The sequence below is a fragment of the Balaenoptera acutorostrata genome, chromosome 16, assembly GCF_949987535.1.
Source record: "Balaenoptera acutorostrata chromosome 16, mBalAcu1.1, whole genome shotgun sequence".
Taxonomy (NCBI): Eukaryota; Metazoa; Chordata; class Mammalia; order Artiodactyla; family Balaenopteridae; genus Balaenoptera; species Balaenoptera acutorostrata.
In genome coordinates, this window is record NC_080079.1 from 16,844,134 (window position 1) to 16,962,741 (window position 118,608).

Consider the following 118,608-nt stretch of genomic DNA (forward strand, 5'->3'; position numbering starts at 1 on the left):
AATTCCAAATAAGTAGTTATCTGAAATCAGCAAAATCATAAGCTAATGGTTATAGATAATAGAATGGTTTAGGTATGAGAATTACTTCTAATCTGAATAGTTGGAAGCTTTTAACTTGGTAATCATTTTGTATGCTAATTATATTTCATCTTTCCCTTAGTATCTACCCCTTCTCCAGAAAGTAGCCATACTCTCTTTGCTTAGGAACTCAATCCCCCATGATTTCACTGTTCTATTTTTGGTAAACCAGAAATAATTTATAAAACACTTGTTATGGAGTGGACCAATTATACAACGCCAAGTATAACACAAAATTATTCTTTTCTTAAACAATCATAGCTGGGCCAGAACTAGGGTGAGGCAGGAGAGATGCCTAGAATGTAAAATTTAAAGAGGCAAAAGGTAAAAATCCTTTTTAAGGCTGACCCTGCACTTGCATGACCCTGAGAGTGAGTGTCTCCTTAAACGCTACTGTAGGAAATCTCTCATGCCTCAACTTAGTTCCAGGTCCTGATTCGTAGCACCTAATTATGTTTTTTTGCTATTTTGGTAAATCCAAAGTGGTTTTCTAAATAGAATATCATGATAGCTTTGTTTTTAATATACATTGAAACATAAATATTGTAATCTGAATTTAGGAGAGTACATTTTCAAGAATTTCCAGATTCATCAATATAGAGCTAATTATACCAGCACCAAAACCCAGATTCCTTTGAGATCCTTCCCCTGGGGTATTGTAAACACTTTCAGGGCAGGGCTCATATCTTACTCATCTTATGATCTAGTACCTTTTTCGGTGTGTGGTCTGGTTCAGAGACAGTTCTAACAGATGGTAAATGCTTGAATGAATCTTGAATAAACAGTGAAAAATCCATCTATGTTCTAAGAATCTGACTTCCAAAATTCTTTTACATGTTTTCCTCAGGTGAAAATAGTGTGATTCCAGAAGAACCACTAAAAATAAAAATATATTGAAACTACTCAGTTGATTGTTTGGGTATATTAAAATGTCCATTACTTCAGTGTAGGAACAATTTAGAGAATAAAGTTTTTTTTTTTGTCAAGATCTATCACTTTAGTTTAATTGTCACTAAAATCAGTCACTGAGTATTTGAATCCTCTCTCTTAGAATTTATTCTATTTGTTGAGTTACTGCTATGTGCCCCACACTATTCTTGGTGTTGTATGGAAATTAAGAATAATTCAGTCTAACAAGGATTTATTGAGTAATTATTCTGTATAAGGTGAAGGGGGTACAAACATATTCTTTGTTCAGGAATTCACACAGAAATAAAATAGTCTCAAATGTCAGAAAAGTAGTATTAGGAGAGAAAGACATGTCCCTAGGCACCGTGACAAGTGGTATAATACCAAACTTCAAAGGGAGAAATTAATTCTGATAAGGAAGAGTCCATAGAGAAGATGCCTTTTTACACAGTCCTTAAAAGATTAACAGACCTTTCATAGACTGGAGAGAAATCTAAGAGACAGCCGAGTCCTGGAGGTGTGACAGTATAAGTTGTGCAAGAGGAGCTTTGAGCAATTGGTGTGTTGGCATGTGAAGCTCAGACTAGAAAGAATAGGTTGAGGAAGATGGCATACAATTCTGATAACCCTACTAAGGAGTTTAGAGGTTATTCTGAAGAATATTGAGAGTTTTTGGAGATTTGGGGGCAGTCAACATATACCTATGTGTTGGAAATGAAGTAAAAGTGAGATAGATATTGATATATACACACACACTTATACATATATGAATATACACAGCTTGACAGGAGAACTGGGCTAAGCCTTGAACATTGAGAAACACGATAATTATGGAATATCTGAGGTGTTGACATTTAACACAAAATCCATGCCTTTGAGGAGCTTAACATTTCCATAGGGGGCTGGAGAAAAAGCTAATATATGTAAAATAGTTAAGAGATAAATTAATGTGGTTTTAGATCTTGAGAAAGGAAAGTTTGGGGTAGGTTGGAGTTGTATGAACTAGTTGATGAAATAGGATACACGTGAAACTAATTAAACAAAACAGCATGTAAACAATTCATGAGTGATCAATTGAACTGGTCTTTAAGAAGTTCATTTAATTTAAATCAAACTTGGTTTATATAAGTGCTGCTCTTCTGTTTGAGACTACATTTTGTGGTTTAAATCCCTATAAAGCTATTGTAGATTACATAGGGATTTAAAACACCTAAGAACACTATTTGTTTGTCCTAAATATGATAGACTTTTTTTAAATGAAAGAGGAAATTTCGTAAAGTCAAATTACATTACCTGTATAAACCCTTCTGCTATTTCAAAACGGAAAGCAAGGAGCTTAAGATCATAAAGCAATGCTCAAAGCAATGCTTTAATACACTATTAGATAATGTTATTAAACTGTTTTTTTTTAAGTTTGTTTAAAGAACTGTTGTGGACTTCCTGCTGAGGCTCTGAGCGCTGATTAGGTATCACGTGGGATAAGCAGATAAAATTGTAAATGAACTAAAAGCAACAGTGTCTGGAAGGGGAATAAAGGCCAAATACCCTTGTTTTGCTAAATCAGTCAGTTTTTTTAATTAGTGTCTTTTATCCATGGAAAGAGTGCTAAACTCTGTTTTGTTATGTTTTGGTTTTCTTTTTTTTTTTTTAAATAGCTTTGTTGAGTTATAATTCACATACCACCACATCACTTACCCATTTAAAGTGTACAATTCAGTGGGTTTTGGTATACTTACAGAGTTGTCAGCCATCGCCACAATCAGTTTTAGATTATTTTTATCACCCCCAAAGAAATCCTATGCTCATTAGTAGTTACTCCCCAGGCATCTCCTGTCCTCCCCACCACCCAACTGACTACCATCCACCCCCCCAACCCCCCACCCCCATCCTGGGCAACAACAAATCTTCCTGTCTCTATAGATTTACCTATTCTGGATATTTCATATAAATGGAATATAGTACATGGTCTTTTGTTATTGGCTTTTTTGACAATGTTTTCAAGGTTCATCCATACTGTAGCATGTATCAATGTAAGTATTCCATTCCTTTTTATGGCTAAATAATATTCCAGTGTTTGAAAATACCACATTTTGTCCATTCACCAGCTAGTGGATATGTGGGTTATCCACTTTTTGGCTCTTGTGAATAATACTGCTGTTAACATTTTGTACAAATTTTTGTGTGAACATATATATTCATTTCTCTTGGGTATGTACCTAGAAGTGGAATTGCTGGGTCATATGGCAACTCTGTTTAAACTTTTTGAGGAACTCCAAATTGTTTTCCAAAGTGCTTCACCATTTTACATTTTCACCAGCAATGTATGAGGATTCCAACCTATCCACATCCTCACCAACACTTGTTATTATCTGCCTTTTTGATTACAACCATCCTGGTGGATATGAAGTGGTATCTGGTTGTGGTTTTTATTTGCATTTCCCTAATGACTAATGATGTCGAGCATCTTTTCACTAACTCTGTCTTGAAAGATTGCACTGTACAGAAAGCTCAATTAAATGATTGTTCTAAAATGTATTATTTAAGCCTAAGCAAAATAGTCAGTTTTTATAGATTGTGGCCTTGATTTGCTAGAAGATGATGATTAATAATGACAGGTGTATAATTTTGGTCCGATGAGAATTATTTGAATTATCAATAATAACAAGATAAATTTAAATGCATAACAGCATTGCAGATATCATGAAGTGGTTATATGCAATGCAGGTAACACAGATTTAGTGCCTCAGATTGCAGAAAGGAAGCAAAATGATCTTCATAATTATAAGTTGGAAAGGAAGACTTGAGATAGGAAGTTGTAAAATATTATGGTTGATAACAGCAGCTGACCTTGAATAAGCAATGCAATTTAAAAAAATGGTCAACAATGTTGATGTGAATATATAAATGTAAATCTTTATCGAATTTTTAAACTTTAAAATTGCAGCATGAACAACTGACACTGCGGAAATACAAAGGATCATGAGAGATTACTACAAGCAACTATATGCCAATAAAATGGACAACCTGGAAGAAATGGACAAATTCTTAGAAAAGCATAACCTTCTGAGACTGAACCAGGAAGAAATAGAAAATATAAACAGACCAATCACAAGCACTGAAATCGAGACTGTGATTAAAAATCTTCCAACAAACAAAAGCCCAGGACCAGATGGCTTCACAGGCGAATTCTGTCAAACATTTAGAGAAGAGCTAACACTTATCCTTCTCAAACTCTTGCAAAATATAGCAGAGGGAGGAACACTCCCAAACTCATTCTATGAGGCCACCATCACCCTGATACGAAAACCAGACAAAGATGTCACAAAGAAAGAAAACTACAGGCCAATATCACTGATGAACATAGATGCAAAAATCCTCAACAAAATACTAGCAAACAGAATCCAACAGCACATTAAAAGGATCACACACCATGATCAAGTGGGGTTTACCCCAGGAATGCAAGGATTCTTCAATATATGCAAATCAATCAGTGTGATACACCATATTAACAAATTGAAGGAGAAAAACCATATGATCATCTCAATAGATGCAGAAAAAGCTTTCGACAAAATTCAACATCCATTTATGATAAAAACCTCCAGAAAGTAAGCATAGAGGGAACTTACCTCAACATAATAAAGGCCATATATGACAAACCCACAGCCAACATCCTTCTCAATGGTGAAAAACTGAAACCATTTCCTCTAAGATCAGGAACAAGACAAGGTTGTCCACTCTCACCAATACTATTCAACATAGTTTTGGAAGTTTTAGCCACAGCAATCAGAGAATAAAAAGAAAAGGAATCCAAATCGGAAAAGAAGTAAAGCTGTCACTGTTTGCAGATGACATGATACTATACATAGAGAATCCTAAAGATGCTACCAGAAAACTAGTAGAGTTAATCAAGGAATTTGGTAAAGTAGCAGGATACAAAATTAATGCACAGAAATATCTTGCATTCCTATACACTAATGATGAAAACTCTGAAAGAGAAATTAAGGAAACACTCCCATTTACCATTGCAACAAAAAGAATAAAATACCTAGGAATAAACCTACCTAAGGAGACAAAAGACCTGTATGCAGAAAACTGTAAGACACTGATGAAAGAAATTAAAGATGATACAAACAGATGGAGAGATATACCATGTTCTTGGATTGGAAGAATCAACATTGTGAAAATGACTATACTACCCGAAGCAATCTACAGATTCAGTGCAATCCCTATCAAACTACCAATGGCATTTTTCACAAAACTAGAACAAAAAATTTCAAAATTTGTATGGAAACACAAAAGACCCCGAATAGCCAAAGCAATCTTGAGAAAGAAAAATGGAGCTGGAGGAATCAAGCTCCAGGACTTCAGACTATACTACAAAGCTGCAGTAATCAAGACAGTATGGTACTGGCATAAAAACAGAAATATAGATCAATGGAACAGGATAGAAAGCCCAGAGATAAACCCACGCGTATATGGTCACCTTACCTTTGATAAAGGAGGCAAGAGTATGCAATGGAGAAAAAACAGCCTCTTCAATAAGTGGTGCTGGGAAAACTGGACAGCTACATGGAAAAGAATGAAATTAGAACACTCCCTAACACCATACACAAAAATAAACTCAAAATGGATTAAAGACCTATATGTAAGGCCAGACACTATAAAACTCAGAGGAAAACATAGGCAGAACATTCTATGACATAAATCACAGCAAGATCGTTTTTGATCCACCTCCGAGAGAAATGGAAATAAAAACAAAAACAAACAAATGGGACCTAATGAAACTTCAAAGCTTTTGCACAGCAAAGGAAACCATAAACAAGACGAAAAGACAACCCTCAGAATGGGAGAAAATATTTGCAAATGAAGCAACTGACAAAGGATTAACCTCCCAAATTTACAAGCAGCTCATGCAGCTCAATATTAAAAAAACAAACAAACCAATCCAAAAATGGGCAGACCTAAATAGACATTTCTCCAAAGAAAATATACAGATTGCCAACAAACACATGAAAGGATGCTCAACATCACTAATCATTAGAAAAATGCAAATCAAAACTACAATGAAGTATCACCTCACACCAGTCAGAATGGCCATCATCAAAAAATCTACAAACAATGCTGGAGAGGGTGTGGAGAAAAGGGAACCCTCTTGCACTGTTGGTGGGAATGTAAATTGATACAGCCACTATGGAGAACAGTGTGGAGGTTCCTTAAAAAGCTAAAAATAGAACTACCATACGACCCAGCAATCCCACTACTGGGCATATACCCTGAGAAAACCATAATTCAAAAAGAGTCATGTACCAAAATGTTCATTGCAGCTCTATTTACAATAGCCAGGACATGGAAGCAACCTAAATGTCCATCGACAGATGAATGGATAAAGAAGATGTGGCACATATATACAATGGAATATTACTCAGCCATAAAAAGAAACGAAATGGAGTTATTTGTAGTGAGGTAGATGGAGCTAGAGTCTGTCATACAGAGTGAAGTAAGTCAGAAAGAGAAAAACAAATACCGTATGCTAACACATATATATGGAATCTAAAAAAACAAAAACAAAAACAAAAATGGTTCTGAAGAACCTAGGGGCAGGACAGGAATAAAGACGGAGACGTAGAGAATGAACTTGAGGACATGGGGAGGGGGAAAGGTAAGCTGGGACGAAGTGAGAGAGTGGCACGGACATATATACACTACCAAATGGAAAATAGATAGCTAGTGGGAAGCAGTCGCATAGCACAGGGAGATCAGCTCCGTGCTTTGTGACCACCTAGAGGGGTGGGACAGGGAGGGTGGGGGGGGGGGGTTGCAAGAGGGAGGAGATATGGGGATATATGTATATGTATAGCTGATTCACTCTGTTATAAAGCAGAAACTAACACACCATTGTAAAGCAATTATACTCCAGTAAGGATGTTAAAAAAAATAAATAAAATAAAATAAAATTGCAGCATGCTATTTAAGATCTTTTGTGAAGGCTCGATAATGAAATAAAGAACTTATTTGGGTCCTGTTTAGTCTTAAATCCTCTAATTATATAATTCCTGGTTAACATCCAGGTTCTTTTAAGTACATAATAAAGCACAGTGTTTTAAACAGTTCAGCTATTCACGTCATGAGAATAATCAGCCAAGAAACGTATCTTTTTGTTTCTAAGCTGTTGACGTTTATATAAGAACTCTTTACTTATCCCAGGTTGTGTTCTAGTAATTTATTCATATGTATTAAAATTTTTAACAAGTTTCTGACGAAGAACAGGTGAGTTAAGTCAGGAGTCGTGAGAAGGTCAGCATAAAGTTATTTTTGTCACCATTTGAAATCCCTGGACAAAAGGAAACAGATGGGTTTGGTTACATTACCCTTGCTGTGCCAAATAAACAATTAAGGAAAATGTTAAATATCCTTTTGCTGCACATCTGTGTCTACGCTAGGAATTGTGCTTAACGTTAACAGTGCTGGCCTTTCCAGCTGCTCAGTATTTAATGGTAGAAGCTTGAAAATTTTTTAATAGATAGCATGAAAAAGTTCATTTAAATCCTCATTGAATGACTTAGTTTATTAATTCAGGAAACATTTACTGGGTGCTAATTATCTGTAAGACACTCTGCTGGGCAGAGGAAGGGGCTTAGATTCCTTAGGGGGACCAGGTAGCCTTTAAAGTGAATTTTAAACATGAGTACAATTGGGATACTCATAAAAGATAAAAGCTCAGGGGCTTCCCTGGTGGCGCAGTGGTTGAGAATCCGCCTGCCAATGCAGGGGACACGGGTTCGAGCCCTGGTCTGGGAAGATCCCACATGCCGCGGAGCAACTGGGCCCGTGAGCCACAATTACTGAGCCTGCGCGTCTGGAGCCTGTGCTCCTCAACAAGAGAGGCCGCGATAATGAGAGGCCCGCGCACCGCGATGAAGAGTGGCCCCCGCTTGCCACAACTAGAGAAAGCCCTCGCACAGAAACGAAGACCCAACACAGCCATAAATAAATGAATGAATGAATGAATGAATGAATGAATAAATAAATAAATAAATAAATAAGATAAAAGCTCAGAGTGGCAATTGTATCTAAAAAATACCAAAGATGGTTGTGAGAAAGGTTCCACTGAAGAACTAGGTGGGTAGCATCCATACAACCAAGAAACATTTAAGTGTCCACAAAAGGAGTTCAGGCAATAAACAGAACAGTTCTAAAACAAGCAAAAATACAGAGATACCTGCGTTTACAGGGCTTGTGGAATATACAAAGTAAATGAGGAGTCATAATATTGAACACATTATCGGGGAAATAGGATGGTGTGGGCAGAGATAGCGTCCAAGTTGGGAGTTGAAAGATGAGTGTGGCCTTACCATCCCCTCCTGGCATTTAGACACATTCAAACCAACAACTTGACAGAGACATACTGGAAGCCTTTTGAATCTTCCACGTCTCACAAAAGTATCAAAAGGGGAGTCTTCTTTTCAATGTATATTTGTTAAAAGTTATTGTAAAAGGAGAGAATTCTTAAGCTAAAATATTAATGGAATTAATGTTAATGGAATTTCAATTAAATTGGTGGATAGACCATGCTTATTTTTCTCCTCGCCTTCCCAAAATTCATTAACATGGTAGTAAAGGTATTAAAAAGAAATAGATTCACAAGAATAATTCCATCAGTGGTTGAGAGATTCAACAAGAAATTTCTGGAAGACAGAAAAAGGTCAGCTGGACAGACTAGACGACAGATGGTATGATAGAGACTCTGGAATGAATTGAAGCTGTGTATTTGTGTGCATATGTATATAATTATGTAAGTGAAAAACAAATGATACTATTAACATGAGGCAAACCAAAAGCTACACAAGAAAGGAAAATAAACTTCAGTTAAACTACTCGGTTCTGCAATGAGCAATATTAACACTGATGTTAACAGTGATAATGATTTAATCAAAGTCAGTGATGTAATGCTAATAAGGAATGGAAAAGGGGAAGATGTGAGAGAGAATGGTTAAATCAGTTCCCTGCTGAAAAGTCTCCCGTGGGTTCCAAATGCAATTAGAGTAAAAGTGAAATTCCTTACCATGGTTTAAAATTCCCACATGGTCTGGTTCCTGTCTGCTTCCCTGAACCCATAGCCTCCCACCCTCCCCTCTTGAACCATCATTCAGTGACACTGGCCTTCTTTCTCTTCTTTAAACAAGTCAAGATCTTGCTCTCCTCAGAGCCTTTGCCCTTGATTTTTCCTGTGTGTAAAATGTTCTTTTGTCAGAGAATAAGTTGGTCCCTGTTACCCATTCTCTTCTCCCACAGGAATAGAATTTTAGCTCAGCACATGGCTGCCCAGAATAGAAACCACATTTCAAGTTTCTCTTGCAGCTAGCTGTGACTATGTGACTAAGTTCTGGCCAAAAGTATGTGAGCATAAGAGATGGGAAATTTCTGCGTTGTGCCCTGATAAAGAAGAGATGTAACCTTCTCTTTCTTCCATCTTGTTCTGTGAAACGTGAACGTAGTGAAGATATCTAGGACCTTACAGATGAGGAGCAAGAAAATAGAAGGAGCCTGGACCCCTGGCTGGCCTACCCTCAGGCTATTACATAAGGAAAAAAAAAAAAGAAAGAAAAAGAAAACAAAGTCACTTGTTTAGGCTATTGTTATAGGGTCCGTTACATGCACCCGACCCATATCCTAATTAATACCGTTCTTGTTCTAGATCTTCACAATACAGGCTCAACTCAAATGTCATTTCAGAGGAACATTTCTTGACCACCTTACCTGAAGTCATTCTTACTCTGTTTTACTTTCTTTTTTTTTTTTTTTTTAAGGATATCTTTTTTTTTTTTTAATTTTTTATTATTATTATTTATTTTATTTTATTTATTTATGGCTGTGTTGGGTCTTCATTTCTGTGCGAGGGCTTTCTCTAGTTGTGGCAAGTGGGGACCACTCTTCATCGCCGTGCGCGGGTCCCTCACTATCGCGGCCTCTCGTTGCGGAGCACAGGCTCCAGACGCACAGGCTCAGCAATTGTGGCTCACGGGCCCAGTTGCTCCGTGGCATGTGGGATCTTCCCAGACTAGGGCTCGAACCCGTGTCCCCTGCATTGGCAGGCAGATTCTCAACCACTGCGCCACCAGGGAAGCCCCTGTTTTACTTTCTTTATAGCACATAATAGTATATTAAATTGTTGTATTTAGTTATTTGCTTTGTAATTGCCTTTCTCCTAGAATTAAGTTTCACAATGTAATAATCTGGTCTGTTTTGCTCATTGCCTGGAACGGTGTCTGGCACATAGTAGTGAGTAAAAGGTATTAGTTGAATTATTGACTCCATCACGCTGCAAGTCAATAGATAAAACAGATCAATCAATACAAAGTGGCATACCCATATTATTTGGAAATACAGAGATCAATTAGTAAAAACAACAGCTAAAATATTCTTAAGTGGCTGCTTCTGGGGACCAGGGCTGGAGGGGAGACCGTTGGCACAGGGTGCTATTGTTTTTTTATTATAAACCCTTTAATACTATTTGATTTTTTTTAACATGCATTTATCACTTTGGGAAAGATCAAATTTAAAAATAAACAAATCAATAAAACACTGTGCGGTCATCACAGTGGTAGAAAAATGTTTAATGACGTGGAAATATGAAAATAAAAAGAGTAGGTTACATAACACGTCAGTATGTAGAGCAGGATCCATTTTTGTATATATATGAAGGATATATGCATGAAAAAGATGCTATGTTATAGTCAATGCATATGGCAAATTCCTAACTTTAGATATAAATGGATATTCAGGTTTTATTAATAGAATCAGCTTGTTCCTGATTAACAATGTTGAATGAATATTTAAAGACTTTAGGTTTGAAGAGACACCATGTTATCTTCCTTCCTAGGTGTCCTACAGGCCACTTAATGAGCCATTTCTTGAGGAGTTTTACCCTAATCTAAGAGCCACTGAAGTGTGTTAAGCAGAGATGGCGTGATAAGATTGGTTTCAGGCAGTTTTCTCTCCCTGTATTGTGGCAATGATTTGGAAAGCCAAGCCTAGAATCAGAGAAACGATTTAGGAAGCAGTTGACGTAATCAAGGCAAGAAATGATGGATTCCTCAAGTGGGAAAGCAGCGGCTGGGTTAGAGAGAGGAGGGCTGCCTCAAGAACAACAGGACAGTGTTAGCAGGATTGGTGAGAGTGAGGCATGTTCTCAACTATAAGCTCCGTGAGGTCAAGGACCGTTTTTACTACTCCATCCCGGGGCCAACCTAGAACGGTGGCTGGTACATGTGGACACTCAGTGAATATTTGTGATCTAAAGAAGAGGAAAGAATCAAGGGTGAGCTCAGAAGTCTGACTAGGTTACCTGGGTGACTGTTGGGCTGTTCGCTCAGCAGTGACATGAGGGGCAGCATGGAGAGAGGGAGACCAGCAGGTAGCTTGAACTTGTTGGCTTACAGATTCCTGGTACCTGTTGACACAAAGGCAGTCGGGGAACATTTGGATCTCCAGGGCTAGAAGATCTTGGCTAGAAATAGGTTTGAGAGTCACCAGCATTCAACGAGGAATGCTGCCAATAGAACATTAATATCACTTCTGAAAAATGCCCGTAGTATTTAGAACAAAGAGGTCGTAAGTGATGATCACTTGGGGAGCTTAGAATATATGAGGATATAGGGACTGGGGACCATTTTATTGTATTAAGGAGACTGACTGAGTGAGCTACCACCTTTTCCTCCTTTTTAGGGTTTTCCCCTTTTAATTTTAATGCTTCTCTGAACTTGTAACCACTGCTACATTGTCGCTTTCTTATCAAGTTTCCAGTGACTAATTTGGCAGCAGGAAGGTTTTTCCACTTGGTCACATTTGTAATCAGTGCACTATCAGTGAGCTGACAGCACTTTGTTTGTGCTGTTTCAGAATGTGGCCCTACAAAACCAGTCCTCCAAACGCTTGGCTTTTCCTGCTCTATGATTACATCCACAGTTCCTATGTGTCTTTTTCACCTTTCCTAGAATAACGATACACACACACACATGCACGCACACACACACTCAATATCCAGAAAAAGATAATAGATTTTGTAACTGTACAAATTATGCTGCTGTCATATTTTTGATTATTGATTGACAATTGGATTGTGTATTTTTCCAAATTTTCTTGACTAAGGATATTCTCAGCACATGAATATTTTTCTCTTTTTTTTGGCCTCACCAGGCAGCATATGGGATCTTAGTTCTCCGAACCTGTGCCCCTTGCGGTGAAAGTGAGGAGTCCTAACCACTGGACCGTCAGGGAATTCCCACATGAATATTTCCTGAATACAGCATTCCCCCACCATTTTCTTTTTTCCCTCAAGCCATTATTTCTCTTTTAGCACACCTGCATAATATTATTACTTTTCCTTTGTAATTAACCAGCCATGCTTCTTGCTTCTACTTAAACAACACGAAATCTCTCTTTCTCGTCTTGTATTTCATGATTTTCTCTTTATAATAACTCTTGTAAGCAATAAGTGATTTGGCAAATTACATAGGAATATTAAAGGCATGATTATTTTGCGGTAGCTTGTACTGTATTCAAACAAAATGTCTCTAATTGTATGCCACCTGTTTTGTCATCAAAACATCTACTCAAATACTACTCAGCACCTTCTCGGTGGCAGGCACCACATATGTGCTATAAATTTCAATAGCAAATACAGGCCTGAGAATCTATTCAATAATTTTGTGAATGAACGAGAAAACTCAGGCAGTCACTGATACAGACAGGAGTTTGTGGGGAGAGTATGAAATGAGATTAGACGTCACACTTGGAAAAACCTGTAGATAAAGCCATGACAGCAATGGTGGTCCCTACCACAGCAGCCCAAACAGGAGCAGATAACGTGATGGATGGCAGGTCTTGAGTACCTTTTAGAGATGAACATGAATGGGTAAAGCACCCTCACTTCCCATGGCTATTTGATGATGAAAACTTTTTGGTTGGAATGGCCACCAACCAAAGGAAGAGGGAAATTTTTCTAGCTCCAATTAAACATGGTGAAATTAGCCAAATCAGCTGGGAATACTAACATCATTACATGATGCTCAAAGGAGTCAGGTGTTAGCTCTGCAAAAAGGCCATTGGTATCATCATCATACAACTTGTAATTAATTTATGACTCTCTGAGAAGAGATATTGCTGACACGGGAGGTGTCATAATGAAAAATTTTGGCTTAGTGTACAGAGATTATAATTCAGGCCTGATTCTGCCACTAATTTGTGACCTTGGGCAGATGAATTCACTTCCCTGAATTACTGAAATGAGGTCTGTTTCCTCCACTAGAATGCGAGAGCTGATAGATCTCTAGGTCATGGCTATATAATTCTATGAGTCTGTTAGCTCAGTTGCTTTTTTTTTTTTTAATTAATTAATTTATTTATTGGCTTGCTGGGTCTTCGTTTCTGTGCGAGGGCTTTCTCCAGTTGCGGCAAGCGGGGGCCACTGTTCATCGCGGTGCGCAGGCCTCTCACTGTTGCGGCTTCTCTTGTTGCGGAGCACAAGCTCTAGACGCGCAGGCTCAGTAGTTGTGGCTCACAGGCCTAGTTGCTCCGCGGCGTGTGGGATCCTCCCAGACCAGGGCTCGAACCCGTCTCCCCTGCATTGGCAGGCAGATTCTCAACCACTGCGCCACCAGGGAAGCCCTCAGTTGCTATTTTGTTCAGAGTGTTTCATGCTTTTCCAGGACTTGGACATGATGGTTTTGGTCAAGCTCCTTTATCACAGTACATATATTCTATAATATTAAAATATGTTAGATGAGAAAATGTTTTAAATCAATTTATTTTATTATTTAATTTAAATATATATGTATGTGTATATTTATATATATATACATATCTATACATATGTATATGTATAAATATATAAATGGCAGAACTTCCTCCAGTTTAGATTTGGGGCCTTGAAGGTAAAGTAATGGAAGAATTGATCCCTTATAGTGGTATTAACTAAAATGGTTGTATTAACTCTAAAATAGGACCAGGAGCCAATAGCAATAGACCTGCCCGTCGGTAAGTGAATGAAAGAGTGATAAGCAGAGCACATTCATTCTTCTGCATTCTCAAGGGATAGTGAGCACACAGGAGCAGAACAAATCCACAAATGCAGATTATTCATTTTGATAAACAAGGTGTTATACAAGCAATTGGTAAGACCTATATATTACATCAATTGCCAAGTAATGGCATAGTTTAGAACTGCAGTGTCTGGTTTCAGCGTAGTGATGCAGTACATTAACAGGTTCTGGCAGATCTATGGAAGTTCTTTGGTGATTTTGTTGGTTAATAATATACTGCAGTATCTGCTCTTCCCCTGAACTTAGAATAAATTGATGATCCAAGAGGCATCAACAAGAAGGATATATTTGAAGGTTTGGGGTGGCTCTGGGGAGAATAGAAGTTGAGTGACCCTGAGTAAGAACTGCTCATTCATTTCCTATTCATAGGAGGGAATTTTGCATTCCATTCCCTTCCATATACTCAGGATTCCCTCTATAGGCTTAAGATAGCCAGATTCTCAGATGGAAAATAGCTTAATTCCCTATAAGGCAAGGCAAGACAGAGGCCTGGCCCCTAGTGAGTGCACAAGAGGACAGAGCTATTCTGCTTTTGGAAAAAAGAGTGGCTTTTTAAAGTTCCATTCTTTCTCTCTCTCTTTCTCTTTTTCTCTCAATTAGTCTCCAGAGCCAGCTTTTCAACCACAAGTAAGATGGATACAAACACACCAGATTCAAACTCCACTGGTAATTGTTCACCCATTTTGGCAACACCTATCTTCCTAACAGCTAAAGGATCAAAAGATAATAAGCATTGCCCTCTGTTTATCCCTAAAGGGGTCCCTGGAGACAATTTTTTCACCATTTCTTGGCTTGGTGAGAGAGGATGTTGTTAACCAACTGCCATTTTACTGGTCAGATTACAGTGTCAGGACTAACAGGGCAGCTGGTTTGCTTCACCAATAAAAGAATGAAAGTCCTCACTTGTAAATAGCTTTGTCTGTGTTAGCAACCTCTTAAATTAGCCTTGCTACCCTTGCATTCCCCAACAGCTACTTCAAAAGCTCTGCTGCTTCTTAGGCTGTGAGTCACCCTGGTGACTCATCTTGGTAATCAGTTCCTGGAGGTTTTCGCTGTGGCAGAGTCTTAGCGCCTGTGTGTGATGGCTTTGAATCTGGAGGGATATGGTGAATCTGTGTTCTGTGTTTGCCTGCTCCTGGTAATGGGAGTGTTTGTGTGGAGTGGGATGGGGGAGGAATGCTCCCCTGCTAGGATCTGAGCAATGGTGTGCTACTGAATTTCGCCGCCACTTTATACACACCTATCAGATTCGTCCTAAAAATAAGAAAGGTAATTTATTCCCAGTTTTATTCCTAAAAATAAGAAAGGTAATTATGCCAAGACTGCAGAGAGCAGCCTCTCAGCTTTTCGGAAGTTCTGAGTCTCACCTGTAAGTTCTGCTAGCAGATGATGCTTTCTACCTACTCCGTCTTCTTAAAAATAGTCACCTGATAGACTTTGCAACAGCTTGTGGAAAAGGAGGTTGGATAGTGAAAAGAGAAAAGAATACAGTGCCTACATGAGCCAAAAAAGAAGGAAGAAGAAGAGGAGGGAGAGAAGAGACAGGGAAAGGGGAAAGGGAAGAGGAGGAGGATGGTGAAGGAGGAGGAGGAGGAGAGAGAAGAGGAAGAACAGGAGGGGGAGGAGGAAAAGCAGGACGAGGGGGGAGGGGGAGAACAGGGAGGAGAAGAAGGCAACCAGATGATGAAATGAGACCATTTTTTGAAACAAAGCATTTGCCTTTATCTCTTCCGAGGCATCCAGAAACCTCCCACTGTGGACTGTTCAGTTCACTCACAGAAGGACTTTCTAACTCCTCATGGGTTTCTTTCTGAGCTTAGAGATCGCTCGGATGACAGCTTAATAAAGGGGTGAGTATAGCTAAAACAGCTGTCCTTCATTCCAGGGTTTCTCAGAGTATGATCTGTGGGCATTTCTCAGAATTACCTGGGGCCCTAGTTTAAAAAAAAAAAAAAAAAAAAGACAAATTCCTGGACCTAAATCAGTATCTCCATTGGGTGGAGGGGGAATCTGGGGATTTTCAATCTGCAGGGTTTTTTTTGCTGTTGTATTTAAGGAGGAAGGACGCAGATTATTCTTAATGCCCCCCCAAAATTAGTGAATCACTGCTTTAATCCATAGGACTCAGAGCTCTGTTTTTCTCCCTGTAAAGGATAAAATTTAACAGTATTGTAGCACTTGCATCATTAGCCAAGAAATGTGGGTGTTGCTTAGTTCTAAGCATCCTGAAACATTAAAGAAATATGTGTGTACAAATATTGAAAGAAACAGTTGCTTCATTGCTATGATACATAGTCAGATATCATGAAAGATACCATCACCATAAGTCACAAAAAGGAAGTAAATTAGGAAGCTCATCTACTGGTGGCTTAAGAATATAAGTACTATGTACAAGGAAAAAGATGACACACCTGAAAGCAAAGCTTGAATGAGGAAGTGGCTTTGTTAGGGGTCTCTCAGCAGACTTTACTGCAGTGAATTTCTAGCACAAGCTGCCTCCTCTCCATGATGGAGGCATTCTTCCCTGCCTCGTGGTGGACACAGCAGCTCATTACCCACAGTTTGCATGTTGTGGGTCCAGGAAATGCAGCTGACTTTGAATAGTACTATAAATCTGAGGTGGAAAAACATTGAGATCTAATGCCTGGCCAGGTAGCTGGCTTATCCCCAAAATGCAAGCCCATGTTTCTGGGTTTTCTCTCCTGGGGACTCAATGTGCAGGGGCTTCCAGAAGATAATCAGAAATGACCCACAGAGGGGTAGAAAGACAACCCACCTCATGGTGTTAGATAAAACATCAGGTACACCTGAAAACCTGGTATCTGAGAATAACTCAAGACACAAGCAAACAAACAACAACCAAAAAAACCCCTATGCTTTCCATTTTGTATTCTGTAATGACCCATCTCTTCAACTTTTTTTTTCATGGATAGGAGTAGAAGAAAGAAATTCTTATACGTACTTAAACTTAAACCAAATTAACTTTATCAAAAATAGGATCATTTTAAATAAACAATGGGATTGAAGGATGGAACATTCCAAGAAGAAAACAATCAGTAATTAAAGTTTTTTGGTGGTCAGTGATCCACTGAATGGATTAAATGAACATTTTGTGGAACGATGAATTGGATAGAAAACAGTTCTGTTTTTTATGTATTTATAAAGGTTTATGTTGCTAAATTAGGGAGTTTTTCACTTTTATACAGTCCTTATAGGTTTTGACAAATACTGCTTACCTACTGACTATTATTAACTTCAAACAATACAACAGCTAGTTATTTTATCAGCAAAACAAGTTTATTCGGGAGCAGCAAAGAATTGCAGTTCAGGACATGCAATTATGGTGAACCACATGCAAGTCTAGTAAAACAAAAGAGAGGAAACTTTTATAGAGGAGAAGGGGAAGTTGGGAGGGGCTGTTAATAAATAAAAAGTCCATTGGAAGAAACTGGGATTTCTAAGTATAGTAGCTTTTCATTGGCTGAATTGTAACTGTGTGTCATTGATTTCTTGTCATCAATCAAGTAACAGAGTTGAAACTGACTTTTAACTTTGTAAACTTCAAGTGCTGGAATGCCTGAAATCATTACATTACACGAGGATTACTCGAAAAGCTGTCCTTCTGTTCTTGTGTTTTGTCAGCCTTTGAAATATTTAGCATGTGTGGATTTGAATCCAATAAAAGATATGTACTTTCTATGTACCTTAGAATGAGAAAATAGTGATAGAACTTCACTTGTAGTAAGTTGGGGCTTTCCTGTGATGAAGGGAACAAATGTGGCCATTCTGCATTGTAAAAGCTGAGATCGAATTTTGTTGTTTTTTGTTTTTTTAAACATCTTTATTGGAGTATAATTGCTTTACAATGGTGTGTTAGTTTCTGCTTTATAACAAAGTGAATCAGCTATATGTACACATATATCCCCATATCTCCTCCCTCTTGCATCTCCCTCCCACCCTCCCTATCCCACCCCTCTAGGTGGTCACAAAGCACTGAGCTGATCTCCCTGTGCTATGCGGCTGCTTCCCATTAGCTATCTATTTTCCATTTGGTAGTGTATATATGTCCATGCCACTCTCTCACTTTGTCCCAGCTTACCCTTCCCACTCCCCGTGTCCTCAAGTCCATTCTCTACGTCTGTGTCTTTATTCCTGTCCTGACCCTAGGTTCTTCAGAACCATTTTTGGTTTTAGATTCCATATATATGTGTGTTAGCAAATGGTATTTGTTTTTCTCTTTCTGACTTACTTCACTCTGTATGACAGACTCTAGGTCCATCCACCTCACTACAAATAACTCGATTTTGTTTCTTTTTATGGCTGAGTAATATTCCATTATATACATATGTGCCACATCTTCTTTATCCATTCATCTGTTGATGGACACTTAGGTTGTTTCCATGTCCTGGCTATTGTAAATAGAGCTGCAGTGAATATTGTGGTACGTGACTCTTTTTGAATTATGGTTTTCTCAGGGTATATGCCCAGTAGTGGGATTGCTGGGTTGTATGGTAGTTCTATTTTTAGTTTTTTAAGGAACCTCCATACTGTTCTCCATAGTGGCTGCATCAATTTACATTCCCACCAACAGTGCAAGAGGGTTCCCTTTTCTCCACACCCTCTCCAGCATTTACTGTTTGTAGATTTTTTGATGATGGCCATTCTGACTGGTGTGGGGTGATACCTCATTGTAGTTTTGATTTGCATTTCTCTAATGATTAGTGATGTTGAGCATGAGACTGAATTTTGTACTGTTCTTGGTACTGTTTTCTTCTGACTCCAAATTTTGAAAGTACAAATGAAAGCCATGCCTTTTTTGGATTAAAATAAATGCTAGAGAGTAATCTCCTTTTTGCTTGTCTAGTGTTTTATTATTTACAAATCCCTGTCCCACTCACCTCACTTATCCAAATCCAGACCAATATACGAAGATGTCCTAAAAGTCCTTACTTAGAACTTTGGTTATCAGTTTGTTCTCTTTCAAGAACCAGGTCTGCACAAGCTGGGAAAGTTCCTGGAGGTAGGTTGGAATAGAAGGTCCCTCCCACTTTTGTTCCACATCCTTATATCCCTCCAAATGCCACTACTTCTGCTTTCATGTGTTCTACTCAGACTGGTAACCTAGTGTCATTCCATCTTAGGGAACCTGTAGGGAACTGGGGGAATAGAATGACACCACACTTTTTATTCCTTTTTTGTTCCTGGCAGACTTTCAAACTATCAGATCTTCTATGAGATGTTTAATGCTTCTTACCAATTCATCCAATGAATCTGGGGGTTAGGAGTGCTAGGTTCAAGTTCTCATTTTGTTACTGAGTTACCATGGGCATGTCTTTTGACTTTCTGGAGTCTTTCAACCTTACTCTGAAGATGAGACTGTTAGATCAAATGGCCTCCCATACTCCATCCAATTCCAGTACTTTCTGTATTAGGGAGAATCTTTGACTCTCTGCTATGAATGAGACATATAGGAGACTGTAAGGACAGACAGGAAACAGAAGTCCTGGTACCTGCCCTTCAGTAACTACAGTTCAGTTGAGGGGTTAAGTCTTTCAAACAAGAGTCAAGTTATCAGTCCAAGGCTATGTGTTATGAAATGCCCAAGCAGCTGACTGCCGAGACTCACAATTCTGATTGCAGAGCTTGAAAATAATACTGGATACAGTTTGTAAACAGATCTGTGAGCTCTTGGGAGGCCAAATATCATCAACAGTCTTTTGCAATTTATTGGAGTAGAGACAGGCATCTGCGAATTGTAGATATTTACATAGATGAAATGCAATACTCTAAGGGGATTAGACTGCATCTCAGTAAAAATGAAATGTCTAGTCACCATATTGTAAATTTAATTCCAACCAGAATCTTTATTAAGCCTTTTGGGGCAGGAGGACATAGGTATATAAACATTTTAAAACTCGGCTGTTCTCCAGAAGCCAGCACTCTTTCCAGTTGCTGAGAAGAGAATGCCCTATTTTAGTCACATTTAAGTAATTTTAATTGAACTATTAACTCCTTATTAGCTAGTTTGAGACTAAGAAAAAGTCAAGGCATGTACAAGTATTTAGAACAATGGCTACTTTTGTGATGAGTATTCTTAACCATTCTCGGTAACAAGTCAGGGTCTTCATTAGATCAAAGCCCCTAGTATAGGGCTCTGTACATGGGAGACACTCAAAAAATGGTAGCTGAGGGATGGACCTTGAAATTCCAATATACCCGAAAGCCAACTTTAAAGAAAATAATTAACAGTTGCACATTTGAAAATTTTGTATGTGGTTTGCATTTCGATTGTTTTTTCATCTAAGCCATATTTTTCAAATGAGGAAACTGGGGGTCATAGAGATTAACTTGCTCAAGATTACACTGCCATGGCATCAAGATTCCTTCACCTTTAATTTTAAAATCCATGGTTCTTTCCAAAGTCTTGAACATTTAGAACATAAATACAGACATAGATAGATACAGATATTTCTCTCAATAACTGCATTTTTTGGAAGCAAAGAAGTCCTTGAGAAAGAAACATCTTTTAATCTGTGATTTCTTTTCCTTCCCATTCCGTTTTCCAGGCTTTCATATATCTTGCCTTGGTTTAATGTGTTGAACTTCCCAAATATCAGACCCAAAGATAAGTTTCAGAAAAAGTCAAAAAACACAACCTTGAGAATAATTTTTAAGAAGTCCTCCAATCTTTAAAGATTCCTTTTGGTGCCCAATGTACATTTGAAGTGGAGCAGGAACCTATGGTCCTTGCCCCGCCATGTCCTCAGCCTGCCTTTTGTCCGTGGAAAAACTTTAGCCAAAGAATAAGTTTAATCAGACAAGTGAGAAATGCAGAAACAGAGGAAAACAGTCAAAGGACACCAAATAATAATAGTTTAGTCATTAAGCATAGTTAAGGACCTTTAGGTCCTCCTTAAGGGCTATAGATAATATTCTGAGCCATATCCTGTGAGCTGTCTTATAGATACTGAAACCCCACCAGGTGGAAGAAGTGAATTACCAGGCTGTAGCCACGACATAAGCTGCCACAATTCCGAGAATTGGCCTCAAAGAAATGGAAACAAACTGACCCTGGAACTGAAGATTAACTATGCCCGAAACAATCGAGATGACACTGGTCAGACCACCGATGACCAATTTCAAGATGACTGTCAGAGCTGACTGTATTGTTTCTGCATGTAGCTCCCTCCCTCTGTCTATAAAAGCTCTTGCCCCCTGATTGTCGGGGGAGGGGGGAGTCGGCCTTTGGACAGGCGTCCGCCCTCTCCCCACCCGCTCAGTTGCCGGCCTCCGAAATAAAGCAACTTTGCTTTCCTACCAACACTTGTCTCTCGAGAACTGGCTTTCGAGCAGCGAGTAGCCGGACCTGGGTTTGGTAACACGTTGGCCAGGCTTCTTAACCAGGGCTGGCATCTGGCCTGGTTTTTTATTTCCCTCTACTGCTACCTGCTGGTAGTGGATGTGCAATGGCATCTTCTAGACCAGAGACCATGTGATCATTCATGTTTCTAGGGTCAGATTCTTTGTAAATCAGTGATCCTCAGCTTCAGCTGCTTATTAGAACAACATGGGATGTTTTCAAGAGTACTGATGCCCAAGTCTCACCCCTAGAGATTCTGATTCAGTTTGGTCTGGGGAGGGGCTCATGCATTGGTATATTTTGAAAAGCTCACCAGAGAATTCTAAATTGTAGACAAGATTGAGAAACACTGAGCTAAATCAATTAAATCTCCCTAGTACAGATAATAGGAAGGTTAATATAACTGTGAAAAATATGCATTCGATTTTGTCATATCTAGACCAGTACCCCAATTTATTTCTTAGCGCTGGTACAACTCATTTCAGCTCTAGGTAATTCTTATGGATTAAAAAAAATTGAAATCAATTATTTTCTCTGCAAACTTTCAGGATTTTCCTCATGACTAAACAGGAATCCAGCCTAAAATAAGTTAGCTTTATTATTTTACCGCATTTCATATTATAAGCTATGATATAAATGAATACTAAAAATAAAATGAGTTATGAAAAATGTATAATTCAGAAAGAGGTGGCTTGCATTTCATATTAATGTTCCTGTAAGCTTAGCATTCCTTTATCACGTGAGTCCATGTTAGACTAAGTCAGAGGCTTTCTTACTATTATAAGCAGGCAGATTGAAAACACGATTTATTTGAGATTGAATTTCTGTCCAGTCATGAGGAAAACTGAAAATTTCAGAAGGAGAAATTAATATAAGCTTCACACACACACACACACACACACACACACACACCACATCATGTACAGATCTTATATATTTTCACAAATTACAAATGAATGGGAAAAGGGATTTGATTTTCTTGGAAGTGAATTTAACAGATGATCCAAAGAGCATCTATTAGAATAAATAAATGTTTATCCTGTATTCCCAGGAGGTATTCCATAGGCCTGCAGGTCGGGAAGAATTTCCACACCCTAGTCAATCCCAATCTCAAATAGCCCAAAGGAAAACATGGCATATTTATCCTTTAGGTCCTCATTATTTCTGGGAGGCTTTATATCTTGTCAGGACAGAATGTCAGAATCTATCATCACCTATACCTGTGAGGCCTTGACACTTTGACCGGCTGGACTTCCTAGCATTTGGGAAACTACAGCTGTGGCATTTTTTCTTTAACTGCGTGAGCTTTCTGGAAAAAGAACAAAACCCAAAACCAAACCAACCAAAAAAAACTCACCTGGTATCTTTCGGCCTTTAGGCCTTCCCTTAGCTTAAAAAATTTTTTAAACACACAAAAAATTCACAGTCTTGTTAAGGAGCGTTTTCTCAGTCTGATGGGGGAGAATTGCCAGTGTTAGCCTCAAGGGCAATTTTTATGGAAAAAAAATTATGTAATGGAATACAAACCATTACTTAACAAGATGATTCTGAAAATTTCACTGAACTTAAAAGATTTCCAATAAATATGGTCTAAAAATAAGGGCACATGAAAGAGAAGCAGAATAAATTCATTTGTTTTTAGTCTTATTGCCTGATTTCAGCCTGATTTAAGTTCTGAAAATATTGTGCAATTATTTACTTTCATGGTTGAAGAAATGAGTTACAAAACTAGGGAGATGTGATCTTGAAACCATTTGAAAACAACCCACCAGCCCAGTCTCTCACCCTTGTTTTATCTAGAGGATTATAGTCCTGTGAATTTCCCAGCATTATCAATTTGGATTTAGCCAAGATTCCAATTCTGATCATTCTGATTCCCAGAATAGACCTAGGGGAGGTAATGTGATTTTTAAATTTCTATTAAAATCATTTTGTACATGGAAGGAAATCATTTCAGTGACCTTTGGTACTGAAAAGGACATGAGCCGTTTTAAATTCCTGAGATTAGTGTCAACATCAGTCAAAATGTTATCACTAAGATGGATTGTTCCACCTGGTTCTATTTAAAACTAAACGGGATTACTCACAGAGATCCAATCTACTTCATCAAATTGTTTGGGAGGGAAGACTCTTTATTTGGAGGCCAGATGTGGGTTTAAAGTGGAGAGGGATGGGGACCCAGAGAACTTGTCATTCATCTAAGGTTGCACAGCAAGTCATGGCGAAGGTCAGACTACATCCAGATGTTTTGCTGTCCACCAGCACCCCACTGCCTTGGGAACCCCACTGTTAAATGCATTGGCAACATTACTCTCTTTTTAGTTCTTTTGATAAATGCAAACCTCTGCAAGTTCTTAATTTCTTCCTTTGTCCAAATGGTGCACTTTATCATTGGTATGTTAAATTCCAGACTTTTTATATCCAAAAGTTGTTGCTAGGAAATGTCTGATCCATTCCAACTACTTTGCAAATGCAGCAAAATTATGAAGTGAAAAATATTTGAGGCCTTTACAAGGGTACACAAGTGGGATTGTTACTTCTCAGGACAAAACCAAGTTATTCAAGAGATTATGTTTGCTGGGAGGCGAAAGCCAAGAAACCGCAATCCAACAAGACCTAAGATCACAGCAAATTCACGAAAGTGTTTTGAAATTGTCAGCATGTTAAGTGTATTTAAATTTTTAAATGATTAATTAAAATAGATGTATTTAATCAATAGCATAGTTATACTTAATTTTAGGCTAAGTACATAATTTTTTTAAATAAGGGTTTTAATTAAATAGTAACCAGTATGCATATTATGAAATAAAATTCATATTTTATGGCAAGACAAGAATAATTCAGACATAAAAAATTTTCTCTGCCCTCTGGCCTCCTTTCTCCCCACTACTGTGCGTTGTGTATCTGCATTATACATCGACCAAACCTCCCCATTGGCAGAAATACCTGCTCAACCGTAAGAAGCAACATTCTCCTAGCATCAATAAGACAACTCCTTAAAGATAACATTCCTTCTTAATTTTGTAAGGGGCCATGATGGTGCTTAGATCTGGATTGTGTAAACTGTCAATAGTACGTCATTTAATGTATAGCCCTCTGTCTCAAAAATTTATATAACTATGCCTTGACTTCTAACAGGTGGAACAATTCTCAAAGCTTCCTGAGATGCTTTTCTCGGGTTAAAATCCTCAAATTTGGCTCGAATAAAATTTTCCATTTCTTTCTTAGATAGTCTGATTAATTTTTCATCAACAGTATTATTTAGAAGAGTTTGTTTTATTGTTTTTAACAAGAGAAAAACAAACAGAAGTTTATTAACTTGTATACTTCAGGTATCCATGGGACACACCGAGGGAAAATCAGAAGAGTTTATTTTCAGTTCAGAAGTCAGTCAATAAAAATTCTTCCTAGAAAGTATTGGCAGAAAATACATAATCTCTGTCAGCTTTGTATGGAAAACACATCTACTATTATAATTTCTGTGCTGGAGGTGATGATTTTACCAAAATGTAAGCTCTATGAAAGCAAATATTTTTGTTTTTTTTTGTTTATTGCTACAGCTCTGGTGCCTTGAATAGTCCCTGGAACGTAATAGGTGCTGGAAATATTTGTTGAACCAATCGTTTTTCTTAAACAAATACAAATTGGTCAGCAAGTAGCCAGGACTGGAAATTTGGAGGATTTACCAAGGCCAAAGAGCATTTAATACTTAGATCTTATTCCCACTTTCAGGTTGAGGTTGGTCATCGATTTGAGAATAAGGACAGGATTTTGGCTTTGACATTGATTTTTATTTTTCAGATCTTCAGCCCATGTGTTTGCAGCCAGGTGTTCACCTTGACAATTTGCAATGCCTGAGGTGGCAATAGAAAGAAGGGTTATATTTCATCCACTTTTATATCTTCAGGATGTCTTGCACATAGTAGGTTTTCAATACACATCTACAGATTTGCATTGAACTATGCAACTTCAGTTTTAAGTGTAGCTTTCTATTTTTCTTGGCAAATGTTAATCTGGGAAAGAATCGACATAAGGACTGAACACGTAGGCATACTGTTATTCAGTCCTGCCGCGATGATTGTTTGGTTTTATTTCCAACCTGAAATGAAAAGCAGTTCACATATGGGAAACTGCTGCCCAATTCCTCTCCACCTGCCAGTCATTTTTCAAGAAAGTGCTATCTGCATAATTCTCCATGTCATTTTCCAACGGATTTATGTCGTCTTAAGATACTTTGGTTATGTATTTCAGTACGAGGCCCCCTCCAGGGCCAGGTAGGTTGACAGGAAATGGCTGTGCACTGTGGTGCCCCCACCTAATCAGGACTCACAGTTGGGGGGTTGCATGGCAGAATTTTTGCATGAGGACACCAGGGAGAGTTGGGATGGGGAGTGGACTCCCCACCACCCCACCATACCTTCCTCTGTCCATTTATATTCCTCAGAGCTAGAACAGTAACTGTTATCAAATGCTGACTTTCAACACACTTTACTTCCTTTCCAAATGGTAATCTTCACATCTAGAACCATGGGATCCAGAATTTTCCTGTCTGGAAAGACTTACCCTTTGCTGGGTGTTCATTTTGGTCTTTAATAATTGACATCCTGAGAAAGTCAATGCAATGTGTAAAAGCAGCTTCACCTGATGGTCACTGAATCTTCAAGCGACTGCCACACACTCTGGGCACAAACTCCCACCGAGGGGAGGGGGACCCAACCTTGAAGGCACAACATTTATGCCCTGAAGTTGGGTGATAGGTTGACTGAGTTTTTGTCATTGCAGATGAAAGAAAGCAGATGTGGACGCTTCAAAGTGTGGTGATCTTCTAAAGAGTAGTTCTCTCTGAACCCAAAGGGGCCAGTGGTCAAAGGTGGCTTAATTTGAAGCCAGATCACTTCTTGACCCCTGGTCCACATAGTCATAGCATTTGATTTTTCCATTTTGTGCAGTGCAGTGAAAAGGGACTTCTTATATCATGTCATTTCTATGTTAGAGGTCTAGCTTTAAATTCTTGAATTGCTTAGAACACAAGGACTAAATATATGATAGAACCAAAGCCTCTAGAGAACCAGATTCTCTGATACACTAACATATAGAAAGAGTTGTATTAGTTAAAGAGCTCATAGAGAAGCGCTGAGAGTTAAAAGCCTGGGAGAAAGAGACAAAAAGAAAAAAATATCAATAGGCACATGAGGAATTAATTTAGAAATTATAACAGTAATAATAAAACTTGGCACTCTTTGTTAAATGAAATTAAAAGAAATTTGGACTACAAAGATCTCAAAGAACTATTTCCTCTAAAGAATCCTTGGGAAATGTGTCTCTGTAAAGTACTTCATCTGGCTGCCATCTATCAGATGGAATTAAAGAAATAAATCTGTTTATTCACTGCCAACCTCCTCACTGTTGTTTTTTCAACATGGAATAATAGACGAGTTATTAAGTAAAAAAGTTATTAGTTATTAACTTTGAAAAGAGGAAGAAAGGATAAGTTTCATAAGGGAAGAAAAGTAGATACAGGAAACCACCTTGACTTTATGATGACATCAGGATATATAACAAACAAAAATGAGATCTATTGACATTGGCAAAAATACAGTGATGCAGTGAATACCCAGAAAAGGTCAAATCAAATAAGTTGGGTTTGTCCTACCCTTTGTTCCCTCAAAGGGTAGGACAAATTATAGGAATTTAGGGGAATTTACCTTTAAGGTGTTGCATTTCTTAACACTCTGTGGGAAAATTAATTCACATAGACTGATAATCTCAGTGACTACAGAAGCCATCTGGTTTTCCATAGTCCTCTGAATAACTTCTTTGACATGTGCCATCTTTCCTGGTTAGTCAAGAGCATGGAGTCAGATTCCTAGTTCTACCATTTAATAACTGTGTGACCCTGGGCAAATCACTTCACCTCTCTGATCCTTAGTTTTCCCATCAGTAAAATGGGGATACTCAAATAGCTAACCTCATAAGATTAGAGCGAGGATTAAATGAAGTAATGCTTACAAAGTGCTTGGCACTCTTCCTGCTGTATAATAAACACACAATAAATGGTAGTTTTCTTCATCATAGTGTGCAGTGCTCTTTTCACTATCATGCTCATTTCAAACATTTTTCTTCTTTTGTTCAATCTGTTCTTCCTTTGTCTTGCCAAATCTCATTCATTCTTTTAGTCCCAATTTATCCCTCTTCTGTTCCAAGGGGGGCTTCTCTGAGAACATTAGCTTACATTCATGTTATCTTCCTCTGAATTCCTGCATTACTTTTGTTTATATGGTAGATTTTAACACTTAGATTCATTCTTTCTTATGTTACACAATACTAGTTTCATGATAGTCACATCTCCCTGAGTAGATTTAGAATGACAGGCTTGATAGGGTTACAAGGGTTCCTGAAAAACTTAGGCTATCACTTGTCCAAAAGAGGTAGTATCATTCCCATTTTACAGGTGTAGTAATTGAGGCCCAGGAGGTGAAGTGAATGTTCCAGGCCCAAGGTCAAACAGAAGCTAGATGACAGATCAGTGGGACCCCGAAGACTGTTCCTCATAAGGTAAGTGCATGGGTTTTGGAGCCAGGTCACCTGGATTTGAATCTGTGACCTTGGGACAATTACTTAACTTCACTGAGCTTTATTTTCCTCATCTTTAAAATGAGGTTGGTAGAACTTACCTTGAAGAGTTGTTGAGAAGGTTAAATGGAATAATGTTCAGAAAGCAGTGCCTAGTGTTATTGAAGAGAGGCTCAAAAAACCAGACCCCTTTCCATTCCTTTCTACATCTTAAAGAATAAAGTAGGTATCTTCTACAACTTCTAAGCACCAAGCCTTATTAAGCAGCACTGAGTAAATACTCTTTTATTGACTCAAGAGAAACGTGGAGGGTTTTTGCTGATGACAAATGTTAGAACTCTATCACCCCAGCATCTCTGAAGTATCCAGCCCTAAGAACTCATCCTCATAACCAAAACCAAGTGGAGACTTGGTGTGCTGTGGGCATGTGTAGCTGCACTTTGGGGAAGGCCCCACATTGTGAGACTGTAACCTCATATTTCACTTTAATTCGACATGCACTTATTATTCTGAGCACTCTTACAGATCCTAACAATATAAAGGTGACCAAGATATGGCTTAGCTTGCAAAGAATCCACAGACTTGTATGGAATAACAGATATATTGACAAAAGAAGTAATAGATTTACATGCTACAGAGGAAATGGATACAAACTGATGTGGAAACATGGATGGGGCAATCAATTCTACTTGAGAAAGGGAGGCGAAGAGATAGAGAAGGATGACATTTGAGCTGGACCTTGGGGGTCAAGTGTTTGCTAAGTAAGCAAATACTATATTAAAAATACTCACAGCGTTCTGATTAGCTTTACTCTTATTTTTCATTTAATTCCTGCATCGTAGAGAGTTAACCAGGCAATTCTTATATGGTTTAAATGATCTGGACTGCCATCTATACTCTCAGATTCAAAAAATTAGGAGGGAAGGAGTGCAAGGGGGAGGGGATGGTGGAAAATGCTTTGAAGATAATGAATAATGTGCAAATATCTAACAGCCAACATATGAAGAGGAGCATCTTTCCTAAAATGATGGTGTCATTAGTATCAAGTCTATTTATACAGCTCAGTAAATAAATACTGCATTAAAATGTTCACAGCACTGCCTAATAAATCCATAACGCAGCTCTAGTTTGGCTTATGTAAGCTGAGAGGAATGCTGGCAGAGCTTTTGTGATTTCACCCACTTTGTTTGGAATTGTGAGAATATTAATTAAAGAAAAGTTGGATCACAGCATCCAGGCTGATTTGAGCTGTCAGCATCTTGCTAGCCAGCTGTAATTGGTTAAGACCAATTTCTTCCTAGATCTCCCTCTTCTTGAGTTCAAGTCCTACTCCTCCTCCACGTAGCTCATTGCTAGAGCTTCTGATCCTCTTGATTTGGGCATTGTTTAGGCTTTGGGAAGACCTTTTTGCTACAGTGTTAAATTTTGTGCGATTTTTTTTTGTGGCAAGATAATGGGATTGCAAAACAATTTATGAGACAGCAGGATTGGATTAGCATATAAGGCAAAAAGCAATTTGATCAAGGAGTTACCTTTCCTCCGAGCAAAAGAAAATCCTGTCAGTCCTATATATACTCTGAACAAAAACAGCAGTTATGTTTGCCCAGCAGTTCCTAGAAGAAGGCTTTAGAGGAGGGACTATAGAGGAGGGACTATAATTTCTGGGCACTTTAGCCAGTATCAGTAGCTACTTTGATAAGTTAATTATGTTACTTGTTTTGGATGATTTATTGGTATCTTTCCTCATTTTCTGTAGTCTAGCTCTGCACATCCTGCCCTTCTAGGCACTGAGTGCATTCTTGTCCTCTCTTACCATCCTGCTGCTCTAAGGCTCATATAGTCATTTGCACCTTAGTATAAATGAGACTTTAAATGGGATCTCTGGTCCTTGAGGTACTTTTATCTTAAGATTGGATGTTAATAAGAATTAACACCTATAAAGGAATTAAAGATGTTAATCAGGTGATCCACTGTTTCTTACAACAGGATACTCTTATCATCTTCACATGAAGCCATGTTTTAGAAAAGACTGCTTAGTCAGTCATGGGAAGGCTGCTCCTGCCTTTATTCTTCATCAACTATAAATGAACCCAATCTTCAAGGTTGGGGGGATGCCTTGATATCCAATTTCCTTACCCCAGTTTAGAGTCTATGAGGGACATTTTTCTTTTATATTTTTTAAATTGAGATATAATTTACATACCGTAAATTCACCTTTTTAAAGTGTACAATTCAGTGGTTTTTAGTATATCTAGAGTTGTACAACAATCACCACTATCTAATTTCACAACATTTTCACCTCAGACCATTAGCAGTCACTCCCCATTCTCCCCTCCCCCCATCTCTTGGCAACCATTAATCTATTTTCTGTCTTTATGGATTTGTATATTGGGGACACTTCATATAAACAGAATCATATAATATGTGGCCTTTTGTTCTGCCATTCTTCACTTAGCACTTTTTCAAGGATAATCTACATCATAGCAAATATCAATACTTCCCTCCTTTTTATGGCTAGATAATGTTCTATTGTATGGATACATCACATTTAATTTATTCGTACATCAATTGATGATCATTTCCACTTTTTGACTATTATGAGTCATGCTGCTGTGAACATCCATGTACAAATTTTTGTGTGACAATATATCCATTCCATTTGGGAAAATTTTACCCCTAAGCAATTTTTACCCTCCCGCCCTTAATTAGGGATTATTAATTCCCTGAGGGAAGGTATTTTATTTCTGTTGATATCACTAGTGCTTGGCACAATTCTCTGAACCCAAGATGTGCTTAAGAAGTGCCAGTTGGTGACATTTCAAAGGGCTGAGATGGTGTAAGAGTTAAGGAAGGAGAGCTATAGGGCCTTGAGAATTTCTTTGGTCCTGGCAGTTACATTCTGATGTCTGTGCACTGGTGATTTGGCCTGTTCTAGAGAATCACGTAAACTTTATTCATTCTTCCATAGGTAAAATTTCACCCCTCACACCACGCAATAACTAACTAACTAACTAAGTAAATAAATAAATAAATGAATAATCACCCTTCCTATGAGGCTGTCCCCAAACCAACCAACTAGGATTCACCTTTAAGTCTTTTACTCATTTAACTCTGAATTCGTACTTTAACAAAGGATTTAGGGCTCTCAGATTTGCCTTGTAGTTTTCTATGCAGGTGTTCCTATTACTCCTACTTGATGAAAAGGTTTGCAAAGTCAAAGATGCTTTATTACTCATCTCCTGTCCCGAGTTCTAGCCTAATGCCTTTGTCATTGGAGCTGTGCATTGCTTGTTAAAGTGCATGTTATGTGGAGCCAGATGGCCATCTAAAAGGAGGGGTAGGAAACCTGCTAACCAGTCATACTAGGAGCCTCCATAGAGTTCCCCTGGTTCCTGGAACAGAAGGTGCCGACTTTCATGGTTCTCCTGGGCGAGAGGCCCAGTCAAGGAGCGGATATTATCGAAATCAGAGATGTACAAAAAATCTGAGTCATTCCACACATTCCTTGTCTGCACTTGGACAGTATGCTCCCTGCTCGCTCCTGCCTGTGTCACTGCTGCCTGTGGATTATCCTCTTGCAGAGCTCAAGTTCCTTCCTCCTCCAAGAAGCTTTCAGTGTGATGTAGAGTTAGACTTGTGGCCTCCAAAGCCAACCAGTCTGGTTTAAAGTCTGGCTCTGTCATGTATCAGCCATAGCCTTGAGCAAGTTATTCAGCTTCACTGTGCTTTGGCTTCCCGTACAAAAAGGGGGGCAGTGACAGTCCTGGTTTTACAAGGCTGTTGTAGGATTCACTAGCGTGTGTACGCTCAGCTCACTGAATGCTAGTCATGATTGTACTCCATTCCATCACCGTCTCTTTCTTCTGTCACCATGCAGTTTGGTAATTAATTGTCCTCTAGTTTTTCTTATAGAGTAATTTTACTTTGTTCCCCCATTCATTTTTCCAGGACACACTTGAGAACTAAGAGGCAGGCAAATAACAATACCTCCACTACCACCATCAAGATAACTGAGCACCCCAAATTAAAGTCACAGAACCCCTGTACTAGCAACTAATGGGCTCTCCTCATAAAACCTCTTATACACACACTCATAGCGTATTAACCCTTAATGTATGTACAATGAGTACACGAGCACCATCTGCCTCCCCAGCCCATGGCATAAACAAAAGCAGTCCAGGATCATTTGGTATAAGAACAAATAAGAGATTGGCACAACACTGTAAATCAACTACACTTCAATTTAAAAAATTAAATTAAAAAAATTAAAAAATAAAACTAAAAAGTAAAACCCTACTTGTAACAATGGACAGGTCATTCGGACAGAAAATCGGTAAGGAAACACTGGCCTTAAATGACACGTTAGACCAGATGTGTGTGTGTGTGTGTGTGTGTGTGTGTGTGTGTGTGTGTATGTAAATGTCTTCCATGTCCCAGTACTTCTTAGAAAATACTTAGAATATGGTAAAATAATGCCCATCACCATGACCCTGAGTAAGAAGAGTTTAAGAAGGCAAGAGAGTGTTAACAAATTTCAGAAAGATTATGATGAACATAATTTAAAATTTAAACTATAGGAGAGTGACTTCTCAAATGACATCATGTAAACAAGAGATCACGGTTTGGTCATTTTCCTCTTTTTTTACTATGTCATAAGCTCTTGTTAAAGAGTTTTAGATCTTGCATATCTTTTGTGTCCCCAGGAGAGCTCCCAAGTCAATATTGACTAGTCCATAAAAACCTGTTAATTGTTGAGAAAACAGCTTATATTAAAAAGGCTCACAGTTTGGCTTTTAAATTAATTGGATCTGACCCCACACCAAAAGAAAAAAAAGTTATAAAAATCATTGATATGAATATTTTATTTGAAACCATTAACAAAATAGAATAATGCTTGTGAATTGGTATTTAACCCCACATTTAGTGATTCCTTCTTTTAACATGTATTTATTAGCCCTTGTCATGAGCAGTGCAATGTATTTACGTGCTAGGAATATGGTAGTGAGCAAGGCAGATGTGAATTGTTCCCCTCTGAGGGGTTTAACATTCTAGAGCAGGGCTGTACACTAGAACTTTCTGCAATGATGAAAATATTCTACATCTGTGCTGTCCAATACTGTAGCCACTCACCATCATACGGCTACCGAACAATTCCAGTGTGGCTAGTACAACTGAAAAACCAGATTTTAAATTTTATTTAATTTTAATTAGTTTAAAAATTTAAGTCACATGTGGCTAGTGGCTACTGAATTGGGCAGCCCAGCTCCAGAGTCCAGTCCTGTGAGTGCAAAGTTCACTTAAACCCTTAGGTTTTCAGAACCATCTAGCCAGAGTTGATATTGAGAATGGCTCCGGAGGTCCTTCCAGATTCTTGATCATTAGACAAAGACTTCGTCAACTCAGATGTTTTAAAGAGATTTTTCAATAAAACAAATTTCCTGCATGTCTGTGTATTCAACTTCAGGAAAGAAATCTAAGTTAATCCAGCTTCTGAATCTGAAAGCCCTCTCCCTTTGGGCCTGTTTATGATAGTTTAAATCCTCCTTCTCATCCCAAGGGAAAGTACTTGGCACAAGCCCTGAAGAGAAACGGGTAGGAGTGGGGAGACTGAGTGCTTCAACTTCTCAGCCGATTAAAGAATTATTGTTGCCCCCACCTGTCTTCTCCACCACCCCCCAACCCATCAACATGCACACAAACGCACACACATCTAGGTAAGTGCCTTTCTGGAATCCATGCTAATATGTCAGCAGCTTTGAGTCAGGATAGATGTATTTGGCCCTGCATGTTCATTGCATATCTTACCAGCTGCTATTCAGATTTCACTCCGAATAGTTTGTGTCCTCAGCAGAAAGAACAAAGTGGAAAGATACAGACACCCTCTGAGGCCTGTCCTGGAGGCATGATGCAGCCATTAGGAAGAGGGAGTGGCTGAGAGGTGGCAGCGCCAAATGCCCTGTTGGAAAGTTGAGCAAGGGCAGAAAAGATGTCAACCTGGAAGCTGGAGGTGCCACTCCGAGCTGGGGAGCCCAGGTAATTCTCTTCACATTGCCAGCTCTGGTTTCTTCCCCAGCAAGACTGAAGTGCACCAGATTCAGGCCTAGGTTATATGATGGCCAAGACTAGCTTATAATCCATTCTCGTTACCTCCTTTCCTCCAGAAATATGCCCAGAACAGGGCTATCTCTTGCAGGGACAGTTCATCACTCTGCAGCCCCCAGCTCCACCTTCACTCATGTTCATCCATCTGGAATCGGGCTGGAATGAACAACAAGGGCAACTCTGGAAGGGGAAGGTCACAGATGACTCTCTGCACCGAGGATGGGTGTGGGTGTGGTCGGGGGTGCACAGTGGGAGGAGGGTCTATCCTACCCTCTCTGCTCTGATGAATTACCTGTCTATGAGGCACATGTCCTTTTCGCCTTGGCCTCGAGACTTGCCCCCATCTCTCAGCAGGCTGTCCTACAGTTCTCTTGGCCGAGTAACAAAAAGCTGGGTCTGGGACAAATGCCTCGGTTAGCAGATTTCTGGACCAGTTCAGTCACCAGCTCTCCTTGGGGCCACTACCGTTGTTAGGAGGAAGAAGAGCCGTCACTGGGCCGGACCTAGCTTAAATAAATCGTGGGGGAAATTGCTGGCTTACTGCTCGGGGAAGGGGGAGATGCAGAGGAATGAAACTGGCTGAGGAGGAGCAGCCTGCAGTCCCACGCCACGTTGCTCTCCATCCCAACGCTTCTGCCCCTCTCCCGCCCAATGGCGTGCGGGCACACGGAGTCCGGACAGGTTGCTTCTTCCCAGCCCTGGCTATGACACTCCCCAGTGGCAGAGAGCAGACTGGAAACCAGGCTTCTGTGCTCAGGAACAGGGTTCTTTTCTGGAGGGGGAATGGAGGGGTGGTTGTCATCAGCCTCTTCCAGGACTATTGAAAACGAAGGGCCTTTTCCTCTCAAAATCACCCTCGTGCATATTCCGCGTCCTGCAGCTTCTCAGAAGATACACCGGCCTCTCCCCGTTACCCGGGGGGGGGTGGTGAGGCTCCCCAGAAATGCTCCCTGGCCCACCTGCAGTCCAGTCACCTGGTTGTTAGAAGGCAGATTCCAGGGCCCCACAACAGAACTACCAAATCAGAACCTTTGGGTTGGGGGAGATCGTGAAATCTGCCCTGAGACTTCCTTTGGGGAACAAACCGCTCATGTGGGAGAAGCCCCTAGAGCAGGATCTTCGTAACAAGTATCCCAGATGGTTCAGCTGCAGGTGGAAGGTTCTGGGATGAAGAGAGGGCCAGGAGCAGGCTCTCTAGCCTCACTGTACAGGGAAGAGAATGGACTGGGAGCCAGGAGCCCTGTGTTCTCCCAGCACTTCCGTGAGCCACGTAAACGCTTCAGTGCCTTAGTCTTCAGGCTCTTCTTCCACTCAATGCGGACCTGAAGGGCCTGGGAGCTACAGCTTGTCCGTCCATCTCAGCTTAGACATCTGAGCAAAACAGGAGAAGGACCTCTGGGCTTCAAAGCAGTGCACCCACCCGCATTGTTGATTCCCAGACAGTTTTACCTTGATGTTTTTTTAAATTTGCTTCACTAAGGTGGCTTGGTTTCTACTTATGAAGGCTTAATATATAAATATGTTTAAATATATATATTATTTACCACACCTGTATTTATTTTTCATTATAAATGTGGCATGTGCTCATAGTTAAAAAAAAAGAGAGAGAAAAATTCAAACATTATAGAAATGCCTCCCCCCAATGGCCAACTGTGATCATACTTCTCAGAGATGATTCTTATTGACAATTTGATGTATGTTCTTCTAGACAAAAAAAGGTATTGTCTGAGCAGCGGCAGTATAACTAACCTTTATTGAGTGCTTACTCCATATCAGGCAATGTGTCAGGGGCTGTTTGTACATCATCCATTTCAACATCATAACAACCCCTGTGAGGGAGGGATTTCTCTCCCCACTTAGGGTTGGGAAAAAATTTTTTTTAATTTATTTATTTTATTTATTTATTTTTGGCCGTGTTGGGTCCTCGTCACTGCGGGTGGGCTTTCTCTAGTTGCGGCAAGCAGGGGCTACCCCTCGCCGCGGAGCGCAGGCCTCTCATTAAGGTGGCCTCTCCTGCTGCGGAGCACGGGCTCTAGCTGTGCGGGCTTCAGTAGTTGTGGCACATGGGCTCAGTAGTTGTGGTTCGTGGGCTCTAGAGTGCAAGCTCAGTAGTTGTGGCGCACAGGCTTAGTTGCTCTGCGGCATGTGGGATCTTCCCGGACCAGGACTTGAACCTGTGCCCCCTGCATTGGCAGGTGGATTCTCAACTACTGCACCACCAGGGAAGCCCAGGGTTGGGAAAATTTTATATGCACCAACACCAGTCATTTATTTTTGTAAATGTGGGATGATGTTATACCTGCTGTACTGCAACTTGCTTCTTTCATTCTTAAGATATTGTGAACATCTTTCCTAATCAGTCATGTAAAACTTTGAACATCTGCAGAATGTTCAATTGTATGAAATCATCATAATTAAGCAATTCCCAAAGGATTTTTGTTGTTGTTGTTACAAACAATGCTACTGTGAACAATTTTTTTTTACGGATATCTTTGTGTATTTGTGTGAGTATTTCTGTAGGATAAATTTCTAGAAGTAGAAACAGTAGGTCAATATACACATATAAAATCATTATACAGTATACCTTAAACTAATACAATGTTATATGTCAATTATATCTCAATAAAACTGGAAAAAAGTAGAGTCTTAACTCCAATCTAGCTTTACCAAAAAAAAAAAAAAAAGAAAAGAAAAAGAAAGAAACAGTAGGTCCAATAGGGCATGCAAATGAAAATTTTTTAATACTTTTCTGTACAATCTAGATAACAGAAAATGAACTATATCTGAGTGTATCATCTATGTGCTGAAGGTCTTTTTGAATCTAAATCCAAATACAAAGTGAAGATCAGGACATCTATTTCTCAGAGCTGGTTTTAAATTCTTGGTTCTGCCACTAAATAGCTATGAAACCAGGAGCCACAAAGAAAATATATCATTAAACGTCTGAGGCCTTGATTTCTTCCCGTGTGAAATGGTAACACAGTAAGATCTATTTTCCGAAGCCCTCTTTTGCTCTACCGTTCCCCCATTTGATTCATCGTTTAGTTCTCTGCATTTGTTTTCTTACTTATGAAAAAAGACTTGATCCTTTCGGCCTTTTAGGATCAATGAGTTAATGCATCAATTAGTTAAGAACTTTCAAACTTAGAAGTGCTAAGCAGTTCTCTTATTACTTGTAGAGCAAGCAAACTTTGCTGGATATAACCTTAAAATTGCTTCGACTTCTAAAATTGTTCCTTGGTCTTTAAGAAAACAAGATGATCATTGAATCCAAGAAGTCACTGTGTCTTAGCATTCTGGATGTGATGAATAGCAGGAGGTGTCTGGGAAGGCTGATACGGTATCACATCTCTCTCGGGAATCTTGGCTTCCCGAAATGAGTGTCTCCAACTGTCCATTCCCTAACAAAGAAGAGACTGTGTGGACCATGACCTCACAGAACACACAGCACATTTTAGATGAGAAACTTACCCAATCTTAGTCTGTGGTGTTTGGGACAAAGTCTGAGATAATAAGGTCTTAACATTTTCACTGTGTTCCATAATCATCATCCCACTTGGGCCTCTCAACATCCCTGACGCAACAGCCAGAGATGGGATGGTTATTCCCATTGTTAAGATGCAGATGGAGAAATTCAGAGAGGTGTGCTGACTGCCTGCTATCACACAGCGGTGAGGGGCAGAGCCCAGCACAGAGTCTGGGGCCCATCCTCGCTTGTCGGCAGTGGGCCCCAGCACGTTACTCTCCAGATCCTTTCTGCTGACCCTTTTTAATGGCTAGATTCCTCTTCAGTGTCCTCTCCAGTACAGACGTATCCAGTTTAGAAGGTTTAATACCTTGGTCTTGTAAATGGCATGTACAGGCTATTGCGTGGAATTTCTCTGAATTTGGGATCCGAGCGATGGTGAGTTTTACTTTCTAAAACACAAGAAAGAAGAACATTAAATGACTAAAGACTATCCTTAGGACCGTTGGTTCTCAGTGTCAGTCTGTCCTCATTCACACCCTTTGAAGCTGGTTTTGAGGAAAATCTGGGCCGGAAGAAACCAGGATGGATGACTTATATTGATATATTCAGGTGGAAGAAGGATTTTCATTCTCTGGCCTCCACTGGGCAGATTCCAGAGTACATCAGTCCTGTCCAGATGGGCCCATTTGTACCAAGAAATAAAAAGCCTCTTGAAACAAGAGAATCCAAATAAGACCACCAGACAGGACCAGCCCCTGACAAAATTGGGAGGAAATTGAAGTTCTATGTGTTTCTCCTGCAATCTAGCATCTCCTCCCCCTCCTTTTAAAATCTCACATTCTCTCCCCTCCCTGTCCCTACCCACGCTCACCCCAAATTCCCATTTCTGTCAACTTCATTCTCAAGGATGGAAAGTACATCTGCTTGGTTCAGCTGCTGTAAAACTTTAGGGGTCTTTGACTGCCCCTCCTTTGGTTCCATATCTTCCCATCTTCCAATATCCTTTTTCCTTCCAGGGACCAGCTATTTGAATTTTAAAAAGGACTGGATATTTGTTTTTAACATAAAGAAATAGATCAGGAATGGTAGGGGTGGGCAAGTTGGGGAGTTTTTTGATCTTCAATAATCATATTGGTGAACACATGTATTTCTCAATAGCATCCGGGAGAAAGGGGGCAGGCAGAATGAGCCCAAAAGAAATGCTGTCAGTCCCTCTTATGCAAGTGACTCCACAATCTAGAAGGCAGTCTTGATAAACTGCAGTCAGCAACACCCAGGTGGAGTTCCTCCTGGATCTGCTCCCAGGCAAAAACCCTTTTCTTGGCTTCGGAGCTGATGCCTAGGTCTCTGGATAAGCGTATTGTTTGGTAACTTTCAGAAGATTATATTGAACACTTGGCCGCAGCATGGGTCTTTGGCAGAGGAAATATATTACAGTTACTAGAGTGTTGGGCTGGACTCCTAAAAGCTCCCCTTTGCCACCACACAAACTCCTACCCTAGTCTTCAAAACCCAAGTCAAGCATCCCCTTCTCTGAGACACCTTTCTGGCCTCCCTCAAATAGATTAACTTCATTCTTCCTCTGTGATCCCATGGTCCTCTGTTCATATCTCAAGGCACATACTGCACCTGTAACTAGCACATAATATACCTGTTTTATCCACTAATCTGTAAGCTCCTTGAGCTCTGGCCGAGGCCATTTTTGTGGCTCTAGGACCTAGCAGAGAATCCAGCATACAATAGATTTTCAATAAATGGTGAGTGAGTGAAGGAATGAAGGAATGAATGAGTCCTTTTGCTCTAATGCTATTTATGTATCTTAGACAACTCCCTCATTCTTACTAAATTTTCCCATTTAGATAGTAGGGGTAGTACAATTTGTCTAACCAACAAAGTTATTGTGTGATGCAGAAGAGATAAGACATATTTAATCATAAACTCTCAGAGCTGGAAGAAATTTGAGAGATCTTCCAGTACTGTGGTTTTTAGAAATTCTAATCCAAGTTACTGTTTCCTCAAGGTGAGGTAACAGGAAATTCCAGCATGAAAAAATAATGATAAACATACACTGCTCTCACTGGCCGAGGCCCAGAATACCATCCTCTTCCTCCCCTCTCCTCCTGCCCTGGTCTTAGGGGTCCAAGAAGCACAGTTTGAAAACCAACCCTCTCTCACTTTAGAGAGAAGAAACTGAAACTGACTTGTCAGAGAAGGAAATGACTTTCCCAAGGTCAAATGGCTTGTCAGAAATAAAAATAGACCAGGAAAGGAGTTAACAATATGGAGACTGTAATAATAGGCAGAAACATGGAGAGCCTTTTAACGACATGCGTACTCGGTACATAGTCACGTGTTCAGTATAATTCTTACAAGAACTCTGTGAGGAAGGTATGTCAATTTCTAAGATGAGGAAATGGAGGCTTAAAAAGCTAAACCTGTTCAGCATTCCCCAGCCGATAGTAGAAGAAGTCATAGTAACCATATTGAGTACCTAATCTGTGCCCATCACTGTTGTAAGCATGTTACATATTATCTCATTTAATTCTCCAATAACTAGTATTACCATTATCCTTAATTTTACAGAAGAGAAAATTGAGGCACCGTTTGGTTAAAGGAGGTTGGATGTAAACACTGAGCCTGCCTGATTCCACTGCAAGCTCTTTTTTGCCATGTCATGCTGCGTCTGAGGTCTTGAACCCAGCTGTTCAGTCTCCTAGCAAAGTGCTCTCTCCAAATACTACTTGATACAAAAGAATTTTAAAAGGGTCCTAAAATAACATTCTTGTTATTTAGAAGTATTTTATGAAGTGTTATTTACACTTTTTAGTCTCTTATTTACATATGGTGGCTGGGGATTGAAGAGTCTCATTTGTCTTCAGAGTACAGTACTGTTCAGACACCATCCAAGACCTTGATCTTGTTCCTTCTTGCCCTGACCAGGGCCAATCAGCAGGACTCACCTCCTTCTGGATGGACCGGCTGAGAAACAAGGAAAACTCCTCCAGGCTCTGGGGCTTCAGGTCATTCACGGCCAAAAGGTGATCTCCGTGAAAAAACAAGCATCCCAGGTGCGGGGGGCCTTTCCACTGAGCCACACTGCAATGGGAGTACAGCATCCAACACAAGAGTGAGAAGGTGCTTGCTGGGAGTGCGGGGCACAGATGGAGATACAGAGGGGGCTCCTCACTCTATTGTACCGCTACTATTACTAGTTTCTTTAGCTATATCGCACTACATCTGAAGTAGTCGAACTCCTTTTTCTGTTTGGAATATTCTTTCCTCTATCATTACTCTTGGAGCCTGAGCCTTCCTCCAAACTCCAGCTCCAATGATACTGCCTCTACAAAGCCCTCCTACATTACCCTTCCTTTACCTTAATTAATCTCTCCTGCCTCTGGACTTCTACTGCATTGTGTGAGCTCCTTGCTTATTGTATATCCAGATCAAATGCATTTTATATTTACTTGTCTATGTAGCTGTCTTTTTCAACTGGCTTTGAGACCCCAGAAGTATAGAACCACCTTAAAAAAATGTTTTTTTATAACCCCATAAACAGAAGATGTTAAGTACTGGGTTGGCCAAAAAGTTCGTTCCGGTTTTTCCGTAAGACGGTACAGAAAAACCCAGTATTTAAAGTGAGCAGACAGTGAATATGTCATGCAAAAATAGATGAATTATTAGATGAGCAAGCTCAGGTGTAGAGAAGTCCATAGTTTCCGTCAAATATGTTTTGAGCCTTAGATTGTGGGAAGTTTGGAAAAATGGCAGGTTGTGCTTCCTGCCCTCTTATAGAACTTATAATTGATGTGTGACATTTACATTAACAAGCTTTCTTCTATTCTAAAAATGTAATCTTCCATCAAAATGAATTACAACGTCTTTAAAAGAATGTAGAATCAAATAAACAGGGATCATTCTAAGAAAATTCTCTGCCACACAGTCTTCTGTGTCTGAGTCCCTGACCAGCAGGTTTTTACCTGGTGTCTAGAAGTCTTCGACCCTGTTATGCCATTTTCTTTTAGACCTTAGATTCTTGTTGACCTCACTGACTTCATTCATCAAATACTCACTGCTCGTTGTTTGGCAATGATTTCCTTGGACCATACGTATTCCTGCCCACTTTTCCTCACTTTCAAAAAGTCAGAAATTTAGTGCCTCCTGGACTTTTGGGTCCTCCTATACCCACCTATCTCCCAGCTGTCCCTCCTATACAACAGTATCCTTATTTCTGCGTCAATCAAAGACCTTTTGTGACAACAGCAGCACGAGAGTCCGAGTTCTCCAGGCAGTTTTGCGACATACAGTGCTTCAAGATATAATTACTGTCTTCATATCATCCAACCCCATTTATAATCAGTAACCCTCAAATCTCCTACCTACCATATCTGTCCTGCAGCTTCTTTGAGAGCAAGGTAGTTTATGATGTCAGGAGGAAAAAGGAACACGTTCAGTTTCTCCACTTGGATTTCATCGGGGATGTTACTGCAAGACATTTGTAAAAGTCAGGCAACTCTCTCTGGCTCTGAACTGTACCTTCTGAGTGGACTTTGGCTTCCGACATCTGAGACGGTATTATGCCATTAAAGATTGTCCAAAACATTTGGAGAAGAATAAGAATTTAAGTTACTCGTTAATGCCCTCCTCCACCCCCTTGGGATGTGGTAGCGACGGTAGACAATGGAAAAGGAGTAAAAAATGGACGAAGTTCATTATATATCATGTCAGTTTGCACACTTCTCCACAGAAGGAGACACTGAAAAGAGTTAAAGTTGAGAATGATCTCATCAAATGTTCTTGGCATCATTTTAAACCTGAAAGTTCTCCAGCCTAGTCTACAACCAAACCTCATGTGACTTGCATGCCTGTAATTTTAATAGTAAAATCTGGGTGATATACAACCCAGGTCAGGGTGATCCAAGGTTCCAGAACCTGAAAGAACAGAATTTTTTAAAGTATTTGAAAATGCCACTCACAGCCCAGGGGACTGCTTGCTGCGTTTCCAGCTCTGGTACTCACTGTCCTTGGTTACCACATCAGTGAGAAAGGCAAGCTGGACAGATTCTTGGCTGAGTTCGAGATTAAAATGTGAATTCTGAGGACAAATGGAAGCTTGCCTTGCTCTACGGGCCCATAAAGTTTTAGAAATGAGAACTTTACTTGATCAGTATAGACAATTGCACAACACTTAGTGAGGCCGACCCCTTTTTGTCATTCGTGATCTGTGCTTCTGTATTGGCAGGTGAAAGACAAGAGCCTGTTCCTGAGCCTTGGTCTTGTGGGTGAAGCTCCCCATTCAGCATATCTGCCAGGGTCTGGGATTCTTCTTTGCCATCAGCAGACTTATGGGACGTCTCTTTGGAAACACTAGAGTACAAGAAATTAACACAAACACTTTTTCAGCATTATCTGTTTACAGCTTTCCGTGGTGTGTGAATCAGATTTAAGTAGCTAACAGCCATGTGAAAACTAACAAGGTTTTGAAGTATGTCCAACCATCAGAATCCCAGCTACAGTTAGAACCAAATCCAATAAACTTTCCTTCTAAAAATGGACATGGAACCAAAATATCCCTTTACATTGGGAGGGTTTGGAGAGACAAAGTGAGCGTGTGAGAGACGTAAATGCAAAATAGAAAAGAACTGCCCCAGGAGACAGAAAATGTCCCGCGGATGTCACTAATGGTTTTCTATGGGTAGAGAAACCATTCTCACGTTTACTTGTTTTGAGATGACTGAATAATGTGTTGAACCTGGTCTATGGTAATGCTTTTGTATTATTGTATCAACTATTTAAATGATCTGGCAGCAATTGTTCTAGAACAGTACATCAGCTAAGATCAAATTTTAAAGTATGGCAGTTTTACTTACCAGGATTTCATTGACATGTAATGACGCTCAGTTGCCTTGGAGACCTGGTCTGGACTACCAGGTCCAATGGGTTCAATGGGTTCACCAGAATTACTGGCAGCAAGAATATTATCCAACTATAGACAAGAGGCAGAGATGTGAGGATGTGAGTCTACCAATAAGCCAGGTACCTTGTCACCCACTACCTGATGGCTCTAGTCCCTGAAACAGAATGTCTACCATTGGATGAACAGTGGTGCTCATTCTGGGGGAATGAACCAGTAAAGCTTCTGGCAGACTCCAAATCTGCTTTCTTCTCTAGGATTCCCCACGCTCCTGATACAAGTGTTCTATTGGACTAAATTGCTGTTCATTTTTCTGTTTCATCACTAGGCACTTAATGACATGAACTCTTTTGCCCAACTGATACTATTATAGAATCGCGACACCTGACTGGGTCAAAGGCTCTGACATAGTGCAGAGCTGGCCTCGGGCTGCTCTGCTCACAGGCAGTCAAGTTACTTCAAGGGGCTGTAAGGATTCTAGAAAATACTGTCCTCTGGGGATTCTCCACTAGCCTGTTGGAACTAAGTCATTTGGGGCAATGGTTTCTCAAAAACTCTAAGGGCTTTCGATTGCCTACCTAACAAACTAACCGTTAACCATCACTGGAACACTTCTTTCCAGTCAAGCCAGCCTTCCCACTATGCCCCTCCAAACGGTGTTCTTCTAGTGCCCATTTCATGCTGTTTTCTTCTCCTGGAGTGCCCCTTTTCTCTTTTGTCTAATGAAGCTGTATTCAGGCCTGGCTTGAGGTCACATAGCCCCCTCCGATCACCTCAGCCACTGCCAACCTCTCCCTTCTCTGAACTTCTACGACACAGTGTTGTACTTAATTTTTGTAATGGTCTTCCAGCTTAGTTTTATCTGTCTTACTAGACTTTGCATCTTGTAAAGTACCTAGCAAACGCCGGGCATATAGCTAGTGCTCAGTACCACCTGACTGGTTGGTTGGACTGTCATGAAAAACTAGTTGCTGTCACCATGTCCCAGAGAGCACTGGCATGAAAAGCAGGGTCCTGTGGTCAAAGCTTGTGGAATGCTGTGTGTTGTATCCTGCTTGGCTATTTATAATGCACCACTGCATACTAAAGGCTCTGAGAATTCTTCAGTGAAGAAGCTTGTGTAACTTACTTTGATTTGGTGTTTCCAGAACTTATTTGACCTCAGAATGCTTCTTATGTATGAACACATGTCACCATCTTGTAGAAAAACCCAGTTTGGGAAATGCTGCCCCCCTCCCCCCAATTTTGTCTTCCTACTTCCCATTTCCATTCTCTTCTCTCTACTGTCCACCTTGAATATAGCTGCTGGGTTAATAGTACTAGAAGATAATTTGGTTTTGCCCCTTCCTAACTGAGAGGCCACCACTGCCCCTTGTCCTGCCTGCAGCATGAAGTCAACTTGGCATTCAAGACCCATTATGGTCTGGCTCTTTTTTCTGGTTGCTGTGGGGTTTTTTCCCCTAATATGCCACTCACGCTGGGTTAGAGCTCAACTGAACTATTCATCATATATGTGTCAAATGCCATTTTGTGTCTTGAAGCCCTCCCTGACTCCAGTGGAGACCGAAAATCTGTCTTTTTTTCTATTGCTTCCAGAGCTCTTTTATTTTTTTAAAAAAGTATTATTTTATTGAAGTGTAGTTGATTTACAATGTTGTGTTAATTTCTACTGTACAGCAAAGTGATTCAGCTATATATATATATATATATATATATATATATATATGTATATATGTATATATATTGGGTTGGCCAAAAATTTCATTTGGGTTTTCCATAAGCTGTTATGGAAAAACCCAAATGAACTTTTTGGCCAACCCAATATATATGTATATATGTGTGTGTGTGTGTATATATATATATATATACACACACACATTCTTTTTCATATTCTTTTCCATTTTGGTATATCACAGGATATTGAATATGGTTCCCTGTGCTATACAGTAGGACCTTGTTGTTTGCTTCCAGAGCTCTTTGACCATGCCACTGGTGGAGCATCGTCAGGTGGTAACTGGGAGGACTGTGAGCACTGAGGGCAGGAGTGATGTCAGGTCCCTTCTGGCAGCCACCATGCCTAGCACAGTACAGGATTCGCACACAGAAGGCACTCAGTAGGGAATTCCAAATGATCAATAGACTGGTTGGTATATGCCACACAATTTATCACCCAAGGGTGTTGTTGTTTCTGCTCATATTATTATTATCTCTTCCCAGAATGCAGAAAGACTCCCCAGGTCAATCCCTCAAGTTCAAATTTTGCCTATCATGTAAGGTCAAATGTCATTCCATGGAACTTTCCCTGGCCTCTGTCTGGAAGTCAGCTTCCCCGCCTACCACCCCTCATGCCCTCCGAGCATTTGACGAGCATCTCTCTTCAGTATGGAGCCCTTTCTGTCTCGTATCATGGTTGGTTCCTATTAAAGTGTCAACACTGTGAGCACATCACCTGTGTCTGATTCTGAAACCAGCCTAGTGCCTCAGAAACAGTGCCTGGCAGGGGCTCAGTAAATATTTGTAGAAGGAATAAATGATTAGTAAACAGAAGGGGTTACCTCTAAAAGAATACTTCGAGGACTAATATAATGACTCTCTTCTTCTGTATCTTGAGCGGCCTCTGACCAGAAGTCATGCGGTAGATGAGCTTCTCTTAGTCCCGAAGAACTCTTTTCCATTGAAAAAGAACTTTTTACCATTAAATGCTGAATAAAGAGATGAAGACAGAATTAATGCTTTTTCTTTGTCTTTGCAAGAGACAGAATTAAACCACATGTTTTCTGGAAAAGGCATGATAGATTAATTGGGTTGAGAACATCCGAGGATCTTCCAAGGTCACATCCAGAAGCCCACACAACTTGAACTTGCTTCTTGAGTCTGGGTCACCACTGATATAAAAATATAAGCCAGCCCATCTTTCAGGCTTTTCTCTATTATTGGGTCCCATATCTCAGAACAAGTAATTCTCTCCGGTGGGTGGTGTGCTAAGTCACTAAGCTCCGTCACTGAATCCTCCACGCTCATCTTTTTCTAGTTTTCACTCAGTGCCATCTGAGAAGCTAATTAGCCCAGGGTCAAGGCACTGCATCTTTTCCCTTTCTGCTGTGTTCCTCTTTTGTGTTCTGCTTATATAATTCTACTGTTTCCATAGCAATGCAATTTTGTAGCACCAATCATGTGATAGTATGAATTGTAGGCTTCAAGGTGATCTAGGTTCAACCAATTACTGCTTCCCTCTCTAATAGATACAGGACTGTACAAAGTAGCTGCTTTGCCTGGCAGGAAAATTGTTATAAGTACAATTCAATTCTTCCAAGTACAATGCCTTAGAGCAAGGGGGGAGGGTTGATAAAACCCTGAATGTTCTCTAGGAAGTCCTTGAAAGAAAGTGATTAAAAAAAAAAAAAGATGTATTTAAGTTGTGTCCGTTTTTCTAGCTCCAAGTTCATGAAGCCGGGTCATGCTGAGTCCGGGATGAGGAAGGGTTCCCATTTTATTTTAGAAACAGCAACAACAACTCCCAACAAGGTAGGTGGTACTCTTAACTGAAGGTGATTGGAAAATCACTGGATTGGAATACATAGTATGAAAAGGCAAAATGACCAATAATATTATCTTTAGGGAGAAGGGGTACAGGAGTGAAAAGCAAGAGGCATTTACTGAAAAGAGTTATCTTTCTCAACCCCATTTCCTACCACCTTTCCTACAAATACCAAATGAAGTGTTTGGCCTGGTGCATTTGATATGCTACATAAACCTTTTAAAATAGTTGGAGAGCTTCCAGCTAGATAAAACAGGAGGCTATGCCCTATTAAGATGTGCCCGGTACCCAGGGAAAAGGCAAAGTCAGTGGTTACATCTCTAAGGGATAAAATAGCATCCATGGCACAAGAAAAAAACACTCAGCCTGTTCGTTAATAATATCCAAAATTGGGAAGATTGCAAATCCAGGAGAGCTGAAAGCACAATTACAAATCATTTTCAAGGGGCAAATGTATTATATTTGTTTTCCTCAAATGGACTTCATTAGAAATGAAGTCACACACACACACGGAGAAGCAAGACTGATTTGGGTAAATATAGGAAATAATAAGAACTCTGATTTTGCCTCAGGAGTACAGATGGTCAAGTGGTGTTTGGGGAATTTTTTTTACAGAAGTAATCTTTGCCCTGTTGGTGAAAGGAAGGAAAAGGCTACCATCCAGGCTTTTGTTTAGCTGGGGGGATCTCCACCCGACATACCTGCTGTACCTGGATGCATATCAAAGAGCACCCAAAGTGAATGAATACATTTAGATGTAGGCAGGGCAAGCAGTAAGGCTTATCATGGCAGGGGAAACAGACTAAATATAGGATAGACAGTAGGACTAAGAATCATTCTTTGGTGGATTAGGCTTTGAGGAAGATGTCAAATACATTGACTTTTGAAGCATCAGCTGGCTCCCAGGCAGGGCGTCCTAAGAGAGGTAAGTCTGATTACCATGTCTGGAAGACTTTTTCTTGTTGTGGTCGTGCTGACAGCCTCCGGTGTGCAGGAAGGACCACGGAGAGGGATGGGGTCTGAAGAGGGCCTTCTGTCACCCAATGAGAGTTTCTCCTGCTTATCAAAAAGGAATACTGGAATCAGGGCATGACTGATCTCTTGTCTAGAATGAAGCAACAGCCTGGTCATGGGGCTCTCTGCTTCCAAACTTTGACCACTAACATTTATACTGCTGGCCAGCATTCTCCCATTTAGACAAGAGCTGATCTTGTGTCTCTCCTGTTCCAAAACCCTTGAGGACTCCCAGCCTGGCCTTCAGAGATGCTCTAAGTTTCCCTCAACCTGTCTTTTCAACACCGTGTCCCTCTGTACCCCACCCCTTCACTCTAATCATTTGAGTACTTGTAGACACACTTTGCTTTCCCTTCTCCTTGGCCTCTGCTTTTGTAGTAAGCATAGAACAACCTAGAAACCATGTCAAAATGATACCTAGAGGCCAAAGTTTCATTTATAAAGGTCTGTCCTAAGAAAGGACTTCGGTAAATTAGCAAAGGTTCTTATGAGGTAAATAAACAACTTAAAATTTCTGGCACTTACATCAAAGAAAACTCGTATTGAAAATACAAGATGGGTAAAAAGCATTTTTTTAGAAACCACCCTGGACTTAGTCATTCAAAAGGTAGCTGTTATGTACCTTGAATAACAATGATGGAAAATACTGTAGTTTCAGCTACTATTAAAAAATGCCACAGTTAACTTTCACTCCTCCTACTCCAACAATGAAAATTTGAAGTGTCTGTATTTTAGCTCTCTTGCAAAACACAAAAGAATTTTTTTCTATTGTTAGTCATAAAAATAACGAGGATGTACATTTTCTCACTTATTTATTCCTTGTATTAATGCCAGTTGCTAAGGAGGAAAAAAAAAAAGCTCACATTTTGTTTCCTTGTGAAAGAGGGCTTTGTTCAGATGCCCCGTTATTTTATTAGTGAAATAGAGTCACCTCTGTATTCTGGTGTGCTGCTTTTATATTCCGGCAGAGTGATGACAAGAAGGAGACCCAGTCTTTAATCTTCTCCCTGTTGATAGGAATAAACTTTCACCTGGCATGTGGCAACAATGGCGCCTGCGCTCACTTTGAACCGGCGAAGGATTCTTTTATTAAGATTGGAACAGGCAATGGGGTAGGTACCAGGGAAATAAGGATCTTTTTCTTGAGTAGCTTAAATGCCCCCCCTTGGATCCTTACCACCTCCACGCTAACACACCAGAATTAACCCTCATGCCACCTCTGTGAGCAAAGCTCAGAGAAATGGGAAGAAAAGTGGAAAGTAACAGTATAATCACAGGGTTTGGAGCTTTTGACTTTGAAACGGATTTCTTTTGTGTTCTTAAGTGGCCCCTTAACCTGTCAGTGCCATTTGGTGTAGCTGTTTAGGTGAGCCTCCCTTTAGGGAATGCATGTATTTAAGAAGGATGTATTTGAACAAATGTATATAAATCACGTCTTCTTTTCTATTGACTCCCGCGACAATTGAAAAGAAAGGTTTTCGCCTGAATATCTCTTCATATTGATACTTTGGCTTGAGCATTTGCCACCTCCTCTGTACAGCTGCCTTCTCCAACTTTAGCCTCTCTGTGAAGCAGATAATCATCTGCAAAGAATCCATTTGCCATCTTCGCTAGCACCAAAAGCCCCTCAAAAACTGAAGACTCCTTCAGGGACGAGCATAGCCACTCCCTAATATATGTACCTTGGGTAGATGTTACTGTATTGGTTTCTTGTACATAAAATGTATCTGAGGTGATGGTGACTGTTATGGGTTGAATTGTGTGCGCCACCCCCCCCCGCCCCCCGCAATTCACATGTTGAAATCCCAATCCTCAGTACCTCAGAATGTGACCTTATTTGGAAGTCAGGTCAGGTTGTTGCAGACGTAATTAGTTAAGATGAGGTCAGACTGGAGTAGGGCGTCCCAATCCAATATGACTAATGTCTTTATAAAAAGGAGAAATTTGGACGTAGAGACGTGCACATAGGGAGATTGCCATGTAAAGACTGGAGGTTTGCTGCCACAAGCCAAGGAACTACCAGAAGTTAGGAGAGAGGCCTGGAACAGATCTTCTCTAGAACCTTCAGAGGAACCATGGCCTCTGACACCTTGATTTCAGACTCCTAGTCTCCAGGACAGTGAGACAACAAATTTCTGTTGTTCTAAGCCACCCAGTTTGTGGTACGTTGCTATGGCAGCCCTAGGAAATGAATAGTGTGATTTGTCAAGGTATTTTAACACATAATAAAGACTGCCAAGATGGTGTTTAAGGTTGTGGCCATGGGTTTCTATTCAAGGCATGTTTATTGTTTACTGGTTTAAAATGGTTTTTTTTATTTGTTTGTTTTTTATTTTGCATACAGGAGACACCCTGTGTTATCTTACTACTTACCTGTCATAGCCAATGAGGAAGTATTCCCTGTTAGTGGTCCTGATGGACATCACTTCTTCAGGATGGCATCTAAACATCTTCTGTACAGATTGCATTTTTTCATGGTTACTGATGCCGACTTCTACACTGGAGTTTCTGTTAGAAATAGATATAAAGTATTAAACAGATGCAAATACAAAATTAGGAAGAAATTGACTAATGTTTTTTATTAAGTTTCAAATTGAATAAAACTTTAGATCTGTTTGATCAATACTTTGAAAATTGTCCAATAGTTTTAGAAAATAAGTTGAGATCTGGTTTATCACTGATTGAAAATACTTTGTTCAGCCTAAAACTTAATTCAGAATTCCTATTTCAGTTGGACTCTTAGTTCCACAAATAAACGTTTTCTAATTCTTTTTTCTATTTTGCAGGCAACACGTTAGTATTTGTTGTTATAAACATTTTCTTGATTGGATACGCACCGATCAATTTCAACAGAACCTCGGTGATGATGGTCTTTGTAATAGGAAAGACTAAAGCCCTTTTCCCCACTCTTTGACAGGATGAAAAGCCGCTTTTTCCAAGAGGCCTGAAAAATGAAAACATTTTGCATCTCAGTTAAATCTCAAAGGAAGAGAAAGGATTTTAAAAATGCTCATGAGGCTGGTGGGAGGCCTGTTAAATCTTTGTGAATACTTACTGCAGAGAAGAAAAGCTGAGGAGGTGGTGATTTAATAAAGTAATCTTGTTTGCAGACTTCATTTTCATAATATAATGTAAGTTGTTTGCCTAATAAAAGAAAGTGAACAGGACTCAGTCTGTTGCCTATAAATTTCTGAGAAGAACTGCTTCAGTTGGAGAACACTGTTTACCGCTGGAAAGGTCTTTACATTATTCAGTTATGGAAAAAACCATCTGTAATAGGCCAGGAGAACAAAAAACCCAGGACCAAGTGTGTGATTCTTATTCATCCAGTGTCGGGACCTTTGTTCAGATGACATTTAGAAGCTCTTTAATTCAGCTCACACCTGTCTGGCTCTCCGTCTCTGGAGGATGCCGTTGGCTCTCTAGATGTGAGCAAAGATCTGTCTCCCTTCCTGTTGAAGCACCAGCCGCAGAAGCAAGATAATTCTGCCTTGACCTTTGACTTACCAAACAAAAGCGAAACCACCTGCTATTGAAAATAAGGTGGCAAAGTGGTTAAATAGGAGGTTTCCAAAATGTTAATTGCTTCTCTGTAAGGATTGACATGTGTAGGCACTTTTGATTTTTTCTATATTTTTGAAAATGTCTGCAAGAAATATGTACTACTTTCCTTATCTAGAAAAAATTAATGTTGCTAAAATAAAATTTATTTTAAAAAGAAGACCTTGGTTTTGCTTTTACATCCAGGCTATAGTTCTAGGTCATCCATGGTTTGGTAAAAGACAGCCTTTACTAAAGTATTAGCACTTCTTCATTAAGTGAAAACAGAATCAAGATTAGGTACTGCAGCTGATGGAGACATTATGCTCGTATCCAGTAATACTCAGACAGCTGTCCTCACCTTCCCTCCCTCTCCTCCTTCTGCAGCAGCTCTGCCTGCTCCCCCCCATTCTCCCCACCAAGGAAGAAAAAAGGAAAGAGAAGAACAGAAGGAAACAAAAGCAAACAGTTTTAGCTCCTTTATTTAATGGTTGTGTGGCTTCGGACAAATTCACAGATTTATTTACTGAACAAATATTTACAGAACACCTTGAATCACTCAATTTCTCTCAGTTTCCTCATTTGTAAAACGGAGGTGAAAAATAAAGGAAAGCAGAGAGTATCGTAGCCACTGCAGTCCCTGACCGACGGTGCACCCTGAGAGGAAGTCAGGATGAAAAACAGGATGCGGCACTCTGTGATCTAGAAAAACAGTCCCCATAGATAGTCAGAGGTATTTCAGGAAGAATTTTAATGAATCCAAATCCTTGCATCTTCCCGTACATAGATGAGCATTAAAATCATTCACTTGAGGTATCTGCTCTTTGTGACTAACAGCAATCTTTTTACTGAGATGCATTCTTGACTGAATGTATTTTCTAGCCAAAAGTCATACATAAGCTGGTTTCTCCCTACCTCTTCAGAGCAGTTCCCTAGAGCTACTGAGAGGTTCTCTCCCCATTAGGAGACAGAGTGAAGTAAGAGAACAGAGTGAATAAGAGAGGAAGAGTGGTATAAGATGAGGCTGCAGATGAATCCTGCAGCACCCGGTAGACACTAGACCATGGTAGAGTTTGCATTTATTTTAAAAGCAATGGGCAACACCATCCATGGGTTAGCCTTGACCAAAAAACACTGAAACGATCTCATCAACCCTCTAGATCCAACTTGTAGGAAATACAGAAAACAGAGAAACATGCTAAACACCATACCAGGGATGTGATCAGCAAAATTCAGTCTCTAGGGGAACTTCTAGGACAAAATCTCAGTATTTTCACCCTTGGATAGATCATTTCCGGCCCTGAACATCTCCACCTGGATTTCCCATAAACTCCTTTCTCTCCTCCTTTTCTCTCAGGTGCCCTAGATCACTTGGTGGCACCAATATCTACCTAGCCTCCCCTCCTAGAACACTCAGAGTCCTCTTAAACTTTCACCCTTCCATCACCCTTCTGTCCAGTCAGTCATCAAGTCATGTCCATTTTACGTCCTGGATCCACCCCTATCTCTCTGTTCTATCACCACTGCCTTCCAGACCTTCATATATTTCAATACATTAAATTCACATGAATTCAAGGCCTGCATACGTTTTTCACTATACTGCTTCGGTAACTGTCTAGATTGACTCTCTAATTCCATTCTTGACATCTTCAAAACCATCCTCGACATAGCCCTGAGAGTAAATGCCAAATCTGGCCAATTTTGTACTTCAGGCAAAGATGAAATAACAGGAACTGGATTTACTCTCCTGTCTGAAACACACAAAAAATACAAAATATATAAATTAGTTGTTTTCAGGACACTGGTCATAGGCAATAAAAGTCATGGAGCCCTAAGAGATAGGAAACAAACTTGGTGAGCCCCACAATTTCCTTGGTGGAGTTTCCAGTCCACAGCACAGGAAAGGGGAACTGAGGTGGGCCCAGGTGGACCCCTGAGCGGAGGAAACAGAGCTGAGAGTTCAGGGAGATCAAGGCAGCTAGAGCTCATAGGACAGAGGGAAGAGCTACACAGAGGGAGAATCCCAGAGACAGTCACAGGGTCCCCCTCAAATATTCAAGAATATTGATGAGTATACGTGTGTGGGGAAACTACCCAAGGCCAGAGAACGAACCATCAGAAAAAATTAGAGGGAAGAGTGCCCAGTGCTGCCCTGGGCCAGAAAAAGTACCAGTTCCGTCCAGCCAAACTGGCAAAAATGATCATTTATGGAGCACTGTGTAGAGTACTCAGGAAGGTCTTGCCTCAGTAGTGAGGAATAATTAGCTCTGGGCTGAGGACTGCTCCAGACCTAACAAATCATAAGAGCAAGTCTTAAAAGGATCAAATTGTTTCCAAGGAAGTTAACTGCATCCCAGAAAAAAAGCTCAAGATTTATAGAAATACAAAAATATCCAGCACCCAACAAGGTAAAATTTGCCAGGTCTGGCAACCAATCAAAAGTTACCTGGCATGCAAAGAGACAGGAAAGCATGACCCATAATGTGGCTAATCATCAATCCTTCAAAACTGGCCTAGAACTGACACAGATGTTAGAATTAACAGAGAAGTTCATTAAAACAGTTACTATCAACTGTATTTTATACATTCAAGAAGTTAGAGATATAGAAGATATAAGAAAGATCCAAAGTGAACTTCTAGAGATGAAAACCACAATGTCTCAGAAAAACAACAACAACACTGGATGGGATTAATGGGACTAAAACAAATGGAGAGTGAAAAAAGCACCCCAAACACAAAAGAGCACTGGTGCATTGTGGGACAATTTCAAGTTTAAGGTAACTGGATTCCCTGAAGTGGGGGAGGGAGACAGAAAAAAATATTTGATGAAATAATGCTGAAAATATTTACAAATTTAAAGAAAACTATCTCAGAAATCTCAGCAGGTCAGGAACCCCAAATACAAAATACAGGAAGAAAACTATAACAAGGAACATCATAGCCAAATTGCTCAAAATCAGTGATAAAGAAAAACCTTAAAAACTGTCAGAGGGAAAAAAGAGATAATGCATACAGAAGAAAAAATAAGGATGACATTAGATTTCTCATCAGAAACAACGCAAGCAAAACAAAAACACCATCAAAACCCAGTGGAACAACATATTTAAAGTACTGAAAGAAAAATAGTGTCATTTTAGAATTCTATAGGCAGCAAACATATCTTTCAAAAACGAAGGCAGTTTCAAGACATTTTCAGACGTACAAAAGCTGAAAGAATTCAGCATCAGGAGGCCGCATTAGAAGAAATGTTAAAGGAAATCCTTCAGGTGGAAAAAATTATGCCAGATGGAAATCTGAATTTATACAAATGAATGAAGAATGCTGAAGTGGTAACTTCAAGGATAAATATGTGAAATTTTTATCTTACTACTTAAGACATAAAAATTCAGTTGACTATCTAAACCAAAAACTCTTGATATATGCAACAACATAGATGAATCTCAGAAGAATTATGTTGCGTGAAAGAAACCAGACAAGAGTTCATACAGTATGGTTCCATTTATATGAACTCTAGGAAATGCAAACGAACTTAGAGTGACAGAAAGCAGAACAACGGGGAGTGGGATTGGGTGCTGGAGGGAAGGATTATAAACAGGCACAAGAAAACTTTTGGGAGTGATGCATGTGATTACTATGCCGCTGTGGTGATCGTTTCCCAGGCACATACACACAACCTTATCAAATTGTTCATTTCAAATATGTGCAGTTGATTGTGTGTCAGTTATACCACAATAAAACTATTTTTCTTAAAATATGAGCAATCCAAAAAGCAGATCTGATGACACCACTTCCGTGCTTGAAATGCTTCAAGGGTTGCTGGTTATATGAGGTCAATATCCTGCACCATACAGCACCACTTTCCTGTTCTCCCCTCTTCCTCCTATTTTACAGCCACATTCTCCTTGAACACAACCTGCCTCGAACACACTTCATTGCTTTCGGTCATGCCATCCCTTTCTGCTGAGATGTGCTCTTTCCCAATCTCTTTTAAAACCCTATACATCCTTTAGGGTCCAGCTCAAATGCCTTCTCCATAAAGCCTCTCTGGATTCCCACAATGACGCGTGTGCTTTTTTCCCCTTCAGACTCTACAGAATTTTGCACTTACTTATCATAGCCTGATCACATGTGCCTATCTTAACTTCCCAATACAGCTACTGGAACGTGTTTATCTTCATATCCCAATGAAATTACAAACTCATTGAGAGAATGACTCTTCCTAATTAACCTGTACATCCTCTGCAATATGAAGCACGGTGACTTACTAATAATAGGTGTTTTGAATAAATATTCAAAAATACTCATTTTGGAATTGAATCAGATAGTTTAATTTTTAAATTAGTTCATCCTAAACTTCTGACCAATCATCTACAGTGAGGCATGTGAGCATGAAGCAGGAACATCTGAATAATACCCCTTGACCTGTCCTCATAATAAACCCTGATAACAATTTTGGCAGTTTCTCCAATTGAGAATTTCATATAAAATTACGGAAATATTCTCCAGTCTTTTCTGGGCTATAGTTTGCTGTTAGTACCACCTCCAAGCAACAAATGGAACATTTGGTCCATGAAAATCAGAAAATGCCAAATTTCTAGATAAGTGAGCTCTTACAAAATAATCAGCTGAATCTAATAGCCTCCGCTACATTCTCCACACGAAGAATAATTGTCTCAGAATTGCCACCCATCATCCTTACTAAAACCATCTTCTGTATCCTGGTTAGTTTGACAGGAATTGATCATTATTTTCAATAGAGTTTTTTCCTTCTGAGAATATGCCCCTCGGGTACCTGAACTCTTCTGAGGTTTGGGTTCCATTATGGCTGTCTGTTCTCACCTGTCAAAAAAGAAGGGTTAAGCGTTAGTCCCCAAACAACGGTATGCTTCACTGCTTAGCCACTCAATCACCAAGTGTCAGGATGGTGCTCCCAAATGTTGGTGAGATGGCTTATCGGCTCCCCTCTCCCCATTCTGCCCTTGGCTGATAGTAGCCATGGTAATGAGGACCCGCCCAAGCAGCCTGTGTTCACCAAGTGCCAGTTCTGTGGAGGTGTGGCTAGGATGACCAAAGGAGCATCTTCCCTGGACTTTCTCTGCTCCTGCTTCATAAGTGGCTCTGACAAGAGAGCCCCTGGGGATAGCAACACCAAGGAACAGAGATAAGAACAGGGCAGAGGGCAGCATGCTATGGACCAACTGCAGCTGAGAAAGCATTTCTGGCCAAAAAGAAGCCCAAGATAAGCCCTCCTCCACGCCAGGAATTCATTTTCTCCAGAGGGAAACCTTAGAGCAAGGACCAGGGCATACCCCTATCCTTAAACTGCCTCCACTGCCCGTGTGCCCCGTTCCCAAGGCTGCCCAGCACTGGGGGCTGAGGCTGACATGGTCAAACTGACTCTAGAGGTCAAGCCCTTTCCTGCACAGATCTGCTGGCAATCCCATGACCGACACGGGGCCCTGCGAGGAGAGGAATCCCACAGGGTAAGAGACCAGGGGGCAGGTGAGATCTTTGAAACAGGAATGTATTGGTGACCAAGTTTTACCCTGAATCAGACTCTCAAAATAGGAGGAAACACTGAACAGGGCAGTGCTAGGGCAGTCCCAGGGCAGTCCCAGGGCAGTCCCAGGAAATGGGAAGAGGCAAAGGGCTCTTTACCATCCAATTGGCATGATGTCATTCCTCCTCTCCTGAGGTCTCCCTTTCTCCAGCATAAACTCACTCATTCCTCCTAGGGCATAAATGACTCACAGCAATTTCTGAAATATATATGTATATTGTATATAGTATACAATATACATATACTATACTATAGTGCGTGTGTGTATATATATATATACATGCGCATATAGTATACTATATGCATGTATACATATACTATTTGTGTACATATATATAGTAAACAGAGATGAAAGTCTTAAGGTTAAGACCTCAAGATCTCAAAGCATACTCCTGGTGATTTGTGAAAGGCACATGGGAACCCTCTGAAGACAAGTGGGGTTTTCCTGGACCTAGAATTCACACATTCCCTAACTAAAAAATGGTTTTCTCTGTTGAGGTATCTCTGTATAATAACGATAGTGATTATTTGAACAAATAACAAACAGATAACAAGTGAAGTAACAAACAGGTCCCTGGGGTATCTTAAGGCATATGTTGAATCTCTGGTGCCCTCAGCCCTCCCCTGGTGAAAGGAGCATGCTTCGCTCTGTGCAATGGGCTGTAATACTTGGTGAAGGCACCAGGCCATTGAGACCAAAGCCTTCTGTACCCTGGAAGAGCATTTCTGTACAAGGAAAAGGAATAGAACCTACTTAAAAATTTGCCAACCATGGACATTAAAAAAAAATTTACCCCTGAGGTTTTGCTTCAGATCCCTGAGGTTCTTTCCAATTGTAGGGATTTCACTGCCTGAAGCAGAATTGGGGGCCAGTGGTTCTCAGCCCATCGCCTTTCCTCACATCCCTGCATGTGGGACTTGACCACCTTTCCCACGGGGCATTTAGCCTAGTGAGTGATGGAGTTCAAAGGTGAGATTGTAGGACTGTGCCGGAGAGACTAGCTGAGGGAACATTTTTTTTTTTTGAATTTTTGAATTTTATTTTATTTATTTTTTTATACAGCAGGTCCTTATTAGTCATCAATTTTATACACATCAGTGGATACCTGTCAATCCCAATCACCCAGTTCATCACACCACCACCCCCACCGCTTTGAGGGGAACATATTTTAAAGCAGTGTTTTTACTGCAAGCTCTCTTTGTTTAAAAGCCCCCAATCATTCTTTTTCTTGACAGAATAATTCTTTGTTAAGCCTTTACAGCTTGTAAAATGTGTTTGCTCACGTGACTGCTTTGGTGTCGCAGAACCGTCCTGGGAGACGGCTCGTTTTATGCACGGAAAACTGCGTTTGCAAGAGGACGAGCGAGGTGGCTTGTGCAGAGCCCCACGCCGCTCCACACTCCCACCCACATCCATGCGCCCTGTGCACTGTGGACGGCCAGGAGAGCTCTGGAGGACGTTTCTGGCCTTCCAATGTCTGTGAAGGGCCCCAAAGTCTTGTGTAGGGACCACTCTTGCTGCTTTTTTTTTATGGTGGTATTTTTTTACCCACTGTAAAATGAGATGGCAGTTTTAGAGTATTAACTCTGAAATCCGGATTCATCTACAACAGTTATGACATGTGATCTTGGGTACATTATAGCACCTGTGTTCACCTGTGTTCCTTCATCTATAAAATGGAAGTGATAACATCACCACCCTCATAGGATTGCTGTCAGCATCAGTTGAAATAATCTGGCGAAGAGCATTTTATAGGTTCTCGACAAGTGTTACTTGTTGGGTCATGTCCAGTTCGGATAGTCTATGATTCTATGATTGTTTCATAATGACTAGCATGTATTGAGTACTTAATACATTCCAAGCACTTCTAAACAAAATCTGTATAATAGATTTCAGATATATATATATGTATATAATGTTTTTCATATATATGTATACATATTCTGGATTTCACATAATATATGTTGCATATGATCTATATTGATTTCAAATTATTTTTATGAAATTCAGTATATGTATACATATATATGAAATCTACTATATTCAAACATATGAAATATATTATATAAATTTTGCTTATATAATGTAAGCAAAGTTTTAATATTATATATTACATATATGAAATCTAGTGAGATTCAACATAGCAATGAGATATAACAATACTATAACGTTTACATTATTCTTACAGTGATACAGTATCCATTTTACAGATGAGAAACTGTTACCAGAAAGATTAAGTAATTTGCCTTTGATCACATAACTAAAAAGAAGCAGAGCCAGTGTCCTAACTTGAGAGCTGGTGTCTGAACTACTTTGCTCTTTCCTTCACCTGAGAAAAAAGAATTAAATCTGTTCAGAGTTTCACTTTCATTTCTTGTCATTGCCCCCAAACAAAACAGCCTTTCAGATTTAACTCCCTGATCTTGTTCAGGAGACAGCATCCAGTCTCATTGCCTAACCTGTTCATTGTAATGAAATCTGATGAGCGTGATACCAAGAGGTCCTGTTTCCCTCTGTGCAGCCCAAGAAGGTTATGAAGAGAGAGCCCGTAACAGTGATTTTGTTCAGTTAAGCTTCCAGATCAGCACAGTCTTGAGAACCCCGACCAGTCACGTCAAGCAGTACTTACTGGAAGCCAGGTGATCACTGGTTCGGTTCTCAGAGAAGTGTCCTGTCCTTGTGTCTCCTGAACTCACCCCGGCTCACTCTGAGCTCTGAGGATTAAGTACCAGCTTTGCCTGAAATGTGAGTCACTGGGAAATTCCCAAACTTCTATCTTCGGGAAGATTTTACTCTTGCTCCAAGCTGAAGGAAGCTGGTGACCCAAGGGAAGTCCTGGGCTTTCATTCTTCTTGCGGTTTGGCACAGAACTGCCCTTGGCATTCTCGGTGTCTAATAACAAAACAAAAGCAAACAAATAAAAAATTCCTGCCAGACTCTGGACCATGAACACAATGACTCTTATTGAAACCAGTCCAGTCTTGACCTCCTGCAATGACTGCCACTGAAACAATTCCTTTGCTTCCCACCCATCCATATCCTCCCAATGTCCTCCTGGGGAAGTTAGGAAGGGTTCCTTTGTGCCAGATGAGGAAATAAAACCTGGCTTCTCTAACGCATTTGCACATGCCAAGGGTCTCTGGAAGGTCTGCTTATTTATCCATGATGGAGTGGTCAGCAGGGTGGCACTGGGCAGGCTCTCCTGAACGTCCTGCACAGCCACCAACAACTCTTAGAAATAAGCAGGCTACCATGAATGGTCATTCTCAGTGATATCTAACCGCCAAAGGGCCTTAGGTATATTTTCATTTATATTAAATTGTTCCTTGGAGAAAGAGGAAGTGGCAAATGAATTAAACTTCTTATAGCACCTTCAGCAGTGAAAACACATAATTTTAATCTTTGTTTTCACTAGTGTAACTGGACTTGAATCAGCTCTGCCAGGTATTCACTGAGTGGTTTTACCTAGCTATTTAAATTTTCTGAGTCTGCTTCCGCATCTGAAAAATTGGGTGGAGCACTGACCTCACAGGATCTGTTTAAAGATTAAGTAAGATTTCACCATAAAAAGCCTATAGTATAGTGCTTGATCCTTGGTAAGCATTCGACAAAGGTTATTTCTCTGCTTTTCCCTTTGGCACCCTATGGAAGGTACAAATATTATTGGTTCCTTTACTCAGCAAACTTAGACGGACTTTAGATATGCAGAAATGATTATTTTATTGTTCACTTCCTGCACAGGATGGGTTTTGCTTGATTTAGGAGAAATAATTTCTTGGAATGTATTTCTTTGAATGTTTCTTTAAGGCCAGCTTTTGACTACTCTGGAAATAGTTTTTAGTATCTTTACATTCGGTCTTTAAGCAGATATTACAAGTTATTGCTCTAAGGGGTTCGTGAAAAGCTTGTGCTGATCTCCACTTACTCAGAACCATAAAGCTACAGACAGCCCAATGTAATAATCCAGGGACCCAACCAAAAAAGGGAAGAGAGAAAATTTCTTTAAGACTGTATTCCTTTGGAAAGGCTATCGATAAACCAGTTAGACAGACAGAGGGACTTCCCATCCATCCATCCATCCATCCATCCATCCAACCAGCCATCTACCAACCCAGTCCACATTGTTCTAGGCTTTTTTGGTCATATTTTCCTAATAGTATTACAAAGCTCCTTGAAGAAGAAGCTTAATACATCTTACAAGTGCTTATGAGAGTTATTTGTACTGTAGATGCCACCTAGAAAATAAAAAATTGGCAAGCAGACACCAAATACGAAGCTTGTAAAAAGTAAACATACCTATGAAATGCAAGTATAGTTTCCTTTATCATCTCCAGTGACCTGTAAACAAGGTATCAGTGAAATGCCTATTGCAAAAGAGCAATCATCTGTTCATTTGAAATATCAAGTAAGTTATTTCATGGTTTTGCCAATTGTGCTTCTGTATCATGAAACAGCTCTTCAGCTCTGCTGCCTCTTAACCAAAACACAGCTGAATGGTTTATATTACATGACCTAACATTTGTTGGGAATTTTTCTTTTCAATATACTATCTTAGTTAATCCCAACAATTTTGCAGGATAAGTGTTGTGATTCCTTAATCTCAAAAAGAGGAAATTGAAATTTAGAGAGAAAAAAGAACTTGCTCAAAGTCATACAGCTAGTGTGTGACCACCAGAAATCAAAACTCGAGTCTGTCTTGACTATAAGCTTACATGTGCCCTTTCGTACCCTCTAGTGTGTTGAATCCTGGGCTGGGATCAGTTGGTCTGGGCTCTTGGCCTGCTCTGCCACCAACTGTGTGACACTGCATAGGTTGCCAGCTTTCCGGGCCTCATGACCCCATTCCTGTCCCTGTGTCAAGGAGCTCTAAGTAACCATTCAGTTCTGATTATAATGACGCCCTTGAGGCAATGCCAACGACATTGTTGGCCAAAAGGAAATGAGATTTCCTGGGCTGGCTTGGACCAATCATGATTCTTTTCCTTAGCATCTGAACAAAATTGAGGTACAGTTATCAGGAAGATGGAGAACATCTGTTGCCGACATCATCACCTGGCCCCTGCCTCCCTCTCCAAGATCACCTCTGAGAGCTCTCACTTGTACTGTCTGCCCTCTAGGCATCTTGACCTGTGTACGTACTGTTCCCTCTCTCTGATTCATTCTTCTCCCATCTCTTCACCTGGTTAACTTCTACTCATCCTTCAGATCTCACTCAACTATCACTTCCCAGTGATTCCCTCTCTCCCTCAGACAAGGTCAGATTCTCCCATGATACATTATCATGGTGCTGTGTTAACTTCAGAATACATTTTCCCATTTATAATTTTATATTCATTTGTCTGATTATTTGATTAATGTCTGTCTCTTCCTCCACAAGACTGCAAAATCCATGAGGATTATTAGTATTGTGTCTGCTTCTGCTGACAATTGCATCCCAAGTAGCTAGCTTAAATGCCTCTCCCATTCTTTCTTTATTGTGTGCCTACTATATGCAAGGTGTTATATTATGGGTCAAAAGATAAATGAAAAGATGAATGTCTTTTGAGAGCTCATAACGTGGCCAGGGAGATCAGACACAACGAACTCTAATACTCCAGTGATACCTCTACTTCACTTCCATACCCCACTCCCATGGTCACACTTTGGACCTTGTAATTACTCATCCCTGTCTGGCCTTTGATCACTTTGATGCTGGTATCCTACCTTCTGACTGCAACTTCCCATTCTTCTACCTATTCTATTTCCTCATTTCAACCAAACCTGTTCTTCAGCCTTTTCAAGCCCTCGGGATTCTTGATGCTTCCTCATACTTTCACATGTCTGTTGCGATCAGTGACCTTTTCTAGCTGAAACTGCCATTCCTCAACCCCCTGTTGAAGGAAATGAGCCAGCCTGGTCTTTGGATCAGGGCAAGCATGTGACCCTAGAGCTGGCCCTCCGTTGGTTGGCTGTTGGTCCACAGAGCAACCTGACACAGAGTTTTGCTCAAAAGAGACAATGGCAGTTAGTGAAGCCTTGTTGAAATTCTCTTTCCTTTACTTCCAAGTTACTTTTTCAGCTGGTTCTCTTCTGCACTGATTGATCTTCTTTGCCTCTTTTGCTCGCTCCTCTACCTGCATGCAATCCTTACATTTCAGAATCCCCAGCGTTCCTTCCATAGATATTTACCCACTCTACAAGTATATCTTGATGCTGGAAGTGTTGACAGTCCATTGAGGTTGGTGACCATAAATCTGGCAAGATTCCTATCTGCTTGATGTGTGATTTTTCTCTAGTAGCATCCAGCTGTTCAGGAGCAGACATGGGGAAGCCAGGTGGTGAGGTTCATTCCAGGTTAGCATTTGTGCTGGGGAGATGCCACGGAAGGACAAAAGAGAAAGGGAGTTTAGGATAATTGCAAAAGGGTGCCCAAATAGGTGAACCATGGGATCAGAGGAGCATAAGGAGGGAAGAGATGATAGGAGGGGCTCCTGGAGAGGAAGTACCGGTGAGATTGAAAATAGATGAAATAAGCTGGCTGGAAGGGTAGGAAGTGGTGCTTGAAGAGAGCATGACTGATTGATGATCTTAAAAGTAGAACAGTTGCAGGGAGGGGATGGCTGAGCTACAGTGTGTAAGAAGGTCATTGGCAATGAGGAGGTCAAGGAACTTAGGGGCTAAGATGTTTGGTCATCTACATGGATGTCTAGTTTATGCAACAAAATCCTTTTGAAGTTCTCTGAAGTTTTTTTTTGTTTGTTTTGTTTTTTTTTAAATGAATAGCCCAGTTTGCTTTTTTTTTTTAAAGAAATTCACGTTCTTTTATTTATTTATTTATGACTGTGTTGAGTCTTCGTTTCTGTGCGAGGGCTTTCTCCAGTTGCGGCGAGTGGGGACCACTCTTCATCGCGGTGCGCGGGCCTCTCACTGTCGCGGCCTCTCTTGTTGCAGAGCACAGGCTCCAGACGCGCAGGCTCAGTAATTGTGGCTCACGGGCCCAGTTGCTCCGTGGCATGTGGGATCTTCCCAGACCGGGGCTCGAACCCGTGTCCCCTGCATTGGCAGGCAGATTCTCAACCACTGCGCCACCAGGGAAGCCCCTCTGAAGTTTTTTTGAAATGAAAAACAGAATAAAGTTAATCATCTCTGCCCACCTCCCCTAACACATACATACAACAGTGTCTATTTTAATAGTTGAATTCATTTGTAAAAGCAAAAGTAGACATAGATGTCAAAGGAGGACCCTTGGATCCATAGACAATTGAAGTCAGAATCCTCTTTATTTCAAAAGAACACTTGGGTCCAGTTTCTGGGGATGAGGGAATGTGTATAGGTGATAGAAGATGGCCCAAAGGTTGCATGCTGGGAAGACAGCCAAAAGACCACCACTGAGTCCAAAGGAGGGATGACGGGGGCTGCTTCCTTTTCTTTCCCTTCCTTTCCCCTTATTGCCCTGAATCCTTATTTTGCCCACCTGGTTGGCACTGGGGCAATGGGAACAGAGTTGGTAGAGAAGGAATGGCAGTGCAGTTTACAATAGTGAAGAGGGAGGGACAAGCAGAGTAGAAAAGAGACCCCCAAAGTGGGGACCCCATTGAATAGCCACTTTCCCAAAGCGTATCATATGTATAGGATGTGGCACAATTACTGATACCCTATGTTTCTTAGATCCCTCCATTGTTCCGCAGTGGGGCTTCCCTGCTGCTCTGGATTTCACAGCTGCCCTCTTTATTTGTACTTCAACTTCTATGGTAACAGAAGTAACCGTCTTTCATTTATGGATCTGGAGAAGAAAGCGCATGTATGAATCGCGAATTTGACGAATCAGGCAAAGCCCATGAAATCAGCAACTAGTGGGGCTTCCCTGGTGGCGCAGTGGTTGAGAGTCTGCCTGCCAATGCAGGGGACACGGGTTCGAGCCCTGGTCTGGGAAGATCTCACATGCCGCGGAGCAACTGGGCCCGTGAGCCACAGCTACCGAGCCTGCGCGTCTGGAGCCTGTGCTCCGCAACAAGAGAGGCCACGATAGTGAGAGGCCCGCGCACCCCGATGAAGAGTGGCCCCCGCTTGCCGCACCTGGAGAAAGCCCTCACACAGAAACGAAGACCCAACACAGCCAAAATAAAATGAATAAATAAATAAAAATAAATAATAAAAATAAAAAGGAATTCCTTTAAAAAAAAAAAAACCTCCTTTAAAAAAAAAAACCCTCCTTAAAAACAAAATCAGCAACTAGCATTATTTCATCCTTCTGCCTTTTGTCCTGGGGGATCTATAAACATATTAAATGCTTTTATCCCTTTCACTTCCTATTTAAGTTGAAGGCAGTTAATAAGAAAGAATATTTTATTTCGTCATTTGTTGGTGCCAATTGTATAACAATCATTACTAGGAATAAAAAAAGAACTAAGACCTTGCTCTTAGTGACCGTATAAGCTAATATGGGAGATAAGCAACATACAAAAACAAGCAGTGTGTCAATCAGGGTCCCAGCAGGGAACAGGACACTCAAAGTGTTTATAGAAGAGAGTTACTGAAGGGACTATTTACAGAGGCGTAGCCAGATTAAGAGAGCCAAAAGGGATGGTGAAGCACCCAGGGTCTAGCAATAGCGGGAAGCCTTTACCACATCTAAGCCTGCTGGGATAAGAGGAGGGAGCAGTGTTACCAGATTCTGATGACGGCTGCAACTGTGGGAGAAACACCACATTACAGGAGCAGCGGCTATAGGAGGAGTACAGCCACTGTCAAAACCGTGGTCCTGCATGAAGAGAACAGGGATAGGTAGGGGTGGGGTGGGATGGAGAGAAGCCAGCAAAGGAGATTAAAAGGGAGCAGTCAGAGGAGTATGTGAAAATCCAGGAAGGTCTGGTGTCTGGAAGTGGCAGCAAGTGTTTCTGGAGGAGGAAGGGGTCAGCCACATCAAATGCTGTCAGGAGGAGGAGTGAGATGAAGACTGAGAACTGACCACAGGACTGGGCAACATGGAGGTCATCATGGTCTTGGCAAGAGCTATTTTGGGAGAGTGGTGTAGAGTGGAAAGTTTGATTGGGTCTTTGTTCTTTTTTTTATTCCTAGCAGTGACCATTATGCCATAGGTACAAATAAATGCCAAAATAGAGTATTCTTTCTTATTAACTGCCTTCAACTTAAATAGGAAGTGAAAGGGATAAAAGCATTTAAAATGTTTATAGATCCCCCAGGACAAAAGGCAGAAGGATGAAATAATGCTAGTTGCTGATTTCATGGGCTTTGCCTGATTCCTCAAATTCGCGATTCATACAAAATCCGTGTGGAGTATGCTCTTTCTTCTCCAGGTCCATAAATGAAAGATGGTTACTCTATTACCATAAAAGTTGAAGTACAAATAAAGCGGGCAGCTGTGAAATCCAGAGTGGCAGGGAAGCCCCATGGGGGATCAACAAAGGGATCTAAGAAACATAGGGCGTCAGTAATTGTGCCACATCCTATACATGAGATGGGATTTGGGAAAATGGCCATTGCATGGGGTCCCCACTTTGGGGGTCTCCTTTCTACTTTGCTTGTCCCTCTCTCTTCACTATTGTGAGAGGGTTCATTTGGTGGGCTGCAGAGCAGGACAGAGAAGAATAGAGAATAGAGAAGAGTAGCTCTGGAGGGGCAAGTGGAGATGGTCCAGAAGGAATCCAGTGAGGAATATGTAGAGTGATAGATGCAGATCAAGAGTCACGGTAATTCAGAGGAAGGAGCTGTTCTTCCAGAGAGGGAAGGGGAGGAGACCAAGGGAGGCTTCACAGAGGAGGTGGCACCTCAGCTGGGTCTTAAAGCCTCCCTACCCTCCCACTTCCCAGTGATCCCTGGGACCCACGTGACTCTTGGACCGTGGACACACTCTGGACTCCAGCGTCGGCCTCAGCCACTAGTCCAGAAGCAGAGGGAATCTCAGGACTTGTGAGTGGGATGCTGGGTCAAGGGCTCCTTCTCTTCCTCTGGGCAGCACAGCATGTGGATGGGAAGGCATTTTGCTTCCGTGCGGGGAAGCCAACCTAATAATAAAGATGATGCAAGGAAAGAACAGAGCTGAAAGAATCACAGAGATACAATGCCGCTGTCTTGTTGGCTTGGTAAACTTTGGATTAAACTGTGCTTGAATTCCATCCTTCCTCTGGACTTTCCCGTTAGGAGAAACGGAAATTCTCTTGACTGTTGAAATCAGTTTGCATTAAATTGTTTGTTTTGTGCAAATGGAAATCATTTTGATTGAGGGATGTATGATTTGAACATGAGGAATTGGCCCAGGGATAGGGACGGGGGAGAGAGTTTATAGGAGAAAAAGGATAAAAAAGGAAGGGTAAAAAAGAAGATGACTCAGCATAACATAGTATTTTCAAGGGTAGAGTCAGACTTACAGAGTTCCCAGAGCTCATTATTGTGCTCTATGCTCTAGGAGAAATCACTTAACTTCTCTATGCCTCAGTTTCCTTGTCTTTAAATGAGAATGATAATAGTACCAACTTGCTAGAGTTGTTACAAGGATGAAATGAGCATATATTTGTAAAGTGCTTGGCCCATAGTAAGTACTTTATAAGGGTTTATCAAATAAATCAAGGACGTTGTGTCTGTAATTTAACTTATAAATGAGTTTGTGTAGGAGCCATACCTCTAATGGGAGGGGCTAGGCCCCTCTCTGAGTTTAAAGACTCTTCAGACTACTTTATAGTGGCATTGGGGGTGTGATGTCATTCTTTCCATGTTTCACATGAGTAAATAGAGGCTACCCGAGGCTCAGAAATCATCTAAGAGTCACCTGGTAATAAACACCATGACAGAGTTGAAACCTACCAGACCTAGAATCAAGATACCAAGTTTATGCTTCTGGTCTGCTTCAGCTCACTGGAAGACCTTGGGTTTGTCCCCTTTTTCCCCCTGGGAGGGGGGGACCAGTCTATGGGTCTCATAATAGTACCAGCTTAATTGATTGTGCAGTTTGCCAGTTACAAGGCACTTATACAATGTCTCCTGCTTGCACAAAAATCTTGTGAGGGAAGCAGGGCAGATATTATATTCCCTGTTTTACAACCAAGAAGGGAAGCCAGCTGATAAAAATGTTTGACATCTGGTAAGTTACCACTGAGGGTAACTGGAGCTGGATCCCACTAGGACACTCTGGAAACTATTCTACAACACTCACCTTAGTTATTCCACCCAGGGGTGAGGGAGCTGGGGTATTTATAGACCAACTCCTGTCTATCATCAGGGGGACATGAATTTCTGGCACTGCTGACCTGTCATATATGTAGCAAAGTGGGCTCAGGAGGCCAGAGGGATCCAGAGGGACATGTGGGTGTTGACACTTGGGAGTAGACCAATGTGGCTGCCACCGGCATCTGCTACAGTCCCCCTTGGATAAGATGCTTTTGTCACTTTTACCTGCAAATATGTCTGAGAAATATAGTTTTGTAGTTGGGCACATTGCTATTTTCACCTCAGTCAGGGTTTTGAGGACAAGGAGACGTGGCAGGTTAATGATGGTCCCCAAAGATGTCCACATCCTAACCCTGGAACCTGTGAATATGTTACATCACATGGCAAAATGGTCATTGCAGATGTGAGTAAGCTAAGGATCTTGAGATGGGAAGATTATCTTGGCTTATTTGTGTGGGCCTGCTAGAATCACAAGGGTCCCTATATGAAGGAGGCAGGAGGTCAGAGGAGAGAGAAGATGCTACACTGCTGGCTTTGAAGAAATGAGGAAGGGGCCAGGGGCCAGGGAGTGTAAAGCCTCTAGAAGTTGAAAAAAGCAAGGAAAGATTGATAGATTTTCCCCTGAAGCCTCCAGATGGAACAGAGCCCTGCTGATACCTTGATTTTATATTTCTGAACTTCAAACTCCGAGAGAATAAATTAGTGTTGTTTTAAGCCACGAAATTTGTGGTAATTCGTTAGAACAGCAATTGGAAATTAATGCAGAGCAAATGGATGGGTTAACATCAGGGTCTACGATAGATGTTCAGCAGGTAGCTCAAACAACTTGTGCAAAACAGAAACCTTGATTTTCACCATCCTCACCCTTCCCAGCAAACCTCTTCCCAGTCTCAGGAAACTGCACCATTTCATCTACCTGTTAGGCTATAAACCGGAATCATCCTTAATTTCCAGCCTTTTCACATATCCCTACTCCAAATCTGTCAGCCAATCCTGCTGTCTCTGCCTTCAAGACAAAGCCCACATCTGACCACTTCCCATGACATCCACTACCATGTCAACCTGCATCTCTCACCTAGGCCACTACTGCAACTCCTGGGCTCCCTGCTTCTACTTTCTCTATTTAGTCCATTCTCCAGAGTATCTCTGACAATAAATAGTTCATGAAATCCTATCACTTCCCTGCTCAAATCCCTCCAATGGCTTCCCGTTCATTGTATCAGAATGAAATCCAATGTGCTCACCATGGTTGAGAGCCCTACAGGATCTGGCCCTGCCCGCCTTTCACCCTTATTTCCCAGCATCCTGCTCTGCAGCACTGGCTTTCTTGATGTTTCTCAAATAGGCCCAGGTGGTAGCTGCCTCAGGGCCTTTGCACTCACTGCTTGCTCTGCCTAGCAACCCCTTTCTTTGCATGTCTACGTGGCCCACTCCATCACTCTGCTCAAGTTTCTGCTCAGATATGGCTCTGAGGAGGCCTTTCCCAGTCATTCTACCTAACTTAACCTTCCTCTCACCCACCTCACCATTCCTGAGCTTCTTATCCTGCTTTATTTCTTCATAGTACTTCTCACTACATGAAATCATATTAACTATCTGTCTTCTCCACTAAAATATAAATTCTATGAGAGAAAAGACTGTTTTTTTTACCTGTTCTTTCCCCAATGCTAAGAACAGTGCTTAGCACAGATCTCAGTAAATATCTGTTGACTGAGAAAAAATACATATAAAAGGTTATTTCCTTTTTGGTGTCTATCATGATCAGTCAAAGACAAGTGGTGGCTTCTGATGTAGGCGCGGTTTACCCAGAACACAAATTAGTGCATTTTCACATATCCACCCACCCACACCTTCTAGATCTTTATGCCTGAAAGAGAAATTTGTCTTCAGCTCCCACAAGTCCTAAGTTGGAAGAGAAATTGTGAACCAACTGTGACTTCACTGAAAGTACAAATCCTCCAACAGAACTCTCTTCAATCACAAGTGGATCCTCTTGCCCTCTGAGATGAGAGGGACCACTGTTCACATCGGCTATGTGGCTGTTAGGCGCTGGTTAATTTATCATAGAAAATTCTTACTTGGTATTCTTATCTAATCCCTGCTTTTAGCACACACCCAAATCTCCTGGTTTTTAAATTAGCCATACTCATTTGCTCTTGGTACTTATATTATTTTTAAAAGTTTAGCAGACGGAATATATCTATCTTTACAATTCCTTCCTCTCTTGTTTTTCTTATTATTTTTCCTCCTCTCCTTCTTACACTCAGTCTCACTGAAGAATGTATCTATCCCGTAGGACCCTCGTCAGGCTCCAAAGTTTCTAAACTGTTCAACTTACCCCTTCCCAGGGTGCATTCTACCACTAGTTTAAAGCTTGGCTGCAAGCTGGAATCACATGGAGAGGTTTAACAACACTGATTCCTGGTCCCACCCTCAGAGATCCTGACTTAGCTGGTCTGGGATACTGCCTGGGCACTGGGCTGGAAAAGATCTCCAGGTGACTCTAGGGTATAGCCACAGTTGAGAACCATCACATCTAGTCAATCTCCTTAGGGTCTTTATTATTTTTTTAGAATTTTTTTAAAAAATAAATTTATTTTATTATTTATTTTTGGCTTCATTGGGTCTTCGTTGCTGCGCGTGGCTTTCTCTAGTTGCGGCGAGCGGGGACTACTCTTCGTTGCGGTGCACAAGCTTCTCTTGTTGCGGAGCACGGGCTCTAGGCATGCGGGCTTCAGTAGTTGTGGCTCGTGGGCTCTAGAGCGCAGGCTCAGTAGTTGTGGTGCACAGGCTTAGTTGCTCCGTGGCATGTGGGATCTTCCTGGACCAGGGTTCGAACCCGTGTCCCCTGCATTGGCAGGCGGATTCTTAACCACTGCGCCACCAGGGAAGTCCCCTTTAGGGTCTTTAGAATCGCCCCTTCTGAATAAACTCCATAGACTCCCTGGAATTTTCCATTTATCTCTTTAAATTCACAAAGACCTGGCTTTTGCTTGATGACTCATAACAACACCCACCAAAGGAAATATCTCCTTATTTGATCTTATAGTTCTTTGGAGTTTGCAAAGCCCTTTCCACACATTTTTCTTTAAATCCTCCCAACATCCCTGTGAGGTGGGCATTCAGGGCCAAGATGAGGTGATGGAAGCTGGAACAATGGTCTGCAGAGTTAGGGCTGGGGCAGCCAGATTGAGCAAAACAAGCAGATAGACAAACACACACACACAATAAACAATAACCCCATAAAAACAGGATACCCAGTTAAATTGGAATTCCAGATAAGCAACGAATAATTTTTCAGTGTAAGTATATTCCATGGAATATTTGGGACACACTTACACTAAAAAAATTTGTTGCTCTACCTGAAATTCCAATGTAACTGGGCACCTTGTATTTTATTGGACATCTCTGCACTCAGCGCCCATTCCTCTTCTGAAGCTCAGGCTGGTGGCTATGCCATTCTCTGGCCTTCCTATAATTCTCTTGCCTTCCTTTCCTGCTCCCGTTCTTCCTCTCCTCTGCGTGGGTAGCCATAATTCTCAGAAAGTCTCTTCTGTAGATTAGAATACACTTGCACTTCCTTTTTCTCCCTCCTTCCTAATCTCCTTCCTGTGTCCTAAATTATTAACAAGGTCAGGCTGGTTTAAAAAACATAGTCAAATATTTACTGAGTACTTTCTGCGTGCCAGGCATTGTGCTAAGCGCTTTGTACTCATTATTTCATTTATTTCTCACAAGATGCTTAGAGGTAGATACAATTTCCTAGGTACCTACATATGGCTATTTCCATTTTAAGATGGAGAAACTGCGGTTTAGAGAGCTTGAGAGATTCCTCAAGGTTATCTAACTTGGAAGTGCCAAAGCTGGGATGGGAACAGGGCTCTTCCTCCAGAGCCTTTGTTCTCAACTAGCATACTAGGAAAATGAGATGGTACAAAGAGCCTTGTGGCTTTGCTATTCAAATTTTCCAGCTTGTTCAATTTAGCTTTCTGAAGCTCCTGGGATTTGGAACAACCATTGGATAAACCTCTTCCATGCCATGTGGGAGGCCTAGGAGATGAAAAGTGTTGACAGCGTAGCAATCCATAAGATGCATACATATTTTTGGAAATCTTATTTTTAACCCTGAAAAAAAGAAGTGTCATCCACAAGTCTCTTGAAGGAAGACTTCAGCATCCATTGCCAGCAAAGTAAACACTTAGTCAACCCAGGGACAACGTTCTTTAAACACGTTTGCTGAGGCTAAGGGGCAAATAGTTTATGCTGATTCTGGGTAACAGACCACAAATACAGTGTGTCAGAGGGGCTTTTTTTCAAGTGTTCCATATCTTTTTTGGTATAAGCTGCCCCTATGCTTTAGCAGTCTGTAAATATTTGTGCAATTAATGTATGCTGGCAAACGTCTCAAGAGAAAAGCAGGCTTCATAATGCCAAGAAAAATTGTAATTAGCAACACAAAAGAAAAAGAATTTGTCTCTTTCATCTCAGTGCTTAAAAACTGTCAGCACTTAATACAGCTGGAAGCTTCAGAAAAGATAATTTGCAAAAGCTGATTTTCCTAAGCTTTTAAGAGTTGGTCCTGCATATATCCTAGTATAAAAAACATACACTTGAGAATTAATTTTTCCCTTCCTTACTTAACATTAAACCAGTTAATATTAATTATGAAAGGTGTGGTAGAGAAAAGTTCCTTTAAAAATGTCAGTAATGTTATTAAAGAAAGTATTTTACATTGTGGTACCTAAGAGGCACTGGAGGAGAGGGAAAACACGTGTGGCCCATCTTGCCTAGAAATGATTGCCTAAGTGATCTGAGAGGAAGAGGAAAGAGGTGTGCCTGTGGATACCAGCTGGAGAAGCCAGTGCATCTGGACCCATTCATTGCAAGCTCCCTCACACTTCCCAAGCTTCCTCCAAAAGTCACCCTGGGCTTGAAGTTCCTGTTCAGCCTCTGGAAGTTCCTGGGCAAGTGTTCTCTAGTTCTAGCACATTTGGAATTGGGATAGGGTGGCCAGCTGTACGTTATGGACTGAATGTTTGTGCCCCTCCCCCAAATTCATATGTTGAAATCCTACCCCCCCACCCCCACCATGTGACAATATTAGGCAGTGGGGCTTTTGGGAGGTGATTAGATCATGAGGGTGAAGCCCTCATGAATAGGATTAGTGCCCTTATAACAGAAACCCCAGAGAGTTCTCTTGTTCCTTCTGCCACGTGAGGATACAGTAAGAAGATGGCCATCTATGAACTAGGAAGCAAGCTCTCACCAGACACCATATCTGCTGTGCCTTGATCCTGGACTTTATAGCCTCCAGAACTGTGAGAGATAAATGTTGTTTAAGTTTCTCATTCTATAGTAATTTGTTAGCAGTCCAAACTGACTAAGTCACCAGATCTGAGAATAGCCAATGCATGGCTGGCCTTTTGATGGTCTTTCGTAGCTGGGTTTTTTTTTTTATATTTATTTATTTTTTGGCTGTGTCAGGTCTTAGTTGCGGCACTCAGGATCTTCGTTGCTGCGTGTGGGATCTTTTTAGCTGTGGCACGTGGGATCTTTTTTTTTTTTTTTTAAATTATTTATTTATTTTTGGCTGTGTTGGGTCTTCGTTTCTGTGCGTGGGCTTTCTCTAGTTGTGGCAAGTGGGGGCCACTCTTCATCACAGTGCGCAGGCCTCTCACTGTCGCAGCCTCTCTTGTTGCGGAGCACAAGCTCCAGACGCGCAGGCTCAGTAGTTGTGGCTCACGGGCCTAGTTGCTCCGCGGCATGTGGGATCTTCCCAGACCAGGGCTCGAACCCGTGTCCCCTGCATTGGCAGGCAGATTCTCAACCACTGCACCACCAGGGAAGCCCGCATGTGGGATCTTTAGTTGCAGCATTCAGGCTCTTAGTTGCGGCATGCAGGATCTAGTTCCCTGACCAGGGATGGAACCTGGGCCTTGGGAGCATGGAGTCTTAACCACTGGACCACCAGGGAAGTCCCTTTCCTAGCTGTTTAACTGAGGTTTTGCTGCCACTCACACTGATCTGCAAGGGAGGCTTTTACTATCAATATAAAATACACTGTCCTAGGACCACCTACATCAGAATCTCCAGGCAGGTTTGTCAAACATGCAGATTCCTGGTCTCCAACCTGGAAATACTGAATTACAATGGGGGCAGAGTGGGGTGCAGGAATCTGCTTCATACACAGATCCTCCAGGGTTCTCAGGCACCCTAAAATGTGAGAATTACTAGAGTAAAGGAAACACCTTCTACCTGCTGACCTTCATTTCCTGTCTCTGCTGCCTCCTCTGAGCCTTGCTGGGAGGCTAAAATGTAAGAGAATTAGATATGTCCTCTGGGAACCCCTCTCTGAATCCCTACCTAGGCAGAGGGAGACCTCCTCATCTGTACTCCAGAGTAATGAATGCACAACTCAATAAATAAACAAAAATAAGCTACTATTTTACTGGAGTGATTTGTTTACCTCCTCTGGGGAAAGTATCATTTCATGGTCATCTTTTTAGCCCCACCTCTAATACAACATCTGGCATTTAGTAGGGCTTTTTAAATGTTTGCTGTATAAATCAGTCTTTGGTGTAATTCCTGCACTTTTGGGAGACCTCTACCTCTTGAGGCAGAAAGAGTGGAGGGTCCAGTGGAGCATCTTCCATTCTTGCCTTTTCCATGTTTCATGTTAAAATCATTGTCTTCACATCATCATCTTCTTCATCATCCTTTGATACCTACCTTTTATTGAGTGTTTTGTGCCAGGCATTGTGCTAAGCACTTTACATACATATCTTATTTAATCTTCACAACATTACTATCCTCATGGGTTGATGGGGAAACAGAAAGGTTGTCTAAGGTTATATGGGTACTAAACAGTCAAATGGCAGAGCTGGGATTAGAATTTGATCAGACTGTTAATTAAACCAGGAGGCCATCAGACTCAAGGCAGCTCTAGCGTTGCTGCACCGACAGAAGCAAATCAAAATCTAAGCCTATAAACATCTCAAGTTTAGGAAAGCGAAAGCTAAGGACAACCAATCACAGCCAACTAGGGTTTAGGCTATAGCCAACCAATAATGTCCTTTCTGCTTCCACTTTTTCCCTGTAAAAGATTTTCCCCAGCTCCCTTTGAGGGAACACTTCTAACCACTTCCCCTTTGGAGCAAATAAATTCCTAAAATTTTAATATGCCTCAGTTTATCTTTTAATGGGACTCAGAGCCAAGTTTCTAAATACTGATGGTTAAAAGCACCTCTGCTGGGGCTTCCCTGGTGGCGCAGTGGTTGAGAGTCTGCCTGCCAATGCAGGGGACACAGGTTCGAGCCCTGGTCTGGGAAGATCCCACATGCCGCGGAGCGACTAGGCCCGTGAGCCACAATTGCTGAGCCTGCGCGTCTGGAGCCTGTGCTCCGCCACAAGAGAGGCCGCGACCGCGAGAGTAAGAGGCCCGCGCACCGCGATGAAGAGTGGCCCCCACTTGCCGCAGCTGGAGAAGGCCCTCGCACAGAAACGAAGACCCAACACAGCCATAAATAAATAAATAAATTAAAAAAAAAAAAAAAAAAGCACCTCTGCTAACCCTGGATCCTAAGAAAAAAGTTTGACGCTGTGAGAATTGAGATATGCCTTAAACAGCTTAAGCTGGAACTAGCAATTTTTCATTTCATTTCATTCCATTTTTTGGCCGTGCTGCACAGCTTGCGGGATCTCAGCTCCCCAACCAGGGATTGAACCCAGGCCGACACGGCAGTGAAAGCGCGGAGTCCTAACCACTAGGCACCAGGGAACTCCCTGGAACTAGCAATTTAGACCAAACCTATCAGACTGTTTCTACCTCCCTCTTTTTCCCAAATCCTTCCTGAACCTCATGCCATCTACCTGGGTCAGACCATCAAAGCTCAAGAAATGCCTGGCCTTGTATTTCTGCAGTTATATCAACCCCAAGTGCCTTCCAAATTTAAATCCTTTGACATCGTTTGGCTTTAAATGCTTAAAACAAACTTAACAGAAAACTGTAGTGCCATAAATATTTATATAAACCAAAGCTCGCGCCAAAGCCAACTCCTCATCTTTGGCTTTTGGGTTTTCAGATGTTGATTGTGCACTTTTAGAAGGCTATTCAAGTATGAACCTGCAAGCTAATGGAGTTTCCACGTCCACACCAGTACTGCGGAGGTGGCTGGGGTCTTCCACATGTGTTCTTGGTGTATTTGTGTTAATGATCTATGAATCAGAAAGAATTATTTGCCATCTGATCCAAAACCAAGTCCTGAAATCTATCGGAAGGGTGATCTGTGGCCCGAGGGCACACTGGCAGGGACAGGCAGTAATTCTCTCTATTGGGAGGACTGGTGGGAAGAGACAGGCTCTGTGGTTTCAATGCACAACAGCTCCTGCCCACAGCAGAAACTTGCGCAGAATGGCTCCCTTAATCCCGTTCTGTCTGGGAAGACATCTTAAAGCCTGCAATTCATATTCTCAAGCACTTTGAGAACATAAAAACAATCCTATTATATCACTCTGCAGAAGCCTCATTTAAAATGGAGAAGGGCATAGAAAGTATACCATGGAAATTAAGGGCATCGTAGAGTTTTACAAGAAGATTTTTGCTGAAGGTTAAGACGTGCTTGAAACATGTCTTCCGTGAAAACTCCAAAATAGATATGTTCTTTCATGAATTCTTTTTAGGTATATACTATATTATCAGCTTCAGTTTCAGTGGAGAGGGGAAGCAAAAATGTGTAAACAAGTGGTCCTTGCCCTCAAAACTGAGCTTCTCAAACTGTCCTGTGCATGTGGATCCCCTGGGCATTTGGTTAAAATGCAGATTCTTGTTGAGTGGGGTGGGGCCTGGGATTCTGCATTTCTGGCAAGCTCCCAGGGGATGTGGATGTTGCCCGGCACACGCTTGGTATTGACATTTACAAGGCAAAAACATTTACAAGGCAAAACAGTGTAAAAGAACCTTTTGATCTTGCGTTATCTTTGAAGAACTCTGAAGGATCCCATTCCTTTGGAAGTTCATGGTACTCGGGGCTACTGCTATTTGTGTCCCTGCCTAAGGACACAGATGCATTGCTGCTGCTTTAAACTGGTGACCACCGCAGCTCCTCACCTGGCCAGACGTCTGCTGAAAAAGGCCTGACAGATGGAAAGCCAGACGGAAAGGTGTGCTCCTAGGAAGTCAAAAGGCAATCCTTGGTGGCCAGAGTATCTGGACAAAAGATTTCAGGAGACGCACTGCAAGGCTGGACAAAAGAAAGGATTTGTCAACCAGTGTCTATGTCCTTTCAGTGGACATTACCGTCTTTCTCACAGAGAAACCTTGATTTTCTTGAGGTTTTAAACCATGTTGAATACACTGCATCCCAGCACTTTGAGACCTATTTTGGGCAATTTATATACATAATAGGCTTATGATGGTTTATGGAAATTTGCTCAGAGGAAAAAGCTCAAGGCAGAGCCTAAAGCTAGCACTTAAAATAGGCTAGCGGCACCTCGAGAAAAAGCAAACAAAGAGAAACCCAGACTTGAGCCCACCATGCCAGGTGAGGCCTCTTCCTCACCGACAGCAGCACTCTGCCTGGTACTTTTGCAAGGGGGAAGCTGGGATTCTAAATAACAATAACCAGGAACATGTATTCACCAGGATTGAGTTCTCCTTTAGTGTAATCTGTCATCAGAATTTCAGATTATAAAAAGATTGGTAAGTTTAAGAATGGAGATGGGTATGAACACATACCCAACTTGGAACAGGATTTCTGATCTTGATAAACGAAGGCTCTTTCCTAACAGCGATTTATATTTCTGGACTAAGGGGCATAAGGTAATATTATTTTATAAGCTTAATGACTGCTCAGAGAATTAAACAAAAAATTAATGCTGACACTTGGAATCACTTCTGTCTCTTTAATGAAGCTTACAAGGCAAATATCAATAAGTAGAGTGCTATGGTTTTCACTTCAAATTACAATGCACTTGGGCATATTTATTTTTAAGATAGGAACCTTTAACAGGGTAGTCTATTTCCCAAAGAACAGCCTGTGAATTCTGAGAAAAGTGGGGTAGGTGCTTGTTGATTCTTTTGATTCATGATCACCACTTAAATTTTGAACATTTGGAATATTTTAGATGGCAGGAGACAGGGACAAGTCTAATAAACTGGCCCTAAATTAGTTTTCTTATTGAAAGAAGATACTTTTACACCATCTGATTTTGTTGCCAAATTAAAAAGGGCCAGCCCATCACAAACAGCTTTACAAGTTCATTAACCCTTTATGTGAAGAGTTTCAGCTTCCTAAGTGATTATTTACTTGTTGTTTTATTAGTGTTCTAGCTTCAAAAGAAAACATGAATTACATTCTGTGTTGAGGTCAAGTCAGTAGGGTCAATTCTTATCCTGTTTTCTCATTTTCCCACTGAAATAAAAAAAACTTCAAAAGGAAAGCAAACTGAGCAGATTAGGAATTAAACAACCACATTTTAATCAATAAATATAAACATTTGTTTGTTAACAAGTTATCGGGCAGAGTAAAATAGTAATTATCAAGGATTCTAAAGGGGACACCACCTTGAAAACACAGTGCAAATATCTTTGCCATAAACCTTCCCCCATTTAGAGAATTAGAGGTAACAAAAAATTTACTCAGAATAAGGCTTGGAGTAACCTAAAAAGTTCCAGGCAGATTTTAAAGCTAAAACAGATGATTTTGCACATAACAGGTAATACATAGATTATCTGACAACTCAATGAATAAATGATTGAATGGATGACTCACTGAATATAGGGAGTAGGATTCCTTCTACTCACATTGTGAACCAGGCCCATATCTATTTCTGTTCCTCCCTTGCCTTACTATCCCTTGCTATGCTCTGTATTGCAGGAAATCACACTTCCCAGGGCCCTTGCCAGATTGCTTCCAGGTAGGGCTGGAAGGGTAAGGTGTTGGAGGAAGACTAGAGGGCAGAAGGAGAGGTGAAGCCCGGGTATGTTGCCATGTCTGACTCATCTGGTGTTGCCCCATCTCAGGCGATGGCTTTGTTCCTGCCACGGCTCCATTTCCCACAACCCCTAGGTGGTTCCAGCTCCCAACCATGTTTCCAGCTCCTGTGTATGACCCCAGCTTCTGGACTCAGGGAACCACACCTCCTCATAGCCCTAGGTGGTAACAGCTTCCTTTCATTTATCTTCTCTTTCATCATCTCTGTATGTCAATTTCCTCTATTAAATTCCCTCTGCTGAAATACTTAGAATGGTTTCTGTTTTCCTGACTGGATCCTGACTACTACATATTAGAATCATTACATTTTTTCCCCCTCTAACATATCTGGGAATTTCTGCACGAGAATCCGCTGTAAGCCAATGAAAATAATCACTCAAACCGCATTCAATACCCACTTTCTGCAATACAGGCAAATGAATATCCCTTTGGCTGTCTTTTGTCAAGCACTCTCTTTGCCAGGTACAAATATGACTCTGATGGTCTACCAAAGTCACCACCAATCACGGTGGACACAGCCAGAACTCATCTGCAGAGGTCATTTTTGTTGTATGTACTAAGTGTGACAACAAGGAAAAAGAAAGACAAACAGAAAATTAATCTTAAGAGAAAGTCACCAAATGGATAACAATGTTAAAAAAAAAAAAAAGTCTCTGAAAATTCAGAGACGATAAGACAGCACCAGAAAGTTTCCTGTTGAATCAATTTTCCTGAAGTTAAAATCTTTTCGAATTTCTGGATCTTTCAAGAGCATCAAAAAAAAAAAATTCTGATTCACCCACAAATGATCCGTAGCTTCTCAGCTAGAATGCGCCCCTGGAATGGTTATCTTCAGAAGTAGAGTTCCTTGGTGAGCATGGAGACCACACATGGGATCTGCTTCTTCTCATGGAAGCGTGGGTCATCAGACTGAGATTCAAAGTGCCTGGCGACCCTGTCATTCACCCTGGTGAGAATCTGCAAGATCTCCAGGCTTTTCCCGTGCTCGTTCAGGATGGAGCAGAGGGCCTGCACAAACCAGGAGCCACTCCCTTGGTTCCTCCATGAGAAATAGCCTTCAATGGGAGAGAAAGGAGATGGAATCAGCCGGCCTGGCCACTGCTCCGCTCACCACCCAGTAGGAGCTGGTGGTGTTTGGGGCCTTCGCACGTGCTTTTCTGAAGTGACAGTACTCCCCGCCTATCCGTGCAGGGTATGTGTCCTACAGGTAACCACTCTAAAACACAAATCTCATCCTGTCCCTCTCCTACCTAAAACAGTTCCCTCGCACCCCTATATTAGGGTGAAGTTCAGGCTGCTTAGCACAGCCCACAGGGCCCATGACAACGTGGCCCCCTGTCTACCTGTCCGGGTTTGAACCTTGCTAATGCCCGGTCACACCCTGTGCTATGGCCTCTCGCTCCTCTCTGTGCCATGGGAGTGAAAAGGCAGCGGTCTACAAGCCAGGGTGAGAGCTCTCATCAGAAGCCACAATGCCCGGCACCTTGATCTCAACGTCCAGAACTGGGAGAAATGAATTTCTGCCCCCCAGTCTGTGGTCTTATGTTAGCACAGCCGGAGCACACTGACAGCCCCCTGTGGTCCAGCCTTTTGAGTTTTACCAACGTGCTGGGCCACCTGCCCCTGGGCACTCTGTCTGGTGAGCCATCTCTCCCTTCCTCCTGCTGTTTGGTTTTTCAAGACCCAGTGACAGCAGCTCTTTTTTCCGGAAGCTTCTCTCACCTGCCTCCCTAGAGTTCACCCTTCTTCCTTTAGTTCTGCTAGACCTGGCTCAGAGCACCTCCCACTTGAGTAACAGGTTGGTTTACACAGATACATGCTCCCATGACTCTGCCTCCCTCTCACGGGCAGGAGACCAGGTTTCTTTCTTCCACGCACAATCCTTAAGACTTGTGACGTTATCATTCTCACAAAACCCCATCTGTAGATCCCGCCAGAACTGGTTTTCCAAACACAATGGCCTATTTACTGTAACCAGTACCTCTGTATCAAGCACTTGACAAACTACTACTAAAGTTGGGAGAACTCTAACTTAGTGATGGGTTTTACCCCAAACAAAGGAACTTCACTGAACTCACTCAGGCAGACCTGGAGCTTGGTTAATCATAAGGCGGCTTGCTTGCTACAGGCATTTCTGGTGTCTCTTAACAGGATGCCGTATAAAAGAATAAAAGAATCCTGGTCTGAGCTATACCTCTATTATGTACCCAAATCTCTATATGACCTTGGGCAGGTCACCTAAACTCACCCAAGCTCAATTTTTTCTTCTATCTGTAAAATTAGGACAGATGTAACACCTTTCCTAACTACCTACACAATTATTTCAGGGATGATTGAGGTAAAAGACATGAACAACACTCGGTAAATTGTAAAGTGCCACAGAAATGTTTGTTCTTATAATTCCCAACAGTGATAATAATAATCATAAATGAGAGAATTCAGCCTTCTTTGGAGAGAAAAGTGACTACGTCCCTGTGGTAGGCAGAATAATGGCCCCCAGAATAATGGCCCCCAGAGATGTTCATGCCCTTACTCCAGGGCCTGTGAATATGTTACCAGACACGGCGAAAAAGAGCTTCGCACACGTGATTGAGGTCAAGGAAACAAGATGGGGAAATTATTCTGGATTATCCAGATGGGACTAATCTAATCACAGGAGTCCTTAAAAGAGGGGAACCCTTCCCAGCTGTGGTCAGAAAGAGTGGTGTAAGGGTGGAGGGAGGGTCAGAGATGGGAGGCTGCTGGTTTTGAAGCTGGAGGAAGGGGGCCACGGGCCAAGGAATGCAGGTGGTTCTAACATGCCGGGAAAGCAAGGACATGGATTTCCCACCCCCCGCTACAGTCTCCAGAAGGAACTGTAGCCCTGCCAACCCATTTTGGAATTCCATCCTCTGGAACTGTAAGGTAATACATTTGTGTGTGTTAAGCCACTATGTTTGTGGCAATTTATTGCTGCAGCAGTAAGAAACTGACATAGCTGCAAGCCTTCATTTCGATGGTGGGATGGATGGCATGGTCTGGTTAGCAGACAATGGACGTGATACCTGGAACTGTGGAATAGGCGAAGAGAAAGTCGGCTTCAACTGGGATCTTATTTCGGGGATTAGCATCTGTGTCACTGATAGGCCCCGAGTCGGCCTGGATCCCATCATCAAGCTCTGTCCCCCGGCAAGCCTAAATATCAAAGCAGAGATCACTCCGTGAAGTTGGGAACAGGAGCATGTGTGCTGTTCACTGCTGTGTCCCAGTGTTGTCTACGCTTGGCATGTACTAGCAACGCAACAATCTTCAAGATAATTTGATAATGTGTCAAATCAGTAAGCAGAGCAAATAAAAATATTGCAATGTCTTAAACTCTCATAATTTGTGATCGAATGCAATCTAAATGCAGATGGCAAGCATTTAGAGGTAGAAAACTACAACCCAAATTTGCATACCCCAATAGAAACAGCATGTAGATTTGTAAAAAATGATACAATCCAAGTCATTGTGTAATCTTTTCCCATTTCTATGGACTTTGGAAAGGGATTACCTGAATGAAGAAGAGTTTGGGTTTCTCTAACAGGGTTTTGCATCGATCCCCCCTAAAATGGGCTGTCAAGTCCTTTATTGTTGTCTTGCCATCTGTTCCATAAATTAAATTTTCTTCTCCGTGGCTTAATAAGATGCAGGCAAAGCAGGCTGAATTTCTGTGGTCCTCTTCAGACGCTGCAAGGGATTTAAACATTGAAAAGTTAAAACCTAAGTCCTGTGGGACCTCAGAGGTAGTATTCCCTTCCAGCCTGGCAGCTGTTACTGACAGAGAGTGACGGGCAGATGGTGGAGGAGCCCCCCCCCTGGAGAGAAGTTAGAGAGAGGGAGAATTCTAGAATTCTCACTCAGTCTGAAACCAGAACGAGGCTGCCTCATGAGGAAGAGAACCCCAAGGGTAGGAGGGCTTCAGGCAGCAGCTGGGAGACAGCACATGGGGTTGCTGCAGGGTGTGGCCTTTGTTAGGTCCGTGACACTGGGTGAGTTACTCAACCATTATGTGCCTTGGTTTCCTTGTCTGTAAAATGGAGATAACAGTACCCATTAAATGAGTTGATATTTGTAAAGCAGACCACAAGAGTATTGGGCAAGTATTTGTTAAAGACAATAAAACAGACTAAGTGAAACAAGCCACTTAGTAAAGGAAAAATACTCTACGATTCCATGTATATGAGGCTCCTAGAGTAATCAGGTTCACAAAGGCAGAAAACAGAATGGTGGTTGCCAGGGGTTGCGGGGATGGGGAAATGCAGCGTTAGTGTGTAATGGGGACAGAGTTCCAGTTATGCAAGATGAAAAGAGTTCTTCTGGAGACGGGTGGTGATGGCTGCCAAACGATGTGAATGTACTCACTGCCACTGAACTGTACACTTAAAAGTCGTTAAGATGGTAACTTTTATGTTATGTGTAGTTTACCACAATTTAAAAAGTAAAAAATAAGATTACAAAAAAAAAAAAAAAAAAAGAAAGGAAGAAAACGCTAGGTTGGCTGTCAATTTAGGATACTGAGGAGAGGAACCATAAATAATGTAATGGGTTGGCTCAGCTTGATTCCATCTAAGGTTCTGTGGTTCTAACTAACTAGCTAGCTAACTAACTAATTACTATAACTTATCCTTTCTTCTTCTCTTCTCTTCATCAATGATAAGGGAAGAATAAGATTTAGAATTTCTTAATTCCCTGGAGGTCCAGTGGTTAGGACTCTACACTCTCACTGCCGAGGGCCCGGGTTCAATCCCTGGTTGGGGAGTTAAAATCCCACGAGTTATGCGGTGTGAGCAAAAAAAAAAAAAAAAAGTAGTAAAGAATTTCTTGAGCACCTACTGTGGGCAGACAGTGATCTAGGTACTTTGCCGGAGTTATCTTATTTAATCCCTACAAGAGCCGCTTGAAGTAGGCCTCGTTTATCTTTATTTCACTGATTAAAAAAAAGGAATCTCGGAGAGGTCCTAGAACTTTGTCCTGTCAAGAAAAATCACCATGTTGCTATTTTGACAGGACAATAAATGAGAATTCTGTGATCCTGACATGCCCTGGACACGGGTGGAATAACTCACTTTTCATAAGAAACTACAATTGGGACAAGCCCTTACATCTGTAGAGGCCATTACCCTTCTCAAATCACATTCACAAACCTTCCCTCAGCTAATGCTAACTGCAGCCCCAAGAAGCAGGAGGAGCTGGTATCATGATCCGCATTTCAGGAAAGCAAAAAACCAAGAAGGCACAGATGCCTTGCCTAGCTCGCCCAGCTGCTAGAACTTGGACTAGACCCCAAATTTGTACTCTTGACTTCCAGTCTGCTCTACCATGTGGCCTACTAGGGTACAGAAGGTGGGCTCTTAAGATTCCTGTTTGAAGAAATAAGGAAAAGATGCCTAGTTTTTAAAAATATAAGAGAGGGTACTTAAGAGAGAGTGTTATGGGGGGGGGTCTTTTTTGTTTAGCTGCACAGCTAAGAAAAGCAGCGCTGATTGGAATTGTGTGCCTACCCTCTGCCCGTGGGTCACCATCTAATGAGTTGGGAGGCCATTACTTTCAATCATTTGCCCTAAATGCGAGAATATCCTAGGTGGCTTCCACTAGATGGTGTGGGGTAATAGAAAACGTAATTGTTCTGGAATCGGAAGACCAAGGCTTGAGTTTTGGTTCTGCCCCTACTAACTATGCCTTCAGTATGGCCTTTATCCTCTCTAAAGCTCTGTCCCTATATTCATGAAACGGGCATGATAATATTGTTGGCCAACATGCAGGGGTTGTGTTAAAGATCTAAAGAAACAATTTTGTGAACATGTCATATAAAAAATAAGGTGTTGGTGTATGGGGTTATTCTTCTCTCTCTGCCACCAGGGAAAAGTTTATACTTAAACTCTGTTCTGGACAGAAAGGTAGATTTGTTACTTCCCTAGGAATTAGCGTTTTGAAATTGAGACCATTCTGTAGATACAGAACCTATTTCTCTTGCTGTGATGTAAGCCGCTTTCATCTTTTTAGGGGGAGATCTAAGTTTCCAGAGAGACAGGTGCCCCAGAGACAGGTACGGAGTCACCCAGAGGAAGGAAGGGCTTCCCACGCTGAGACATTTCCCTCCTGCATGTGAAGGTGTCTTCCCCAGACCAGGAGGGGAGCAGGAAGAAGACTGAAGGAGGAAAGGGAGGAGTGCACCTTTTTTCAGCAGATCTTGCATCCTGGCACAAGAGCAGTCATTATAGACGGTCACATCAAAACCCAGGCTTCGGAAGCACTTGAAAAGAGCCTCAGCATCTTTGTCTGTTCCGTTGCGGACATCCATTCCTGTGGGAATCAAGCACCGAGTCCACGATGAGTGCCACGTGCTGCCACCATCAGGCCAGGTGCTCCGGTGTAAATGCTGCCAAGGTCACAATTTAGATGAGCAACTGAAATAAGAAGCAAACTCAAAGGAGAGGGTAACTCAGCCCACCCATAAAAGGTGAGCCTCGTCATGGTGACTCTCAGGCCCAGTCAGCCCAAACAGCCCGCCTTGATCCTCAGCCAAATCCCACATGTGGTCCACATATTACATCCGCTAATGCACAGGATGGGACTCTCAGACTGAAAGTTCCCAGTTTCCCCGCATCCCTCTCTCCTGGACACTCGAATACCACCTGCGGAGGGGCTGTCTGCCACAGTAGGTGGGCACAGTGTCTTCCTGATGAACATCTGATACAAGTCTGAATGCAAGCTGAAGAAACTGGAAGGGAACAGGAGATGTTAGCCCATGCCCAGAGCACCCACCTGTCACTCTGTCGAAGTTCTTGTTGTTTATGATGATGCATTTGCCCACCTTCTCAAAATTCATGTTATACTGATATGTAGGCACTCGGTCCCGAGGGTTCTTGGCCGATTTCCCTGAGTCATTTTTCTTCTTCTTACTGGGGAAATACAAAGCCAGTCAGGGGCTGTGGAAGATGTTTGGACAGGAATGACCACTTGTTTTTACTACTAGCATAAAAGGGGTGCCCAAGATGGCTGCAATGTCTGTGAAAAAGAAAAAGAGCTGGGGTGGACAGTTGGTTCTGTTTAACTGTCATGTTTAAAATGAACAGGATCTCCTGCTTAATTTCATTAGATGCTACAGAAATGCAAACTGAAATCATAATGCGATACCAGTACATTTCTCAGAATGGCTTCATTGTCTTGGTGACCACGTTCGGCACCTGGAATTATTCTACGTTACTGGGGGAGCCCCCTTTGTACATCCCTCTGTGGAAAACTGGCAGAACCTACTAAAACTGAACTTAAACATATCCTGTGACAGAGCTATTCCCCTCCTGGGTATATAGCTCAAAGGAGAGCAGACGTTTACCTAACGACAGAGCCACACATGTGCACAGCAGTACTATTTAAACAGCCCCAAACAGGAAATAATCCAAATGTCCATTTACAGTAGAATGGATAAATTGTGGAATACTCATGCAATGCAACACTATAGACAGGCAGACCTCAGAGATATTGTGGGTTCGGTCCAGACCACTGCAATAAGCAAATAACCCAATAAAGCAAGTCAGATGATCTTTTTGGTTTCCCAGTGCATATAAAAGTTATGTTTACACCATACTGTAGTCTATTAAGTGTGTAATATGTCTAAAAAAACAATGTAGGTATATCTTTATTAAAAAATACTTCATTGCTAAAAAATGCTAACCATAATCTGACAACACAGGGTTGTCACAAGCCTTCAATTTGTAAAAAAACACATTATCTGTGACGCACAGTGAAGTGAGTGCAATAAAATATATGCCCACAATGATGAGAGTGAACAAACCATGACAACACAGAGCCGCACGGATGCATCTTAGACGCGTAACGCTGAGTGAAAGAACACATACACAAAAGGGTACATAAGTGTGTGCACTTCTCTATGTAGATGTTATAATTTAATTAACATTGACATAAAAAGGGGAAAAAAGGAACATCAACTTAAACAAGAAAGTAGGCCCCTTCCGATCTCCAGACACTGACTGTCCAGTTTTCTAAGAGTCAGGCACACAGGCACTGAGACTGAAATCTGCGGCATCGTTGACAGGGTAGAGGAAAAAAATGTCAAATGTCAGCGGGGAGCTGCATTGCTAGTCGACCGTCTGAATGTAAGCTCCATGAGAGAAGAGATTTTTTAATCTCTATTGAAAAATTGCAGAATCCCCAACACCTAGAACAACGCCTGGCATATGAGTTGCTCAATATTTGTTATAAACTACAGACCAATAGCCCTAATAAATACAGATGCAAAAATCCTTGATGAAATATCAGCAAGCCAATCCAGCAACCTATAAATAGGGTAATACACCATGACCAAGTGTGATTGATCCCAGGAACACAAGGTTGGTTTAACATCCAAAAATCAACCAATGTAATCCATTGTATGAATAGAATAAAGGACAAAAACCACATGATCAACTCAATTGGTGCAAAAAAGCATTTGACAAAATCCAACACCCTGCTATGATAAAAATGCTCACTAAACTAGGATTACAATGGAACTAACTCAGCCTGCAAAGGGCATCTATGAAAAACCCACCGCTAATATCATACTTGATGAAATAAAATTTATATTTTAAGGTGGGACAAGAAAAAATTAAACATAAAATTCTCTGTGTTTATTTGGGCCTCCTCCCTCCCTCCCTAATGTGCAGTTTACCTCTGCACTACATGTTAACCAGAACTCCTCAAAGACAGGAGTGCCCGCTCAACTGTAACGATCAATATTTCTTCTTTCTTCGGATGCTAGCAATGTAACGTCTTAAAATGGCATTCTTTCCCAGTTCTGTAGGGGGTCATGGTGACTTGCTGCTGGCTTTGTATGTGCTTATCTGGACTATGTAACTTTGGTGAACTTTATGTGAAATATCAGTATGTCATTTTGATGGACGATCCTATGTCTCAAAAATGAATATGACTGTGCCTTTGACTTCTAACAGGTGGAACAGTTCTCAGAGCCTTCTGAGAATATGCTTCCTGGGTTATAACCCTTGGTTTGGCTCAAATAAAATTCCCGTTTTCTTCTTGACTTGATAGTTAATTGAATTTTCATCGACATACTTAATGATGAAAGGCTGAATGCTTCCTGCTCTAAGATCAGGAACAAGTCAAATATGTCCACTCTTGCCACTTCCTACTAAATACTGTATGAGAGGTTTTAGTCAGGCAATGAAGTTAAAAACTGTCATTTGAATGAATGAATCAGGTTTTATTTGCTCATTTTGCAGACATGGAAACTGAGGTCCACAGAGAGGCAGGGGGTTGTCCAAGGTCACCCAGCTAGTGATCGGCAAGGTGGGACCATCGCCCAGGCCTCCTCCTTCATGTCAGCGTTCCAGAGCCTTACGCTCTTGAGTATCTGTTAGAATGATTTGTCCATCATCCTCCCAAAGTTTCATCAAAAGTTGGAAGAAGTTGAAAGTGAAAACTGAGCTTGTTCCCTGATGAATGTGGGTCCAAGGGTATTTTACTCTGAGTTTTCACTGAATGTTATCTGAGTTTCTCAGAATCTCTGAAAGGATGTGGCCTTTCCCCTTTCTCCTCCTACTTTGGTCCAGATTACAGGTTAGCTATGTTAAGTCGAAACTTCAGATTCCATATTGCTGTCTTCAACCTCAACATGACTTTATCCTCCACTTTTATAAGGCCAAATTTCTTCCATCGTATCATTTTATTTCTAAAAGAGAAATGCCCTCAGTCTGGTCTCCTACCTTCTAAAGTCTCCCCTCTCAAAACATAGGCAGAACATTCTATGACATAAATCACAGCAAGATCCTTTTTGACCCACTTCCTAGAGAAATGGAAATAAAAACAAAAATAAACAAATGGGACCTAATGAAACTTAAACGCTTTTGCACAGCAAAGGAAACCATAAACAAGACGAGAAGACAACCCTCAGAATGGGAGAAAATATTTGCAAATGAAGCAACTGACAAAGGATTAATCTCCAAAATTTACAAGCAGCTCATGCAGCTCAATATCAAAAAAACAAACAACCCAATCCAAATATGGGCAGAAGACCTAAATAGACATTTCTCCAAAGAAGGTATACAGATTGCCAACAAACACATGAAAGAATGCTCAACATCATTAATCATTAGAGAAGTGCAAATCAAAACTACAATGAGGTATCACCTCACACCAGTCAGAATGGCCATCATCAAAAAAAATCTAGAAACAATAAATGCTGGAGAGGGTGTGGAGAAAAGGGAACCCTCTTGCACTGTTGGTGGGAATGTAAATTGATACAGCCACTATGGAGAACAGTATGGAGGTTCCTTAAAAAACTAAAAATAGAACTACCATATGACCCAGCAATCCCACTACTGGGCATATATCCTGAGAAAACCATAATTCAAAAAGAGTCATGTACCACAATGTTCACTGCAGCTCTATTTACAATAGCCAGGACATGGAAGTAACCGAAGTGTCCATCGACAGATGAATGGATAAAGAAGATGTGGCACATATATACAATGGAATATTACTCAGCCATAAAAAGGAACGAAATTGAGTTATTTGTAGTGAGGTGGATGGACCTAGAGACTATCATACAGAGTGAAGTAAGTCAGAAAGAGAAAAACACTCTGTCATACAGAGTGAGGTAAGTCAGAAAGATGTCGGTCTTCAACTGACATCTCTGAGGTAGGTGGAGGGGGCATAATCACACCCGTTTTATAGGTAATAATAACAACAATTAGCGTTTGTGAGGGCTTATTATGGGCTGGGATCTTGATAAAATTCTCACCTGCATTTTGTCATTGGCTCCTGAGAGGACTTTAGCTAATTTAAGCCCACTCGAAGACCCTAACAAGAGGAGCATTACGTCTGGCGGGCTGGAGGTCAAGTTTATGCCCTTTATGAGAGAAAATTTCACTTCTGTCTTCTGCAATACAGACTATTTTAAAACAAACTGTACAATGATATCCAAATTATAAACAAGCTGTGATTTTTTTAGGCTGCCATAAGCCAAACTACACCAGTGAGCATTTTTTATAAGAAAAACAGGCTCAGATATAAGTTACACAAAAAAGAAAAGAACTGTTTCTATCAGACTAGAACTTGGAAAACTAACTGCTTAAAAAAAAGGAACACAAAAGTGTGTATATAAAGATATACACACTTTAAAGAAAACACTTTCCATGGTTATAAAAAAAAATACCTTAAAAATGAATATGAAATGTGATTCTTATCCCCAGTAAATATCTCAAGGGAGATAAGGACAATTTCCCTTTCTTATCCTTCCCCTAAACTGAATTCTCATTTTTCAAAATGAACTTAATATCTGCTTCTTCTTTCTGGATTTGAGTCAGTCCATATTATTTTTTCCTTCTAACTCAAATAGCTTTTTGTTAAACTCAGGTCTTCCCAGACCAAAAATGTGTATCAGAGAGTGATTATCAACTTGATCCCATTGAGCTCATCTTCCTAAGAGGCACTGGCTTTGGGACAACTCCATCTGTAGCTTAAGTCTGGGGAAGCAAACCCTGATGATTAGCTTAAAGCATGTAACGAGAGATAAATAAGAGGAAGAAATGATTGTCGAGAAGTCACCAGGGGAAAGGAGCCAGGAAAAAACCAGGTGGACGAAAGTCTATTGCCTATGGATAGATTCCGCAAGTAAAAGAGTCCAAGAGACTAGAGTCTACCACCTACTAGTTGTGAGGCTTTGGGGTCCCTTCTCCTGGGGATTATCTATCTCCCTTTCACCCCATTTTCCCTCTTGTGGCAGCAGTGCCATCTCTTCCACTTTGCCAGCTGCTGTTGCCAGGCTGCTGCAGAGACAACATTAAGTACAGCCTCACATATAGGAAGGGGGCTGATTCCTGAGAGGGGCTTACGTTAGGGAGCCCCAGTAGCTGATTCCGCAGGAACACAGGGCAATCGCTTTGCTTGAGTCTTTCTTTTGTGTGTGACACCTAATACTATTTGGAAACACTTTTGGACTGACAAGTTCTCTTCCATTTTTTCCCCCTGGGGTTCCCATGTCCAGTTTTGAACCTTAATAGCAGGCCTCAATGAAAAGACCTGGTTGGCAGACCTAAGTTTATTCAGTTGCCACTCACTCCCATAATAACCAGCAGGGCAAGTATCAAGATCTATTTCGGCCTCTACTTCCTAGCTGGACTGTAAAAGGGAGGGTCTTGAATCTCAACCACACAGTATTGTTAAAATCATGAGGAAGCTCTCCCTATCCTGATGTGGGATGATTTCCAATAAGCAGTGTTAAGGGTGGAACAAAACAAAGGGGCAAAACAATGAGAACAGTGCGCTACGTGTCAGGAAAAATTCGTATCTTGCTTGTATTTGCATAAACAGACTCTTGCAGGATGATATAAAGGATAAATCCACGGATTCTGGGGCTGGACTGCCTGGGTTTGAAACCCTGCCCCACCACAGAGCTGAATGATTGTGGGCAAGTTACGTATTAACCTCTCTGGGCTTCAGCTTCCTCATTTGTAAAAAGGACAAAATTATAGCATCTGCCTCAGAGCTGGTAAAGAAGTTAATATTCACAAAGCACTTAGAACAGTGTGCGGCATGTAGTAAGTTGTACTGAATAAATAAACATCATTATTATTACTCATGTTATTTATTAAATAGCATCAAAAGTGGTTACCTGTGTTCTGGAGCCCAGAGCAGGGCAGCAGGAAGGAGAAAGAATTTTGACTGTGTATCTCTTTTTCTATCTATGAATAAGTTAACTACTCAAAAGATTAAAATAAAAATTATTATTTAATAGTTAAAAATCACTTGCTGCAAGTGGATTTCAAGACCTGTTTTGAAAATTACTTTTTGGATTTTTTGGATTCATACTTTTTTGTGCGAATTGTTGACAGGCGTCCCTGGACACCCCATTTTTCTGGTTTCCACTGTGATTTTACCCCTCTCCCTAGCCTTCTTCCTCTACGTGTCAACAGTAACAACAATAATCAATAAAGTTCTAATAAGTACCACTTTTTGAACACTTACCGCTTTACATATATTATCTCATGTAATCTTTACAACAACTCTGTGAGACATTAACTCCATATCTCATAGAAAAAGATTACATTAGCTTGTCCAAGATCACAAAGCTAGGCAGGGGTAGTGTCCAGGTTTATTCTGAGGTCTGACACCAAGTCCCTTTTCCAGGATTTCTCTGTTAAAATTCAGATTCCCAGGCCTCACCCTAGACCCAGGGGATCAGAGCTAGGCCTGGGTATTGTCCTGGAGGCGCTCATATCCTCTGAAGCCTGAGGGCCTCAGCACTAGCCTGTGTGCCCACTGCCTGGGCCCGCTTGGCCCTCACCTTTCACTGCAGTCTCCACTCTTGTTTCAAGCCCCTTCATCACTTCCAGAGCCCATGGAAGCAGAGGTCCCTCTGGGCTAGTCCCTCTTCCTCCCTCCCGGGCAGGGTACAGAGTACCAGCTCGTCCCACCCTGTCAAACACTGCTCTCTATATAGCTGCAGCCTTTGGGCCCCTTAGCTCTTGGCTAGAAAGTCAAATGAGATAGGCCTCGGGGAGTACAGCCTGTGGAAGGCGGCCCTGGGCAGCAGCGTGGTTATATTTAGGGTCATGTGTGGGATTTATGGCTCTCCACGAAACCCGCAAGGTCTCCCAGAGGTGACAGCCGAGCTGAACGTTAAACCGAAATTAACAGCACAACCAAAACGCTTCCAGGAAATGTCACATTGCAAGCAATGCCATCCTTATTCTCCCTTGTTTGCACAATGTTTGGGTGAGTCCCCAGCACCGCCTTGGTGGCCCTGTAACTCACTATCAGCACAGTCGGGGGAGGTGAGCTCTGTGACCGAAGTGCTAGCAGCTCATAAAAGAGTTACTGTTTGTTTGGAGATCAATGGTCAGAGCCAAGCAGATCATCAGATAAACAACTGCTGTTGGACAGAAGCAAGGCCCTCAAGGGCTCCAAAGAGATGGTGCTCATTAATCAGCCAACTACAGAGAGATGGCAGTGGTCTGATCCACAGCTCAGCACCGCAGGTTCTCCAGGGGTGGGCGCCGGGGTGGGAATGAACAGGGTGATAAGAAGCTTTCAAGGATCCAGATTAGAAACTTCTTCAGCTGGCGATCCTCTCCCAAAGACAAGATTTTCTAAAAGTGGCTGTTCTTGTCATCCTGGGTTCATTTGGCCTTTTCTGCAGAAGACGCTAGCACACGTGAGAACTGCCGTTACACAGACCCCAACAGGTGGGCGCCCGCACTTTGTTCAAGTTCGGATCAGTGGAAACCAGCCTTTCTCCTGAATCTGACAAACGGTACAAATGGTGGAGGAGGGGCTTCCCTGGTGGCGCAGTGGTTGAGAATCTGCCTGCTAATGCAGGGGACACGGGTTCGAGCCCTGGTCTGGGAAGATCCCACATGCCGCAGAGCGGCTGGGCCCGTGAGCCACAATTACTGAGCCTGCGCGTCTGGAGCCTGTGCTCCGCAACAAGAGAGGCCGTGACAGTGAGAGGCCCGCGCACCGTGATGAAGAGTGGCCCCCGCTTGCCACAACTAGAGAAAGCCCTAGCACAGAAACGAAGACCCAACATAGCAATCAATCAATCAATCAATTAATCAATAAAAAAAAAAAAAATAAATCTTTAAAAAAAAAAAAAAAAAAAAAAAAAAAAAAAAAATGGTGGAGGAACCACGTAAGATAGTCCCTAAGTCACCAGGAACAAGTATCACTGATATATTTTTTAAATTTATTTTATTGAAGTATAGTTGATTTACAGTGTTGTGTTAATTTCTGCTGTACGGCAAAGTGATTCAGTTACACATATATATATATACATTCTTTTTCATATTCTTTTCCATTATGGTTTCATCAAAGGATATTGAATACAGTTCCCTGTGCTATACAGTAGGACCTTGTTGTTTCATTCATATTTTTTAATAGGGTTTTATGCTTTACAAAGCATGTTAATAACCATTACCCCCATTTGTTCTGCAAAGTACAAACGAGAGGTATGGGAAGACGTAACAAATAAAGGCTGGCCAGGGTATTTTTAAAGCCAGATTCTATCACTTCCCATTGTACCCTCGCCAGGACCCATTTCGTTCCCTCCCTTTGCTAATTTTGTGCTGATAAACTCAGTCTTTAACTTGACTTTTTTTACATTCTGAACACCTTGGCCAAGATTACTACACTGAGGAGAAACACAGGATTCTGGTTTTGGCACCTGCTGTTAAGTGCAAGGCTATGATAAACCAGACCAGTGAATTAAAAGGTCCAAATCCTCTTAAAAGCTCGTGTGTTGTATACAATTGGCTGCAGATTTTAGAACAACAAATCTGGCCACGAAATCACTGTGCTTGGTTAGGGCTGGACAAGCAAGGTCACAACAACTGCAAAAGCCTGGTAGAAAGACTGACTTAGGAAGTGCACTCAAGTGTGCACTCAAACACAGTGAGCAGTTAATTTACACAAGCAGGTTGGCTAACTATGGCGCTTCCTAACCGTCCTTCATCTTTGCTGGTGTCGTATTTCCTCGCTCATATGCGCAAGGACCACTATCTTCATTTCCCAGATATGTTTTGGTAAGCTCAAATCTCTGCTAGGAACACAGATAATACCAGCATTGATTATCAGGAAGGACCGAGATTATCCTAACTTCTCAGGTCGAGAGCCATTTTTTTGGAACCTCAGATTTCGCAGTCATTTCAGCAAAATCAAGAGGCAAAGAATTACCACCAAGCTCTGATAGTTATTTATATAGAAAGACTTCCTTGAACAGTCTACAGTGACACATACCGGAAAACATTATAAGATAAAAATACTGTACCTACGATACAAAGAAGTGAAAAGCCTCAGAAAGTGCACGAAAAATTTTTACAATCCACTCTGGGTACAAGTATAATTTTCCCCGTCACCAGAGTGAATAAATACAGGTTTTATCTTCTTACAGATCCCCCAGGCTGCTCGAAAGGTGAATTACACCTTTCTATATTTGGAAGGGAATATAAGCACGCAAACTGGCTCCTATTTATTTTCTAAAGTGTCTCCATGAATAGGATTCCCAGTAGCTCTGTCTGTTTGCAGACATTCATCAGCATGAAAGTAAACACACCACCAGGCACACATTTCCCCAGGGCTGCTTCATTCGGAACTAGAGCTCTGGTTTTTGTAGCTGCTTTGTCTAAATATTTTTGGGATGATTCATTCATGGTTTCAGGATTTCAGTAGAGGGCATTCCCAGCAGTCCTGACATACCAAGGCACAGAACAAGACCGAGAGGAAGGGACAGAGTGAAGGTGGTACCTCATGTCTCCATCTGAAAGCAACCCCCTCTGCATCAGAACTAGGCTTCGCCCTGCGATGACCGGCAGCGAGTTTCCTTCTTCTCTGAAATAATAAAAACTCAACATGCTCGGAGCACAGCAGGGGCAGAAGACTGGCACAGTCCGCCCGGCCCTGAAGGCCTGTGACTGAATCAGCAGTGAACTGCACGCTGGAGTTTTCCACAGGACCATTCACACTGGGGCTGGGAAAGTCACACTGGCCTCCCCCTTCTCTGCTGACCGGCAGAAATGCCCAGGCTTCACGTGGCTGCATGCTCCCCACTCCAGGACAGCTCCCTAGAGAAAAAGCGACTTCCTAGGAACTTGGGGTCCCATGGGAAAAAACCCACATTTCCACAAAGATGCAGCCAGTAGCACCATCTCTGAGAGGGAAAAACTGGAAACAATGGGGAAGTGGCTGAGCCGGGGACAGAGTATCAGGAGAATAAAATACTACACAGCTATTTAAAGTGATGAGCACGCAGATGTGGGCAACCCACCGAAGTGCCAGATCTACAAAAGGTGGCAAAACAGCACACATAGGAAGTGCAAAGTATGTGAAGTTATATGTGAGTGAGCAAAAATAGGAAGTGAGTTTGTGCTGAATCAGAGAGTTCAAATTCATTAGGTTATTTTTTTCCTTTTAAAGGTCCTCAAGGTAGTAATATAAGAATAAAATAAAAGACCATAGAGGCATACCAAATACTTTAATTTTCAAATGAGGCATATAAACATTTTTCAAGGGTCTTACATAAAGCGAATGACTCAGGAGTTACCACACTTTCCCATTTCACCCCTCCAAATGCAATGAGGAAGAGGTGGATGCATAAAAACCAAAATTATTAAGCAATGCTTTTCTCAATTTCCTGGTTCAAGGTCACAGTCAATGAAAGGTGTGGAGCTGATGAAGGGGAGTTATAACACCTGCACTCCTGGGAAACCTCCTAATCAGTTGCCATTCCTCAGGTTTGTGAAGGAGAAAAAACTGGCTTCGTACATTCTTCTCTGAAACTCAATTTGCAAAAGTACACTTACACTGGGAAACAAAGTCAGTTTAAAATAGGCTAAGGAGAAGAATTATCGGCCTCCATGTTTCCAACTTCCCCCTTAGAAAAAGAACATAGACCTCTGGCAATAAAAATTGACAAATGACTCAAAGAAAAAAATCATCCGGGGAAAATAAAGGACTGAATTCTCTTTAAATAGCCTAGAATGAAGTGGGAGACACAAGGGTGTCTGTTCTGTGGCTGCAAGCTCCAGAACTGCGAACAGCTCACACACTTCAGTCTTGATTCTTACACAACCACTTCATCTGTCTTCTTCACTTTCAGCTGAGCAGTATACAAACTCTATCAGATGCAGGCCAGACAGAAAGCCCCAAGCACCAGCAAGCTTGGGCTTTGAACGTGCAAGGCCATAATGCACATTTCTTATTTGTGATTATGAGCTCCCTTGAGAAGCAACGGGGCTTATTTTCATAGTACTCTTCTATTACTGGACTTAATTCTACACTAACGGTGTTTTAAAAGTTCTATCACTATGGAAACCTGACATTTACCTCCCTCCCTCACTTTTTCTGTTAATTTTAGAGCTTATTTTTTCCCCTCTAGAAAAGCAATAATCTAAAATAGCTAGAGGTATTCTACACACGTAGAAGTCATGGCTTCAAAGATTTAGACCCCGTGACCATGGTTCAGAGGTGTGGCTCGCTGCTCCTGAAATGGGCACGTGGCCCTCTTTATCAGAAACCCCGTCGCTAGCCCCGTTGAAATGCTGTCTGTATACCATCTCTCAGCTGAAGTGAAGCAGAAAGGGAGCAGTTTCAATGAAGAATTAAATTTGCTGACCCACTTGGGTGGAAGAAAAAAACCACCCTGCTGGTGGATTAATATGGTTGAATAGCTAGATGCCACTGCACCTGTGGGTGGCACTTGGTTGAATAGCTAGATGCCACTGCACTTGTGGGTGGCACTTGATGTAAGGGGCGGGGGGAAAATGGACCCCAAATTAGACCTTGGTCTTGGTCCTGCTGGGTGACTATGGATAGAGGACTTTACCTCTCTGGCCTTCACTTTCTTTGATCGTTACACAGAAGGGGAACTGGATAAATTACCTTTCAAGGAGTCTTCTGGTTTGAAATTATGATTCTATGATTTCTCCCTTATCAGGTAATTTAATTCTCACAAACAACCCAGTGGATAGGTATCCATATCCCTATCATGCAAATGAGGGAACTGAGGCTCAACAAGGTCAAAACACCTGCTCTAGTTGTTCAACTAAAGAGTGGGACTCAGCGCCAGGATCTGAACCTAGGTTGTCCAACTCCACACCAGCACTGCTGTCATTTTAAGTGGTATCATGACTACTTCAAATATAGCATTAAATCTTTATTACTCTTTGTATAAAAAGTTGGGAGACAGGCATCCAGTATTCTGGAGTCTGAATCTGAAGGCTTCCTTTACTGAAAAGTAAACTGCCTGGGCATGTTTTAACGTTCTTTTTCTTTTTAGGGGGCTCAGACCTGGCCTCTGCTTTTGCTTAATTAGGGACATAGTCCTTGGGATGAGTTGAGGTTTCTTTGTTCTTTTCTCCAATTCCAAAGCATTGCTTCTTCTGAAACACTTCCCCTACCCGCCTCCAAATGAACAGGCAGGCCACCTGGATCTTTCTTATAATTACACAAATAACACTTTAAAAAAAAAAAAATAGGGACCTGTTTACATATAACACAATTGGTGGAGCAACTCAAGTTGCAGCCCAGGAGAAAGAAGAATTACAACCAAGTGGCATTTATGAAACACGCTCCAGGAGGACAAAGGTCAGAACACAAAGATGATACACAGGAGAAAGCTCATGGGATCTAAGCCTGTGCTTCAAAAGTAGGGAGCTTATCAAGCTTTGAAAACAAGCCTTTTCTCCTGTCCTCTTCACCAGGGAACTGGAAGGATAAATACACCCCCCACCCCCACCCCCACGGCAGGGACACCAGAGGCTCCACCAAGGCCCTGGGGAAATTTGAGAGCATGTGCAATCTGTTTGCTACTTTGTTTTTTATTTCTTTTAACAGTGACCTTGAGCAGAACTCAGGAAGGAGCCTCTGATTTCACAGCTGAAGTGTTCCTGGAAGGGGGACATCTTCCAGGCTACTGGGCAGGGCTTGGTCTTACATGTGCAATGGCTCTCAGTGGTGCCACCAGGATCAAACTCAGCCCGTCCAAGGGCTCTACCCACTTTCCCAGCCCTGTGCCGTGGGGCCTGGCCATCATTCCCACCGTGGCTCTGGCCCCGGCAGGCAGGCTCTTCTAGTGCCCTGATAACCCCACTGCCTTTTCTCTGACAAGTCCCAACTCCTCCAGGCCCGCCCTCATCCTTCCTCTCCCAGCCTCCCACAGCTCCCAATACTCTACAATTCTGCAATCAGTTACTTCCTGTTGTTAGCTATTTTCTATACCCGCGCCTAGATATTCACTAAGAACTTGAGTTTCTATCCAGGGCAGGGACCACATCGTTGACTTGCATGACAGGTAACCCGGGCCAGGATCTAGGGTTACCTTTACATCAGGAGGGATCCCTCTTGAAGTTCGCAGATGACAGGACGCCTTGTTCATCAACTATGGCTCATAATGAACATAGACTGCGCACACACAGTTGGCCCTTCGTATCCGAGGAGATTGGTTCCAGGACCCCTGAGGACACCAAAATCTTCGGATGCTCAAGTCCCGTATTTCAAATGGAGTAGTATTTGCATATAACATATGCACATCCTCCCTTATACCTTAAATTATCTCTAGTTTACTTATAATCCCTAAAACAATGTAAATACTATGTAAATAGTTGCTGGCACTCAGCAAATTCAAGTTTTGCTTTCTGGAACTTTCTGGAATTTCCACTCCCATTATTTTTGATCCACAGTTGGTTAGATCCACGGATGCGGATCAGAGGGCAGACAGTACTTATTTCTTCTAAGTCATTATTTTTTAAGTCCAAGTACTTTACTAATGTAAAATTTACATTCTAAATATTTTTCCTTTGTGGTTTTCTGTGTCTTTTCAAATGTTCTCCAATAATCAGATAAGTAGAAGATATTTCAATCAATTTTTTTTTTTTTTAAGAAAAGTGAATTAAGGAACCGCCTGGTTTATTCAGGGCCCAGCGAAATGGAAATAAAATGATGTTGTCGTGCCATCTAGTGGCACTGACACAAAACAGCCAAGACAAGTGTGAGGGCTTGGGACCACCTGAGTCCCGCCCAGGCTTTTGGGGGAAAAAGAGGTGTCTTTTCGTTTCCCAGAATCCTTGAGGTTTCCAGAGGAGGGTGAGGGTCCTCGACTAGAGACGGATGGGGGTGCTACTGCCCCCTCCACTGCCTTACCTCCCTGCAATTCTGACGCTTAGAGAAGGGAACTGGAGATGGGACGGGAGGGGGAAGGTGCCTGCCGTCAGCTGCAGGGAGCAGCCATTGATGTTCCCCCAGGCTGCGCCCACACCTCTGAAGTGTGGGAAGCAAAGTTCCCCACGCGCCACAGCGGGGGCCATGGGCGGGGCTACTGCACACCTGCCAGATTTGCAGGAAACAACCAGCATCTAGTGCTGTGTTCAGGTCGCCCCAGTGAGTCACAGGTAATGATCCCAGTTAGAATCCTTAAGGCACAGAGGGTAAGTGCGGGGTGTCCATGGGTCAGGTGTGATAAGGGACACTCCCTCTTTGCTTCAGATCACCCTGTTTTAACCACACTTAGAGTCTCACCCCATCATATACAAGGTCCCTGACGCCAGCCAAGTTTCTCAAGACGTCTCAGTCAGCAAAGCCGAGGCAGCAGGCACGGTCAGGCGAACACTGAGAGGCAGCAAATGCTGGTGCAGTTCTGTCACTGTGACACTAGAAATATACACGGCTTTACCTCTTTGCTGAGCAAGGGGGCTCAGTGGGCACGAGCCGCCTTCAACTATTCCCAGGGGTGCAGGTGCCACTTGCCTCTTCGTCCCTCCCTTCTTCGGCCCTCTCCTTCCACTTGGTCAAGGTCTGGTGGCTTCTACCTCCCAGGCACCTCTGGAAGCCCCGGTCCCGCTCCATCTACACCATCCACTCTGGCCTGGGGAGCAGCAATGGCCTCCTAACTCACGTCCTCTCACCACAAACCCCTCCTCAGTGCACTCCTCTCCATGCTGCAGCTCGAGTGGTCTTGTGGGTTTCCGTAGGTGTAATCGATCAAGTCACTCTACAGCTAAAACCCTTTAGTGACTTCGCCATCCTTAGGATTGATTCCCAATCCTTTACATGACCTGCAAACAAGTCCTGCTAAAATCTGGCTCAGCCCATCTCCCCTTGTCTCTGCTCTGTCCCCTCCGGGGGTCATCACACTGCAGTTACTGGCTCCATGTCTGCCTTCCCCACCAGAATGTGAGTGCGGCAAGGGCCATGTTGACCTCGCTGTTCTTGCTCCTGGCTGCAGCGCCAGGGCCACGCACAGGACCAGGTACATAAAGGCGGCAACAGAGACTGGTGGTGGAGAGCTTGGTTTTGAGAGGCAGGTGAATACAGGTTCAAATCCTGGTTCCGCCACTAATCAACCATGGGATTTGGGGCAAGGGACTTGAGTTCTCTCTGTCACGCCGCAAGTATTTAATGAATAAATGAAATAATGGATGTGACCAAAAATGGCATCTCAAGTGATTAATTTTAAAGCCAATGATACTTTACTAGCTGAAAGGACCTTCTATCCTGCTGAAGTTAAAAAAAAAAAAAGGAAGGAAAAATCTAAATTTTACGGGTATGTCGCAAATCCTGATTGAATTTTATTTGCATTGATTGCCTATTTGGTAGACGGTCCGTGTACAACCTAACACATGGGTACGAGTCAGATGCCTAGAGAAGGCAAAGAAAATAAACAACTAACATTTCACAACCTAGATGAATAAGACATTAAATTGACATTTATTGTAGTACAAATACATTTAATAATTCAACAATCGTATCTTGCAATTCATACAACTAAAATAAGCAGTTCATAAAATGGAATTTAATTTAAATATTTTGCAAGTATTTCATTTAAATATTCACTGTTTATTTTCATAATATGTAGCTTGACATCAATATCAGCCACACTATAAAAAAAGATATAGTGGACCAGAATACAGAAGATTATCCAGGCTTATTTACTTTTCCAAAGAACTTAAGGGGGTAAAAAAAAACCCACATCACAGACCACACCTATTTTTGCAAAATGATGGGTCTTTAAGGCAGTGGTCTCCAACCAGGGTACTCAGGGATTTTCCAAGGGGTGCAGACAAGACAATTTTAAGTGAATGAATTGCCAGATCCTCAATTTCCATTTGTATTTTTCCTAAAACTGGTCTGCCTGAATATGATACCATCTCCCCTTTTCCAGTTTCCCATCTCCCACTAGAGAGGAGAAGGGTGGACTTCTCACCCTCCCTGAAATCTTAGATCACATAGAAACTGCCGCATCAGCTAACTAAGACTTATGAAATGGCTGTTATATGATTCCTGTTTCTCTTTCACTTAGAGGCAACCTGCTTAACCTGAATACTCAGAGAGATGGGAAAACTGAAATATTACTACATCCTCTGCAACTATTTTGAGGGGGTGTGTAGTTTTACATTATTTGGGGGGTATGTGAGCAAAAACATTTGAAGGCCACTGCTCTAAAGGGTTTGCACTGGGGAGTGGCTTAGCCTGGACCACTTGAACTCATGGCTTTGAAAAGTTTTCAGTAATTGGAGCTGCATTTTCTGGTAATCTCATCAGATATCTTTGACCCTCAATGGCAACCAGTGCCAACGGAACTTGGATCCAGGATGCCGAGGCCTTCCCACTTCTCCGAGTCATGTCTGGGATGATATGACCAAAGGATCTCTGCGGGATGTTGCAGGGAGCCAGAATGCCCCTCATCACCAGCTCTTACCCTCCGGAACACTGCTTGGGAGCACTCCCTAACCTCACCCTTTATCCCCCCTCGCTGTCCCTCCGCCGTGGGGCTTGGTTTAGGAGCTACGGAGAAGTCTGATGCTCTGACGCACAGACCACTCCTGCCTCTTTGCCAGGGAATACCACTCACTGCCCCTCCATGACCAAGGTTAAGGAGGGGAGGGAAGGGGCTCCTCCACGTCCCTGCAGCCCTACTTTTAAATAGAAAGCACGGCAGAGCTGTTAAGGGAGTGGTGCTGGTACCGTTTGGGTTCTAATCTCAGCTCTACCGTTTATTAACTGCCACCAGAAAGGCAGGCTACTAACCCTCTTAATGCCTCAGTTTAGCTACCTGTTAAATGATGGTAAGGGTAGAACCATCTCCTGGGATTGTGAGGGCTACATGCAACACTGAGCTGGACTACAGAAGCTTAACAAATGAAGCTGTTATGATTGTTATTAAATGTAAAGTTTAGAACTTCAAAAGTGAACTCCAAAAAGGAAAAGGTAGGAATCAGCAGAGTGCCACCCTACCACTTCCCATGCCATGGCCCTCAGTTCTGCCTTTCAGCCAAGCCTGGTCCCACTGGCGGCAGCAGCCCACGCTCTGCCCCGAAGGAGGCTAGTGGCAAATCACCTCTGACGGGGACAGCCCCTCACTCCTGGGCAGCTGCCACCGCGGCAGGAGACCCCCAGAGCCTGGCTCCCCCATACCTGGGCTTGCCCTGGGGACAGGGGAGTGCACAGGGGGACCCCAGTGTTGTCACACACAGCTGGCAGGATTCTGTGCAAATCTCCCACGCACAGCACAGACCTCCTTCCCTGAAGGCCCGCTGCCGCATGCGTGGGTGGAGAGGGCAGAGGCGTGGTAGGCTGAAGTGGCCCAGGGTCCCTCTTTAACTCAGCAAGGAAGGAAACTTACCTGAAGAGTGATGGGACAAAAGAGGACCGGTCTGGCTTCGCATCAACTGTGTCATCGCTTGCTGAGTCCCCAGCCCCCTGCTCCACAATATGCTCTTGACTGTCTGCCATCTGGAAGGAAAAAAACCAACCAGAAAATTGGTACCCAGTGGCATCCCTGGCCTCATGACATTTTTAAATAACACTCATTCAGTGACACAGCTTTTAATCAAGCCTGGAGATGACCAGTACTGCATATTTGGGCTCCAGGGCTGCTACACCAACAACTCATTCAAATGCTCGAGTGCCAGCCCCATTTCAGGCCTCATTCCAGAGACTGGATACACAGTGGCAAAGAAAGCAAAGTCCTTGCCGCTCTGGGAGCTTCTGATCCAGCATTCACGATTTTCTTAACTGTTCACTGCTTATGAGAAGCTGTGGAAGGTTCGTCAAAGTCTGTAACAACAAGAAACTCCCCCTAAATTCCTGACAGGTTATAAGATGCTCATCCTTTGCCCGACATCACTCAAACCCAGTTAAAAAACAGCAGCGACCTGGAATATAAAGTTCTCTTTCTGTTTCAGATGGTTTTACATGGTTCTACCAGAGTAGATTTCCATCAAACTATTTTCCTGCTCAAGAATCTTCATGAGATCCCTACAATCTAAAAGTTCAAACCTTAAACTGAACTCCTTGGATCTTAAGGGTCTTCATTATCTAGTACTGGAGTCGATGACAAACTATGGCCCACCACCTGTTTTTTTGTTTGTTTGGTTTTTCTTTGAATTTTATTTGTTCTTCCTTTTTCTAATTTTATAAGGTTGAAGCTGAATTTACTGATTTGTGACCTTACTTCTTTCCTACATACAGGTGTTCAGTGCTAAAAATTTCACTCTAAGTACTCACCACCTGTTTTTGTAAATAAAGTTGGAACATAGCCACGCCCATTCATTTACATGCTGTCTGTGGCTACTTTCCCATCACAACCAGAGTTGAGTAATTGTGACAGAGATCATGTGGCCTAAAAAGCCTAAAATATTTACTACCTGGCCTTTTACAAAAAAGGTTTGCCAACCCCTGATCTAGGATTAACTGCCAGCCAGTCGGATCCCCTACTCACCTTCTACTTCCCTCACTTTAAGTCGTAAAAATAGCAATAATAAGAATAGAAACTCACACTTATTATTTGCTGTGCTAATTGTTTCATAAGCATTATCTTATTTAACACTCCCCCAAATGCTGTTAGATCAGCCCTATGATCACTGCCTTTTGACAGATGAGAAAGTTGCAGTTAGAAAAGGTTAGTAACTAGTCCCAGGCTAAGTAACTAGTAAACTAGACTTGGATCTGAAGCCGGCAAACAAGCACTCAGAACCCACCCCTCACCACCACACCATTCGGCCTCCCAGCCTCCTAGCATCCTTGGGCCCGCTATGCTTATTTCAGGCTCCATCAGGGCTTCTGGTTCTCCCTTTCTGGTAGTCACCACCCAAATGTTTGCTGGGCAGGCCATCTTTGCCCAGCTGGCTAGTTCTCAACCTTGAGAATTCAGTTTAATGGCACCTTTGCAGGAGGTCCTCCTGGATTACACCTACCTCACCAACTCCCTCCCTTCCCCCAGTCCCTCTACAGCCCTTCTATTTATCTTGTTTACTTGCACTCTACTTATTGCTTGGTTCAAACACGACAATGTAAGTTCATCATGGCAGAGGCCCCTGGCACACAAAAAGTATTTGCTAGATCGGGCTTCCCTGGTGGTGCAGTGGTTAAGAATCTGCAGGCCAATGCAGGGGACAGGGGTTCGAGCCCTGGTCCGGGAAGATCCCACATGCCATGGAGCAACTATGCCCGTGCGCCACAACTACTGAGCCTGTGCTCTAGAGCCCGCAAGCCACAACTACTGAGCCCGCGTGCCACATCTATTGAAGCCCGCGCGCCTAGAGCCCGTGCTCCGCAACAAGACAAGCCACCGCAATGAGGAGCCCGTGCACTGCAACGAAGAGTAGCCCCCGCTCGCCGCAACTAGAGAAAGTCTGTGCACAGCAACGAAGACCCAACTCAGCCAAAAGTAAAAATAAATAAAATAAATTTATTAAAAAAAAATCATTTGCTAGATAAATGTTAATTGAATGGGAAGCTGGAAGAAATCAACGCCCTGAGGGAAGAGAATTAGCTAAGTGACACAGCTGGTCAGAAGCAGAGCCTTGAGTTGTTTCTCCTAAACCAAGTCCTGTGTCCTTTCCCGTAAAGGGACTGGCCTTCAGTAACAAAGGGAAACCTCTCCAGACTCTAATTCCTGCCCATCTCTATCTCTGAGCAATCGCACAGTGGGCCAGGTTGGCAGCTGCAGGTCTGTGTTCCCGTCAGGCTCACCCAGGGATGTTTTCACACCGCTGGAAAACAAGATGGCATCTATCTCACAGAATACCTGTGCCCCAGAGCACAAGCAATGACTTTTGGAGGTGGGCAGAAGGAATCCAACTGGGGGGAGGTATCCAAGATGGCAAAACGCCAACCTTGTGTCCTTGAGTCCCGAGAGGCATTATCATGTCACCTTGCAGCTTATTTAGGGGTGAGCTGGGCAGTGAAGAGAGAAGTGAGAGGAAGGGAGAATCCTGCAGCCGGATCTTTACAAAGACAATGAGAAGTCCGATGGCTATCTTGTTCCTCAACACATCGTGAACCCCCCATCATAGCCACCAACCTGTTTCCAGTTGTGAGGCAGTAAGATTTTTCTGATTAGGACCCAAAATGCTTCTTGAACACAGAGATAACCCATCCCCAGAGGAGATGAGCGTTAAGTCCACGCGTGCAGAAAACACTCAGTCATTTTTATTTCATTTCCTTTATACAGACTTAGTTACTTTTCACTGTGGATTGTTATTAGCAAAGCACGGAAGTATTTTCAAAATTAACAAGTTAATATTATACAAAATCCACCAGAAAAAGACACTAAATTCGACATGTGGTGTTGAAACCTTGAGTCTTTTGCTAAGGCTAATCTTAAAGACCGAATCTAGGAAGTATGATGATATAACAATGTGACCATTATATACAGATATAATTTCCTGGAAGTCCAAGGCACCAGGTGTGTGCTAGGAGCCGGGGAGACACCTGACCTGGTCCTGCCTTGTTGAGAGACGGGCACTGATAAACAGCACAAATGTTGACGCACAACCGTGATCAGTGCCATGAGGATGAACAACTTGTGGCCACAGTAGGGGACCTGACCTAGCCCTAGAGGAATTAGGAAGGGTTCTCAGGGGAGGAAATGTTTGACCTGAGGTCTGAGAAGGGGAAGCAGAGAGGGTGGAAGTGAGGGAGGCACAGGGAACTGCATGCCCGTTAAACACCTGACATGCTCCATCGACGGAGGGGCTCAGCTTGAATCCCGCATCCCTCCCAGATTTTTGGAGGGAGCTTTGGACTTAGCGACAGGCTGATTTCTATGGCTCAGTGGTGGGAGGATCTCCAGAACTTTCTCTGCAAACACTAGGCCAGAAGGGTCTTCTGTGTGAAACCTACAGCATATTTCTGGGTTGGTGCTGTTTACCGTCTAGGAGGGCAGCAAGAGTCCCTTCTAACAAGTTGCCAGAGTGTGCGTCTAAAACGAGTCAGTGCTAGGGCTTTACTCTTAAATCTGTAAGGCTAAACATTCAGTGACTTTCTTATTCCTATGAGACTGGGCTTAATTTCTGGGTGAAATCAAGTTCACCCAGAACGAGAGTGGTGACCGAGTGGGGAGCCTGACCTTGGTCACATCATATCAGTCAAGCCAAGACTTGGTGTTGATCTTTTATTTCTGCTTATCTTCACAGCCCAAGACATTTCAGGCCTATCTCAGTCTGCTCTACTTGGAGAGGGCATGCCTGGCGTTATTTTCTTGTATTCGTCCCCTCTGTAATGCTTCAGGCTGCAAAGAGCAGTCATCCATTCAAGGGAATATTGCTTATTCAATTGTTTCAATTGTTAAAAACATCTATCTTCTCTTTAAATAAATGAATATATAATACACATGAAGCATTAACAGTGTCAGGCACTCTCTGTAAGCACTCTGCTGATTATTATTATTACTCTTACTATTGTCCACTAGGACTCTTATTTGTAGATTATCTTAATCATCCTTTTATAGTTCCAGTTATAGAAAAGTGTCAGGTACATGGTAGGCACTCAAAATTTCTTTATAAATGTCACAACTGAAATGTACTTAAAAATTTTTAATCTTTCAGGGCCCCGAATAAATTGTTGATATGGGACAGACCACAGAACCAAAGGGACCTAGGAGGGCGGTTGAGAACCCAGTTATGGTGAACCACAGACCAGGGGTTTAAATCAGTGCCTCCAGGGGTTTACATCAACCTCTCCTGAGTTTCGTCATCTGTAAAATGGGAAAATGGTGATGCCTAAGTCACACGTGGCTATGAGGATGAATGGAGCAATGCATGTAAAATGCTAAGCAGGTGTCTAAACGTTCAATAAGTAGTCCCTGTTATCACCACTGCCCACAGAACTCAAGACTAAGACAACATTCAACTGTAAACCCTCACTGGTATTTTAAAATCACATTAATATTTTAAACAGCTTTTGTGGAGACTGAAAAAAAAGTTCCTCTAGTGATTATTTCTATACATGCTTAATAGGCGACTGGTACAGATCTGGTAGGAAATCAGTTCCCAGCTACTGTCTGAATTTCATTGCAGCTGCTTCCCCTGAAAAGTGACATAATACAACTTGTGCCTCACTTGTGCCCCAGTGAAGACAATCTTCCTAAAAGGCTCAAAGAGAAGCAGCCCAGGGGACCTCCACCGCTCACCTCCAGCACCTGGAGGGGGAGGGGGTCCTGCTGGGCACTGAAGTACTCCACTGTCCCCTGATGCTCACGACACTGCTAGGAGGCTGTACTGCAGAAGAAACTTCAGTTTTCTCAGAGAGGTTAAGTAACCTGCCCAAAGCCACAGAGCTAAGAGGAAGCAGAAGTGGATTATGAACCTAGGCGGTGACGGGCTACCTGGGATGAAGGTCAGGCCATAGGCCCTAAAGGAGGAAATAGCCTGTAAGTAAACTAAGGTTAGGGCCACGTCCTTGGCCAGCCCAGGAGTTCAAGGGAAAAGGCTGGGAATGACTCAGAATCACCCACATATAATTTTACTGCCCCCCAAAAGGCGAAGTTGAATACAATTGTGAAAGGCTGCAGCCTGAGAGTCCTGCCTTCTTCCACTTCCTCAAGGAATCTTCGAGAGCCGTGCACAAGGGTACCTGAACGAAGATGACAGCGGCTTACGTGTAGCCTGCTAAGCCCTGACAGATGCACGGCTATGCACCACAATCACCTCATTCCATCGTCGCAGCAACCGTCAGCCCGGGCCCACCACTAACCCCATTTCACAGACAAGCACAGAGAGGGCCAAGGCCCCACAGCTGACGGGCAAGGAGGCGAGAGAACGAACCCCTCCCGCCCTCCTAAATCCACCCCTCCTTCTTTTCCAAATCCCGAACAGTACCGGGTGTCCCAAGCCCGGGGACCAGAATGGAAGAGAGGACAAGCTGAGAAAAGCAGGCGATGGTGTGGGTGGCGGAGAGCCTTCTCCTCCGAAGTTGAGCGCCGGCCGTCGGGGCCGCTTAGCCCGAAGGGACCGGGCCCCCACCGACTGCGCTCGGTGGGAAGGGAGGAAGGAGGCAGGGGAAGGCAGGGCAGAAGCGCGGCGGCGGGCGGAAGAGGCGCCGGCGGAGGCAGGGGCCAAAGTTACCGTTCCCTCGACGATCGGGAGGCCAGAGCTGGCGGCCATCTCCGTCTCTCCGCCGAGAGGGTCTGCGGCTGCTCGAACGAAAGCGAAAGTAAAAGCCCCTACGCGGCCAGGGGAGGAGTCGCCCGGGGCTGGAAACGGACCGGGCAGGCGGGGCTGCGGACGCCGCCTCCGGCCCGGAACCCCGCGCTCCGCAAAGTCGGCCGCGCGCAAGACCAGCAGGCCGCCGCGCGCCCCTTCGGGGAGAGCGCGCCCAGCCCAGCCGGCCAACTGTCGCGCGCGCCATCGCCTGAGGGCGCCCTCGGCAAAGCTGGCCGCGGGCACCGGAGAGCGTGCTGGGCAAAGTTTGCGGAGCTCTAAGACCGCGCTCCAAGTGACCCGGAGAGCGCGCTCCGCAAACCCGCCGCACGCGGCCTCCCCATCCAGGCGAACTGAAGAGCGCGCCCTGCCGGCTTCGCGGCTCTGGACGATGGGGCGCTCGTCGGAGGCCCCCGCTCCTGACCTCCCGCTGCTGCCCCGGTCTTCACCTGGACTTCGGCTTCCACACCAGCTCCGGCACCCAGTTCCCAAGGCCCGAAGGCGCCTCCCCCGCCAGACCCTGACCCCAGTATGCGCGGGTTGCAGCCCTCGGGGGACTGGGCGCCCACATCTGCAAGAGCTACCGTCTCCCAGGGGCCCGCGCTGGGAGCCGCCGTGGTCTCCCGCCTTCCAGAACTTGCTTCCAGTCCCTGGCGCGCCTTTCTCACCCTTGGGCAGCAGGACGCTAACTCCGTTTCCTGCAGAGCGCGTCCCCAGTGCTTAACACCGCCTGCTGGCCTGGATGTAGCGCCAGAATCATTCATGGACTATTTATTGAGCGCCCCCATGTGTCAGCCACTGGGTACGTGGCCGTGACTTGGTCTAATGCGGGAGAGTCAGTGGGTCCCCCCAACACCACTTCACCCCGGCGTCTCCCACACCCGCAACACCCACGCACCCTCCCACATTTGTCCTTTTTCAACCTGAGGCCTCCAAGGCCTTGCTCTCCGAGACTCCTCAGGGGACCAGCTAATGAACACAGTCACACTGAGGTGTAAATAGCTGAGGAGAAATTACAGTTTTATTCACACCAGAGATGTTGGCTGTGAAACTATCAACGCCTTGAGTGAAAGGAGTGAACCTTCGTGGTGTGACATCGGGCAAGAACCACATCTTGTCTTTTATTTGCTCTCCTCTGGGACTGAGACTTCAATATTGTCCGTAAAATCTCACCAGGTAAGGACACTTTCTTGGTTTAAGAAAGACTGGTCCCAGGCAAGGGTAAGGGAGTAATTATAATTTATTAACTTCTGCCAGAATACTGAATTCCTGAATATTTTAAACAGGCAGTTACACTATGTCCACTATGGCTGCGCTATAGGCTGACCTTTTGTGCCACTCCCACCCCCCAATTCGTATGTTGAAACTTAATCGCTAAAGTGATGGCATTAGGAGGTAAGGCCTTTGGGAGGTGCTTAAATCTTGAGGGTGGAGCCCTGGTGAATGGGATTAGTGCCTTTGTAAAGGAGACCAGACAGAGCTCCCCGGCCTTTTCCACCACAGAGAGAAATTGCAGTCTGCAACCCAAAGAGGGCTTTGACTAGAACCCAGCCATACTGGCACCCTGATCTTGGCCTTCTAGCCTCCAGAGCTGTGAAGAATAGATTTCTGTTGTTTATAAGCTACTCAGTCTGTGGTATTTTGTCATAGCAGCCAAAACAGACTAAGACAGGCTGCACTACTCTCTTTAATACCCATATTTGCAGGACTTCCCTGGTAGTGCAGTGGTTAAGAATCTGCCTGCCAATGCAGGGGACAGGGGTTCGAGCCCTGGTCCAGGAAGATACCACATGCCGCAGAACAACTAAGCCCTACTGAAGCCCGTGCGCCTAGAGCCCATGCTCTGCAACAAGAGAAGCCACTGCAATGAGAAGCCTGCACACTGCAACGAAGACTCAATGCAGCCGTAGATAAATAAATAAATAAATTTTAAAAATAATAAATTTACGCTTAAAAAAATACCCATATTTGCAAAATATCAGGCAAACTAAATTATTGTAGACACAAAGATAATTTACTTTTTGCAGGAATTCAATTGTGAATCACGTGAGAAATGAAAAATCCTATTAGTAAGGCAAATAAATTACTCTTTAATTTATCTGATTTATGAAATTGTTTTTGCAAGTTATTCCTGAAATATGATGAAACAGTGTTAGATGTGGAGGAGCCTTAACAACTAATCTCTCTGCTCATATTATAGATAAAGAATCTGAGGCTCAGAGAGGTTGCCAACATCACAAGCTTTCTAGTAGAAGAACCAGGATCAGGTTGCCTAGACAAATAATGAATTTTTCATCCACAAGAAGGTTCTACCATAAATTATATCATGCAATTGTTAAAATGTGTTGCACACAGGAATTCATTGCTGGCTCAGGTAGAAAGATGGTTTGAAGGAAAACTTTCTTTTTTCAGTTCTATAGTGTAGACTGGCATGGGAACTCCAAATGTATTGCTCCGAGGCTGGATTATCACTGTACCAACAAATAAAATCGTAGATATGTGAAAGGGAAGAAACAATTTTGAACTTTTCCTCTATAATAATTGTACTGACCCTTTAGATCCAAATGATAGTCTCTTCTAATTGTATTTCCTGTGTTTCTCCAGCCTTGGCCCATATCACTGTTTTCTGCTTCCTTTCCAAACTCACATGAGTAGAGCATGAGTCTTCCTCTTCACCCTAGAAAAATCGCCGACTCCATTATTGAGATGGTTTCCCAAGGGCTGGCCTCATGGGTGCTCCTGGGCTGGTCCCTCTGGACCTTGCCTCCAGCCCTCTGCTCTGGTCACCAGGCTGCTGCTGCTAATCTTGCCAAGCTCTGCAGTCCCACCCTCGCCCTGCGGGCACTGCACCCCCAAAGGGTGCCACCGGTGATTGCTTCTCCAGCTGTTCACAGGACAGCTCAGGCCAGGCTATGGCTTCGTACAGGACTCCACTGAAGGATAATCCCTTGAATAACAGAAATGCCACTCTTAGGACTCACAGGCCCAAACCCAGACTCTGTCTGAGGCATCAGCAGACTTCTGCAAAGGGGGAGAGTGGTGAGTGGGAAGCTCAGGGTCCAGGCAGAATTCCCTGGAAGGAGGAATTGACGCTGTACCTATTAACCACTGCCTCTAAGCTCCCCGGTCTGTTCTGTGAAAATGGAAGCGGGCCCTTTGCGTGTGGCCCCATGTTCAGCTTTGCCAGTAGGGGGCGCTGGAGAAAGATTGCAGGAAGTAAAGCTTTTGCTCCCTGGTTCTGGTGTGTCTGCCATGCTTTTGAGGAATCGGGCTCATGCAGAAGGAGTGGCGTCTCAAGTTCCTATACCACACGTGGCTTCTCCAGCGCCCAGCTGTGCCTGCTGGCCAGCAGCACCCAGCAGCTAGCAGCTTCCCTGGCACCCCCTTCAGGTGATTTAGTAGCAGGGTGCCTCCATTGAGACAACTCCCCATGAACAGCTCTCTCTGGCATCTAGAGGGTAGATTTCCAGAAAGTTCTAGAGGACAGTGTTCTAGCAAGTTTCACTGGCACAGCCCCATAATAACTTCCCTGCATCTAGTAAGCCATGAATGTGCTCTCTCCAGTAAGGTTTGGGTCACAGCCCTGGGGTGGGGAGAGGGTGAGGAGTCTCTTCTTTAGGCCCTCTAAGGGCAGTGACAAGTTAAGTTATGTCATGTTACGTTGTTCTGGAGTGGATTGTGTCTCCTGCCTCCAAATTCGTATGTTGAAATCCTAACCACCAGTACCAAGGAATGTGACTTTATTTGGAGATAGAGTTTTTTTTTTTAATTAATTAATTAATTTATTTTATTTATTTTTGGCTGTGTTGGGTCTTCGTTTCTGTGCGAGGGCTTTCTCCAGTTACGGCGAGCGGGGGCCACTCTTCATCGCGGTGCGCGGGCCTCTCACTGTCGCGGTCTCTCTTGTTGCGGAGCACAAGCTCCAGACGCGCAGGCTCAGTAGTTGTGGCTCACGGGCCTAGTTGCTCCGCGGCATGTGGGATCTTCCCAGACCAGGGCTCGAACCCGTGTCTTCTGCATTGGCAGGCAGATTCTCAACCACTGGGCCACCAGGGAAGCCCAGAGATAGAATTTTTAAAGAGGTAAAATGAGATCATTAGGGTAGGCCCTAATTGAATATGACTGATGTCCTTATAAGAAGAAATTAGGACACAGATACACACAGAGTGAAGACGACCATCTACAAGCCAAGGAGAGAGGCCTTAGAAGAAATCAACCGTGCTGACACTTTGATTTCAGACTTCCAGCCTCCAGAACTGTGAGAAGGTAAATTTCTGTTGTTTAAGCCACCCAGTCTGTGGCGCTTTGTATGGCAGCCGTAGCAAACTAATACATATGTTATCTGCAAGTGTGCTATGTCTGTAATAGCTGTATTTTTTTAAGTTCTCTTTACTTCTTACTCTTTTTTTTTTTTTAAAGTATTTGTTTATTTATTTATGGCTGTGTTGGGTCTTCGTTTCTGTGCGAGGGCTTTCTCTAGTTGTGGCAAGCGGGGGCCACTCTTCATCGCGGTGCGCGGGCCTCTCACTATCGTGGCCTCTCTTGTTGCGGAGCACAGGCTCCAGAAGCGCAGGCTCAGTAATTGTGGCTCACGGGCCCAGTTGCTCCGCGGCATGTGGGATCTTCCCAGACCAGGGCTCGAACCCGTGTCCCCTGCATTATTGGCAGGCAGATTCTCAACCACTGCGCCACCAGGGAAGCCCCTACTTCTTACTCTTGATATTACAATCCCCTGTTATAGTTAATCATTTGATGTATCAACCTTTCCCTGTTCAGATTACTGGGTGGTTTCTCTCTCCTGACTGGACCCAGGAAGCTAGACCTATGTATCCTGAATCCAAGGGCTGCCTCCTCTCTGACTCTGTGGCCTTCAGCAGTTGGGAATATCCATTTCTTGATTCAGAGGGAAAGCTCCCCCCCGCCCACAGTGTGTGTTGTGGTCCTTTGGTCCAGGGAAAGGCGACCACAGCAGAAGTTCAGGCTTCCCCAAGGTGAGGAAATATACTTGCCTAACTATGGTCACCACCATCTAGTGCACAGACCTCATGACTGCATGGAGGAACATGACTCTGAAGTCATCAACGGGTGCCCATGGAACTTTATTCTGCCCCTGTCTAAACGCATGTGGTCACCCCCAACAAATTCCCCCAGGCATAAAGGGATAGGGGTGGGAATTCTGACCTGGGAAAGCATGACAGCTAGAGACAAGCCCTCGCTTCATTAATTTTCCACCCCAAGTATTGGTCACATCTTGCACAGTGCAGAGGAGAGGAAGGATGGAACAGAATTGACACCATCAGCTGGAAAGGAGGACAGTGGGAGTTCATGGTGTACCTCATACAAACACTTTCCTTTACCCTTAGCACAATCAGTTTCCTTGAGTGATTGACCCTTGGGCTACCCTATGCCACAGCCCCTCGGCTCACCAATAGCTCCTTGGGTGGCACCAGGACCTCCTTAAGTTCCTGCAGTAGCACCTCTCTGCTCCTCTGCCTCTGGGCTTCCTCCAAAGCCGTAGAAGTCTGTTCAGCTAGTGCTGAGGGTGTACCCTAGAGGTGTAGGGAGTTATTGCCCCTGAGAGTACTTGCAGCCGATGGGAGGTGAGAATTGGGTGGATAAGTGTCCCAGCCTCCTGTCCTTCAGTGGGACGGTTTGGGGGCACATTCTACACGATTCCTCAGAGGGTCCCTAGCAAGATTGAGCCCTAGTTGCCCACAGTGGTAATTAGATCAGGATGGGCCCTTATTGACTCTTCCTTCTCTGGCTCACTCACCTCAAACCCTCACTCCTGCCTTGTGGGATCACCGCCCAAAGCAAGCACCTGCGGCCAAGTGCTCATCTCAAGCTCCACTTTTGGGAGAACCTAGACTAAGGGAGGCACGCACCCCCAGCACGGGAGGAGCAAGCCCAATCTAACCAGAGTGACGATGACGGAGTGAAGGCTTTGGTAGCTTTCTTGTTACTTCACATTTGTCATCTCTCTGTAATTTCAAAACCATTTGGCATCCATGGCCCTGGAGGGCACTGGAAATGATTCAGAGCTGGGAAGAATTACCTCATAGTCTCGAGGACAGAACCAAGATACAAAAAGATGTTGACCGGCTGAAGCAATGGGGCCACCATCAACAGGATGCAGTTTAAAAGAGAGAAATGAGTGCTACATTTAAGTTCCAAAAGGAAATCGATCGCCTGTATACTGAACATGATAGTCATTGATGTGAAACAAAATGTGGGGTTTTTCATTGATCACAATCTCCCTATGAGTCAAGACTTAAAAAAAAAAAAAAATGAGCCAAAGCAATATGGGACACTGTTGGCAAAAGCATCCAGATCAAGGATTAACAAGCCTTTACAGGGTCTGGCTCTGGCTCACCATCACCAAGCCCGAGTCCTGGGCTCTCTGCTGATTGGACAATGTATCAGACACCTCTCAGGAGCCACTTTCCATCCACTTAGCCTCACCTGTCTTAGACCTTTGCCCATGTATGCCAGTCCAGCCTGGGCGGTGGCAGCTAGCTCTGTATGGGCCCTGGCCATCTTCACTGTTGCTGCTCTTGCTTTCTTCCCCTGTTGCTATTGAGGCATAAGATGCTGTGGGTCTCCCTGGGTGCATACACAGCATGGATGTGTAGGGGAGTTAAAACCCAATGGGGCCAAACTTTCACCAACGGGAGACAGGGGCCAACAGATACTTCCTTTCCGCTTCCTTCCTCTAGCAGACGTTCCTGGGTAGCAGTTGTTTGTGTGGCGTCTTGGAAGGTAGAGACCAAGACATCCAGTGTCCAGTGGCTTCTCTGGGAAAGGACCCTCGTGTTGACTCTCCCCCCTCCATTTCCTGCCTTCTTACTTCTGCTCCCTGGGACCATACTTCTGAATAAAGTCCTTGCACATAAGCCTTTGCCCCAGGTTCTGTTTTTTTGGGAACCCAGGCTAACACACATTGTCTGAACCGATGCGGGGGGCCAGAAGAGCATGTGTGCTCATTGGCTAAGGCTCGGAGGTCCTCATGTAATCACTGTGACAAGGGGGAGGGGCTCTACTGGATGTGAGAGGGGTCGGCTGGACACAGGGAAGACCATCCACAAGGTCTATCAAGCAGATGAGGGCTCTGTGTCTCTTGCCAGCAACAAGGGTTCATTTTAGGTCCTTAAACTGTCCCATTTCCAATTCTGCGGGGTTGTTTTTCCTCACTATTTCTGATACGTAATAAGTGCCTTTTAAAAGCAGAACTGATGGTAGGAGTCACATTTAACATCTTTCATTTGGGTCATCCTTGTTTTCACAAGGGTGACCGAGAACTTGTAGCAGCGATGCAATCACAAACTTAGAGAAGTGTTAGGTAGTTTTTTTCTTTAAAGGAAATCTGGCTGTGATTCCTCATCCCTCTGGATGGGGGCAGAGTTCTTTCTCTGTGATTACTGGGGCTTCCAGCCCAGGTCCAGGTAAGGCTGGAGAAATCCCACACAGAGCAAAACGTTTGGGGAACCTATAGGTCTTAGTTCTCTGCCTTTGCTGTTCCCCTTTGTTCAGGCTGCCTTGTGTCACGTTTCAGCCTGGGAGTCTTCCTGGGTCTAGAGCCCCTACGTAGAGCCTCCTTCCCATGCTGAGAAGGCAGCACTGTGCCCACTCTCCATCTGTGGGGAAACTCACACTGCACCCTCTCCTTAGTGTCATGGCAACGCTGCTCTTCTTCCCTTGCTCTGTGGCCTCCTCCCCCTGGTTCTCCCAACACAACACAAAAGCACTACTGATTTCTCTCTGCCCTACCTGGGGTCCCTCCAGCAGAGTTTCCTCAGAGCCTTTTCTTTAGGGCACAGATCACTAATTGGTAGCCTGCCGTCTAAGTACTGCCCATGTTTCTGTTTTATTGTTTTATTCCCAGTGTTTTACAAAAGAGAGAATTTCAGGTGCAGATGCAGATATCTGGCTTTTCTGGAAAAATCATAATATTTGGCAGTGCCGGGTACTGATTGCCTCATGACAAATTGCTGGGGCAAAGGAGTGGTTCAGATGGGGCCTGTGACCTATGGCTTCACCTCTGTCCCCTGTAGGTATTTTGGTGTGGGTATTAAGTTGATTTCTTTGATTTGATAAATACTTGTTGAGCACCTTTTCCATATCAGACCTTGTTCTAGGCACTGGGGATACAGACAGGACAACAAGGACCAAGGATCCTATTTTGATGGAACTCATATTTTGATGGAGGAGACGGATAATTTTTAAACGTAGATATAGTAAGATTTAAGGGGTCAGGTGGTGGTAACCGCTGTGAAGAGCATAAAGCAGCGGGGGGGTCATAGAAGGCAGTGAGCTGAGGAGTGGGACACGTGTGGTGCTATCTTTTGTAAGTTGTTTCTGGAAGGTCTGTTTTAAGTGACATATAGGTAGACCCCTGAAGGCAATGAGGGGCTTCACAAAGCCAAGAAGAGAGCTTGTCTTCAAGCTGCTCCCTTTCAAGCCTGGGAGGCAAGGGACTGAGCAAGACCTGGAAGCCAAGGACTTCTTGGAACGGTCCAGGATAACATACAGAAGCCGGCATTCAAAGAGTTCTCATCTGTTCTTAGTTTTGCATTCTTGCAGAAGCTACACACCAATTGATATCTTAATAAGTTTGCCATCCTACTCTTATAAACATCTTTATTTATTTTTTAAGTTTTATTGAATTGTAGTTGATTTACAATGTTATGTTAATTTCTGCTGTACAGCAAAGTGACTCAGTTACACATATATATACATATATATTTTTCATATTATTTTCCTTTATGGTTTGTCCACCAGGATATTGAATATAGTTCCCTGTGCTATACAGTAGGACCTTGTTTATCCATCCTATATATAATAGTTTGCCTCTGCTAATCCCCAACTTCCAGTCTTTTCCACTCCTACCCCCCTTCCCCTTGGCAACCACAAGTCTATTCTCTATGTCTGAGTCTTTTTTTGTTTCATAGATATGTTCATTTGTGTTGTATTTTAAAGGATTTTTAAAAATTAATTAATTTATTTATTTTTGGCTGTGTTGGGTCTTCGTTTCTGTGCGAGGGCTTTCTCTAGTTGCGGCGAGCGGGGGCCACTCTTCATCGCGGTGCGCTGGCCTTTCACTGTCGCGGCCTCTCTTGTTGCAGAGCATAGGCTCCAGACGCGCAGGCTCAGTAGTTGTGGCTCACGGGCCCAGTTGCTCCGCGGCATGTGGGATCTTCCCACACCAGGGCTCGAACCCGTATCCCCTGCGTTGGCAGGCGGATTCTCAACCACTGCGCCACCAGGGAAGCCCTGTGTTGTATTTTAGATTCCACATATAAGTGATATCATATGGTATTTATCTTTTTCTTTGTCTTATTTCACTTATGTGAT

At 42.5% G+C, this 118,608-nt stretch overlaps 2 protein-coding genes across 8 annotated transcripts; both read right to left on the reverse strand.

Annotated features, from left to right (window-relative positions):
* Positions 1-37,589: 37,589 nt before the first annotated feature.
* Positions 37,590-59,874, reverse strand: PLEKHS1 (pleckstrin homology domain containing S1). 2 transcript variants are annotated; one of them, XM_057531162.1, is made up of 13 exons: positions 59,785-59,874; positions 56,387-56,433; positions 51,110-51,198; positions 50,892-50,998; positions 50,428-50,562; positions 48,986-49,061; positions 47,980-48,096; positions 46,058-46,204; positions 43,459-43,574; positions 42,791-42,955; positions 41,972-42,073; positions 40,552-40,687; positions 37,590-38,040 (listed from the first exon to the last, which is right to left on the reverse strand). In XM_057531162.1, the coding sequence occupies exons 2-13, from the start codon at positions 56,412-56,414 to the stop codon at positions 37,861-37,863; spliced, it is 1,398 nt and encodes a 465-aa protein (XP_057387145.1). In that variant the 5' UTR covers positions 56,415-56,433; positions 59,785-59,874; the 3' UTR covers positions 37,590-37,860. The 2 variants fall into 2 exon arrangements, with proteins under 2 accessions (XP_057387145.1, XP_007173179.1); XM_007173117.2 differs by having other exon boundaries at positions 42,749-42,955.
* Positions 59,875-78,776: 18,902 nt separating this feature from the next.
* Positions 78,777-109,949, reverse strand: CASP7 (caspase 7). 6 transcript variants are annotated; one of them, XM_057531469.1, is made up of 7 exons: positions 109,926-109,949; positions 103,458-103,567; positions 86,096-86,232; positions 85,505-85,633; positions 82,842-83,017; positions 82,354-82,483; positions 78,777-80,364 (listed from the first exon to the last, which is right to left on the reverse strand). In XM_057531469.1, the coding sequence occupies exons 2-7, from the start codon at positions 103,565-103,567 to the stop codon at positions 80,141-80,143; spliced, it is 906 nt and encodes a 301-aa protein (XP_057387452.1). In that variant the 5' UTR covers positions 109,926-109,949; the 3' UTR covers positions 78,777-80,140. The 6 variants fall into 6 exon arrangements, with proteins under 6 accessions (XP_057387452.1, XP_007173177.1, XP_057387453.1 ...); XM_007173115.3 differs by lacking the exon at positions 109,926-109,949 and adding an exon at positions 109,842-109,923; XM_057531470.1 differs by lacking the exon at positions 109,926-109,949 and adding an exon at positions 109,707-109,727.
* Positions 109,950-118,608: the final 8,659 nt, after the last annotated feature.

Coding starts and splice junctions, on each gene's coding strand:
- PLEKHS1 (XM_007173117.2), bottom strand. CDS start 56,414: ATGGAACCCAAACCTCAGAAGAGTTCAG. Junction 50,563..50,891: donor GGTTCTGTTGAAATTGATCG/GTGCGTATCCAA, acceptor TATTTCTAACAG/AAACTCCAGTGTAGAAGTCG. Junction 48,097..48,985: donor CAGCACACCAGAATACAGAG/GTGACTCTATTT, acceptor TTTGATAAGCAG/GAGAAACTCTCATTGGGTGA.
- CASP7 (XM_057531468.1), bottom strand. CDS start 109,221: ATGGCCGCCAGCTCTGGCCTCCCGATCGTCGAGGGAACG. Junction 86,233..103,457: donor TTTGTCCCATCACTCTTCAG/GTAAGTTTCCTT, acceptor GTATTTCCCCAG/TAAGAAGAAGAAAAATGACT. Junction 83,018..85,504: donor GCAAGATCTGCTGAAAAAAG/GTGCACTCCTCC, acceptor AATCCCTTGCAG/CGTCTGAAGAGGACCACAGA.